This window comes from Manis pentadactyla, chromosome 11, assembly GCF_030020395.1.
Source record: "Manis pentadactyla isolate mManPen7 chromosome 11, mManPen7.hap1, whole genome shotgun sequence".
NCBI lineage: Eukaryota > Metazoa > Chordata > Mammalia > Pholidota > Manidae > Manis > Manis pentadactyla.
Genome location: NC_080029.1, coordinates 100,740,058 through 100,867,621, shown reverse-complemented (window position 1 = coordinate 100,867,621; position 127,564 = coordinate 100,740,058). Strand labels below are relative to the sequence as shown.

The 127,564-nt window shown below is 40.3% G+C and overlaps 3 protein-coding genes and 2 non-coding genes across 9 annotated transcripts; 3 read left to right on the top strand and 2 right to left on the bottom strand.

Moving 5' to 3' along the window:
* Positions 1–32,122: 32,122 nt before the first annotated feature.
* On the top strand, positions 32,123–68,994 carry LEO1 (LEO1 homolog, Paf1/RNA polymerase II complex component). 5 transcript variants are annotated; one of them, XM_036917765.2, is made up of 13 exons: positions 32,705–32,741; positions 38,624–38,686; positions 38,929–39,693; positions 41,653–41,757; positions 45,729–45,823; positions 50,747–50,892; positions 51,648–51,732; positions 54,998–55,092; positions 55,616–55,750; positions 56,837–56,972; positions 58,757–58,943; positions 61,401–61,498; positions 68,751–68,994. In XM_036917765.2, exons 1-13 carry the CDS (start codon positions 32,720–32,722, stop codon positions 68,853–68,855), a joined length of 2,037 nt encoding a protein of 678 aa, XP_036773660.2. In that variant the 5' UTR covers positions 32,705–32,719; the 3' UTR covers positions 68,856–68,994. The 5 variants fall into 5 exon arrangements, with proteins under 5 accessions (XP_036773662.2, XP_057344790.1, XP_036773661.2 ...); XM_036917767.2 differs by lacking the exons at positions 32,705–32,741; positions 38,624–38,686 and adding an exon at positions 32,123–32,261 and having other exon boundaries at positions 38,932–39,693; XM_057488807.1 differs by lacking the exons at positions 32,705–32,741; positions 38,624–38,686 and adding an exon at positions 32,123–32,261 and having other exon boundaries at positions 38,932–39,693; positions 68,737–68,994.
* A 3,899-nt stretch (positions 68,995–72,893) lies between these two features.
* LOC130679587 (RNA polymerase-associated protein LEO1-like) lies at positions 72,894–96,890 on the top strand. Its single transcript, XM_057488805.1, has 9 exons — positions 72,894–72,977; positions 73,615–73,760; positions 74,500–74,581; positions 82,570–82,664; positions 83,138–83,272; positions 84,533–84,668; positions 85,307–85,493; positions 87,972–88,069; positions 96,647–96,890. The coding sequence occupies exons 1-9, from the start codon at positions 72,897–72,899 to the stop codon at positions 96,749–96,751; spliced, it is 1,065 nt and encodes a 354-aa protein (XP_057344788.1). The 5' UTR covers positions 72,894–72,896; the 3' UTR covers positions 96,752–96,890.
* On the bottom strand, positions 82,027–82,132 carry LOC118928497 (U6 spliceosomal RNA). Its single transcript, XR_005031258.2, has one exon. It is a non-coding gene; the product is annotated as a U6 spliceosomal RNA (small nuclear RNA).
* Positions 96,891–100,563: 3,673 nt separating the features above from the next.
* LOC130679671 (RNA polymerase-associated protein LEO1-like) lies at positions 100,564–125,434 on the top strand. The gene is made up of 9 exons (XM_057489052.1): positions 100,564–100,665; positions 101,304–101,449; positions 102,193–102,274; positions 104,618–104,712; positions 105,199–105,333; positions 106,575–106,710; positions 107,342–107,528; positions 110,003–110,100; positions 125,205–125,434. The coding sequence occupies exons 1-9, from the start codon at positions 100,564–100,566 to the stop codon at positions 125,307–125,309; spliced, it is 1,086 nt and encodes a 361-aa protein (XP_057345035.1). The 3' UTR covers positions 125,310–125,434.
* On the bottom strand, positions 104,075–104,180 carry LOC130679702 (U6 spliceosomal RNA). Its single transcript, XR_008992709.1, has one exon. It is a non-coding gene; the product is annotated as a U6 spliceosomal RNA (small nuclear RNA).
* Positions 125,435–127,564: the final 2,130 nt, after the last annotated feature.

The following is a 127,564-nucleotide window of genomic DNA, read 5'->3' as shown; positions in this document are numbered from 1 at the left end:
AAACGTATTAGCTTGGGCAGTATTTGGGGGAAATAGTAACTATAAGGATAATGGGGCTGGATGGTTATTGCTTAGCTCTATTGAAGCTGTAAGAAAAGAAAACAAAGCTGAAAGACTGACTAGCAGGCAACTGAAAGGCCTTCGGGCCTCTTTGGTAGCAGGTAAAGAGCCTTTCATAACCTGTGGTGGGAGGGCAAAGAAAGCTGAGGATCAGACTGATTTAAATCATCAGTGTAGCCAAGATCCAAAGAAGGTTAAACCGCTAACTAAACTAGATCTGTTACGCCAAGGACAGGACTATGGTTGGGAAAGAATGAGACCTGACACATGAGATGGAGATATCTGAGTTGATACCTCCCAAAATCTTAAATTCCCAGATTTCTCTTGACCCTGTTGGCCTGCAAAAGTGGGCCACCCTTTCCTACAAGAGTTACATATTCCCCTCACTTGAGACAATGTTAAGGCCTCTCCCTGCAAGATAACATGTAACCCTCTGAATCTACCCCCCACTACCCTCTTGTCCACTAACTCTGTAACTATGGTTAAGTGATAGCATAATTCAGCTGGGGACAAGCTAGGCCTGGTAAGGAAACCATAATCCTAAAGGAGCAAAAAGATCTAACTAGCATGGACTATAGGAAGTGGAGGAATACACATGGGACTAGATTCTGAGGGTACTTGATCAAGGGGTATAGAACATAACACTTGATGACAATTTGTGTGTACTATCCCAAAATGCAAGCTTTACCCTCTGACAAAGACCCCAGGAATTGGTGTGAAGTTGCTAGTAAGGTGGCTCCCTTGAAGCATGGAAATGTGATGGCCCATGCTAAGTGAGGTCAAAATACCATAAATATCTTAGCAGATGGTGAAGGATTAAAACACTAAGGGAAATAAAAAAGAATAAAATACCTAAGAGTGAATTTAACATGACACATCCACTGAAGTTAAAAAAAAAAGTAAACTTAACAAAACATGTACAATGAAGACTATAAAATATTGTTGAAAAAAATAAAAGAAAGCCTAAATAAATGGAAAGATACTCTGTGTTCATTTATTAGAAGACTTAATGTGAAAATGGCAATAATCTCCACATAGCTCTATAGATTCAATGCAATCCCCATCAAAATCCACCATGGCTTTTTTGCAGAAATTAACAAACTTATCCTAAAATTAATATGGAAATGCAAGGGACCCCAAATAGCTAAAACAATATTGAAAAAGAACAAAGATGGAGAGCTCAATTGCCAATTTTGAAACTTGGTACAAAGCTTCAGTAACCAAAACAATGTAGTCCTGCCATAACGATAGACATATAAATCAAGAGACTGGAACTGAGAGTCCAGAAATGAACCCACACATTTCTGTGTGATAGATTGTCAACAAGAGTGCCGAACCAATTCTGTGAGGAAAAGAAGTTTTTTTCAACAAATGACGCTATGGCAACTAGATGTTCACATGCAAAAGAATGAAATTGGACCCTTATCTCACGCAATACACAAAAATTAACTCAAAATGGATCATAGACTTAAGTATAAGAGCTAATATTAAATAACTCTCAGGAGTTAAGTTAGACAGTAAGACAATAAAGAAGCTAACCCTAAGCCTTTGGTAACCACAAACTTAAAGCCTGCAATGGCAATAAATTCATACCTTTCAATAATCACCCTAAATGTAAATGGACTGAATGCACCAATCAAAAGACACAGAGTAATAGAATGGATAAAAAAGCAAGATCCATCCATATGCTGCTTACAAGAGACTCACCTCAAACCCAAAGACGCGCACAGACTTAAAGTCAAGGGATGGAAAAAGATATTTCAAGCAAACAACAGAGAGAAGAAAGCAGGTGTTGCAATTCTGGTATCAGACAAAACAGACTTCAAAATAAAGAAAGTAACAAAAGACAAAGAAGGACATTACATAATGATAAAGGGCTCAGTCCATCAAGAGGATATAACCATTATAAATATATATGCACCCAATACAGGAGCACCAACATACCTGAAACAAATACTAATAGAACTAAAGGAGGAAATAGAATGCAATGCATTCATTCTAGGAGACTTCAACACACCACTCACCCCAAAGGACAGATCCACCAGACAGAAAATAAGTAAGGACACAGAGGCACTAAACAACACAGTAGAACAGATGGACCTAATAGACATCTACAGAACTCTACATCCAAAAGCAACAGGATACACGTTCTTCTCAAGTGCACATGGAACATTCTCCAGAATAGACCACATACTAGGACACAAAAAGAGCCTCAGTAAATTCCAAAAGATTGAAATCCTACCAACCAACTTTTCAGACCACAAAGGCATTAAACTAGAAATAAACTGTTCAAAGAAAGCAAAAAGGCTCACAAACACATGGAGGCTAAACAACACGCTCCTAAATAATCAATGGATCAATGACCAAATCAAAATGGAGATCCAGCAATATATGGAAACAAATGACAACAACAACACTAAGCCCCAACTTTTGTGGGACACAGCAAAAGCAGTCTTAAGAGGAAAGTATATAGCAATCCAAGCATATTTAAAAAAGGAAGAGCAATCCCAAATGAACGGTCTAATGTCACAACTATCGAAATTGGAAAAAGAAGAACAAATGAGGCCTAAGGTCAGCAGAAGGAGGGACATAATAAAGATCAGAGAAGAAATAAATAAAATTGAGAAGAATAAAACAATAGCAAAAATCAATGAAACCAAGAGCTGGTTCTTTGAGAAAATAAACAAAATAGATAAGCCTCTAGCCAGACTTATTAAGAAGAAAAGAGAGTCAACACAAATCAACAGTATCAGAAATGAGAAAGGAAAAATCACGACGGATCCCGCAGAAATACAAAGAATTATTAGAGACTACTATGAAAACCTATATGGTAACAAGCTGGGAAACCTAGGAGAAATGGACAACTTCCTAGAAAAATACAACCTTCCAAGACTGACCCAAAAAGAAACAGAAAATCTAAACAGACCAATTACCAGCAACGAAATTGAAGCGGTAATCAAAAAACTACCAAAGAACAAAACCCCCGGGCCAGATGGATTTACCTCGGAATTTTATCAGACATACAGAGAAGACATAATACCCATTCTCCTTAAAGTTTTCCAAGAAATAGAAGAGGAGGGGATACTCCCAAACTCATTCTATGAAGCTAACATCACCCTAATACCAAAACCAGGCAAAGACACCACCAAAAAAGAAAACTACAGACCAATATCCCTGATGAACGTAGACGCAAAAATACTCAACAAAATTTTAGCAAACCGAATTCAAAAACACATCAAAACCATCGTACACCATGACAAAGTGGGATTCATCCCAGGGATGCAAGGATGGCACAACATTCGAAAGTCCGTCAATATCATCCACCACATCAACAAAAAGAAAGACAAAAACCACATGATCATCTCCATAGATGCTGAAAAAGCATTTGACAAAGTTCAACATCCATTCATGATAAAAACTCTCAGCAAAATGGGAATAGAGGGCAAGTACCTGAACATAATAAAGGCCATCTATGAAAAACCCACAGCCAACATTATACTGAATAGCGAGAAGCTGAAAGCATTTCCGCTGAGATCGGGAACTAGACAGGTATGCCCACTCTCCCCACTGTTATTTAACATTGTACTGGAGGTCCTAGCCACGGCAATCAGACAAAACAAAAAAATACAAGGAATCCAGATTGGCAAAGAAGAAGTCAAACTGTCACTATTTGCAGATGACATGATACTGTACATAAAAAACCCTAAAGACTCCACCCCAGAACTACTAGAACTGATATCGGAATACAGCAAAGTTGCAGGATACAAAATCAACACACAGAAATCTGTGGCTTTCCTATATACCAACAATGAACCAACAGAAAGAGAAATCAGGAAAACAACTCCATTCACAATTGCATCAAAAAAAATAAAATACCTAGGAATAAACCTAACCAAAGTGAAAGACTTATACTCTGAAAACTACAAGTCACTCTTAAGAGAAATTAAAGGGGACACTAACAGATGGAAACTCATCCCATGCTCGTGGCTAGGAAGAATTAATATCGTTAAAATGGCCATCCTGCCCAAAGCAATATACAGATTTGATGCAATCCCTATGAAACTACCAGCAACGTTCTTCAATGAACTGGAACAAATAATTCAAAAATTCATATGGAACCACCAAAGACCCCGAATAGCCAAAGCAATCCTGAGAAAGAAGAATAAAGTAGGGGGGATCTCACTCCCCAACTTCAAGCTCTATTATAAAGCCATAGTAATCAAGACAATTTGGTACTGGCACAAGAACAGAGCCACAGACCAATGGAACAGACTAGACAATCCAGACATTAACTCAGACATATATGGTCAATTAATATTTGATAAAGGAGCCATGGACATACAATGGCGAAATGACAGTCTCTTCAACAGATGGTGCTGGCAAAACTGGACAGCTACATGTAGGAGAATGAAACTGGACCATTGTCTAACCCCATATACAAAAGTAAACTCAAAATGGATCAAAGACCTGAATGTAAGTCATGAAACCATTAAACTCTTGGAAGAAAACATAGGCACAAACCTCTTAGACATAAACATGAGTGACCTCTTCTTGAACATATCTCCCCGGGCAAGGAAAACAACAGCAAAAATGAACAAGTGGGACTATATTAAGCTGAAAAGCTTCTGTACAGCAAAAGACACCATCAATAGAACAAAAAGGAACCCTACAGTATGGGAGAATATCTTTGAAAATGACACATCCGATAAAGGCTTGACGTCCAGAATATATAAAGAGCTCACACGCCTCAACAAACAAAAAACAAATAACCCAATTAAAAAATGGGCAAAGGAACTGAACAGACGGTTCTCCAAAAAAGAAATACAGATGGCCAACAGACACATGAAAAGATGCTCCACATCGCTAATTATCAGAGAAATGCAAATTAAAACTACAATGAGGTATCACCTCACACCAGTAAGGATGGCTGCCATCCAAAAGACAAACAACAACAAATGTTGGCGAGGCTGTGGAGAAAGGGGAACCCTCCTACACTGCTGGTGGGAATGTAAACTTGTTCAACCATTGTGGAAAGCAGTATGGAGGTACATCAAAATGCTCAAAACAGACATACCATTTGACCCAGGAATTGCACTCCTAGGAATTTACCCTAAGAATGCAGCAATCAAGTATGAGAAAGACCAATGTACCCCTATGTTTATCGCAGCACTATTTACAATAGCCAAGAATTGGAAGCAACCTAAATGTCCATTGATAGATGAATGGATAAAGAAGATGTGGTATATATACACAATGGAATACTACTCAGCCATAAGAAAAGGGCAAATCCAACCATTTGCAGCAACATGGATGGAGCTGGAGGGTATTTTGCTCAGTAAAACAAGCCAAGCGGAGAAAGAGAAATACCAAATGATTTCACTCATCTGTGGAATATAAGAACAAAGGAAAAACTGAAGGAACAAAACAGCAGCAGAATCACAGAACTCAAGAATGGACTAACAGGTACCAAAGGGAAAGGGACTGGGGAGGATGGGTGGGTAGGGAGGGATAAGGGGGGGCAGTAACAGAGGGGTATTAAGATTAGCATGCATGGGGGGGTAGGAGAAAGGGGAGGGCTGTACAACACAGAGAAGACAAGTAGTGATTCTACAACAGGTTGCTACGCTGATGGACAGTGACTGTAAAGGAGTAGATAGGGGGGACCTGGTATAGGGGAGAGCCTAGTAAACAAAGTATTCGTCATGTAAGTGTAGATTAATGATTAAAAAAAAAAAATGTAGTTCCTATGTGGTGACCTCTAATGAGTTCTACACAATGATATAAAGGACATATAAAAGTGTAGGCAAAGGGTCTGTTTGTGTTTATACAGAGGATCAAAGCCTAATATGGCTACCCCGAAAATGAACTAAGATACGATATGAAAAAGAACTTCCAACATCAGCACTCTCGGGAAGACTCTTGACAGAAGATGATCAGAAAAAAAAAAAAAAAAAAAAAAACTTCAACAAAGATCCACGCACTGTCACAGGTGTAGATGCACTCATCCCACCAGTTCCTGGGCTTGCCATGGGAAAGATGAAGGAGATATCTAAGCTGGCCTGTGCATACAGTGAAACAAAAATTTGACTGGATCTATACTGTTGGAACTCAACCAAGAATTAGGAGAAGTGCAAATTGTAGCACTCCAAAATCTTACAACCACAGACTATTTATCGTTAAAAGAACATATGGGATATGAACAGTCCCCAGGAATGGGGTGTTCTAGTTTATCTGAATTCTCTCAGACTGTTTAAGTTTAGTTGGACAATATCCACCATATCATAGATAAGTTTTCACAAATGCCTAAGGTGCCTAACTGGTTTTCTTGGTTTCACTGGAGATGGCTGGTAATTACAGGTATGCTTTGATTAGGTAACTATATTCTTATTATGTTAATGTGTGTGCACAATTTAATTAGTAGTTTAAAACCTATCCATGCTGAAGTTACTCTACAAGAAGATATGTCAAAGAAATAATCAATCTTCCCAGGTTTTCTTCCGCCTGCTACTTCTATAGCTTTTCTTCTTCCTACCTAATCACAACCTTTAAATAGAACTCGTGCCACATGTCGAATTTACCGAGTATCATAATTCTTCCAAGTGGTAAAGACACCTCAAGACAAATGCTGGGCATAGAAGCCACAGGGCATAAATATGCAAAGAAGTAAAAAGCTAACCTTTTCAAACAATAAGGCTTCTCTCTCACTTACCAACTTAACATTTCCCTGTATGGCCCCGGAAGATGACTGGTTAGCCAGAGACGGGTAAGATTCCTCAAGGGAGGAACAACCTAAGACAGGCACAGTCGCAGGGGGCCATCTGGTGAGAAAATGGGGAGCAGCAGAGGTGAGGCTTAGAACCTCCCCCCTCATGTTCTGAGAGAAATCTTTGGCATACATGGATGTTTATTGCCCTCATCTAGCTCGGATTAACACATAGTCTACAGGCACACACCTGATCATCTACATTTGCTCTCTTACAACACTAAACTCTGTTTTCTATCTTTATCTTGTATCTACCTACCACTTCAGCATTTTATTAAAAATAATAATAATAGAGAAATGTGGTATCCACATATAAATCAAGTTTAAAAATAAAATGAATATTCATATTTGAACTGACTGTGTACAGTTCATAATACATGAACAAAACCGAAAGCTTCTGTTATGACTGCCCTTGCACTGTTCACCATGTAACTTATTCACTATGTAAGAATTTGTACTCCATGTAAGAATTTGTTCGTTATGCATCAGAAGATTGGAGACTGACGAAAATTAGGCTTGGGGTGGATTAATGATTGTGCATTGAGTATTGACCCCCCTATACAGAAATTTATTGTGGTTAACAACTATTTGATCAATAAATATGAGAGATGCCCTCACACACACACAAAAAAATATATATATATATAAACACACTTCCAATGGTAAAATAAATAAGTAACCGGGATGTAATGTATAGCATAAGGAATATAGTCAAAATATTGTAACAACTTGGTATGGTGATACCTGGTACCTAGAATTATCATGTATATAAATGTTGAATCACTGTGTTGTACACCTGAAACTAATGTAAATCAATGCTGTTGTCAACTACCCTTCAATAAAAAACAAAATAATAAATAAATAAATAAATAAATAAATAAATAACTCTCAGGAAAAACTATAAGTTAAATTTTTGTGACTGTGGATTAGGAAACAATTTCTTAGACATGACACCAAAAACATAATTGACCAAAGAAAAGTAGGCTAACATGGACTTTGTCAAAAGCAACAGTCTTCGTGCTTCAAAGAATACTATCAAAAAAGGGAAAAGACAACCCACAGAATAACAGAAAACACTTGCAAATCATATCAGACAAGGGTCTAGTACCCAAAATATGTAAAAGAGAAAAAAACCCGCTTTACTCAATAATAATTGGACAAGTAACCCAATTTAAAATAGGCAAAGATCAGGATACAGAATTAATACACAGAAATCCGTTGCATTCCTATATACTAACGATGAACTAACAGAAAGAGAAATCAAGAAAACAATTCCATTCACAATTGCATCAAAAAGAATAAAATACCTAGGAATAAACCTAATAAAGGAAGTGAAAGACCTATACTCTGAAAACTACAAAACACTCATGAGAGAAATCAAAGAAGATACCAATAAATGGAAACACATCCTGTGCTCATAGATAGGAAGAATTAATATTGTCAAAATGGTCATCCTGCCTAAAGCAATCTACAGATTCAGTGCAATCCCTATCAAAATACCAACATCATTCTTCAATGAACTAGAGCAAATAGTTCTAAAATTCATATGGAACCACAAAAGACCCCAAATAGCCAAAGCAATCCTGAGAAGGAAGAATAAAGCCAGGGGGATTATGCTCCCCAACTTCAAGCTCTACAATAAAGCCACAGTAATCAAGACAATTTGTTACTGGCACAAGAACAGAACTATAGACCAAAGGAACAGACTAGAGAGCCCTGATAGAAACCCAACTATATATGGTCAATTAATATATAATAAAGGAGCCATGGACATACAATGGGGAAATGACAGCCTCTTCAACAGCTGGTGTTGGCAAAACTGGACAGCTACATGCAAGAGAATGAAACTGGATTATTGTTTAACCCCATACACAAAAGTAAACTCTAAATGGATCAAAGACCTGAATGTAAGTCATGAAACCATAAAACTCTTAGAAGGTAACATAGGCAAAAATCTCCTGAATACAAGCATGAACAACTTTTTCCTGAACACATCTCCTCAAACAAGGGAAACAAAAGCAAAAATGAACACATGGGACTACATCAAACTAAAAAGCTTCTGTACAGCAAACAACACCATCAACAGTACAAAAGGGCATCCTACAGTATAGGAGAATATATTTGTAAGCAACATATCCAACAAGGGGTTAACATCCAAAATATATAAAGAACTCACATGCCTCAACACCCAAAAAGCAAATAACAGGATTAAAAAATGGGCAGAGGATATGAAGAGACAATTCTCCAAAGAAGAAATTCAGATGGCAACAGGTACATGAAAAGATGCTCGACATTGCTAATTAGCAGGGAAATTCAAATTAAAACCACAATGAGATATCACCTCACACCAGTTAGGATGGCCAACATCGAAAAGACTAGGAACAACAAATGCTGGTGAAGATGCAGAGAAAGGGGAACCCTCCTACACTGCTGGTGGGAATGTAAGCTAGTTCAACCATTGTGGAAAGCAATATGGAGGTTCCTCAAAAAACTAAAAATAGAAATACCATTTGACCCAAAGAATACAAGTTATCAGATTCCAAAAGGTACATGCATCCCTATGTTTATTGCAGCACTATTTACAATAACCAAGATATGGAAGCAACCTTAGTGTCCATCAGTAGATGAATGGATAAAGAAGAGGTGGTACATATACACAATGGAATACTATTCAGCCATAAGAAAGAAACAAATCCTACCATTTGCAACAACATGTATGGAGCTGGAGGATATTGCGCTCAGTGAAATAAGCCAAGCAGAGAAAGACAAGTACCAAATGATTTCCCTCATTTGTGGAGTATAACAACAAAGCAAAAACTGAAGGAACAAAACAGCAGCAGACTCACAGACTCCAAGAAGTGACTAACAGTTACCAAAGGGGAGACGTGGGGGAGGGCAGGTGGGGAGGGACGTAGAAGGGGAATGAGGGGTATTATAATTGACACACATTGTGTGGGGGATCAAGGGGAAGACAGTGTTGCACAGAGAATGCAAATAGTGACTCTGTGGCATCTTACTACACTGATGGACAGTGACTACAACGGGGTATGGGAGTGACTTGATAATATGGGTGAATGTAGTAACCACATTGTTTTTCATGTGAAACCTTCTTAAGAGTGTATATCAATAATACCTTAATATAAATACATGCATAAATAAATAAATAAATAATTAATTAAATAAAATAGGCAAAGTCTTTGGATAGATATTTCTCCAAAGACAACATACCAATGAACAGCAAGCATGTAAAAATGTGTCTAACACCAATGCTCATTTAGGAAATGCAAACCAAAACCACAATGAGATACCACTTCACAGCAATATAATGGCTATAATAAAAAAATACGGATGTTAACAAGTGTTGGTGAGGATGTGGTGAAACTGGAACCCTCAGCCATTGCTGGTGGAATGTAAAATGGTACAGCCCGTTTGAAAAACAGTGTGATAATTGCTTAAAACGTGAAATATAAAGTTACTACTTGACCCAGCAAGTCTACTCTTAGGTATACACCCAAGAGAAATGAAAACGTGTCCACAAGAAAATGTGTATGCAAGCATGTGTAGCAGCATTATTCCTAAGGGACAAAAAGTAGAAACAACCCACATATTCATCAACTGACAAATGGATACATTAAATATCCATACAATAGAATGCTACTTATTTATAAAAAGGATTTCCACTCTGACACATGCTACAACATGAATGAACCTTAAAAACATGCTGAATGAAGAAAAACAGACATAAAAGTCACACACTGTATGATTCCATTTATATGGCATGTCCAGAATAGGCAAATCCATGGAGACATAAAGTAAATTAGTGATTCAGAGAAGACAAGTAGTGATTCTACAACATTTTGCTACGCTGATGGACAGTGACTGTAAAGGAGTATATACGGGGGACCTGGTATAGGGGAGAGCCTAGTAAACAAAGTATTCGTCATGTAAGTGTAGATTAATGGTAAAAAAAAAAAAAAAGCAGTTCCTGTGTGGTGACCTCCAATGAGTTCTACACAAGGGTATAAAGGGCATATAAAAGTGTAGGCAAAGGGTCTGTTTGTGTTTATACAGAGGATCAAAGCCTAATTTGGCTACCCCGAAAATGAACTAAGATACGATATGAAAAAGAACTTCCAACATCAGCACTCTCGGGAAGACTCATGACAGAAGATGATCAGCAAAAAAAAAAACCCCAACAAAGATCCACGCACTGCCACAGGTGTAGATGCACTCATCCCACCAGTTCCTGGACTTGCCATGGGAAGGATGAAGGAGATATCTAAGCTGGCCTGTGCATACAGTAAAACAACAAATTTGACTGGATCTATACTGTTGGAACTCAACCAAGAATTAGGAGAAGTGCAAATTGTAGCGCTCCAAAATCTTACAACCACAGACTATTTACTGTTAAAAGAACATATGGGATGTGAACAGTCCCCAGGAATGGGTTGTTTTAATTTGTCTGATTTCTCTCAGACTGTTCAAGTTCAGTTGGACAATATCCACCATATCATAGATAAGTTTTCACAAATGCCTAAGGTGCCTAACTGGTTTTCTTGGTTTCACTGGAGATGGCTGGTAATTACAGGTATGCTTTGGTTACATAATTGTACCTCTATTATGTTAATGTGTGCGCACAATTTAATTAGTAGTTTAAAACCTATCCATGCTGAAGTTACTCTACAAGAAGATATGTCAAAGAAATAATCAATCTTCCCATGTTTTCTTCCGCCTGCTACTTCTATAGCTTTTCTTCTTCCTACCTAATTACAACCCTTAAATAGAATTCGTGCCACATGTCGAATTTACCGAGTATCATAATTCTTCCAAGTGGTAAAGACACCTCAAGACAAATGCTGGGCATAGAAGCTACAGGGCATAAATATGCAAAGAAGTAAAAAGCTAACCTTTTCAAACAATAAGGCTTCTCTCTCACTTACCAACTTAACATTTCCCTGTATGGCCCCGGAAGATGACTGGTTAGCCAGAGACGGGTAAGATTCCTCAAGGGAGGAACAACCTAAGACAGGCACAGTCGCAGGGGGGCCATCAGGTGAGAAATTGGGGATCAACAGAGGTGAGGCTTAGAACCCCACCCCCCCTGTTCTGAGAGAAATCTTCTGCATACGTGGATGTTTTATTGCCCTTGTCTAGCTCGGATTAACACATAGTCTACAGGCACACACCTGATCATCTACATTTGCTCTCTTACAACACTAAACTCTGTTTTCTACCTTTATCTCGTATCTACCTACCACTTCAGCATTTTATTAAAAATAATAGTAATAGAGAAATGTGGTATCCACATATAAATCAAGTATAAAAACCAAATGAGTATCCATATTTGAACTGACTGTTTAGAGTTCATAATGCATGAGCAAAACCGAAAGTTTCTGTGATGACTGCCCTTGTACTGTTCACTATGTAACTTATTCATTATGTAAGAATTTGTTCTCCATGTAAGAACTTGTTCGTTATGCATCAGAAGATTAGAGACTGACAAAAATTAGGCTTGGGGTGGATTAATGATTGTGCATTGAGTATTGACCCCCCTATACAGAATTTTATTGTTGTTAACAACCATTTGATCAATAAATATGAGAGATGCCCTCACACACACACACAAAAAGAAAAGTAAATTAGTGATTGCCGGGGACCATTGGTAGAGAATGAGGAGTGACTGTTAATTGGCACGGGGTTACATTTTGGGGTTCTAAAAGTATTCTAAATTGATTGTGGTGATGGTTACATACCATGGAACACACACTTTGAGTTGTGCACTTCAAAACGGTGATTTTTATGTATGTGAATGCTATCTTAATTTTTGAAAAAAGGGCTCAGTAAAGTGGGTATGCTGGTATGGATAGATTAAGTGAGGCCAGGAAACCTACCAGATGATTGTTCCATGGGAGGATCTGGAATTACTCTACCAAAGCGATAAAGAATGTGTAGGTGAAAGGGCACCAGACTCAGTATGAAATTCATAGCAGTGGCTCTGTTTTGCTGGTTGGACTGACGGTAGGAGACGCTCTTATAAAACTGAGCTCTGTATTATCAAGGGAGATAATACAACCCAGAAATAATTAAGACAGATGGCATCATGTACCTGTCAGAAGCCATGTGGATGCAATTATGATAATGAGTAGCAAGATCAAAGTGTCAACCGGGAGCCCCTGACCTGCAGAGTGTTATGGAGATAGTTAATAACACATGGTGTCACTTGCTGAAAAATAAAAGAGCAGCCGGTAAGGGTACTACTCAGTCTGTACAAGCAAAAGAAAACAAAGGGTGAAGGGATTGGGACTATTGGGGAACACAGTTTTTGTACACTGTTGAAATGAAGTTGATAAGAATCTGAGTTAGATTGTTACAAGATGTTAATTGTAATCTCCAGGGCAACCACTAAGAAACAACTAGATGTATATGTTTATTGTAAACAAAACAACATAATTCAAATGGTACATTGGAAAATGTCTTTTTAACACAAAAGAAGGCAACACTATAGGAATAGAGGAACAAAAAAAACATGGCATATAGAAAACAAACTGGCAGATGAAAACCCCTCGTATATAAAATGACTCCGGCAGTTGAGTCCTCTGTCACTGACCACATCAGTGCTAGTACAGTGGATTTGTAAATGAAGTGGCCGCAATGGCAGAGACTGAGGCTGTTCTGGGCCCAGCGGCATGGGTTCCCACCTATCAGGGCGGCTCTAGTTACTGCCACTGCCAGATGGGCAAATAGTCAGCAGAAGAGACTGATGCTGAGCTCCTGAGCTCCTCAAGGAGACCAACCTACCAGCTGGCGGCAAGCTGACTACTTAGGGACCCTCCTACCCTGAAAGGGCCAGTGATTCATTCTGAGATAGGAATGGACACCCATTCTGGGTAAGGGCTTAAATGTCTTACCTTTAAGAATCCCCTGGGTTTCTATAATGTTTGATTCACCAGCAGGATACCTCACATAGCATTCCATCAGACCAAGGACCCAATTTATAGCAAAAAAGGTGTGAGAGTGGTCCTATGATAATGGTATCACTTCCGCAGCACCCAATGCTCCTGCCTGAGAGGGCCCTGCCTTGCTGAAGGTACAGCAGAAGCGTCAGCCCAGATGCAGTGCTTGGTGAGCGCTGTCCTTCAGGATACATTAAACACATTGAATCAGAGATCTTCATGGGGTGCTTTGTCCCCAACAGGAAGAATACATGGGTCTGAGAAGCAAAATATGGGCATAGGAGAGGTATTGTTTATCATCACTCCCAGTGACCCTTAGGGGAATTTATGCTCTCTGTTCCTGCTATTCTGGACTCTACAGGGTTAGAGGACCTGGTTCCTGAAAGGGTACTATTTCCACCATAGGATACAGCAAAAGTCCCCTGGAGTTACTAGCTGAAACTGATGCCTGGGCACTTTGGGCTGCTAGTATCCAGGCAAAAGTGGGATGGCAGCTGAGCAACCATCCTGGCAGGGGTATTACCTCTGACATCAGAAGGAGGAAGGTCTGCTGTTACACAAAAAAAGCAGGGAAGAATGGTTTAGCATCCAGATGATCTGCTTGGATGCTATTATTCCTGTGCCCAGCTGCAATGGCAAACAGATAATGTGACAAGGACACGGCTTCCAGGAACTCAGACCTCTCTGGAATGAGAATCTAGATCATGCTGCCAAGCCACCGAGGCCAAGACAAGTGGAAGCTGAGAATGACAGAAATTTAGAAAGGATGGTCAAGGGAGGAGGCTGTAAATTTCAATCGCAACCCCTAGACCAGCTGTGGCAAAGAGGGCTGTAGTTTGTCCTATAAACCTTCCCCTTCAAAGTTTCCCCCAGTAGAAGAGGCTCATTAGAAACCTAGAGAAACTACTCCTCAACATAGATGAAGAAGTGAATCTGAGAGCAGCAGGGAAAGAACATGCAGATGAGCAACTGAGACTGCTGTTGGCAGGACTTCTTGTCCCAGCTACCTGAAGTGCTGTCAGCAAACAGCCTTCAGTTATCAGATCCTACAGCTGCAGAGAGCTGCCTCATTAAAGCTCACGTCCTTTTGGGGACATCCCACACCCAGTGACTGATCAAGACATGGTTTAAAGCCCAGCCATTTCAGCTCCAGAGCTCACCGGGGGGTCAATTAAGGTTGGTGGGCCTTCCTCTCACGCAGCTTGCTTTTCCTTTCGTCTAAGCTTGCTTCCTTCTCTTCCCTGCCACAGGTGTCAGTCCTCGAGGCACTCCCTAGTAAACATCCTGGACACTAAGCTGTGACTCAGGGTCTTCTTCCTGCAAAGCCTACACTGAAAATGCCCCGTCATCCCAACTCAATCATCCTTGTTTTTTCACTTACATGTAACTACCATCTCTGCCAGTGAGAAACCTGACTCTCATTATCTTTAATATGATCACTTACTTGATCAGTCCTTCTACATCTTGCGTGGGCTCCCATGCCCTGAGCTGGCCCACCCCTGCCCAGTCACCCACCTCACCCTGGTCTCACTCTGACACCCTGTGCTGGATGGAACTTCCTTCATGGATGTCCCCCTCACCCAGCTTGATCTCTGCACCCACGCTAGGCCCCCTCTTTTCTGCTCCCCTTCCCCTGCTCCATGTGAGTAGCTAGCTATCTTACCCTGTTGGGCTCCAACACCCAGCATCAGGTTGCCCCTCTGCAGGGACTCCATTCTCATGCTGCTCAGGAGGCCACACTGGTATCCCTTCCTTGTGGGGACACCCTCCACATCCCAGTCAGGCCACCCTCCACACAGAGGCCCTTCTCTTCACTCTTAGGCTCTGACACCCACACAGCCTGACTTCTTAGCCAGATGCCCTCCTCACGCCTCTCAACCACTATGGTTCCACAGCCCTACTACAGACACCAAACTTGCTGGGCCCCATGTAATGGCTTTTGGACTGATTTGTGTCGGAAGGGGAGGGAAAAGAATGGGAAAGTAGAGGAAGAAGTGGCAGACCATTAATTCTTTTTTTTTTCTTTAGTTCATTTTTAATAGAATTACTTTTCTGAGATTCATTTCCCTTTCGGTTTTTGGCTAGATCTATTTCTATCATCAAGCCTGTTAAATTCATATGTGCTGGGAGAGCCAAAGCCGCCCGCTCAGCCCAGTCCTTATCTATGATGACCACCGTCTCCTCTACCAGAACCGCTATGGCTCACACGGGCCAGTACATAACAGGTCGTTGAAGCGAAAATTCCCCTCTCTTACCATTCTTTTCAGTGGGGGTTTCAGGATAATATTTAGATATGGGCATGCATATTTCAATACTTCCAACTTCTTTTCCCTGTTTCCTTTTTTTTGCTCTTCTTTTCAGAACTCTGTTAATCTTGTTAGGTTACTTTAAATGGAATCTCAGTTGCCTCTAACTGCTAGACTTTTTCTCATAGGAAGATACTTCAAATGTCTTGAGTTATATAGACCCCAGGTGCCAGTAAGAATGGATTATTCACTTTTCTTCAAATGTGCCCCAAGCTGTTCTACCAGGGTGCCTTTATTCATCGGTCTAGTCACCCTCTCTTTGCTTCTCCAAAGGTCAAAGCCCTACATCCTCCAAGGCACATTTCACATGCTACCTCCCACCAAAGCCTTTGCCGACATCCCCAGTTCTGGACCCCCACTGAATTTTGGATGCACCTCTGACATATATTATTTTCTGACATATTCTAATTGCCATTCTTAGGAGACCAGAACCTAATCTCCTAGGTACAGATACCATTTCTTTTTCATCTCTTTACTCCCTGAAGACTTTGCACATAGTAAAAGTTCCATACATGTTTGTTGAATTGAAACATAACAAAGGTTTATATAATTTATATTAAATCTCTACATAGTACACTATTCAAAACAATTAAACTTCCCAGTAGTCCTATCTGGCATGAGACCTAAGTTTCTACCTCACAGAAGAAGATGTTTACTTTTATCATCTAAAGGACAAGAAAGTGAAGATACTTATCTTTTCCAACATGATGCAATAGTGGTATTATTATACCAAAAGATAAAATCTATTCTCCAAGCAAAGTCATATTTGCTTAAGGAAGCCTATATTTTTATACTGACCAAATGGTACACCATTCTAACTTTGAAGTTATTAAATATTGACATTGTCTCTAGCATATGTGCATGACCTTGCATAGTGAATGAAAGCATATTTTCCCCTGCTGAGAGATGGCCCCAATTCCCCACTCCCCATTGGGATTATGTAACTACAGTAGGAGACCGACCTGCTTTTATACTGGTCTTAGCTGGATTCTCATAATCTGCTCTAATGTAGGACATTACCAAAATCTAGCCTGCTTTGTCATATTTTTTCTCCATTTAACTGAAAATATTGCAAGGGCTATCTTTAGATTGTAAACTCTTTGACTCAGAGGTGTCTTCTAAGTCTTTTGTATCCTTCTTTTGTGTGTGATAATAGCACACTATGGATGTACAGTGAATGGTCACACTGAATTCGTCTTAGAGTGCTTGCCTTCCCTAGACTGTCACTACTAATCTTGCTGTGTTCAGGAGGCCAACACATGGACTTTTAGGGTTTTTCTCCTCTTCTTTGATGCTACTTCTTTAAGCTCTCTGTTTGTCCCTAGTGGCCTGACGGATGTGGCACCATGTTTTTAGAGTTGGTAGTTTAAAGAATTCATGGTTCTCTTTATGTATCATGCCATGGAATTGGAAGGATTGGGTGGAGAAGGAAGGCTTGGGGACCATGAGAACATTTCCTGTATATGAATAGAACTCTTTCTGACAGATATCTGTAGTAGGCCGACTCATATTCCCTCAGGAGATGTCCAGGTCCCAATCCCCAGACTCTGTGGATATTACCCTTTATGACATGGCAAAAAAGAACTTTGTAAGTGTGACTGATGATTTTGAGATGGGGAGATTATTCTGGATTATCTGGGCAAGTCCTAAATGTATGTACGTGAATCCTTAGAATAAGAAGAGAGGGAGATTCGTCACACACAGAAGAGAAGGGGCAATATGACCATGGAGGCAGAGATTGGAGTGATGTGGCCCAGGCCACGGAGTGCCTGCCAGCAGCCACTAGAAGCTGAAAGAGGCAATAAACAGATAGTCCCTACTGTCTCAGCTCAGCTGACACTGAGTGCTTCCTTTTAAGCAACCCAGTGAAACTGATGGACTTTTGGCTTCCAGAAGTGTGAAAGAGTCCATTTTTGTTGTTTTAAGCCACCAAGATGGTAGAAATTTGTTACAGCAGTCACAGGAAACCAATACAGTAGCTTATAACTCAAATGATTCTATACTTTTTTTTCTGCTCCCCTTCTCTAGCCTCCATCTATAAACTTAATTCCCATTTTATTCTTTCTTTGCTTCCTAATAGATTTTCCCTGTGGGTGTTTCTAAGAAAACAATCTTTCATATCCTTTTAAATTTCCTTAGATGTTATGTTTCAACACAATTTAATAAACATTTAATGACCATTTGCTATGTGTTCAGCATTGTTTAGAGACTTTGGAGGATCATAAAGAATAAACATAAATACCATCCTTAAGTAGCTATAAATTAATTGGGAAAGTTTACATCCTGTTATGAACCAGTGTGTGATAAAATGCAAAGATTAGGGCTCAAAGCAGGAAGTGCTGTAGAAATTCAGGAAAGGGAGTGAGTAATCTGTGAGGGGGCTGAGGTAGATTGGATGGTTTTATTGAATAGGCAGATTTTGAAGGTGGGTATTTGGACAAAAGGAGAAAGGAGTTTAGATTTCTTCTCTGCAGGTATGGAAGTGACCTAGGCTTTTCTTAAAATGCTTCAGAGGCATAAAACTTAAAATGTAAAATTCCCCTGTAATCCCACTACTCTCAGAAAAGAGCCTTCCTAGCAATTATATATTCTTCCAGGTTATTTTTCTGTATATACAGTAATATGTTTATGTAATTATTACAGACATGGGATCGTGCTGTAAATTTTCTTCTGCAACCTGCCATTAAAGACTTTTGAGCAAAATGAGAAGGAAAACCATATTTAAAGGTGATTAATCTTTTGGCAACATGCACATAGATCTCCCTAATGCATTTTGATTATAGTATGGACTGTACAGAGGAGAGAAATGCAAACAGAGAGAGGGGGCTGGGGGAGATGGAGAGGGAGAGGGAGAGACAGAGAGAGTAGCTAAGGATGTTACAATAATCTGGGCAAACATTAGGGTAGGATCTACGACAATAACTGATAAAGTTAGGGATTGGGGAATTTTTTTATTAAGGGTCAGGAAATATGAATATATATTTCAAGATCTTGGACCACATAAATAAAAACTAACTCCTCCTTTTCTATTTGAGAGAAGGAAAAAGATAAAAGATTCCACTTATTCACATTTTAAGATGGTCATTTAATCTGATTGTAGTAATAGCAATCTACAAGGGAAGGCCTTTCTTTCTAAGCAGTAACAGCAGGGCTAAGTATTTTATATATAATGATGCATTTTCTGATTATGAAAGCATTTCATAATATAAGAGCATTTGTAGACAACATGGAAAATATTGAAAAGTAAAACACAAAATAAAATCACCCAGAATTCTTTCACTCAGCGATAATCACATGTACATTTTGGCTTATTTCCTTTCAGACATTTTCCTGCAAAGGAATGTGCATATGTATTTTTAAAATGAAACTGAGATAATACAAGATACTGCTTTGTGACATGATTTTTGCTTGCCCATGTGTCATAAATATCTACCCATGTCTTTAAATATTCTTTTAAAAATCTTTGTTTTCCAAAACTGGCATTTTATTCTTCTTGTTTATTACAACAGTGATATAATTTCATTGTAAAAGATGCAAACAAACACAGAAGTGCTTAAAGTAGAACATGAAAGTCTCCTCATAATGTCACCCCCCAGAAATACAGAGAATTGCTGGGGCTTGCTCATACCAGCTCACTGAGCTGATTGTAGGCATCACTTCCCAAATCCATGTTCAGTAACTAGACACAGATACTTGAGATCAGCCACTACAGGAGTATTTAGACCATGGAAACTGGCAACACCACCTGTCGAGTTTTTTTTCCTGGAGAGCGGATTGTTAGTTAAACTTCTACCCATATATCACTAGGTGTATCCTCCTATACATTTTCTGCAAATTTAAATATTTGTTTACATAAATATAGAAAACATCCAATTTTTCTCCCTCCCCCAGATTCATTGAGATATAACTGACACACAGCATTGTGTAAGTTTAAGGTATACAGTGTAAAGATTTAATATATGTATATACCAAAAAATTATTACAATAATGTTAGTTAACACATCTATGACCTGAAATAGCTACAGTTTTTTATGCCTGTGGTGAGAACTCCTAAGATTAGCAACTTTCAAGTATACAATACAGTATTGTTAATTATATTCCCCAGACAGTACATTACATTCCCAGGACTTCTAACAGGAAGTTTGTACCTTTTCACCACTTTTACTTATTCTGTTCCCCACCTCCCATTCCTCAATCCCCTGGAAACCATCAATCTGCTTTCTGTTTCTGTGAGTTTGATTTTTTAAGATCCCACATAAAGGTCAGATCATACAATATAATGCCCTCGAGGTCCACCCATGCTGTCCATGGCAGGACTTCCCTTTTTTATGGCTGAATAATATTCCACACTTTCTTTATCCATTCATCCATTAATGGAATTTTAGGTTATTTGCATGTTTTGGCTATTGTAAATACTGCTGCAATGAATATTGGGGTGTATGTAGAGATCTCTTTGAGATAGTTATTTCATTTTCTTTGGATATGAATTCCAGAAGTGGAGTTGCTGGATCATATATATAATAGTTCTATATTCCAATTTTTGAGGAACCTCCATACTGTAGAAGGCATCTAATTTTCTAACTGGCCTTGGCAATCCAACAATATATAATGCTCCTCGTTTCAGTACACATTCATCTACCTAATCCTTGCTACTTAGTATCTGCATAATTTATTTGAACAATTCTCCATTGAAGGGAATTTTGGTGGTTCCAGTTTCTGGTTATTATAAACAAAGTTTCAGTGAACATTTTGTCCATATGTATTTATATATCTGTCAAATTGTTTCTGCCAGATAAATTTCTAGACATAAAAATGAATCAAAAAGTATAAACATTTCATGGTTAGATAAATGTTTTGCCCCTCCAGAAGGGTGTCTTATTTATATGACAATGCCCTGGAAAACATAATTTAAGTGATTGCATAGCATTTTAGTTCATGGATGTCTGATAACTTACTTGATCAATTCCCTACTATGGTGTTTCTGTTATTTCTCCTTTCTATAAATAATGCTACTATAGCATTATTTGCTGTAGTAAATAATGCTACTATAGCATTATTTATAATTATTTATAATGAACACCCCTGTACATCTTCATATGAGTCTCTTATTTTCCTAAGATAAATTCTTTGACATGGAAATATAAGTCAAAAGTAAGAATATTTTTACAACATTTAGATACATATTATCAGCTTCAGGTCAATATTGAAAAATAAGGTTGTTTTTACATATGTGCAGTCAATTAATAAATAATAAAGGAACCATGAATATACAATGGGGAAAAGCCAGCCTCTTCAATAACTGGTGTTAGGAAAACTAGACAGATACATGCAAGAGAATGAAACTGGATTACTAACTCCATACACAAAAGTAAACTCAAAATGGATCAAACCTAAATGTAAGATGTGAGACCATAAAACTTTTAGAAGAAAACATAGGCAAAAATCTCTTGAACATAAGCAAGGGCAGTTTTTTCCTGGACACATCTCCTCAGGCAAGGGAAACAAAATAAAAAATGAACAAGCGGGACTACACCAAACAAACAAGTTTTTGTATAGCAAAGGATACCATCAGCAGAACAAAAGGACAACCTGCAGTATGGGAAAATATATTCAAAATAATTTGTCTGATAAGGAGTTAATACCTAAAATATATAGAGAATTCATATGCCTCAACACCAAAAAACAAATAGCCTGATTTTAAAATGGGCAGAAGACTTGAACAGACATTTCTCCAAAGAAGAAATAGAGATGGCCAACCGGCGCATGAAAAGATGCCGCTAGACATCAGGGGAATGCAAATCAAAACCACAATGAGATACAACCTCAAACCAGTTAGAATGGCCACTATCAAAAAGAAATAAGAAGTGTTGGCAAGGATGTGGAGAAAAGGGAACCCTCTTACCCTGCTGGTGGGAAGATAAATTGGTGCAGCCACTACGGAAAGCAATATGGAGTTTCCTCAAAACACTAAAAATAGAAATGCCATATGACTCAGTAATTCTACTTCTAGAAATTTACCCAAAGAAAACAAAATCCCTTATTCAAAAAAATATATGCACCCCTATGTTTATTGCCACATTATTTACAATAGCCAAGATATGGAAGCAACCTAAGTGTCTATCAATAGATGATTGGATAAAGAAGATGTGATACAATACAGAATGGAATATTATTCAGGCATTAAAGGGAAAGACATATTGCCATTTGCAACAACTTGGATGGAATTAGAAGGTATTATGCTAAGTGAAATAAGCCAGGAGGATAAAAATTAATACTATATAATTTCACTTATTTGTGTACTATAAAAACAAAGCAAAACAGAATGAACAAAACAGCAGTAGACTCATAGACACTGAGAAGTGACTGGTAGTTACCACAGGGGAGGGGTTGGGGTGGGTGAGTGGGGAGAGTGAGGGGGATAAATGGACACAAAAATTCTCAGTCATAATGTAAGTTGGTCCCAGGGATGGTAGTAAGGAATGGAAAATACAGTCAATGATTCTGTAACATCTCCCTATGTTGACAGATAGTAAATTCACTGGTGGGGGTGAGGATTTAGTAATACGGATAACTGTTGAACCACTGTGTTGTATACTTGACAATAATATAAGATTGTATGTTATTTTAAAGAATTTACTTGATGCTAAATAGAATAGTTCGGATGACTAGTGCTTTCAGAATTAAGTCTGATGGCTGTCGAATAATCTTCAGGCTGGTTTCCCTTGAGTTACTTCTTTGTCATTTTAGACCTAGGATTCAACCTTATTCCCCCATTCAAATTTTGTTTTTGTGTTAAGTAGCAAGTTTAAAGTATGTACGTGTGTGTTTGTATGTTGTAAAGTTAAATGCATCCACACATGAGTATGCATTTTGTTAACCTAAAATGTTACACTCATTTAAGGTAAGGGTTAACCTTGCCTGTCATTTCCTCAGAGTCAGGAAATAAATTGCAGTCAAGGAAATAAAATCTTCACTGGACTCTTTAGGACAATTTCATCTTTTGGACTCCCTACCCCAAATTAAAGATTTCCCCAAAAAAGTAATAGTTATTTTATTTAAATGTATCACTTTATCAGTAGATACATAGAAATCAGAGTGCCTGTAACAGGTGAAAAATAGTTTCTTAGTGTTTGCCAGTCTTAAAATTCCCACCTTTTGTTATAATTGGGGAAAAAACGAAACCAAATGAATAAATTCTTTTAAGTTTTGTTATAAGGAATGTTTTGATCTCTATTCAAAATTAGTGTTTTTCAAATCTCTTCTCTTTCACACTGGCCCTACCCCACCAAGCCAATTTTTTGCTAAGGAAAAATGGGTAAGGGAATGTCTGTGTATCACGTTTTGCAGATGAATGAGGTCTCTTCGGGCATACCATCACCATCTTGTGGCCTTTAGCCATATTGCCGTTAAGGGTTTTAATACTGTAACGCTTTTCTGCAATTGCAAGCATGAAATACTGTGTATCTCCTTTTGGTAATTCCTCTGCAGATTAGATGAAATACACTGAGAGCCAGATACAGCCAGCATGCCAGGGGTTCCCACCCTACTCTGAGATGCTATCTCTGCTTATGCTGTGTTCTCACAGGATTCTAAAACAATCAGTTGAATAAGGAAATCTAGTGACAAGATTTAATCAGAGTAGTGTTACTGTAAAGTGAAAGTGTTTTGTGTTTGAGCCAAATCTGTTTTAGTGGTTCCTTTGGATTTGTAAAAATATTGTTGGCAGTGGAGTCTGTCAATCTCCTCAATTTTCCTATCTTTGGTTATACTGTTGGAGTGATTTGCCTTTTTTGTTTCAGTATGCTCCACCTGAGGATAAATTGTACTGTGTTCTCTTTCAAAAATGTTTTTTCCATTCTCTTCTCTTGTGGACGGTCCCTCCCTTTCTTCTGTCTTTTTAATCTATTTTTTCCTTCTTTTTACTCCTTCCTCATACTTCTTTTCAGTTTCTTTGGCATCCTTGCAGCATGTCACTTTACCCATTCAGCTTCCTACTGACACCCACACCCACAGCACCCCTCCCCATGTGGTGTGACCTCTTTTTTTTCCCCCCCATTCCCTGTAATTCCTTCCCTCAGTCGGTGACATTCAGGCTCTGCCAGTGCTGAGGGCCCCAACCTCATCTGGTCTGATGCATAGGTCTTTTAAGGACGTAGCTCCCTGGTAACCCTTAAACTTCAGGGAGGGAGCTCATCCTTTGTATTCAAAGAATCCAGTCCCTAAACCTAACCTAATTCAAGAGGAAAGGTTTGAAAAGGACAACCTGTGCTTCAATAGTAAGAGATAGTTTCTGACTTAGTTTCTTTTCTCTTTCTTCTTTTCAACACAAGTGCAAATTTTCATAGGAAACGTACTGGGATAATTTTCAAGCTCACATTTTGGGTAGGAACAATTATTTACTTGTGCTTTGAGATTGATAAAAAAGTGAGGTAGATTAATGAGAGTGAGAGGAAAGAGACTTGGGAAAAGGGCTTGCTATCATTCTGGAAAACAGCTTAAATTTTATTATGAGATGTATTTTTGTTTTTTTTTCTTGATAGCCTGAAAACTCTTACTTGAAGTAATTGGCTTTACATTCAAATAGTTTTGTAACTCCAACTGAGTAAACAGAACTCTATTAAAAGTATTTGAGGCCCACCATGGACTATAATGGTAACAACAGAATTTCATTTATTGGCCTAAGAACCCCAGATTTACTTACTCTTCAGAATCTTAAGACTTCTATAATCATAGACTCCTAGATACCAAATTAGTAGGAAAATAGTTGAATAAAGGATATATCCCTAAAGATAGTTTCCCCCCGTTTATTCTAAAACTAATAATGCTCACTGTAGAAAATTTATAAAACATAGAAAAGAAAAGATCAAAATATCCTAGTTCCTTCCTTACCCATAGGATACATTCCAAGACCCCCAGTAGATGCCTGAAGCCACAGACGGTACCAAACCCTATGTATATTATGTTTTTCCTATATATACATACCTATGATAAAGTTTCATTTATAAACTAGGCACAGTAAGAGTTTAACAACAATAGTTAATAATAAAATAGAATCATTGTAGTAATATGCTATGATAAAAGTTATGTGAATGTTCTCTCTTTCTTTCAAGATTGTTTTATTGTACTGTACCCACCCTTCTTGTGATGATGTGAGATGATAAAATGCCTCTGTGATGAGATGAATGATGTGGGCATCGTGACTTAGTGTTAGCCTACTACTGACCTTCTGACTATCCATCAGGAGATCTGCTTCCAGCCCTCAGTTGACCAAGGGTACCTGAAACCCTGGAAAGTGAAACCTCAAATAAGGGGGAACTACTGTAAAAGAAAATCTCAGCATGCAGAGCAAACTGCGCAATACTAACATTTTGGTGTCCATCTATTTACGTTTTACTTCACTTCCATTTCAATGCAGTCACTTGGTAGAAAATCTGAATGATACAAAAAGGTACACATTGAAAAGTGCCTCTCCTCCAGTCCCCTAGGTCCTCTCCTCTGAGCAAACACCCTTTCCAGCTTCTGCTGCAGCCCTCCACAGACAGTCTATCCGTTTTTGTGTGAGAAACACACATGTACATTTTAGTGGTAGCTTTATGTACACACTGTTCAGTATATATATTCTTCCATATCAAACTTTAAAAACACTCCTCACTAAAACTGAGTGTGTGAGATATTATAAAAGTCAAATAGTACTAAACTTAAAATATTCAGGGTTTGCATTATCATGACTAAACGAGGATTGAATATGTTAGTACTGATCCACGAGCCTTATCCACAATTCTGAGATTCAAAAAACTCAGACATGGAAAGTTCTTTCATAACTCATTTGGTGGCAAATGCTGCCTCAAAATGACCTAAAGCTATTTAAAGTCTGGTTTATCCCTCTTAGTTTGAATTTTTGTATATTTAACCACAGAAATTTAATTTTGGTTATGGGGTGCTGCTCAGACCCAAGTGGATGTACTAAATAATAAAGACTACATGCACTGTATTACCTTTCTAAAATTTGGGAAAATATCTGAAGTTTGAAACATATAATGGTTCCAAGGGTTTTGGATAAAGGACTGTGGATCTGTATATAAAAAGCACTTAAGACTGTAATGGGGTTTGTGGGGGGGACTTGGTGTAGGGGAGAGCCTAGTAAACATAATGTTCTTCATGTAATTGTAGATTAATGATAACAAAATTTTTTAAAAAGCACTTAAAAACAGGCCTCTGGCATAAGGTATTATGTATTATCTGTTATTGTTACATCAGCTGAACCATAGAGTATATATTTTATTTTTCTTGGGGTTAATAATTACCTTGTTTTTTTCTTCTTTCTTAATTTTAACATGTCAATTAAAAACTTTTATATACTAATTCAGAAAAATATACATTTGAAATATTCACACACATCAGATATAAATATACAAACCCCAAAGTGTACATATTTATAAATGTACTAATATATTCCTTTATTGCGTCTCACCGTCCACCAAAATGCACGTTTCTGAGCATAGATACTTGATCTATTCTCTGTTCTATCTCCAGTACCTAGAATAGTTTCTGGCAAAGAGAAGGCACTTAAATCCATGTTGGGTGAATAAACATAGCAGGCTTTCCGTTCGCTGGGTTTCTTCTCAGTTTGCTCTCTCTTGGAGCCTCTGTTCTCTTGCTCTGATCTGAATTAGCAGTGCTTTAGGCTTGCAGGCCCAGTCAGCACCTTGGGAATTCCCTCTGCCTCTTCTCAATCTTGGGTTTCCTGCCTCTAAAGCTTTTCTCTTTCTTGGTTTAGTCCCTATTTTGGTGGACCACAATTCATAGATAATAACATTTTTGAGTGACTCTTCCAATTGTTGCTGTTGTTTAGCAAACTACCTGGAAACGTGGCTGCATTATGCATGCCACGACAGCCACTTATTGTCTCCTGGTGTCTGTGAGACAGGAATTTAGGAAAGGCTCAGCTAGGTGCCTAGGGCCTGGGGTCTCTCACTGAGGTTGCATTCAGACCAGAGCTGGAACCCTAGGAGGTCTACAGTGGCTGAGGGCTGGTCAGGCATCTCTGTGTATCTTCAGGGCTTCTCCATTTGGTTTCTCTTCGTGATCTAGTCTGAGCTTCTTCGCAGCATGGCAGCCTCAGTTAGACTGCTTACACAGAGCCTGGCTTCCACCGAATGTCATTATTCTTCCTTAGTACTTAATGACAGTTTGGTGGGTGTAGAATTCTAAAATGGATCATTTTCCTTCAGGATTTTGTTTTCTAACAATTCTCCATTGCTTTCTAACTTTCAGAATTATCGTTGAGAAGTCTAGTGCCATTTTAATTCCAGATCCTTTATATGTCAGCTGATTTTTCTTTCTAGCTTTTAAAATGTTCTCTACACCCAGTGTTCTGAAACTTTATGTGAATTTAGGTAATAGATTTGATAAACTAAATGAGGTCTTACTTGGTTAAACTTTAGATTCTGCTCAATGTTATGTCCTGGAAACTGGGTTCCCTCTCATTACTTCATTAATCTAGCTTGAATCATCCTGTCTTAGTCCATTCAGACTGCTTAAAAAAATACCGCAGACTGAACAGTTTACAAATAACAGACATTTATTTCTCACAGTTCTGGAGCCTGGGAGATAGTTGGTTCACAAGCTTCTCAGGAGCTTCCCAGGTATAATCTGAAACCTGCCTCCATATGCAGAGGGCAAAGATAGACTGGAGAAAGAGGCAGGTCACTCCAGATTGGTATGTGCCAGTTTTAATAACCAGGGGAATTTATATATGAGCCTTGCCTTGAGTGGCCGCAAAATTAATAGATCACCACACTGACCCAGCAAATCTTAAAAGTTTATATAATCTTAACTGGATTCAGTCAAGTACATCATTTAGATGGGCTCAACACTACATCTGTATCTCAAGGTTGTATCCTTGAGGCAGCCTCTGGGAACAGGAAAGGCAAGGGGAACCCTCATTCCAATGATAGGGGAGAGGTGAGAACCTCTAACTGCTGGGGTCCAGCTCACATGTCAACTGGTGGTGGTGTCTTCTTGATGACCTCCCTCAACAGAAGTTCAAGGTCAAGATGCCAGCATGGTTACATTCTGGTGAGAGCCCTCTTCCTGGTCACAGCCAGTGCCTTCTTGCTGTAGCTCATGTGGTACAAGGCCCTAGGGGGGTCTTTTTATAAGAGTCCTAATCCTATTCATGAGGGCTCCACTGTCAAGGCCTAATCACTACCCAAGGCCCTACCTACAATACTACCACTATAGCAGTAGGATTTCAACAGGAATTCTGAGGAGACACAAACTTTCAGATCATAGCACTGTCCAGGAAACCTTTCCTGACTAACCCTCATTCATACAGATCATTTTCTGGCTCTTCATTCTTCGGCAACTGAACATAGTTTAGAATTTACTTCTAAAACTTAAATATTTTAGAATGTTTTATTTTCCCCCAAACTCTTTTATACATACATGCTCACATACATACAAAGAAACCAAACCATATTTGCTGTTATTTTTATATCCCTATAGCATCCATGGCAGGGACCAATTCAGTAAAGAATTTAGTAAGACAAAATGTGAGTGAATGTTGCATGTCTTTCAAGAAATTAGCTGCCCCATTGTTTACTTACTGCTATTGAGAGAAATGGCAGGACTTCCTTTTTCTAATTCAGATCAACCTGTCCCTTCTAAAGGCTGGCTGCTTCTACAGTACTCAGAAATAAGCCACATGATCCTCACGTGGAGCAGTTAACCTAAGTAGAGTGATTTTCAGTTAATGTATTGTTTAATCAAGCTGCTGTTTTTCCTCCAAGTCTTAAAGACATTATGCAAATTTAAAGACACATATTCCTGTTTTGTGACCTGATATGAGGATATTTTATAAACTTTAAAGGTATTTTTGTTGCCTTGTAAAAATATTTGTAATGATATACTTAATTGTGTTGTGTTTTGTAAACAACTTTGTCGAATTTGTTCTTTGGGGAATTGTAGTGTCACTATTCTGAGGATCTGTCTTTGCCTTATGAACACAGAACAGAGAGATGACCTCTCAAAAACTGGGAAAAAAGGTATAGATACTTCAGGGTTTTTTATTCACTCACATACCTAACAGATTAAGTTCTCAATCTCTGGGAGAAAATCAAGAGATTATCTTAAAGTTAAATTAGTCAAACACAAACTCAGTAGGATGTACTTCTCTGTGTGTGGTAGTAAATGAAAAGCTCATTTTAATACTCTAAAACATCTATGAAGGAGATCTGGGTGTAACCTCAGTACTGCGAAATTATTGTGATTGGTTTAGCTGAAATGTAATTCAGTGCATTGTATCTTGTATGAAGAAATACGATGAATCAAAGAGCAATGATCAGCATTAAATGTAGTGGGAACAAAGCAAAAAATAAAGAATTGGAAGTTATTTTTTACTATTCATATGGGATACACACATTAATTCTGTTAGTCATGAATAGGGGTATAGATGATTCAGCAGACCTCACTGTAACTCAATTTGTTAAGATTTAATCAGTGCACTTGTCAAGGATAGTACTCTAAGTGAAAATGAAACTGAACCACCATCAAATAGAATACTTGTTTTTCCAGTACTCCATAAAGTTTTAAAGTGATCCTATCTATCTACTCTTAAATCATTCACATTACATACAACTTTAGGGTTGATAACATACCCTGTTCCACCTCCTGCCCCTTTGAACCTTGTCAGGCACTCCTAATTGCAACTAAAATATGTTTCACAATCTCCAAACTAAAAATCCACTGTTGCTTGTTCAAGATCAAGACCCTTATATTGGCCTAATCAGTTAATAATTTACACAAGATGTACATTAAAAAAACCTAAAATATAAGCTTTCTAAAAAAGACCTAGTCTTTAAGGTGGGCAAATAAGTTCATTTCTTTGAGCTTCTGTAAAGCAAGAGGGCTTATTTAGCATGGATTTATGAAAATTCTATTATTGTCTGATTTTATAATACACATTTGTAGCCACATTTCATAGCAAAATTAGACTTTCCCCATCAAAAGAAACAAGCCAAGGGAATCCTCTCTATATGTGTTTTTCTAGCTGAAGGTTGCAATCCATTAGTAAATCAAGAAATCAGTTTAGGGGTTGCAATGCCCACCAGCATTAAAAACAAAACAAAAAGCTTAAATAGAATAAAATATAAGAGAATAGGAAATCTTAAACTGCATTTTAGTAGTAAGGGAAAGATTGTTTTGTGACATACTTATTTTGGTTTTTTATATAAAGTGTTTCCTTGGTTAGTATGGAAAACTGACGATCTTTCAGATATGCTGCTCTAAAGCTGCGATTGTCAAAGAGGGGTCCAAGCAGGCAGGGACTGTGGGTGTAGTCAGAGTAGGGTGAGGGCCTCCGGAAAAAGACCCCTACCAGAACTCCATATTAAACAATTAAGCAAAGACAAGTCATATTAATTCTCTAAAATAAAATATCAAACTAAGAATATAGTTAGTTTCTTCAATAAAGATTAGTTAAAATTAAAAAGCCAGGAGTAACTTAGCCTAGAATGTTTGAACATCTCCCAGATAAGAAAATACCTCAACATAGCCCATGTATTGTTTGTGTCAATTAAATGAGGCTATTGTAAAATTTACTTTAACCTGCTAAAAAGCCCTGTTTATCTTTAACTTTACCCAGATGCTGCTTTTCCTCCTCCAGCCCTTATCAAGTCAATAACTCAGCTCACCTAGAAAGCAAAACAAGCAGCCTTGACTGATATACTTCCAAATCAAGAAATTGCTACTCTGAGAAAGGATCAAAGCAGTAAATTTCTTATGTTACTTCCTCTGCAAAATAGTATGGAAAACTGGTAAGAAACAGTGTCTCTTTAAAAATAAACATTTAGAGACCATCTGATGGATCAACATCCCTAGCTCTTTGTCTCTCAACTGCCTATAAATTCCCTAGACAACCCACCGCTAGGGGCTCTCTTGTCCTCTCCTGACTCACGCCAGGAGGTCTGTCTGTCCTCTCACTGTATCTCGTAGTAAGTCTCTCTGGCTCTCCTACCTTGACAGTTTGCTAAGTTCATTCTTCGACTCCGCAAACAAGAACCCCGGCATCACAAGGAAGACCTTTTCAGGGGATCTGAGAGGTCCTCTTATTCCTGATTTCATACATAGGTATGAAGACAGATTTTTTTCACATGCTTCAACCAGAACATCTCAGGAAACTGAATGTAGAAGTAGGTATGAGAATTCAGCTGTCTTCTTTTAAGCCAGACATTGAAGATACTTCCAAAACTGTAAACAATTCCATTCCTCTAATTTTTTAAAGAAAAAAATTTAGCTGTTTAAAACTTAAAATGCTACTTATGTTAACGTGTTATTTTAAAATGAATTTAAAAATTTTGTTTCAACTAGTAATATATATAATCCACTGTGGGTAAAACTGCAAGATTTCCAGAATTTCTCGCCTGGCCTTAGTACATCTCCATATCAATAGGTGTTTCCAAGGGGTGGTGAGAAGTAGTTCTTGTCCATATCAATAGATGGTTAAAAGGTGGGTTGGAAGCAAGCTCAGCACTGAGACTGGAGAGGTGTGGTGGGGCCCTTCCAGCTGGGTGGCGGAGACAGGCGAGCAGAACTAGACAGACTGCTTGTAAGCAATAAACGGGTTTCTCCATTTTATCTCCCCCTTTGACTGATTTCTGCTTTAAAGGTAATTTGCCCCTGGGTGGGAACATATTTCCCCCCAGGAGTTACACCCACATAAACAAAGGCGCTTTGAGGTCTCAACAATTTGAGAAACATTGGTCACTAAGAAACAAAGGACTTGAGGCCCAACTCACGACAGGTTCAACGTGGTCAGGGGCCCTTCTAGGGAGCGCCCCAGGCACCACCCACTGCAAGACACCAGATGGGGCACGTCCCCGCCCCCGGTGAGAACCCTCACGAATAAGAAGAGATACTGATGAAAGGGCGGGGCTTGCCCGTCTCGTGGACAAATAAGATTCGAAAAGCGTTAGGATCAGGGTGCACGCGAAAACTAGGTTACAAAAGGAAAGTAATCATTTCGGGAAATCTTTGCGACACTGTCGTGCCTCGTTGGTTCCGTTTCGTAAAGGCAGACGCGAGGCCTCCCCCAGCCGACACAGCGGCGGATGTGTGCCGCAATGGCGGATATGGAGGATCTCTTCGGGAGCGACGCTGACAGCGACGCCGAACGTAAAGGTGGTATCCGCTGGGCTTCGGAGGAGGGCTGCCTGGAGGGGCTTCTGCGGCGGAAGCCCAAAAGCAGAGCGGTTCCGGGTGTTCAAACGCGCCGGCACTGCGAGCGGGCGGGGGCGCCTCCTCCACTCCTGCCCCAGCGCCCCCTACGCCCGGGCGGTGCCAGCCTCCCCGGTGGAGGAACACGGACGCAGAGTGTGCGCCTGGACGTTCTTGGTGTCCATGGAGCACGCAGTTCCTGGGAGCGTGTGGAGCAAAGCGGGCGGTGGGCAGGAATGGAGGCGCAGGCGAGCGTGCGCAGCCCCGGGAGGAACGCTGGGGTCCTGCCCTGTTGTCTTGCGCAGACCAACACACATTAAGAAGTGTCTGTCAATGAATGGAGATGAGATGTTCAGAAATACGCGGACGGGACGGCAGAGGGGCTTGGAATGACGTCTTGAATGAGATCAGAGCATGGCGTGATGGGGAGTTTGAGACGTCTGGGTGAGGAGACTGAGAAGGTTCCCGGCATAGGGCTAGGCGTTACCACCGGAGACTGTGCCTCGGAGAGCCAGTGCAGAAACTACATCTAAAATCTTGAGTCTGCGATACTCGATTGGGCAACAAATGGGGTTTGTGTTTGGAGACGAGAGAGAGAAAGGGTTTGTTGATGAAATGAATGATGTTTATGGTGCATGGAGTATTTCTGGCAGAAGTGTGGATATTTCCATTTGAAGTATGAATAGGAGTTATTTGAAGTGAGAAAAAGCCCAATACCAAGTTCAGAATTCTTCGAATCCTCCAGGCTCAAAGTAACGTATCTTTTTTCCTTAGCGAAGTGCGTTATCGTGGTGGTTCTTTTTTGCTTCCACTCCCATATATTGCTATTTTTAAGAGTGTAGTGAAGGGAGCATCATGTGGAAATCCAGTGTGTGGTGCTCTGTCCAGATGAGTATCCAGGTGATCCTAGTGAGGATGAGTCTGGAAGTATAGAGTCCTGTATACTAACTCTTGTTCCCTACTTTTGCTGATGTTCTCATTTCCCTTTATTTTTACGTATCCATATCCCATTTACCCTTCAAGGCACAGTTCATGTGAACCCTCTCATGACTCACTTCCCTGAAGTTGTTCACTCAATATGTTTATTAATTCCCTGTAATGTTCTAGCTACTTTGCTAGGTATTGGGGATATAATGATAAAGAGATGGTCTCTGCAAATTGTCCTCCTTTCCCCCACTCCCCGCACCCCATTACATTAATGTCTAATGCATATTTGAGGAATAATTAGATGGGTAGAAGTGACAGTTCATTAAGATGTTCCCTGCAATGCTTTTTCCCATTGCAAACCTAGTGTATGGGGAACTGACGTATGGAGATGGTTTCTTTTCTGGGCTTCTTGTTTTACCTACTTGTAAGTCTGTTGCTTTCTTCCATCTTACCATAATCGGTAAGAAGATAGTGAAGATAGTGTGGTTGTGACAGGGTAATTCCTGTTAGGCCTAGCACATTCATTATCTCCCTGAGCTAAGAGAGTTGTGGAAAGTAACTACACCTGACAAATTTCTTGGCATAACAATGGCTAGAATCCTTACTTAGGCCCAGTATGTTTCTTTCATGTATAAATGCGCCAGGTCATCTTTAATTTCTTTCAACAGTATTTTGTAGTTTTTAAGGTATACCCACATTTGATAGATTAAATTTATTCCTAAGTATTTTATTCTTTTGGATACTATGGCAAGGGGAATTATTCATATCATTTTTGGATTGTTCATTGCTAGTATAAAGAAATATAATTGATTTTGTTTGGTAATCTTGGATCTTGCAGCCTTGGTGAATGCATTAGCTCTGTTTTTGTCTGTGGATATGTGGATTTTTTAGGATCTTCAACATGTAAGATCATGTCGTGTAAACAGAGATAGTTTTACCTCTTCCTTTCCAATTTGGATGCCTTTTACTTCTTTTTCTTGCCTAGTTGCTCTGACTAGAAAGCCCTGTACAATGTTGAATAGAAAAGAGGAGAGTGGATGTCTTTGTCTTGTTCCTGATCTTAGGGGGAAAGTATCTATACCTTCACTATTACATATTAGCTGTGGGGTTTTCACAGTTGCCCTTTATCAGGTTGAGGAAATTCACTTCTGTTCCTAATTTGTTGAGTGGTTTTATCATGAAAGGGTGTCAAATTTTGTCATATGCCTTTTCTGTATCAATTAAGATGATCACTTTTCTTTCTTTGTTAATATGGTGTTTCACTTTGAGTTTTGAATGTTGAACCACTGTTGTATATCTAAGGTAACTCCCACTTGGTCATGGTGTATATTTTTTTAACATGCTGCTGGATTTACTAGTATTTTTGTATTCTATATTTGCTTTTGTATTTTCATATAGAGATACTAGTCTGCAGTTTTTTTTTTTTGTGACATCTTTGTCTGGCTTTGGTACCAGGGTATTACTGGCCTCATAGAATGAGTTAGGAGGTGTTCCCTATGTTTCAAGTTTTTGGAAGAGTTTGAGAAGGATAGGCATTAATTCTTTAAACATTTGATAAGATTTATCAGTGAAGCTATCTGGTCCTGAACTTTTCTTAGTTGGAAATTTATTGATTGCTGTTTGAAATTCTACTTGTTATAGGTCTATTCAGATTTTCTGTTTTGTCTTGAGTCATTTGTAGTTTGTGTGTTTCTGGGAATTGATCCATTTCCTCTAAATGATCTACTTTGTTGGCATGCAATTGTTTATAGTATTCTCTCTTAATCATTATTTCTGTAAGGTCAATAGTACGTCCCCACTTTCATTTTTGATTTCAGTAATTTAAATGTTCTCTTTTTTTCTTGGTCAGTCTAGCTAAAGGTTTGTCAAATTTGTTCATGTTTTCAAAGAATGAACTTTTCTTTCATTGATTCTGTTTTTCTATTCTGTTTCAATGATGTCTACTTTAATCTTTTTTGAAATTGAAGTATAGTTGATAGTATTATATTGGTTTCAGGTGCGCAACATAGTGATTCAACACTTACATACATTACAAAATGCTCAATATGATAAGTAGTTACCATCTGTCACCGTACAAAGTTACTACAGTATTACTGACTATATTCCCGATGCTGTGCTTTTAATCCTGGTGACTTACTTATTTTATAATTGGAAATTTGTACCTCGTTTTCCCTTTCACCTGTTTGACCCGTCCTCCCAACCACCAGTTTGTCCTCTGTATTTGAGTCTATTTCTAGTTCCTTAAAGTGGAAGGTTAGGTTATCAGTTTTAGATTTTTTAATGTAGGTGTTTACAGCTACAAATTTTCCTTTGAACACTACTTTCTCTGCATCCCTTAAGAATTCGTATGTTGTATTTTCATTTAAAAGTATTTTCTAATTTTCCTCATAATCTCTTCTTTGAGCCTTTGATTGTTTAAAAGTGCATTGTTTAATTTCCATGTATTTGGATTTTCCAGGTTTCCTTCTATTATTGAATTCAATTTTATTGCATTGTAGGCAGAAAAGATACTTGGTATGTTTTCAATCTTAAATTTATTGAAATCTTAAATTTAATGAATCTTTAAATTCATTTCTTTGCATTCTTGCCAACACTTATTTTATGTTTTTCCTTTTTTTTTTAACATAACCATCCCTGTTGGTGTCATAACATATGGTCTATCCTGGAGAATGTTCCAGGTGCACTTAGAAAGAATATATATTCTGTTGTTGGCTGGAGTGCTCTATTCATGTTTATTATGACTGCTTGGTTTATAAGTGTTGTTCAAGTCTGGTGTTACCTTGTTGATCTTCTGTCTAGCTCTAGCCACTATTGAAAGTGAGGTATTTAAGTTTCCATTTACTATTGTTGAGCTATTTCTCCTGTCAGTTCTATCAGTTTTTGTTTTTAGGTGCACATACATTTATAATTGTGAATCTTTAATGTGGATTGATCCTTTTTTATCTCATAACAGTTTCATCTTAATATGTATTTTGTCTATTTGTATAACTGCTGTAACTCTCATTTGGTTATTATTTATATTGAATTATTTTCCCATCTTTGCACTTTCAGCCTATTTGTGTATTCGGTTCTAAAGTGAATCTCTTGTAGACAGATTATAGATGGGTCATTTTTTAAACCCTCTGTCAATGTCTTTTCACCAGAGAAGTTAATCCCTTTGACTTAATTACTGATAAGGAAGGACTTCTGCCATTTTGCTATTTGTTTTCTATATTTTCTATCTTTTTGTACCTCAGTTTCTCTATTACTGCCTTTTATGACTGATTTTCTTCTGGTGTACTGTTTTGATTCCCTTGTAATTAACATCTTAATTTATAACAATCTAACTTGGACTAATACCAATTTAATTTCAGTAGTATACAAAAACTTTTTTTCTATATAGTTCCATCCCCTCTTGCATTTACATTGTTATGTCACAAATTATGTCTTTATACATTGCCCAGTGATGTGGATTTATAATCGTTTTATGTAATTGCCTTGAAACCTAATAAAAGAAGAGGAGTTACTAACCAGAAATACATTAATACCAACTTCTCTACTTACTTATTTAGTTACTACCAGTAATGTTTAAGGGTTTCATTTCTTTGCATCCTTGCTAACACTTATTTTATTATTTTATGTTTTTCCTTTTTTTTTTTAACATAGCCATCCCTGTTGGTGTCAAGTAGTATCTCATTGTGGCTTCAATGTGCATTTCTTTATGGTTAATAATGTTGATCATCTTTTCATGTGCTTGTTGGTCATTTGTATAACTTTACAGAAATGTCTATTCAAATCTTTTGTCAATTTTTTATTTGGGTTCTCTTTTTGTTGAGTTGTAAACATTCTTTATATATTTTGGCTATTAGACACTTGTTAGATACATGGTTTGCAAATTTTTCTCCCATTCTGTAGGTTGTATTGTATTCTCACTTTCTTGATAATGTCCTTTGTTGCAAGAAAGTTTTTCATTTTAGGTCCAATTTATCTATTTTTTTCTTTTGTTGAGCCTATCTCCTTCATATTTGAAGCATAGGTTTGCTGGGTATGGAATTCTTGGTTGATAGTCTTTTTCTTTCAGCACTTTGAATATGTCATCCCACTGCCTCCTGGTTTCCATGGTTTCTGATGAGAAAGTTGTTACCCTTATTGAGGTTCCCTTGTGTGGGACAAATTGCTTCTCTTTTGCTGCTTTCAGGATTCTTTTTGTCCTTTTCTTCAGTAGTTTGATAATGGTATGTCTAGGAGTGGATCTCTTTATCCTATTTGGTGTTCTTTAAGCTTAAATGTGTAGGTTGATGTCTTTCATCACATTTGGGAAGTTTTGGGCCATTATTTCTTCAAATGTTATTTCTGCCCTTTTCTGTTCTTCTGGGACTCTTATTTGTCTATATCTTGGTACACTTGATGGTATTACACTGGATATTCTCAATTGACCTAACTTAAATTTTGCTGATTCTTTCTTCTTCCTGCTCACACCTGCTGTTTAGCTGCTTCAGTGAATTTTTCATTTCAGTTACACTTTTCAATTCCAGAATTTCTGTTTTTCTTTTTTAAAGTATCTGTCTTTTTATTGGTATTCTCTATTTGGTAAGACACCATTTTCATTGTCTGGGCTTTTTCAGGGACACTTTATAGCTTTTTTTCAAATGTATGGTCCATACTTCCTTATTTCTTTGCATGCCTTTTTTAAGTAATAACTGGGCATTTTGAATTTTATGATGTGGCAACTTAGGAAATCACATTCTGCTAGGGTTTGTTGCTGCTGTTTATTGTCGTACTTATTAGTTAGTGAGTCTTTTGAAGTAATTTTGTAATGTCTCTAATCTTTGTTATGTGTGATCATTGAGTGTCTGTTCTTTAATTAGTGGTCAGTTGGTAGTTGGAGAGAAATATCCTTAAATGCCTAGAATTTAAAAATACTCAGTGTATGTAGATTGGCTGTCTGTAACAAGTTGGGGCATGCTTTCAACAATCAAGCGGGCAATTCACAACCTGTCTTTGCCTTCATTTCTTGCTTTCACAGAGCCTGAAGGTCAACCAGAAATGAGGGCTTGGGACCTTTTCTTCCCCGAGTGTGTGCCCAGCACTGGGAAAGTGCATGGCCTTCCAGATCTCTAGGAGAATGTGGGAGCTTTTAAAAGCTATTACTCCCTGTATTATGCCCCTCCCTTTCCTCCCAAGCTTTTTTGTTAGTCTGTTGTTTGCCCCAACTGCTATCCATTGTCCCAAGCAGAGGCAACTAATACATTTGCCTGTAAACGTTTTTAACAAACACTCCCAGGTAATTGCCTCCGCACTGAGAGTGTTCCAAGTTAATAAAGTCAAACCCTTTGAACCAGTTCTTCAGTGATCCATCAGACAGATCAAAACTAACAACCGTGATGCTTTGTAAATGAGGTCGTTTCTGCTTCCTCCAGTAGTGGTACGTATACCAGAAATGCAAGCTGTTACCTTCAAGACACCATTGGACTGGGGAGCAGGTGAGGAGAGGATAAAAAAGCTAAGTTAAACACAACAAAGTTCTGTTTTCTTACAGAAATTCAGCTGTTTTTTCTTGTAAATATTCCCCTGGTTGTTGCAACTCTTGGTTAGTTTCCATAATGCAGAGAAAGTAGATTCTGACAGGTTTTTTTTAAACAAGGTTTTCATGCTTTATGTCTGATGGACTTTCAGTGTTCCTTATTCTTTTTTGCTGACATCACCCTGTGTTTATATGTTCCAGTAGATTCTGATTCTGGATCAGACTCTGAGTCTGACCAAGAGAATGTTGCTTCTGGCAGTAATGCCTCTGGAAGTGAAAGTGATCAAGATGAAAGAGGTGATTCAGGAAAACCGAGTAATCAGGAACTGTTTGGAGAGGACAGTGAGGATGAGGGAGCTTCTCATCATAGTGGGACTGACAATCACTCTGAAAGATCAGACAATAGATCAGAAGCTTCTGAGCGTTCTGACCGTGAAGACAATGACCCCTCAGATGTCGATCAGCACAGTGGATCAGAAGTCCATAATGATGATGAAGATGAAGGTCATAGATCAGATGGAGGGAGTCACCACTCAGATGCAGAGGGCTCTGAAAAAGCACAGTCAGATGATGAAAAATGGGGCAGAGAAGATAAAAGTGACCAGTCAGATGATGACAAAATACAAAATTCTGATGATGAGGAGAGGGAGCAAGGATCTGATGAAGATAAGCTGCAGAATTCTGATGATGATGATGAGAAAATGCAGAACACAGATGATGAGGAGAGGCCTCAGCTTTCAGATGATGAGAGACAACCACTGTCTGAGGAGGAGAAGGCCAATTCTGATGATGAACAGCCAGCAGCTTCTGATAATGAGGATGAGAAACAGAATTCTGATGATGAGGAACAGCCACAGATGTCTGATGAGGAGAAAATGCAAAATTCTGATGATGAAAGGGCACAGGCCTCGGATGAAGAACACAGGCAGCATTCAGATGATGAAGAGGAACAGGACCATAAATCAGGTAATACATTTTTGGAAACCAAAATGGTTTGGCAGAAGCATCTAGATACAGCAGTGGGTCTTTATTCTTTTTGTATTCCCGTCTTTGGTACCCTGTTTTTTCTCTTTTGTCCCGCCATTTCAGTCTTTTTTAAATCCATACATTTTGTTGTGTGTGTTTTTTTTTAATTTTCTAATCCATTTATTATTTCTATCTACTCCATTTTCATTTCTTAATTGATGATAGGAAGAAAAATACTTAAAGAGGACAGTTTCAGAGGAAGATGTAGGGTGCTAGGGTAACTAGATAATGAATAGAGTCGGTTCCATTTCTGTGGGCAGCCGAAGAGCATGCCTTAGGTAAGAATAGGTTTGCCTGGTGGAAAAAAAACACAGTACTGTTGAAACATCCCCATAGGGGAGCTGTACTGCAGTGTGAACACCATGTTCCAGCTCAGTTTTTTGTGGTCCAAAATTTGATCATCTAGTGGTAATAAGGCTCCAGGGAGTTTACTCAAACTAATCAAATTAACCAGAAACAAGTTTATAAACTCTGATATGAAAAATCATTTGTCTCAAAAGGATCAGTTATTTCTCTCTAATTGTATCCTTTCCCTTGGGAAAAAATCTACCTTGGATGCTGTATTCTAATAATCAGGAGGCTGCCTGGGGAGATTAACATCCAGGATACGAAAGCCCCTGGGTGGTCTCAGTGAGTTCTGACAGCTTGACACCTGCATCCTCTCCCTAGGAGATGTGCTGGGGTCACAATACTCGTTCCCTAAAGGCTACAGGAAACACACAGCCGAAGTTTGACTTCTGGACCCTCTCTTATCATAGCCGTTTATGTGCTATTCTGCTCAAGTTAACACATTCTTCATATAGAATATTAAAAACTCAGAGACCTTGTTTCTTTGTATTACACTGATTAGGTTGGAAGTCTTCCTGAAGTAATATCTGGATTGCTTCATTTCTGTAGGTAATTGCTTATAATTATATATTGATCTGATCTTCTTAGAGAACTTAAAATGTGAAGGGAGGGATTTCTTCCCATGTAGTACATGCCTCACAAGATAGCATTCAGAACCATATTTTAGAATTATTTAAGAGAAGTGGTCAAAATATTTCCAGGTCTATATAGACTATAAGACTGCAGTAAGTATCAGTAATCAGTTCTGGGTAGAGTTATTTGTACTGTTACCAGAATCATTAAGGCTCAGGTATTATTTCCCAAATACTAGCAGCCTAACATAAGACTAGGCTTGTAGTAGGAAATCTTGTATCTGGCCTTCCTAACTAGCTCTACAGATGTTCAGTTGATCTTCTGAACTTTACAATTAGGATAAACATTTTACTGTTCAGAAATAATGTTACATTTGTCTCTTTCATTGCAATATTTTTACCTCTTTTTTCCCTCTGTAATGAGTTGTGTATAAATTTAATCAGGAGTTTCAGTACTGCTTTGCTCATTCTACCAAGTTTTTCTGCTTACAGAAACCAGTGTTCCTTTGATTAATTTTATTTTTAAATTCACCAAGTAAGTAGATTTTTATACATGTACGTATAATTCTATTAATGTTGATGCGCGTATAGATCATGTAACTACCACCACAGTCTGGATACAAAACAGTTCTGTCACCCTAAAAAATTCCCTCCTGTCCCTTGTAGTCACATCCTTCCCCCACCCTGACAGCTACTGATCTGTTCTGTTACTAAAGTTTGTCTTTTTGAGAATGTCATCAGATAAGTGGAATAATATGGTATGTACCCTTTTTATTTCACTTAGGCTTCTTGCATTTAGCATACTGCATTTGAGGTTCATCCAAATTGTTACATGTATAATAGTTGATTCTTACTTACTACTGAGTAGTTTTCCATTGTATGGGTGTATCAGTTTATCTCTGATGTTGCTTTTAAAACACAAAATTCAAAGGTATGGTAAGACTGTGATTATGCAGAACCTCTCATTCTACTCTTACAGAATCTGCGAGAGGCAGTGATAGCGAAGATGAAGTTTTACGAATGAAGCGCAAGAACACAATCGCATCTGATTCAGAAATGGATAGTGACACTGAGGTACCAAAAGGTATTCCATGTATGTTCTTTTACATATAGATACACATACACATATACATACATACATACAGATAGGCATCCCTCTTTCTACATTTAACGGTAGTGTACTCCCAATACTGGGCATTCATCCCAGGCTGCAAGGCCCACAGAAAAAGAGTGTGGATACACTTAGTGTATGCAGGAAGTTGTACAGGTGTGAGAAACTGTTTCTGCTTAATTAGTTGAAGAAGAACCTACTTCTTCATCTGTAATTAGAGGGAATCTGTTGTTAGGGGGTTGGGGTTCTGGTTGAGGTAGAGGTGACAATGTCCATTCTGCAGTTTGAATCATGACAGTTCCAGGGCAACTTGTTCTTAAGTTCTTAACAGGTTAATATCAGATAAAGACCCTGATTCTTCAAGCTATGGGTTAGATCTTAGGTTCCCAACCTTTTTTGGCTTAGTGCCCACTTTTTCAAAGAGTGATTTGATAACGCCCCCCCTTAGGTGAATTGTACTATCCTATACATAAAACAAGGGCAGATTTTTTTTCAAATTATTTTATTAGAAGAAATTAACAATATTAATGTATTGCTCAAAGTACAATAAAAATTTTAAAAATTTAAAAAGTATATATTATTTTTAAAAATGAATAAAATCTTTATTAGTGAGAGGGTTGAGCTTGGTGAGATGACACTAATTTTTCAATGTTTGGTGTCATTTTTGTCATCAGCAATCTTAAATCTCCATGTTCCACTATTGATAGTTTGTTTCTTTTCTTTGTTAATAGATTGCTGATTATGCTAAGTCTTCTTTCAGCTAAATATGATGATGGAAATTCAATGAAAAACTTATTTGCTTCAGCTCATAAGGCTGAATATAATATCGGAATGTGCCTTTGAAGCCAAAATTCTTGATATCCATTTTTAAATTTCAAATTTTAATTTCAGGTCTTCGTTTATTGACAATTCTATCAACCCCTCCTGCAGGGATGCTTCTGCTACTTGTAGGTTCCAGGAAGGGTTTAGGGCCCCTTCTGGAATAATCATGCTGAGTAAATCCTGAATTGATTTTTAAAATCTTCTTTAAGTGCTTCCAAATGCTGGCTGTAAACTGAATGTCATCATCAGTTTCCACTGAAGAAGGATTTGGGAACTGATAAAATTGTCTTCGACTCAAATTTCTTTTGTGCAAGTCAAGTTTTGACATGAATGCAGAAATAGTAGCCTTCGCTTTGATCAAATTCACTGTGGAGTATTAATCAAACCTTTCATTGCGTTCATGCAAGTATTACCCAAGGGGGCAGTGGCTGGTCCCCAATGCCCCCTTAATATGTCTTGGATTAAGAATGCCCCCTCAGATTTCTTCAGCACCCACTGGTGGGCAGTGCCGCACCCACTGGGAACCAGGGGGTTAGATGAAGAGTTTGTAAAAACCCAGTGATCCAGGTAAGGTAGGTTTGTTGCAAGGATAAAAGATCTACTTGTTCATCTCTATGTATGACTATTTTTCAAATGGCTAATAACTATACAGTAAAGATGTTAGTATCAAAGTTAGAGAAAACATAATTTTGGTAGTTTGATTATGCACAACCATTATTATCATTATTTTTATTGAGGTATCATTCATATACAATTTTATGAAGGTTTCACATGAGCAACGTTGTGGTCACTACAGTCACCCGTATTATTGAGTACCCCTCCCACCCCACCACAGTCACTGTCCATCAGCATAGCAAGATTCCAGAGTCACTGCTTGTCTTCTATGTGCTTCACTGTCTTCCCCTTGACACCCCCACACCATGTGTACCAGTCATAATGCCCCTTAATCCCTTTCTTCCTCACAACTGTTATTATGCTGCATGGTAATTTGGAATTTATTCTAGTAGCTTATATAAATTATCATGAGTAACATAACTAAAGCAATCATTTGGAGGGGCAACCAGAGAGAGAAAAGGAGAGAGCTGGACAGAATAGCAAGTTCTAGGGTTTACTTTAAGATCTTTAAATCTATAACTAGTAGTTATGTACCTAGACTTTGGAATATGACCTAAGTTATTTAGAGTCTTTCTGACTCCACTTTTCAACTATATGATTTTGGTCAAATTAATTATTTACTACACTTCCATTTTCTGATCTTTAAAGAAGAAGTGATACTAACCATCTTATGGGGTTGCCGTGAGAATTAGATATTAGATAATTAAATATCTCCTTTCATTTTGTTCACATTTATGGAGGATCTGTTTTATACTAGTACCCTTCTGGGCACTGGGAATGTAGCAATAATCAAAACAGAGAAAGACCTCTCCCTTGTAGAATTTACAAAGCAGGGTACCGAGACTGACAGTAAAACAGTAAGTAAGTTAAATATATAGTGTGGTGATAAGAACTAAGAAGGAAATCAGGAAGGGACAGGAAAACTGGTGAGTGAATTTGTAGTTTTGGTGATTTTATCATATAGATAAACTTTTCAATGCTCTGACTTCCCTTGCCTCCTTTTCCTCTCTCTCTCTCTCTTTTTTTTTAATTTCACATTTTTAAAAATTAAGTCTTAATTGTTTTTAGAGCCGTTCAAGTTTCACAGCAAAGTTGAGGGGAAGGTACACAGAGTTCCTATATACCCTGATGTGTGCATAGCCTCCTCCATTGTCAGCACCCCCTTCCAGACTGGGTCTTTTGTAAAACTGATGAACCTATAATGACGCATCATTATCACTCAAAGTTCATGGTTTGCATTACAGGTCATTCTTGGTTATGTGCATCCCATGGGTTTGGACAAATGTATAATGCATCATTATGGTATCATGTAGAGTAATTCAGTGTCCTAAAAATTCTCTGTGCTCTGCCTATTCATCGAAAGATTCTCCTTAATCTCTGGCAACCACTTATCTTTTACCCTCTCCATAGTTTCTCCTTTTCCAGAAAGTCATATAGTTGGAATCATACAGAATGTAGCCTTTTCAGATTATCATCTTTCACTTAGTAATAGGCACTTAAATTTCCTCCATGTCTTTTCTTGGCTTGACAGCTCACTTCTTTTTTTGCACTGAATAATATTCCATTGTTTGGATGTACCACAGTTTATCCATTCACCTACTGAAGCACATCTTGGTTGCTTCTAGGTTTTGGCAATTATGAATAAAGCTGCTATAAACATTTGTGTACAGATTTTTGTGTGGTTATGAATTTTTTCAATTCCTTTGGTAAATACTAAAGAGCACAATTGCTTGAGTATATGTTAAGAGTTTGTGATCAGTTTTGTAAGAAACTTGTCTTGCAAAGTGGCTGTTCCATTTGTGTTCCTACAAGCAATGAATGGGAGTTCCTGTTGCTTTATATTTTTGTCAGCATTTGATGTTAACAGTTTTCTGGATTTTGGCCATTCTGATAGGCTGTCTTTTCTTTTTCAGTGATCAGTCCTCCACCTTTTGTCAGTAACTCACTCTCATCATTTTATCACAGACCATGCCATTACCAAAAATTGCAGCCATTCTATAATCTCAGTTTTAAGCAGGCTTCTTTATGACCACTCTCCTATCTTTCTGTTCACCTACTTTTCTCCCCAACCTTGGTTAATTGGTTTAATACAGATTATTGTTGTTGTTTTGCTTAGGTGAAGTTCTGCCTGAGAGGAGGGAAGCCTGGATAAACACAGACCTATAATTTAAAACTTGAGGGGCAGTGTAAAGAGCAGGCCTGCATGGAGTGCTTAAGGCACAAATTTGAGTATCTAGATAGATGTAGGAGGACATCTGGCTCCTGGGGAGTAAGGCAAAGTGGAAGAACAAGGATGTAGTAAATGAAGGGAGGAAGAAGTGCCTTTCACTGGATTTGCCCCCTTCCCTCTCCACAGGCCTCTAATCAGATCTTTTGAGAGCCAGGCTCAGAGTTGTGTTTGGGTGGTTCCCTGGTGTGTGCTCCAGAAACCTTGTGATATGTTAATATGATAGCTTTGGTGAATGCTACAGATATTAATTCTATGCATTTTTCCATCTATATTGAAGATAACAGTGGAACCATGGATCTGTTTGGAGGTGCAGATGATATATCTTCAGGGAGTGATGGAGAAGATAAACCACCTACTCCAGGACAGCCTGTTGTAAGTAAATCACCAGTGTGAACCAGCCTTTATTCAAGCCTAAATGAAAGTTCCAGAGACTAACGGTCTCTGTTATGCCAAAAAGAGGAAGTTGATAATTAAATTGCACTATGAAAATCAATGGACAGATGACTGTCTTAGGTATGTAGTGAACTCTTGGTTATAAGGGGAAGTAGAAATAACTGCCCTGGTATAGCCATACCATGGAATGTGACTCAGCTTTAAAAAGATTGGACTATTAATACACATAACTTGAGTGAAGTTCCAGGGTATGCTGAGAAAAAGCCAATCCCAAAAGGTCACTTAACTGTATGAGTCCACTTACATAACACACTTGAAATGACAAAGTTATACAGGTGGAGAAGAGATCAGTGGGTGCCTAAGATTAAGGAGGGGTGAGGGCAAGAACAAAGTGGGTGTGGCTGTGAAAGGGCAGCATGAATCCTTATGATGATGGATATGTTCTGTTTCTGACGGTATAGGGTCAATTTCCTGGTTGTGATACTGTACTATAATTATTTCCCTTTTTTGTGATTATTTTAAGTTGAGTATAGTTGATAAACAATATTTTATTGGTTTCAATTATATAACATAGTTACTCAACAATTATATACATTATTAACTGCTCACCCCATCTAATGCAGTTACTGTCAACATAAAATGATGTTACAGAACTATTGACTGTATTCTCTATGCTGTACTTTCATCCCTGTGACTAATTTGTATTATGACTGAGATTTGTGCCTCTTTATCCCCTTCACCTATTTCACCCACCCACCCCTACCCCATTTGTAAGATGTTATCACTGGGGGAAAGTGGGGTTAAAAAAAAAAAAGAAGATGTACTGCCGAGCATGGGATTGGTGCCAATGCCTTAAGAGACTAGACTACGAGAACCATTGATTAAAATGTTTTTCTCGTTCAGACCAAGAAGGGTGTGCTCTGTTGATAATCTACTCTGATTTTAATTGATAGAGTGACTTCACATTGAAATGCTCACTAATATCACAGTTTTGTTGGTGAATATGTGGCAGATACATTTACCACAAAAAAGATATTTTCTTTTTTTTGCATCTCTCATATTTATTGATCAAATGGTTGTTAACAACAATAAAATTCTGTATAGGGGACTCAATGCTCAATGCACAATCATTAATCCACCCCAAGCCTAATTCTCGTCAGTCTCCAATCTTCTGAAGCATAACGAACAAGTTCTTACATGGTGAACAAGTTCTTACACGGTGAACAGTACAAGGGCAGTCATCACAGAAACTTTTGGTTTTGATCACACATTATGAATTATAAACAATCAGGTCAAATATGAATATTTGTTTAATTTTTATACTTGATTTATATGTGGATCCCACATTTCTCCCTTTATTATTATTATTATTATTATTATTTTTAATAAAATGCTGAAGTGGTAGGTAGATGCAAGATAAAGGTAGAAAACATAGTTTAGTGTTGTAAGAGAGCAAATGTAGATGATCAAGTGTGTGCCTGTAGACTATGTGTTAATCCAAGCTAGACAAGGGTAATAAAACATCCACGGATGCAGGTTTCTCTCAAAACAGGGGGGGTGAGGTTCTAAGCCTCACCTCTGTTGATCCCCAATTTCTCACCTGATGACCCCCCTGCGACTGTGCCTGTCTTAGGTTGTTCCTCCCTTGAGGAATCTTACCCGTCTGTGGCTAACCAGTCATCTTCCGGGGCCATACAGGAAAATGTAAAGTTGGTAAGTGAGAGATAAGCCATATTGTTCAAAAAGGTTAGCTTTTGACTTCTTTGCAGATTTATGCCCTGTGGCTTCTATGCCCAGCATTTGTCTTGAGGTATCTTTACCACTTGGAGGAATTATGATACTCGGTAAATTCGATATGAGGCACGAATTCTATTTAAGGGTTGTAATTAAGAAGGAAGAAGAAACGCTATAGAAGTAGCAGGCGGAAGAAAACATGGGAAGATTGATTATTTCTTTGACATATCTTCTTGTAGAGTAACTTCAGCATATATAGGTTTTAAGCTACTACTTAAATTGCGCACACACATTAACATAATAGGAGTATAGTTACATAACCAAAGCATATCTGTAATTACCAGCCATCTCCAGTGAAACCAAGAAAACCATTAAGGCACCTTAGGCATTTGTGAAAACTTATCTATGATATGGTGGATATTGTCCAACTGTACTTGAACAGTCTGAGAGAAATCAGACAAATTAAAACAACCCATTCCTGGGAACTGTTCACATCCCGTATGTTCTTTTTTTTTTTTTTTTTAATCATTCAGCAATTTTATTTTATTTATTTATTAATTTATTTTTTTGTAGATAATTATTTTTTATTGAAGGGTAGTTGAAACACAGTATTACATTACATTAGTTTCAGGTGTACAACATAGTGATTCAACATTTATATACATGATAATTCAGGTGCCAGCTATCACCATACCAAGTTGTTACAATACTTTGACTATATTCCTTATGCTATACATTACATGCCGGTTACTTATTTATTTAACAATTGGAAGTGTGTACTTTTTTTTTTTTTTTTTTTTTTTGTCATATTTGAATGATAGTTGTGCTGGATACAGTATCCTTGGTTCAAGGCCCTTCTGTTTCATTGTATTAAATATATCATGCCATTCTCTTCTGGCTTGTAGGGTTTCTGTCGAGAAGTCTGATGTTAGCCTGATGGGTTTTCCTTTATAGGTGACCTTTTTCTCTCTAGCTGCCTTTAAAAATCTTTCCTTGTCCTTGATCTTTGCCATTTTAATTATTATGTGTCTTGGTGTTGTCCTTCTTGGATCCTTTCTGTTGGGGGTTCTGTGTATTTCCGTGGTCTGTTCGATTATTTCCTCCCCCAGTTTGGGGAAGTTTTCAGCAATTATTTCTTCCAAGATACTTTCTATCCTTTTTCCTCTCTCTTCTTCTTCTGGAACCCCTATAATACGGACATTGTTCCTTTTGGATTGGTCACACAGTTCTCTTAATATTGTTTCATTCCTGGAGATCCTTTTATCTCTCTCTCTCTGTCAGCTTCTATGTGTTCCTGTTCTCTGATTTCAATTCCATCAATGACCTCTTGCATTCTATCCATTCTGCTTATAAACCCTTCCAGAGTTTGTTTCATTTCTGTAATCTCCTTTCTGGCATCTGTGATCTCCTTCCGGACTTCATCCCATTTCTCTTGCGTATTTCTCTGCATCTCTGTCAGCATGTTTATGATTCTTATTTTGAATTCTTTTTCAGGAAGACTGGTTAGGTCTGTCTCCTTCTCTGGTGTTGTCTCTGTGATCTTTGTCTGCCTGTAGCTTTGCCTTTTCATGGTGATAGGAATAGTTTGCAGAGCTGGGACGAGTGACGGCTGGAAGGACTTCCTTTCTTGTTGGTTTGTGGCCCTCCTCTCCTGGGAGAACAGCGACCTCTAGACGCTTGTGCTGGGCAGCTGCGTGCAGACAGGGTTTCTGTTTCCTGCCCGGCTGCTATGGAGTTTATCTCCGCTGTTGCTGTGGGCGTGGCCTGGTTTGGGCCTCTGCTCCAAAGTGGTGGAGTCGCGTTGCAGGGGGAGCAGCTGGGAGGCTATTTATCTCCGTAAGGGGCCTCCCTGCTCCCTGCAGCCCAGGGGTTAGGGTGCCCAGTGATCCCCGGATTCCCTACCTCTGGATTAAGTGTACCGCCCTGTCCCTTTAAGACTTCCAAAAAGCACCCACCAAAACATAACAACAAGCACAAAAAAAAAAAAAAAAAATTTTAAATTAAAAAAAAAAAAAAAAAAGGTGGCCCCTCGTTTTTCTTTATTCTCCGGCGCCTGCCTCAGGCATCTGCTCACCAGTCTTGCTGCCCTGTTTCCATAGTATTGGGGTCCCTATCCCTTTAAGTCTTCCAAAAAGCGCTCGCCAAAACAAAACAGCAAAATAAAAAAAAAAAATGATCACTCACTTTTCTGGTGTCCTTCGGCGCCAGCCCTCCGATGCCCGCTCACTGTTCTTGCTGCCCTGTTTCCCTAATATTGGGATCACTATCCCTTTAAGACTTCCAAAAAGTGCTCGCCAAAACGAAACAGCAAAAAAAAAAGTTGGTCGCTCGCTTTTCTTATGTCCTCCGGCGTCCGGCCTCTGGTGCCCGCTCACTGTTCTTGCTGCCCTGATTCCGTAGTATCCAGGGCCCCCTGCGCATGCACTGTGTGTGCACTCTGGCCCGGATGGCTGGGGCTGGGTGTTCGGCAGTCCTGGGCTCTGTCTCCCTCCCGCTCTGCCTGTTCTTCTCCCACCGGGAGTTGGGGGAATGGGCGCTCGGCTCCTGCTGGGCCGGGGCTTGTATCTTACCCCCTTCATGAGGCGCTGGGTTCTCTCAGGTGCGGATGTGGTCTGGATATTGTCCTGTGTCCTCTGGTCTTTATTCTAGGAAGGGTTGTCTTTGTTATATTTTCATAGATATATGTGGTTTTGGGAGTAGATTTCCGCTGCTCTACTCACGCCGCCATCTTCCGATCCCTCCATATGTTCTTTTAACAGTAGAAAGTCTGTAGTTGTAAGATTTTGGAGCACTACAACTTGGACTTCTCCTAATTCTTGGTTGAGTTCCAACAGTATAGATCCAGTCAAATTTGTTGTTTTACTGTATGCACAGGCCAGCTTAGATATTTCCCCCTTCATTCCCATGGCAAGTCCAGGAACTGGTGGGATGAGTGCAGCTACAGCTGTAGGGGATATTTTCTTAATATTGATGCTTCAAACTGATCCCATATCCCAGATGTTTTTGGGGGGGGGCTGGGTGGATAGGGATGGGGATTGAGGGCTGCTTTAGCCCTAAAATGATGTCTCAATAAGCTTCTTGCCTACCTAAGTAATTAAAGTGTAGAAGTTGAGGTAGACCATTTTTAAGGTCCAGTCAAGCTCTAAAATTCTATGATTTTCTAACTAGGATGAAAATGGATTGCCTCCGGATCAGCAGGAGGAGGAGCCAATTCCCGAGACCAGAATCGAAGTAGAAATACCCAAAGTAAACACTGATTTAGGAAATGATTTGTATTTTGTTAAATTGCCCAACTTTCTCAGTGTAGAGCCCAGGTAAGAGGATTAGTTAAAAGTATTCCCAGATTTTGAGTAGAAATAAGTGGAATGTTGTTATTTTTCTTATTTTCATGAGCTGCCTAATCACAAATGGAAAAAACTGATCATGATTCTCTGAAAAAATTAGGCCTGACCTGTGATAGAAAAATTATGGCCTATTGGTAAAGGAGACTTTCAGTGCTTATAGTTGTTTTTAGCTGTTTGGTACTTCCTGACGAATTAACAGCTATCACTGGTCTTGGGTATTTTTGCCCAGTTCAGCACTGAAAAGGCTGAAACCTAGAGTGGCGACGTTTGCTGGAGAAGCAGCGGCGTCCATTGTAGCAGCCATTGTGCATCTAGGAAAGTTCATAGTTTGGGACAACTAAACAGTGTTGTTGGGTATCATTCACTCAATAACATGAAAGTTCTTGGGTGACTGAAATTTTTTTTTCCCAAACAAAGCGATGTGAAAAGCTAGAGGATATGTGGCCCATTCTTTGGAAGACGTTCATAGGAATAAAGAATACTTTGAATATTTAGCCTTGCTTTTACTTTATTTCAAGCAATATGTATTAATACCACATTTCAAGAAGCTACAGTAATCGGAATACTTCTTGAAGTTGAACATGAAGATATTTGACCAATATGATTTTTAATTACATTATGATTTTTTAGTATATGATGTGTGTTCATGGAGATGTTAATTGTATGGCAGTGATAATATTCCTTACAAAATATGATTAATACTTTATTTTAAAAACAATTTGTAGACCCTTTGATCCTCAGTATTACGAAGATGAATTTGAAGATGAGGAAATGCTGGATGAAGAAGGTCGAACCAGGTTAAAATTAAAGGTACCATTCCTTGCTTTACTCCTTTCTTTTTTCTTTTATAAAATAAAACCTAGGCATACTCATTTGAGAGTTGAGCTTTTAAAAATGATTTTTTATGCTTACTGTTTTATCAATAAATGAATTTATCTGCCTTTCCAGAATATTTTTAGGAAGAAAATATATAGCTTTTTCTCTGTAAAGATGTCATTTTTCTGTGACTTTTCTCACTGTTACACTTTTTTGCTGCTTTTTAAAAGTTAATTAACTACTTCCATATGTACTGTGGGTTGAGTTCTAGCAACTTCCTGCAAGAGGAAATTCCTTACGGTCTTTGATCTACGGATAAACAAATCCACAAAAGGAGAATTTATTACTAGTATCCAGTACTTCACATTTGGCTCTTTTTGTATTCTTCTGATTGCCGTAGTTGACTATTAGGAGAGATGTTTATTGTACTAAATTCCTGTTAATGCTTTTTGATACCTTGTGCTGTCCAGTTATCTCTGTCTACGGAGGGCCTCTAATCTTTCTTTAATCAAGGAGGGTGTAGCTTAAGTAGATGCTTTAGAGCTGAGTTGTACCGAAGAACAGGAAGGAGTTGAACTCAGGACACTAAAACTAGAGCTTTAAAATGTAAAAGCATTTTAAAGTCTTCAGTTTGAAAGATTTCCTGTAAATACTTAATTTTTTGGTGGATTTGTACATGGTGCTAGGATGTTAAGAAGTGGCAGTCTAGCATTCTTAGAAGTTGGGGGCTGAATTTTTAGAATAATTCCACCCCTTAAAGTGTGATAGGACTATGGTACCTAAGAACCTTAATATAAGATGGTTTCTATCCAAACTACATGGGCTTCCAAAGCTTTTCAGTGAAATTTCACTACTACTACTCACTCTTAATGAAAATGCAGATCAAATGAGAAAATGGAGATAAACAGGCACCAATAACTTGCTCAAGGTCATACAATTAGTAGACGGGTTTTTGTTTTTTTGCTGTTCTTTTCCTTGCCTCCCTCTTGCCCCCACTAACCTGATATTTTTCCTTGGAACATGGAACATATCTATTGATTTAGGTTTGGCACTATGAATTTCTCATGCCTGTTTTAGTGCCTCTGGAATTATTCTGCTTTTCATTGTTTCCCATCAGTAAATAAATTAATGTGGTAGTTCCTTTTTTATTTATTGTTTTTGCATTTTTCTCTTTTATCATGATACATCAGCAAGTATTGACATATCTATTATATTTTCAGACCATGTGATACCAGACTGTAGTATAGGAATCAAAACTTAGAAATAAATATTTTACTCTGAAATCTTGGTGCTTAGAGTATGAAATATTGGTGTATAACAGGCTGCTGTCTTTTAAAACTGGGGTGTGATGGAAGGTAGCCCTGGACCCTTTGTTTCTTGAGCAATGTTCTTGAGACTAGCTGATCTTTCTTGAAGAGTCAGTTGATGGTGTCATTAATTCTCTAATGAACAAGGAATCAGGTACAGTTTATGTGCCTCTATGAGGTCCTCTGTCTTTAGAACTACTTTTAATGAGTCTTTCATTCCCAAGAGGAAAAGACCTAGCAGTACATCCTATCATAGCATTTTTATCATTTGAATCACCTTATATAATAGAAAGTATTTTTCAAAATGGCTTCTCTGTTAATAATTGCCCATATATATTTGCATATTTATATGTGGCTAACTTATTCTATATGAGAGGGAAGGCAGGAATAGTGATGTTGTTTTGTTTCCTTGATTAATGCAAAGTTTAAACATACACGAATACAGTAAGAACAGTGTAATAAACTGATGCGCCCATCACTCACTTCAGTGGTTGTCACGTTGGGCAATCTTGCTTCATCTATTTGTTTCCCATTTCCACTTTACCCACTGTTTTGAAACAAATCTCAGGTATGAACGTCATATTTAATTCATGAATTTTATTGAGTTCTTCCATCAGCCAGCTTCATGGTTGGTTGTTTACTTAGTGAGGAATCAAGAAAGAAAGGGAACAGGTGGGAGGGAACCATTAGGACCCAGTAGCAAAGACATCTCAGCTAATAGAGTGGAGAGCCAGAAAATCTAAGTGATAATGGGAGCAGGTGCTTTTAGGGTTGTTGGTGGGAGAACAGGCATAGGGAAGCATGGGCTTAGATCTGTCAGTTTTCAAAATGTTGGCTTCTCTCTGTTGCCATCTTAATTCACATTCTATTTAGACATGTGAGTGTATCCTTTTAAAATTTTTGACCCTCATTTCGGTGGGTTTCCAGGATGCAGCAGTGATAAGCTACGTGCATGTAGTGTGCTATATTTTCCCAGAAGTTCTACTTGGCTTTTAATATCGATAACAGGTTTTCATCTTGAATGTTTTCTGGATTTGCTTGGTGTTTCCCCACATGCAGTTTAAATGAAAATAGACTCTAAACCTGCTCAAACCCGGGGTTTTAGTTTTCATAGGGTGCTTTTTCCTTAACATATGTGGAAGCTTCCCTATCTCCCTGGGCAAGTAAGCAGTTTTTTTTTTTGATCCCACACTTATATGGTTCTTAGCTCTGTCAGAGAACCTGCTTCACATAAGGAATCTCAGTTCTAAATTGCTACCTCATAAAGCTTCAAGCCTTATCTCCTGTCCTTGTAATTCTTACTGTGTCTTGAAACATCCCAAAGCTACTACAGATGTAGCATCTGCTCAAATGCTCTGGCACTCAGGTCCCTCTGTGATCCTAACACTAGATGCTCAGAAATTCACTTAAGCCTATTTTTTTTCCTGTTGGAATTTTTTTTTTTGAGGCATATATTTTTATTAAGGTATTATTGATATACACTCTTATGAAGGTTTTACATGAAAAAACAATGTGGTTACTACACTTACCCATATTATGAAGTCCCTACCCATACCCCATTGCAGTCACTGTCCATCAGTGTAGTAAGATGCTGCAGAGTCATTACTTATCTTCTCCATGCTGTGCTACCATCCCAGTGACCTACCTATGTTGTGATTGTGAATTACAGTGCCCGTTAATCCCCTTCTCCCTCCCTCCCCAGCCCCTCCCCTTTGGTAACCACTAGTCCCTTCTCAGTGTTTATGAGTCTACTGCTTTTTCTGTTCCTTCTGTTTCGCTTTGTGTTTATACTCCACAAATGAGTGAAACCATTTGGTATTTATCTTTGTGCACCTGATTTATTTCACTGAGCACAGTACCCTCTAGATCCATCCATGTTGCAAATGGCAGGATTTCTTCTCTTTTTATGGCTGAATAATATTCCAGTGTAAGGCACTTGTGTTTTAAAACAGGTAGAAAATACTATACGATGGAGGATACGCCGGGATGAAGAAGGAAATGAAATTAAAGAAAGCAATGCTCGGATAGTGAAGTGGTCGGATGGCAGGTGAGCACAAAATACCTGAAGAGTATCGAAATACCCAGAATGTGGCTAGGAGGGATCAAGTTTTGGAATAAGACCTTATTTGGGGACTGTCTGTTATTAAAGAATTTCCATTGTTGAATGGTCTGGCATTGCATAGAAAACCTGAGAGGAATAAATAGGTAGCTGAGGGTCATACAGCCTTGTGGAAGACATTAAAAGTGGGCTGAAAATGCGATCTTCCTCTTTGGCTACAGCATAGTAGGTTGGAAAACTTAGACGGGCTCCCCTCCCCATTGCGTGCTGCCTACTCTAAATGGCATGTTAGAAAAACTCCCTTTCGTGGGGAGGTAGTAGAGCCTGAATTAATATCACAGCATGTTTTACCTCTGTATACGTTGTTTTTCACATCATGCCTTCGTTATTTTCTTTCCTTCTGAATTCTGTGCTAGGAGAGAAAGCAGCAGTTGAATCACATTTTAAGTGAAGTAAAATGGTAGAATGAAAGTTTTGTGACTTTAACACATGAAGTGCCCCTTTTTTTCAGCATGTCTCTGCATTTAGGCAATGAAGTGTTTGATGTTTACAAAGCTCCACTGCAGGGTGATCACAACCACCTCTTCATAAGACAAGGTACTGGTCTACAGGGACAAGCCGTCTTTAAAACCAAACTCACATTCAGGTAACTATTCTAGCAACATACTATTTGTTAGAGTAAAGAGGTGAAATAGGATGTTGTCCAGAATGCCTGCCTCCTGATTGGTGTAACTTCACAGTGTGGGTCACCAAGGCCCAAGGTCTGGTTCTCAGCACTGAAGGTTCTGAGGTTGTTTTGTCAAGCACATTAAAAGTTCCTGTTTCACAGGAACAGGTCATGCTAACCAAACTTAGAAGAGACTCGTATAGAGGCCAGAAAGTCAGTTTATTACAGTGTTTACTGTAACTGCCATGAGGCTTAGAATGCTTGCTGGGCCTTGTGTCTTTTCCTGCTGAGACTAACTGGTAACTGGGGCTGTTAGAATGCATACAGTCAGAGGAGGGGCAGTGAGTTGGGTGTGAAGGCTGGGGTCAGCCTGTTTCATAGGCTGCTGCGTCCAGTACCACTCCAGGGATGTACCCCCCAGACAGCCCCAAACACTCGGGTCAGCTGGTAAGAGCATCCAGTCTAGACTGTGTAGGCACTACACTGAAATGTTTGTATTTTTCTTTTTTTGATACTAAACAGGCCAGCCTCCTGGGCTAGTGCTTAACTTGAGACTTAGCTTTTCTGAGAATTTTAATAGTATAGGCTTTGGAATCACAATGACCTGTATTTGAGTCTCATTTCCACTTAAGGAGACCTCGTGCAGCTTTCCCAATCTTTCTTTGCCTCAGATTCTTAATATGTAAAATGTAGTAGTTTTCTCATAGAATAGCCATGACAGTGAAGTCACATGACATGTAAAATACAAAGTTCCTTGCTTGGCACTTAGTATTCAGTAAATGCTGTTTGAGCCTATTCATTTAGCGTTACTACAGGGTGGTTGTGCTCTGCAAGACCTTCTTTACTGCAGCTTTCCATCTCCCAATTTACTTGAGAGGTAAGGATGCTTCAGTGTGCCTTGATGAAAAAAGTTCAGAATCTGCCACCTAGTGTATTCAGTTCAGTGCCCTTGTCTGTATTTTCTAGATAATAGCAAATGGTCATGGCCTCTTGTTGGGATATTGATCTGACTGGCTCACAAATGTATTTGGTAAACACTGAGACTTTTTTGGTCACTTCCTGCAGACCTCACTCTACAGACAGTGCCACGCACAGGAAGATGACCCTATCACTTGCAGATAGATGTTCAAAAACACAGAAGATAAGAATCTTACCAATGGCTGGTCGTGATCCTGAATGTCAACGCACAGAAATGATTAAGGTATGTTTGCTAAGCTTTATCCTGGGACTTCTGGTATATTAAGAATAGCATTTCCCAAACCATTCATTACCTCTTATTGACCCACCTTTTTTTCTTCCAGCTGGCATGAACAGGGATTAATCTCCTGAGCATTTAGTGAACAATAGGTGATATGGTAATGGTTATAAAGTAGGTACAAGGGCTTGGGCTCTCTCTCCCCCCTGGGCCTGTATGTTCAACAAACTGGCTGGTTTCAATGATGATTAAATCATATGTCTTGGTTTAGACACAGATTATTCTAAACCATCTGAACCATCTGTGGTTTAGAGTTTGTGTCAAAAATCAGTGGACATGCTAGAGATTTAGTCTAAAATAGAATAAAAATAGACCACAAGTTTGAATGGGAGCATGCCTGAAACAGAATCGGGCAGAGAGTAGTTTGTGGTGTTTAAGGGCAGTTCATAATGTTCTACCTGGTAGAGTTTCAGATCTGAAACACCTGCCAACAAGACACACACTCGGTTTTGGGCTCATCCCTAAATGATGGAGTGTGTGCTTGTATTGACACCGTTGGCCCTTCATGCAGCATGTCGCTGGAGATGCCGAGTGCAGTGGGACAGGCTCAGGCATCTCCTCCGAGCCTGGCTGGGTCCAGCCACTGCCCTGCCTGCATCATGCGATTTCATCCCTTTGTGCAACAGGGCACGGTGAGGCCGACACACTTGGGTTGCCTCGGGGCCTTGATTTCTAATCTCATGGTCAGGCCATGCTGAACGTTTTGGCCCTGGGCCCCTGCTTTTTCATCCTTGTGTTTCATTCGTGGAGGTCAACCAAACCACATTCAGTAGCACTGCCAAACCCAGTGTTTAGGGGCATTGGCTTTGAAGACTGACTTCTCACTCCATTTCTCGCCCTTTCTCCTCCAGCCGGGGATGTTGGGGGAACTTGCAGACTCCAGTCTCAGCATTATTGGGGGAGGCCCCTGGACCACCTACTCCCCAAGTCTGCATCTACTTCCCCAGCTTTTGTGGAAATGCACAACAAATCAGCTAGGTTGTTTTTAATCTCTGTCCTACTGACTGTGATTTTTCCTCTGCATTCAGTACAACCACATACTCCTTATAGAAATGATTTGCTGCATAGAATGTCTAGCAACAGAATTAAGAGTCATATGCAGTAATACAGAACAATTAAATGAGGAATTCAAAGAAGTGCTAGAATATCCCTGACCTCTCATACCTTTTCTCTGCCCTGTGAACCCCAATGCGTGGAATGCCGGACAGACGGAAGGAAACACGTGGAGCCTCCTCGGGGGCTCAGACACGCCCCTACCTGCACGTCCCTGTGCTGTGGTCAGGGACCATGGGGGGGTTCCCTGGGTGCAGGGGCCCCCACAGGGAGAGCGGAGCCCCACGGTGGTTTGGTGGAGCCTGAGCACGTCGGGCGCAGTGAACAGGAACAGCCTCCGCCAGACGTGCGCCGGGCGGGGAGGAGGCGCCTCGGGCCGGCCGCGCAGGGGACGCTCGGCCGCCATGGCCAGGCCTGCGCCCGCTCTGGTCGGGGGGCGGTGGGAGGGCGCCCCCGGCCTCGGCCCTGGCGCGGTGCCCTCACGCCTCGGGGCCGAAACAGCTGATCCCTGCGGATGCCGACGGCGCGTGAAATGGGGAGAACTGGGCTCTGAGGACCCAGGAAATACATGTTACTCTGGGCTGGGCATTTACAGGTTCTTATAATAAAGGTGGTTTCAAGTGGGCACTAAGATACTTCCTTTCTTTAAGCTGAGTTGTTTATTTGCTTCTTTTCAGAAAGAAGAAGAACGTTTAAGGGCTTCTATTCGCAGGGAATCTCAGCAGCGCCGAATGAGAGAGAAACAGCACCAGCGGGGGCTGAGTGCCAGTTACCTGGAACCTGATCGGTACGACGAGGAGGAGGAGGGCGAGGAGTCCATCAGCTTGGCGGCCATTAAAAACCGATACAAAGGGGGCATTCGGGGTAAGCTTGTGCGGAAAGTAAATGTCATTTCAAGGCTCACTTTTTTATAACTGCTTTTTCTTTGTAACTGGTATACTCTGAATGCTTCACTGGACATTTTATTTTTAAGGAGCCTATGTTAATGAGGATATATTTAAAGGTCTAATGAATTTAGTCGTTGCAGAATTCCTCCAGGTGAGCCTGAACGGGTAGGAACTGCTGTTGCTCCTACTTACAGACGAGTCCCTAGAGCTTCTGCTTTCTGGTTTGAAGGTTTGCCACTTGTATTTGGAACTTTTCTCAATTTCTTTATTACTAACTGGGAATCAATGAGTTAAAGTTTCCAGAAAATACTTGTTGTTTCCTTTCAAAGTTCTCCTTTGCATATTCCCTTCCTTCACAACTAGCAAAATGGTTGACATTGATTTAACACATACCGAATCCCAGGCAACACTCAGACTCTTCATATGCATCCTGTTGATCTTTGTAACAGTGTTATGACCCAGCTACTATCACTGTCCTGTTCTTTTCTTTTTAATTGAGGTGTGGTTAACATACAACACTATTAATTTTGGGTGTGCACCACAATAATTCAATATTTGTATATATTGCAAAATGGTGAGCACAATAAATCTAACTTGTCACCATATATAGTTATGAAATTTTTTTCTTGTGATAGAAACTTTTAAGATCTGCTCTTTAGCAGAAACGCAATGCAGTACAATTACCTATAGCCACCATGCTGTACGTTACATCCCTAGAACTTATTTTGTAATTGGAAGATTGTAACTTTTGACCCCCTTCACCCATTTTTCCCACCCCTTATCTGGCAGCCATCAATCTATTCTCCTTATCTATGAGCTGAGTGTTTTGTTTTTGTTTTTAGATTGACGTGTAAGTGAGGTCATGCAGTATTTGTTTTTTCCTGCTTAGCTCATTTCACTTGGCATAATGCCCTCACGGTCCATTTTTGTCTTGTTATTACTGAAGAAACAGAGACTTTGAGAGGTTGAGTAACTTGCCCAAACACACACAGTAAGTGGGCAGTTCTTGAATCAGGGTCGTCTGCCCTCTGAGGCATGTGTCTCAGCCACAATCCTTGCCCCGACGTCTCCCCACAGTCAGCAGCAAGACGACTTGCTGAAAAACAAGCTGAACATAACGATGGAAGTCTTGGGCTGGACTCCTGATTCTTTCTGTTTGAATCTCACTCAGTTCTGCCACTTTTTAGATGGGTGACTTGTGGGAAGTTATAATACCTCACTTCTGTTACCTCATCAGGGGAGAAATAACCTATTAACAGTAGAATTTATAGCATGAGGTTTTGAGAATTAAATGATAAAATACGTATAAAGTACTTTACCCACCTCCTGACCCATAACAAGTACTAAATAAATGTTACCTAAGACTATTGTTACTGTTCTTACTCGTCAGCTTCAGGCAGGTGACATCATATCTCTGAACAATGTGTTCCCCATCTATAAAAGGGGCTCTAATCCTCCCCAGATTAGTTCCCCAGATAGAGTTTTGGTAATCACTGTGCAATGTACAATATACCATGGGTTACTGTGCATCCTAGTTTTTTTCCTATTGGGTGATACAGTTTAAGAACACTCAGATATCCCCTTCCCTGACCATCCTATAAATCTCCTCTCTCCTTTTCTTGCAGTGACTGTATCTTTTATGGTGAGCTCTTACACCCTTCCTTACCTACCTAGTAATTATTCGCACATTACACAGAGTACAGAGACCTTTCCTTTTTTGTGCTGATTTCTCACTGAAAAGATTAATTGTGTAAGTAAACCACATAAGAACTAAATAAAAACAAAAAATGAAGGTTGTGTTAGGGAGAGAATTATATCATATTCAGCTCACCAGAGATTAAAAACTTAATAGACAGCTTCATTAGCATCCCGTTCTGTCCAGTGCTCAGATAGGCAGAGAATGGGGAGAAGGGGCAGGCTTTGTGTTCTGAGGTGAGGGGGTTTGTCCTGGGCTAAAGTCAGCGGCTGCTCTTCTGTCCCGCGGTTCCCCTGGGCTGGGGTGTCAGCACTGTTGATTGCTTGCATCTCCCTTTCAAATGTCCTCTTGGCAACAGAAAGGTTGCCAGGTCCTTTACAGGACTAGGAAACCACCTCTTGGTTTTATCTTCAAAAGCTGTTTCAGAATTAAGTATTAGTCCCATGAAAGAATGACTCAGGCTTTAGTAGCTTATTTTGGAAGAATCGTGGTGTGTGTGTGTCTTTTGTCACCTTGCACACAAGCCTTTTGAATATTTAAAAGTGGTCAGATGGGCGATTCTTGTCTTTGAGAGGGTAAGTGCTTTGTTTCAACATACCTAAAAATCAAAAAGGTTTTATTTGTTTTCTCTGGGAAAAATGTACAGAAGGAAGTAAAGACACTCATCAAGAAAAACCTTGGAATGAATTGATCCCTGTCTTTGAAAGTCAGTCACAGATCTTATTCCTTTGCTTTCAGAGGAACGTGCCAGAATCTATTCTTCAGACAGTGATGAGGGATCCGAAGAAGATAAGGCTCAAAGATTACTGAAAGCAAAGAAACTCACCAGTGATGAGGTAAAAACCAAATGTACTTAATTATAGGGGTTTACCCTGTATGCCTGAGTCAACCCCGGGAATGAAGAGGAGCCCCCAGCCCAGAAGCACAGACAGCTGTCTATAGACTGTACTGAAACTCAGTGGGATAAATGCAGGTGTGCGAGTGGCCCAGAGGAGACTCTGACGCCTCTGACCTCTCACTGGGTGTTGAAAGTGTCATCTTGCAGGGCATGGCAGCCAGGGTGGGCATGCTGGGTGGGTGGAAAGGCCTGGGAGAAGAGGCTCGGGGCTCTGAGACCAAGGCCCAGTTGGACAGCTAGGAACTGTTCAGTGTGTGTAGATGAGAGGGTGTATCTCCTCCTTTTTGTCTTTTCCTTTTGAATATATTTTTTAAATTACAGAGATAATCCTTATGGTAGAAAAACCTGTGCTAAGAAAATTTTTTTCTGATTGGTCTAGTTGACATACAGTATTATACTGGCTTCAGATACACAACATAGTGATTCAAGAATTATATACATTGCAGAAGCTCCTCAGGAAGAGTATAGTTGCCATCTGTCATCCTACCGAGTCATCACAGCGTTATTGACTGTATTCCGTATGCTAAGCTTTTCATCCCCGTGACTTATTTATAATTGGAAATTGTACGTTTTTATCTTCTTGTCCAATTTCACCAATCTTGTTTTCTTTTTATTTAGATGAAATAGTATTTGAAATAGTGTCAAGTAATTGAATAACTTAATCTTCCATCTATTATTGAAATAATAAAACTTATTCCAAAGTAATTTTAAAATATTTGAACTTATATTTTTAACAGTATCCTTTTCAAATTATAAGAGGACTGAGATATTTTACGTCCTTTCTTTGACATATAGTTGACATCTTATACTTTCACGTGTACAGCATTGAAATTGGTATATGTACATATTGTAAAATGATCAGCACAGTAAGTGTAGATAACTTCTATCACTACACATGATTACAAATTTTGCTTTCTTGTGATGAGAACTTTTAAGATTGGTGCTCTTAACAATTTTTGTTATCTATAATACAATATTAACTATAGTAACCATGCTGTACAATACATTACAAGGTCTTATTTATTTTTATCATTTTAGATTTTTTTTTTAATCTTTGGTGTTCTTCAATTTTACTGTGGTGTCTTCTCTGCATTTATTTTTATTTTTCTGATTGGAATTTGTTAGGCTTCCTCAATATGTAGTTTGGTATCTTTTATCAGTTCTGAAAATTTCTCAGCCATCAGTTCTTCTGTACTGTTAGTGGTTCTGTACCATTCACTCTCCTTTCCCTTTATGAAACTGTGATTAAATGCATGTTACCCTATCCTCTGTCCTCCATGACTCTCAAACTATTTTCGTATTTTCCATGTCTTCGTGTCTGCATTCTGGGATGATTCTCCAGATCCTTTGTCCATTTTACTGCTGTCTTTAGCTGTGCCTAATTTCTGTTCATTTCTTTCCTTGGGTTCTTACTTTGTTTTAGTTTCCATCTCTAGAGGTTTAGTTGTTTTTTTTTTCCAAACTTGCCATGTAAAAATGTATCGTTTTTACTTTCTTTTTTAAATAAGTTATTTTTTAAACTCCTGCTCCTAATTCACATATTCAGTTTCTCCTTTTAATGTCTTTAAAAATTTTTTAGTCTACACATAAGATCTTTTATGTTTGATAATTCCAGTGTCTGAAATCTTTACACAAGTGCTTTTACTACCTATTACCTCTGGTGGCTATGTTTCATGACTACTGACTTCTTCTCTGTTCTGTGATTAAATGATTGCTCAGATCAATGGGAATTTTTGAGGGACTGATGAGTTCTTCCAAAGGTGATTTATATTTTCCTCTGCCAGGTGCCTTGGGCATCAGCCACCTGGGATCACTTTAAATTATATTCTTGGAATAAGATCTTTTTAGATACCTGGAAGTATGAGTTCTGACTTGTGGTTATGAATTTTCCTAGAAATATATTTATTTTTGTTTTTAGTCCCCTGTCAATTAGTTCTAATGTTTGAGATTAGAAATTATGATCCTTGCAGTTATTTCAGAATGGGGGTTGGCTGATTACCTCCCTCTGACCTAATCTGGCCTGCCACCTGTATTTCACATAAAGTGTTTTCAGAACCCACCCATTCTTCATTTATGTGTCATCTGTGGATATTGTCCTGATATAGTGGCAGAGTTGAGTAGTTGCAGCAGAAACTGTATGTCTTGCAAAGCATAAGACATTTATTATCTGGCCTTTTACCAAAACTGTTGCTGACGAGAAATGGGCCTGGGCTTACTTCTGTTTCACCTGTAGCTGAAGATGTCGTCCTTTGAGATCTGCCCTTAGTATGTTCCACTCGGCCTTTTGTCTCCTGTCCTCAGCACTCTGCACGGTGTAAAAACAAAAGCTCATGTTCACACAGTTGGTAAATGTCTTCAAGGGGAAAGCCTGCTTTCGTGTTACAGTTATATCTCTGTGGCTTCTGTTTTCTTTTAATTTTTTGGCTTCCGATTATCCTATATTCCTGGAATCACACTGACTTGTTTATGTTTTCCCATAATTAGTTATTTTCAGTGGGAGGACTTTTCAAAGGATTGTTTTGCTGTATTGCAGGAAGTACATGTTGTGTTCTTGTTATCCATGGTTTTAATGACTCTTGATGATTTTTGGCCATCTGTGAACTGTAACCTTCTCTGAGCTCTTTTCTCGTGTGAAAAAGAATTTCATTCTTATATTACTGTCTGCTAATCACAGCATTTAATATTTCCAAATCCTTCCTGGAAGTGGCATATTATAGAAGGTAACTAGATAGAAATAGTTAAATTACTCTGCATTGTTTTTGTTTTAAACGTCTTAACAATGCATTTGTACTATACTGAATTATTGATAAGTGAGAATTCTGATCTAAGCAGATACCATTTTATTTCTTGGCAAGCAGAAACTGTGAATGAAAATTGAGAAGTGCCATGGGACTTCTATTTATTCCTGGTGTTCTCAGAAATGAGATTTTTAAGTGTGTTTCATGAAATAGCCTTCTTCCAGGCTGGGCAGTTACAAACCTGAAAGTGTCTGACTTTACGATTCCTGGTGAGTGCCTCCTGGCCGGCTGTTACAGGAGCTACCCGCTGCCTTCCTCACCTAAATACTCTGTTAGGTTTTCCTGTACCCTTCCCTTCCCCTTTCCTGACAACAGAGATTGTAACTCTGCCTGGACTTCCCCTGCCGCTGCCTCCCAATATTACCCCGGTCAAGCTGTGGCCATGGGTTACAATGGGAAAGAAGAGAAAATGGGTCCTACCTGCTCTAGATCCTTCTCCTTATTTGTACATCAGATCCCATCCACATGCCTTGAGCCTGGGTATGCCTGAGATACAGGGGAGTTTTCAGATTTTAAGTTCCCACACCAGAGAGCCAGTGTTACCATCAGAGCATTCCTAGGTAAGGGAGAAAGGGCAGGGGCCTGGATTAGAGGGGACCAGACTGTTGAATCCTGGGGCTACCCTGTACCCCTAGTATGTCCTTGAGCAGGCTGTCTCACATTTCTGAGTGTTTCCTCATGTGTTCAGTGGGCTTTTTGCTTGCTGCCTTGTGAAGTTGTATTATAGTAAATAACAGATATGAAAGTGGCTAACTCGGTGACATGTAGTAGCTGAACAGTAAATGCTAGTTGCCCGTTCCCAATGGGGCCTAAGTTGCAGAAAAGGAGCATAATGGAGCTTTTTATTCTCCCTTATTTTTGTAAGCAGTAGAAACTTTAGAAAACCTAAATTACTTCAAAGGCAGAATAGTGGGTCAGACGAGAAACAGTAGAAGAGGGAAAGACCCAAGTGGAAAGAAACGTGAGGACAGTGGGGAGGAGAGGTTTACAGCCGGTCCTCAGCTTTCCTAAGGAGAGGGCTGCGGGCTGGGAGGCAGTCCTGCTGGCAGTGACTGGGTGCCCAGGGGGCTGCTTGCTCTCCCGTCTCTTTCCTCTCCCAGCTCTCCCTCATGGGGCTCCCACGCCCCTCCTGGCAACCCTGCCTTACCTGTTAGAGGCTCTTCCCCCCTGTGTACGGGGCCATTGGCGACTTGGAACTGGGAGAGTCCCATCTTCCCCTCAGCATGGATGTTTCCCGTGATTGGGATTCTGAACATACGTTTATCCTTAAACAGCACAGCTTTCAGCTGCGTGGGTCCACTTATACGCATATTTTTTTCAATAAATAATATTGGAAATATTTTGAAGATTTGTAACAATTTGAAAAAACATGTTCTCTAGCTAACTTTATTATAAGAATACAGTATATAATGCATGTTACCTACAAAATATGTGTTAATCAACTGTTGTGTCTTTGGTAAGGCCTGTAACCAACAATAGGCTATTAGTAGTTACGATTTTGGGAAGTCAAAAGTTTTACGTGGATTTTCAAGTGTGTGGGCGTTGGCACCCCTAATTCCTGCGTTATTCAGGGGTCAACTGTGTTTCCCTCGAAGCCTTGATATTCTTAGCATTGGTCTCATACTTTAAGACACCTTGATTTATGTGTATTCTTAGTTATTTTGGGGAGTTAAGTAAACTTTGGTAGCTGATTTATTAGCATGGATCAAAATGTCTGAATTTTGTAATTAGTCTTAAAAATAATTTGTTGGAAGACAGTGGCAACTCATTGATAACTGTGGACTGCCTGACCCTATATCTATATGGGTCTGCATTTATAGCTATATGCAAGTTTTATTTTAGTCTAATATGAATATTTTTGCCATTTGTTGCATTTATACAATGGCACAGGGATTTATTCCAGCTAAGTTCAGTAGGGCAGGATCTCACATTCTGAAAAATTCCTTCACAAAAAGTGAGGTCTCCTGAAGAGTACCACTGAAGAATAAAATAAAACTATTGTTTTATTCGTCTGTTGAATGTTCTTATGAAAGCAGTTATTTTATTTTGGGTTTTCAGTGGGTTATTAAGTTCAGAGCTAATTTTGATTAAGTTTCCTAAGAAATACTCTGTTGGCTTTTATTTATTTATTTATTTGTTTGTTTTTATTATGGTATCATTAATGTACAGTCACATGAGCAACATTGTGGTTACAAGATATTCCCCATTATCAAGTCCCCACCACACTTCCCATTACAGTCACTATCTATTACTATAGTAAGATGCTATAGAGTCACTACTTGTCTTCTCTGTGCTATACTGCCTTCTCCATGCCCCTCCCCACACATTATGTGTGCTAATCATAATGACCCTTAGTCCCCTTCTCTCTCCCTTCCCACCCATCCCCCGCCATCCCTTTCCATTTGGTAACTGTTAGTCCTTTCTTAGCTTCTGTGAGTCTGCTGCTGTTTTGTTACTTCAGTTTGTGCTTTGATATTATACTCCACAGATGAGTGAAATCATTTGGTACTTGTCTTTCTCTCCCTGGCTTATTTCAGTGACCATAATACTCTCTAGCTCCATCCATGTTGTTGCAAATGGTAAGATTTGTTATCTTTTTATGGCTGAATAATATTCTGTTGTGTATAGGTACTACATCTTCTTTATCCATTCATCTACTGATGGACACTTAGGTTGCTTCCATTTGTTGGCTGTTGTAAATAGTGCTGCGATAAACATAGGGGCGCGTATGTCTTTGTGAATCTGGAATCCTGTATTCTTAGGGTAAATTCCTAGAAGTAGAATTCATCGTCAAATGGCATTTCTAATTTGAGCTATTCGAGGAACCTCCATACTGCTTTTCACAATGGTTGAACTAATTTACATTCCCAGCAGCAGCATAGGAGGGTTCCCTTTTCTCCACATCCTCGCCAGCATTTGTTGTGTTTTGGATGTTGGACATTCTAACTGGTGCTAGGTAATGTGGTTTTAATTTGCATTTCTCTGATGATTAGTGATGCGGAGCATCTTTTCATGTGTCTGGTGGCCATCTGGATTTCTTCTTTGGAGAAGTATCTCTTCAGATCCTCTGCCCATTTTTTAATTGGATTATTTGATTTTTGTTTGTTGAGGTGCGTGAGCTCTTTATATATTTTGGATGACAACCCCTTATCGGATATGTCATTTATAACTATATTCTCCCATACTAAGGATGCCTTTTTGTTCTATTGATGGTGTCCTTTGCTGTACAGCAGCTTCTTACTTTGATATAGTCCCACTTGTTCATTTTTGCCTTTGTTTCCCTTGCCTGGGGAGATATGCTTATGAAAAAGTTCTTATTTATATTAAACAGAGTTTTGCCTATGTTTTCTTCTAAGAGTTTTATGGTTTTATGACTTACATTCAGGTTTTTGATCCATTTCTTGTTTACTTTTATGTATGGGGATAGACAATAATCCAGTTTCATTTGGTTACATGGAGCTGTCCAGTTTTGCCAGTACCAGCTGTTGAAGACCCTGTCATTTCTCCATTGTATATCTACTGCTACTTTATCATATATTGATTGACCATATATGCTTGAGTTAATATCTGGACCCTCTGTTCTGTTCCACTGGTTTATGGGTCTGTTCTTCTGCCAGTACCAAATTGCCTTGGTTACTGTGGCTTTGTAGTAAAGCTTGAAGTTTGGAACTATAATCCTCCCTGCTTCATTCTTACTTCTCAGGATTGCTTTGACCAGTCATTATCTTTGTGGTTCCATATGAATTTTAGAAGTATTTTTTGCCAGTTTGTTGAAAAAAGGTGTTGGTATTTTGATAGGGATTGCATTGAATGTATAGATTGCCTTAGGAGGAATGGCATTTTCACAATATTAATTCTTCCTACCCAGGAACATGGGATGAATCTCCATTTATTAGTGTCCTCTTTAATTTCTCTTAAGAGTGTCTTCTAGCTTTCAGGGTATAGGTCTTTTACTTCCTTGGTTGGTTTATTCCTAGGTATTTTATTCTTTCTGATGCAATTGTTAATGGAGATGATGTTTTACTGATTTCTGTTTCTGCTAGTTCATTGTTAGTGTGTAGGAGTGTAACAGATTTCTGTGTATTAGTTTTGGATCCTGCAACTTTGCTGAATTCAGATATGTATGATTTTTTATGTACCATATGGCTAGGACCTCCAGTCCTATGTTGAATAAAAGCACGGAGCGTGGGAATCTTTGTCTTGTTCCCGATCTTAGAGGAAAAGCTTTCAGCTTCTCGCTGTTAAGTATGATGTTGGCTGTGGGTTTGTCATATATGGCCTTTATTATGTTGAGGTACTTGCCCTCTATACTCATTTTGTTGAGAGCTTTTTTCATGAATTGGCGTTGAATTCTCTGTTGGCTTTATGATTTAAAAAGTTTTATATTTCTAGGAGGGTGAACCTTCTGGAAAGAGAAAAGCAGAAGATGATGATAAACCAAATAAAAAGCATAAGAAGTACGTGATCAGTGATGAAGAGGAAGATGATGATGATTGAAGGAAAAATGTAAAAACTTTTTATATATTTTATTGTACAGTTTGTTTTATAAATATGATGTAAACATGAGTTATTTTGATTGTAATGAATTGATTTGCTTTTCTGTAATTTTAATTGTAATAAAAGTTTTTAAAATCAAGTCTGTGTTTGAGAAATTGACTTCGCAAAGTAAGTTGATATGTTAACACTTTATGTTGAGTCTTAGGTTCTCGGCAATTCCTGCTGCTGTGCCCCGGTCCCTTCCTTATATCCTCTACAAAGCAACCTCCTGGTCAGGGTCAGATGGGGTGAGTGAGGCATCTCCTTCCGGGGTGCTGAGTTTAAAGGGGCCTAAAGAGACCTTTGGAACTGCCTTTGTTTGCTAGAGCTGCTGTGGCAAACTAATACAGAGCACGTGACTTGGACCCACAGAAATGTGTTTTCTTAGAGCTCCTGATCCTGAATCCAGGTGTCAGCAGGACCATGAATGCCTGACACGTCTAGGGAAGAATCCTCCTTTGCCTTGTCCTAGCTGCGGGGGTTCCCAGCAAACCCTTGGCTCGTGGCAGCCTAACTTCAATCCCTGCCTGTGTCGTCACATGCCTCATTTCTCTGCGGTGTCTGCTCTGTATCTCTGTGTGTCTCCAGGTCTCTCTTTGCTTATAAGGACACCAGTATGAATTTAGGCCCAACCCTAATGCAGTGGGATCTCATCTTAACAAATTACATCTGCGAGAACCGAATTGCCAAATAAAGTCCCATTCTGAGGTTCTGGATGGATGGAATTTCAGTGGGGCAGGGGCTCCCTATTCATCCAACTACAGTAATCCAGATGAGTAATTTTGTAAAGAACGTTAAAAAACGTAATGCAAAAAATCTGATATAGAAAATTTCACAATTTTACATTACAAACAGGATCTGACGGGCCTGGGATTAGTGTAAGGCAAGCGAGAAGAACTGCGCAAGTGCAGCTGGCCCCATGGCTCCCCTTCTTAAAATGTTATTTTGTTCATGGGTTTTTTACTTGGAGTTTAAAAAACATTGTATTACAGAATCACTTATCTTGATCCCTGGGATTCTGACACCCTCATATTTTACGCCCAAGGTGAGTACCTCACCTGTCACAGCCTAGGCCAGGCCCTGTTCCTCACAGCGTGGTGGCTGGGTCCGCAGGTGGGCGCCCAAGGCAGACCCATGGGAGAGACGCCTTACCATTTTGGGTATTACCTTTTATGAGCAGCATTGAAAGTCACATCCAAGTCCCCCATGTTCTGTTCATTAGAAGCGAGTCACTAATGTGAGCCCATATTCAGAGGGAAATTTGACTCTTGATAGTTGGGATGGCAAAGAATTTGTGGATACGATTGAAATCCACCACACGCTTACTTGGCCCTTGCGGTGGTGCTCTTCTGCGCACACTGACTGCTCTTCCCCTATCCGTGGACTCCACCCCACTTCCTCCCCAGAGCTGTCGGGGCACTCTGGGAGTGCTGGCTCTGGGGGGCTCACCCTGAAGCCTGATGGAGGGAAAGTGGGATCGAGAGAGAGGGAGGTCCTAACTCACCCCTGTGCCACTTGCCTGACTGAAAAACTGTCTGTCCCTTGCTATTTCTTAGCTTACTGAGTTGGAGCTCTTATGCCTGGCTTTTAAGAGCTTTCATTCTGTCTTCCAAGCTAAGAACTTCTGGGTTTTCTTTGCTTCCTTGGTTTTACTTGTAGACATTGTTGTGCAGCTCTTGTTTCTCATCTCCAAACCCTCTTCGTCTACCCTAACCTCAGCTATGCTGGGGCCAAGCCCTGCCATCACATGTCCGGTTTGCCAGCTCCCCCTATTAGGGGGCGCTCGGGGAAGGCTGGGAGCTTGCTCCTTCCTGTTTACTGGTGGAACTTTCTGGGGCTTCCTGCTGCCTTGCAGTTTGTCTAGGGGGCGCACCAGTGCTCGCTCACCTCAGGAGAGGCTGTTGCTCCCCCAGCAGCTCCATCTAATTTGCCTTCTCAGCAGCACTTGGAGAGTCCGCTTCATTTTCCTCCCAAGAGCCGTCAGTACCAGCTGGGCACTTTCCCTCAGGTATGGGTGAGAGGCAGCCGCTTCTCTAAGTTTTTAAGTTTAATCACTCTACCTCTCCCCTTTGTTCCCTCACCTCTAGGAGTGGGAGTTACTGTCTGAATTTGCCATTTCTGGGGTCCCTTAGAGTTTTCGTTTTATACTTCTGTTAGCTAATCAACAACTTCAAACCTTATTTCAATTTAAAACAAATTAAATTCTATCTGTATAGACAATCGGTTTGTTTCTGTTGCCCAACTGGGTCCTGAGTGGGTTCTCCAAGAGGTAAATTCTCAGAGATGGAATCTGTAGATTGGTCTGGGCTGGGACACAGGTCTGAGCTCCTCGCCAGTGGAAAACAGGACGGCGGCGCCGTGATGGCTCAGGGGCCCCTTCGGTTGAGGGCTCATGCGGCTGCTGCTCTTGTCAGGCAGGGCTGAGGACTCTCAGGACTGCGTTGTGGGGTGGATCCTCTGAGAGCCCTGAGCACTAACAGAGAGACAATCACAAGCTAAGGTTTTTAAACATTCAGCTCAAGTCAGGGTCAGAACCAGTGCGCTTTCCTAGCAGTCCCAGAAGAATCTCTCATACCTCGTAGTCAAAAGGACTGAGGTAGCTGTAAATCAAACACATTTAATTGTGTGCTTGCTGAATCACAGCGTCACGTGAATTCACAGCCCCTTCAGGTCTTTCATGTGAAAGGGCATTGACTGAGAAAGACGCTAAGGATGGGGGTGTCTGCTTGGAGTGCAATGAAGCTGAAGAACTCAAATTTTCTTGTCCCTCTGAGGCTCCCTGGCCTGTAAGCAGCAGCTTGCTTCCCTGTGTGTGTGAGGAAACGAACTTCATGTGGGGACGGTCCCCATCGTCCTCAGGGCTCACGCCACCGAGTGCTGTTCAACCCACTTTCTGCCAGGAGACCCATCACTAGGGGCTCCTCATTCTCTGGCCAAGAAGGTGCAAACTGACTGGAGGAGAAACAGCTTATACACCAAAAGAATTACAAGATTTTGCTAATGAATAGAGGCAGAAGCTTGGAGAACAGGTGTGGAAGTGGATTCTATATGAATGTGAAATGAAGGCCAGGCTCTTTGGTGCCAAATGTATGGATGTGGGTACACTTTTCATATACTGTGATTTGGTGTATTCCATATTCTGGTACCTGGTTAGTGAATAAAACAAACTCAGTGGTGGCCTACATTTTATGAATCTGGGATGCCAAAGCTTCCCTGGCATTATGTGGATGAAATCCCAAACCTTAAGAAGAAGGGAGTGATGAAACAGATAGATCTTGTGTGACCAGCATGCTACCCCACAGCTTTTCCGAGTCCATCCCCTGCAAGGGCCCGCTTGAAGCAACAAACATTTACTGTGTCTCAAGGGTCGGGAATGGCTGAGCAGAGTGGTTCTGACTCGGTCTCCCACGAGGCTGCAGTCAAGTGGGCAGCTGAGCCCCTGAGCTGAAGGCTTGCCTGGGGCTGAGGGAAGTGTTTCCAAGGTGGCTCACTCACTCGGCTCTTGGCAGGAGGCCTCAGTTTGTCACCACAGGGGCTGCTCCAAGCAGTTCTGTTTCTTCACTTCATGGCCACTGGCTTCCTCCAGAGGAAGTGACCCAGGAGAGTAGGTGGAAGGCAGAAGAGCCCCCGTGTGCTGGCCGACCCTTGGAAGTGAGGTTCTTATCTGCTGGTCACATAGAACAGCCATGACACAATGTTGGAGGGGACTGTGCGAGGGCGAGGGCGTCAGAAGCAGGAATCAGTGGAAGCTGTTTGAAAGCTGGCTATTACGGCATCGCTGCCTCCCACCCACCAAGGCTGCCACTTTTCTCCTCCGTCCACATTATGTCAGGCTCTGGAGGGCTGGGCTCAAGGGGTCAGTTTGAGGTTGGTTAAGTGGAGATGCGCTTTATGAATCTTGGCATTATGTTGAAGTGATGGGCTAAGGATTGTATGAAGAACTTTGGTCAGGGAAATTAATACTGTGCATTTTCTCTCAACATGGAAGATTTTAGTGGGGCCATGGATCTGTTTGGAGACATAGACGACATTTCCTCAGAGAGTGACGGGGACGATCAACCACCTATTCCAGGGCAGCCTGTTGTAAGTATGATCACTAATCTTAACTGATCCCAATGTTCAAAGCTGAGCAAGAAGTCCCAATGGCTGACGGATCTGAGTCTTATGTGGAGAAAGGACATGGATAACTAAGTAAGGCGTCTTAAACGTGATATGTGGGTGACTGTCTTAGCTATGTTGGGAATTTTTGGTTACTAGAGGACATAGAAGGAACTGCTCAGGCTGACGCTGAAGCCCAATTTTGGAGGCTGGACTGTGAGGCTCATCATTTGAAAACTTTTGATTTAAAAGTTTTTCTCATTCACACCTCTGCCGGGATGTGTGTGCTGTTTGCCGTTCTTCTCTGATTGTGATAGGCAGTGCTGAAGGACTGCGAGCTTTCACTCTTGTGCTGCTGAGTGTCTTGTGCAAAGGAGGTATGCCAGCAACAAATAGATATTTGTTCTGGTAATGCAGGCTAACGGATCTTGTTTCCCATGATGCCTTTTAATGGGAGAAACGGTTAAATTTGAGGGAAGGGCCTGGAGTGGTTGCTGAATGTCTTATCCTTATCATGGTGTTTAAATTTACTTCCTGTCAAACCTGATCTGCCTGGTACGGGAGAAGAGCTAGAGCATTTTTAATGTCACTTCAAGGTCTCACATTCTGATTCCTCTTTTAGGCTGAAAGTGGATTACCTCAGGACCAGCGTGGGGAAGAGCTGATTTCTGAAAGTAGAATAGAAATAGAAATTCCCAGTGTCAACTCTGATTTAGGAAGTGAAATGTACTTGGTTAAACTGCCCAGATTTCTCAGCGTAGAACCCAAGTAAGAGGACTGGTTAAAGACTTTTTTCTTTCATGATGTTGAATAAAAATATGTGGAATGTAAGTGTTCTTCTTATCATGAGTTGGTTGATCACAAAGATAGGAGATATTTCATGTAACTAAAAAAAAGATTTAGAATATGCTGTGGTAGGAAAATGATGAATTACTTCCTAGTGCAAGAGAGTTTTAAAGCTAATAATTGTAGCATATTGGCACTTTCTTATAAACAAATACATCACAGTGGTGAAGGAATTGTTCACAAGTATTAAGCTGAAAAACCATAAAAAGAACAAGAAAGTTTGGTAGAGAAATGACAAATGTTCAATGGAAATGCCATTGTGAATGTAGAAAAGATAATTATTTCAGACAATAGAATATTGTGATGGCTGTTATTCACATAAGGTGCAGGAGTGCAAGCTCTTGTGTGATTTAATGTGACACTTTTCTTAAAACGTTTGGAAATTTAGATGTGTCACCTGTGTGTCAGAAGGGAAATTTCATCAAATGCAGAAGACAGAATTATTAGTCCCATTTCAATTTTATTTCCGGTAATAGGTTTTCAAATCAAGTTTCCAAAAAGTGTATTAGTTTGCATACTTCCTTGAGATTGTATTTGAAGTTATTTGTCTACTGTGATTTTTTTTAACATATTGGTTGTAAAGATGATTATTTTATGTAGTATTAATCATTTTTATTACTTATTTAAATATGGCTAATATGACATTAAAAACAATTTGTAGGCCCTTTGAGCCTCAGTATTATGAAGATGAATTTGAAGATAAAGTGCTTGATGAGGAAGATAAAATCAGGTTAAAATTAAAGGTACTGTTTCATACTTCATTCTTTTTTTTAAAGTTGTTTTAGAAAGTAAAACACTGGGATAACATCTTGAGACTTGAGCTTATGAAATAATCTTCTGTGTTTACTGTTAACAAATAACTGTTTAGAACAGGGAATTCAAAGTCTTTTCAGAAGTTTTTTCCTTCTTTTTTAATTTTGAAATCATTAATATACAATCACATGAGCAACATTGTGGTTACTAGGTTCCCTGCATTATCAAGTCCCCACCACCATACCCCATTACAGTCACTGTAAATCAGCTCTGTGATATACTATAGTCACTACTTGTCTTCTCTGTGCTGTAATGCCTTCCCCGTGCCAACCCCCTAAGTTATGTGTGCTAATTGTAATGCCCTTATTCCCCTTATTCCTCCCTTGCCACCCATCTTCCCCAGTTCCTTTCCCTTTGGTAAGTGTCAGTCCATTCTTGGGTTCTGTGAGTCTGCTGCTATATTGTTCCTTCAGTTTTTGCTTTGTTGTAATACTCCACAGATGAGTGAATTCATTTGGTACTTGTCTTTGTCTGCCTGCCTTATTTCACTGAGTATAATTCCCTCTAGCTCCATTTTTTTCAGAATATTTTTAGAGGAGATGATACATACCTTCTTTTTATTATTTTTTAAATATTATAATAGTATTTTTCTAGGTATCATTAATCTACAATTACATGAGCAACATTACTGTTACTAGACTTCCCCCATCCCCACGTCACCCCCACATACCCCATTATAGTCACTGTCCATCAGTGTAGTAAGATGCTATAGAATCACTTGTCTTCTCTGTGTTATGCAGCCCTTCCCATGCCCACCCCCCTATATTATGTCTGCTAATCATAATGCCCCTTTTTCCCCCTTGTACCTCCCTTCCTACCCAACCTCCACAGTCCCTTTCCCTTTGGTAACTGTTAGTCCATTGTTGTGTTCTGTGAGTCTGCCGGTGCTTTGTTCCGTCAGTTTTTTTCTTTGTTCTTATACTGGACAGATGAGTGAAATCATTTGATAACGTCTCTTTTTCTGCCTGGCTTATTTCACAGAGCATAACATCCTCTAGCTTCATCCATGTTGTTGCAAATGGTAGGTTTCGTTTTCTTTTTATGGCTGAACAATATTCCATTCTGTATACGTACCACATCTTCTTTATCCATTCATCTATTGATGGACACTTAGGTTGCTTCCATATCTTGGCTATTATAAATAGTGCTCCAATAAACATAGGGGTGCATATATCTTTTTTCAAACTGGGCTGCTGTATTCTTAGGCTAAATACCTAGGAGTGGAACTCCTGGGTCAAATGGTATTTCTGTTTTTAGTTTTCTGAGGAATCTCTATACTGCTTTCCACAATGGTTGAACTAATTTACATTCCCACCAGCAGTGTAGGAGGGTTCCCCTTTCTCCACAACCTCACCAACATTTGTTGTTGTTTGTTGTTTGGATGGTGGCCATCCTTACTGGTGTGAGGTGATATCTCATTGTGGTTTTAATTTGCATTTCTCTGATGATGAGCGATGTGGAGCATCTTTTCATGTGTCTGTTGGCCATCTGAATTTCTTCTTTGGAGAAGTGTCTGTTCAGATCCTCTGCCCATTTTATAATCAGATTATTTGCTTTTTGTGTGTTGAGGTGCGTGAGCTCTTTATATATTTTGGATGTCAACCCTTTATTGGATACGTCATTTATGAATATATTCTCCCATACTGTAGGATGCCTTTTTGTTCTATTGACGGTGTCCTTTGCTGTACAGAAGCTTTTCAGCTTGATATATTCCCATTTGTTCATTTTTGCTTTTGTTTCCCTTGCCTGGTGAGATATCTTCATGAAGAAGTTGCTCATGTTTATGTCTAAGAGATTTTTGCCTATGTTTTTATCTAAGAGTTTTATGGTTTCATGACTTACATTCAGGTCTTTGATTCATTTAGAATTTACTTTTGTGTACGGGGTTAGACAATGGTCCAGTTTCATTCTCTTACATGTAGCTGTCCAGTTTTACCAACACTACCTGTTGAAGAGACTGTCTTTTCCCCATTGTATGTCTATGCCTCCTTTATCATATATTAATTGACCATATATGTTTGGGTTATTATCTGGACTCTATATTCTGTTCCACTGGTCTGTGGGTCTGCTCTTGTGCCAGTACCAAATTGTCTTGATTACTGTGGCTTTGTAGAGGAGCTTGAAGTTTGGAAGCGTGATCCCCCTGCTTTATTCTTCTTTCTCAGGATTGCTTTGGCTATTCGGGGTCTTTTGCGGTTTCCTATGAATTTTAAAACTATTTGTTCCAGTTCATTGAAGAATGCTGTTGGTATTTTGATAGGGATTGCATAGAATCTGTAGATTGCTTTAGGCAGCATGGCCATTTTGATGATATTAATTCTTCCTAGCCAAGAGCATGGGATGAATTTCCATTTGTTAGTGTCCTCTTTAATTTCTCTTAACAGTGCCTTATAGTTTTCAGGGTATAGGTCTTTCACTTCTTTGGTTAGGTTTATTCCTAGGTATTTTATTCTTTTTGATGCAATTGTGAATGGAATTAATTTCCTGCATTCTCTGTCTGCTAGTTCATCATCAGTGTATAGGAAAGCAACCAATTTCTGTGTATTAATTTTGCATCCTGCCACTTTGATGAATTCAGATACTGGCTCTAGTAGTTTTGGTGTGGAGTATTTAGGGGTTTTTATGTACAATATCATGTCATCTGCAAATAGTGACAGTTTGACTTCTTTACTAATCTGGATGCCTTGTATTTCTTTGTTTTGTCTGATTGCCGTGGCTAGGACCTCCAGTACTATGTTGAGTAGCTGTGGGGAGAGTGGGCACCCCTGTCTTGTTCCCAATCTGAGGTGAAAAGCTTTCAGCTCCTCACTGTTAAATATAATGTTGGCTGATTGTTTGTCATATATGGCCTTTATTATGTTTAGGTACTTGCCCTCTATACCCATTTTGTTGAGAGTTTTTATCAGAGTATATGTTGGATTTTGTTGAATGCTTTTTCAGCATCTATGGAGATGATCATGTGGTTTTTGTCCTTCTTTTTGTTGATGTTGTAGATGATGTTGATGGATCTTCGAATGTTGTACCATCCTTGCATCCCTGAGATCAATCCCACTTGATCATGGTGTATGATTCTCTTGATGTATTTTTTAATTCGTTTTGCTAATATTTTGTGGAATATTTTTGCATCTATGTTCATCAGGGATATTGGTCTCTAATTTTCTTTTTTTTGTGGGGTCTTTGCCTGGTTTTGGTATTAGAGTGATGCTGGCTTCTTAGAATAAGTTAGGAAGTATTCCTTTCCCCTTCTATTTTTTGGAAAACTTTCAGGAGAATGGTTATTATGTCTTCTCTATATATCTGGTAAAATTCAGCGTTGAATCCGTCTGGCCCAGGGGTTTTGTTTTGGGGTAGTTTTTTTATTACGGATTCAATTTCATTGCTGGTAATTGGTCTGTTTAGATTTTCTGTTTCTTTCTTGGTCAGTCTTGGAAGGCTGTATTTCTCTAGGGAGCTGTCCATTTCTTCTAGGTTTTTGAGCTTGTTGGCATATAGGTTTTCATAGTATTGTCTAAGAATTCTTTGTATTTCTGCGGGTTCCATCATGATTTTTCCTTTCTCATTTCTGATTCTGTTGATGCGTGTAGATTCTCTTTTTCTGTTAGTAAGTCTGGCTCAGGGTTTATCTATTTTGTTTATTTTCTCACGGTTTTGTTGATTTTTTCCATTGTTTTAATCTTTTCAATTTTATTTATTTCTTCTGTGATCTTTATTATGTTCCTCCTTCTGCTGACTTTGGGCCTCATTTGTCCTTCTTTTTCCAGTTTCAATAATTGTGACTTTGCACTATTCATTTGGGACTGTTCTTCCTTCTTTAAATGGGCCTGGAATGCTATATACTTTCCTCCCTAGAACTCCCTTTGCTGCATCCCACAGAAGTTGTGGCTTTGTGCTGTTGTTGTCGTCTGTCTCCATATATTGCCTGATCTCTATTTTAATTTGGTCATTGTCTGTTAGGTCCGTGCATTCTAGTGTGTTGTCCAGTGCCTGTGTGTCCTTATTTATTTTGTCTGGTTGACCTGTCCTTTGAATTGAGTGGTTTGTTGAAGTCTCCTAAAATGAATGCATTGAATTCTATTTCCTCCTTTAATTCTGTTAGTATGTCTTTCATATATGTCTGTGCTCCTGTGTTGGGTGCATAGATATTTATAATGGTTACATCCTCTTGTTGAACTGCCTCCTTCATTATTATATAATGTCCTTCTTTATCTCTCGTTGCTTTCTTTGTTTTCAATTCTATTTTGTCTGATACGAGTACTGTTAACACCTGCTTTTTTCTCCCTATTGTTTGCATGAAATATCTTTCTCCATCCCATCACTTTTAGGGTGTGTATGTTTAGGTTTGTGGTGAGTCTCTTGTAAGTAGCATATAGATGGGTCTTGCTTTTCTATCCATTCTATTACTCTGTGTCTTTTGATTGGTGCATTCAGTCCATTTACATTTAAGGTGATTATCGATAGATATGTACTTATTGCCATTGCAGGCTTTGTATTCGTTGGTTACCAAAGGTTCAAAGGTAGCTTCTTTACTATGTAACTAACTTAACTCTCTTAGTAAGCTATTACAAACATAGTCTGATGATTCTTTATTTCTCTCCCTTCTTATTCTTTCTCCTTCATTCTTTATATGTTAGGTGTTTTATTCTGTACTCTTTTGTGTTTCCTTTAACTGGTTTTGTGGATAGTTGATTTCATTTTTTGCCTTTACTTAGTTTTTGGTTCATCTGTTTTCTTTGCTGTGGTTTCATTTTCTCTGGTGACATCTATTTAGCCTTAGGCGTGCGTCCATCTAGAGCAGTCCCTTTAAAATATCCTGTAGAGTTTGTTTGTGGGAGGCAAACTCCCTCACCTTTTGCTTGTCTGCTAATTGTTTAATCCCTCCTTCAAATCTAAATGATAATCATGCTGGATACAGTATTCATTGTTCAGGGCCCTTCTGTTTCATTGCATTAAATATATCATGCCATTCTCCTCTGGCCTGTAGGGGTTCTGTTGAGAAGTCTGATGATAGCCTGATGGGTTTTCCTTTGTAGGTGACCTTTTTTCTCTGTCTGGTTGCCTTTAATACTCTGTCCTTGTCTTTGATCTTTGCCATTTTAATTATTATGTGTCTTGGTGTTTTCGTCCTTGAGTCTCTTGTGTTGGGAGATGTGTGGGCTTCCATGGTCTGAGAGACTGTTTCCTTCCCCAACTTCGGGAAGTTTTCAGCAATTATTTCTTCAAAGACACTTTGTATCCCTTTTTCTCTGTCTTCTTCTTCTGGTACCCCTATAATGCAAATATTGTTTCATTTGGATTGGTCACACAGTTCTCTTATTCTTTCATTCCTAGAGATCCTTTTATCTCTCTCTGCCTCAGCCTCTCTGTATTCCTGTTCTCTGATTTCTATTCCATTAACAGTCTCTTGCATCTTGTCCAGTCTCCTCTTAAGACCTTCTATTGATTGTTTCATTTCTGTAATCTCCCTCCTGACTTCATCCCTTACTTCTTGCATATTTCTCTGCACTTCTATCAGCATGGTTATGACTTTTATTTTGAATTCTTTTCAGGAAGATTGGTTATATCTATCTCACCAGGCCCTCTCTCTGGGGCTGTCCGAGTGACTTTTGACGGGTCCAGATTCTTCTGCCCTTTCTTGGCAATAGAAGTGGTTGTAGGCAGGTTGCGCATGTGTCAGCGGGGAAAACAAAGTCCTTCCATGCTTGCTGGTCACATTGCCATTCTCCGCTGCCTGTGTCTATTACCTGCACACAGGGAGCAGTCTCTGGGATAATCTCCTGAGCTGCCATGGATGGGGTGGCCCTTGGGATAGCCTAGGGCAGTGCAGGTGATTGTACACAAGCCGGGTGTGTTCTCCTGCCAGAATGGCACCCCTTCATGCCTTCTGGACCTTGCTCCAGCTTCCGCTGCCTCTGCCATTTTCCCAAACACCGGGAGCAATGTCTGGGATAATCTCCTGAGGTGTCGTGGGCGTGGCGGCCCTCGGAATAGCTGAGGGCCTTGCAGGAGGTTGCAGACATGCTGGATGTGTTCTTCTGTGAGAATGGTGCTCCTCCATGCCTTCTGGACCTTGCTCTGGCTTCCTCTGTATGTACTGGGTAGTTCTGCCTTGGCGGCAGCATCTGATTCTGTTCTGGTTCTCTGCGTGCTGGGAGGAGACTCTGTTTTTGCTGTGGCTGGGGCTGTTCTATGGCTGCTCCACAGCTGTGGTGGGTCAGCCGGTTTGTTTGCAGCGACAACCATGGGGAATGAATGGCAGGCTGGTTATCACCATGAGGGGCTTTGGGGATGTGTTATCCCCCAGGGTGTTAAGGCGCCTGAAGTTCCTTAAGTTTCCCAGCCTGCTGTGCTGAGTGTGCCAGAATGATTTTTCCACCTGTTAAGCCCTTGTGTCTTTAAGACTTAAAAAGTGCCCGCTTTTCTTTTGTCCCAGGGGAGGTGGCCATGGGGACCTGCTCACGGTCTCTGTCTCGGAGTTTATTTTTCCATTTCTCTAATATCCAGTACATCATGCAATGCGTGTCTGTCCTCCTGGTGTAGATTACTAGATTATTCCAGTGCAGAGTTAGTAGTCCTGTGCTTCCACTCCCTCCCCTGTCTGATTCTTTTCTTCCCGCCGGTGAGCTGGGATGTGGGGGGTGTGCTTGGGTCCCGCTGGGCTTTGTATCTTACCCTTTTCCTTGAGATGCTGAGTTCTCGCAGATGTAGATGTAGCCCGGCTGCTGTACTGTATCTTCTGGAATCTCTTTTAGGAATAGTTGTGTTTGTAGCATTTTCAAAAATATATATGGTTCTCGGAGAAGTTTCTGCCACTCTACTCACGCCGCCATCTTGAGCCCCTTCCCGGTACATATCTTCTTTTAAACCACCGAAGAATTGTTCCTTACTTTTTTTTTGGCATTTCTAATTTTTCAACAGAATTAAAGATAAAAATTCTTGAAAATTGTTAGCTATTTCTTTCAGGACAAATAATAATGGAGCTAGGTATTTGGAATTGCCTCCACATTTTATAGTGAATGGATCCTAGCAATTTTCCACAACAGAAATCTCTCAGGCTCCATGTGGAAATTCAGAATATGCACAAAGAGGAATCTTGCCATTAGGCTGTGCCTCTGAAGAAGGCCTGGGATGGCAAAACGCTACCACGGCTTCCACAGGGTTGTCTTCTTCTTCAGTGGGATTTTGCGTGAGCTTCTGCCATGGATCCCGATGGTGGCAGTGGGCAGGGTCATTTTTGTGCTACTTGTGTGGTTTGGAGTTCTCTGCCATATGGGGAGGTGCAGTGAATCTGAACAAAAAACAGAGCAAAGCACAAGTCTCAGGTTTTAGTTTGTTGTTAATTAATAGTATATTCTTTTTTCTTTATTACAATGCTTTTAAAAATATGGAATGCTTCACGAATTTGCGTGTCATCCTTGCGCAGGGGCATGCTAATCTTCTCTGTATCGTTCCAATTTTAGTACATGTGCTGCCAAAGTGAGCGCTCAATAGTATATCCTTAAAGAAAATTTTTTTAAAACAAATTACCGGAGTTTCCCTGTAGACTAATGGCCACTTCCTTCATTGGGCTCATAGCCCTTCCAGTGGCCCTGCAATAGGCAGATGGCTCAATTTTAACTACCTACCTCACATGGGCCCAAAGTCCCTCCCCTCCCCTCTTTAGCTCTTAAGGTGTCTGATACAACCCCCACCCTGCACTGTATTTAGCTTCTTGCACTGCTATGACTTGGAGCTCAGAAAGATTTAAACAAAGGGTCTGGTTAGTTTAACCAGTATCTCTAGGATGGCTCAGTGTTGCCTAGTCAGCTGTTATTCTGTCACTACCTATGAATCCTTGGCACGTGACTAAGTCACTTGAGCACACAAAAAACCCATGCCCCAAGTCGCGCTGGTTCTCTAAAGCCTTTGTGTTTTGAGCCAGGTAGAAAATACTATACGGTGGAGGATACGTCGGGATGAGGAAGGAAATAAAATTAAAGAAAGCAACGCTCGGATTGTGAAGTGGTCAGATGACAGGTGAGCACATAATATCTTAAGAATATGGAAATATCCAGAGTGAGCGGCCTTGCTTGGGAAACCTGAGAGAAATAAAGAGGGTTGAAATCATACTGCTGTGCTGGTGAGAGGCTTTAGAAGGGACCCAGTTTGTGACCTCATTCATATCTGCCTTACTGAGGTGAAAGCCCAACGTTAGCTCCCAGATCATTATAAATTTATATTCTTGAAAAATAGTTTGTGTTTCACCAATGAAGTGGTAGAGATTGGGAAAATGACGATTATATTTCAAGTTGAAAGGAGGATGGATTTCACTACCTATTACTTTAAAAGGAGATAGGTTAGTTATTCAGTGTATCTTCTCTTCATTTTTCTTACGAATGCAGTATGAGGACAGGGTCCTGCAGTTCCCAGCATTTTAAGTAAAGCTGACAAGGCAGAATGGAAGCCATAGGATTCATGAAATACCCACCTTAACTATTTCTCATTTCCAGCCTGTCCTTGCATTTAGGCAATGAAGTGTTTGATGTCTACAAAACCCCGCTGCAGGGCAATCTCAACCACCTGTTTGTTAGGGAAGCCACTGGTCTCCAAGGACAAGCCATCTTTAAATCCAAGCTCACCTTTCGGTAACTACTACTCATATTGCTGTATTGTTACTCGCAGTTAAAGAGCAGCAAGGCGGAGAGGTTGTGTGGAAAGCCCAGCTCAGCCCTGACTGACATGCTTTTGAAATGCAGTTCCCCAAGGACCACAGGCTGCTTCTGTTTCAGCTGTTACTGTCCCCCTGGGCTATCTTGACGGCCCTCCTATTGTGATTTGCCTCCTTGCTTTGACCTTCCTTCCAATTTTATTCAAGCAGAAGGTCTCATCTTTAGTTATAAATTTGTGCCTCCTGGCCTCTGCCACCCTCATGGAACCTGGACTTTATATCCTTTCTCCTCTGACTGTAGTTGGGGGTTTTCTCTGTAAAAGCCCTGGACCCAAGATGGCTCGTTAACCAGAGTCAGGTAAGATTCCTCAAGGGAGGAACAACCTAAGACAGGCACAGTCGCAGGGGGGCCATCAGGTGAGAAATTGGGGATCAACGGAGGTGAGTCTTAGAACCTCACCCCCGTTTTGAGAGAAATCTTCCGCATCCGTGGATGTTTTGTTGCCCTTGTCTAGCTTGGATTAATACTTAGTCTATAGGCACAGACCTGATCATCTACACTTGCCCTCTTAAAGCACTCAATTATGCTTTCTATCTTTATCTTGCATCTACCTACCACCTCAGCATTTTATTAAAAAAAATAAATAAGGGAGAAATGTGGGATTCACATATAAATCAACTATAAAAATCAAATGAATAATCATATCTGACTTGATTGTTTATAGTTCATGATGCATGATCAAAACCGAAAGTTTCTGTGATATGACTGCCCTTGCACTGCTCACCATGTAAGAACTTTTCCCTATGTAAGAATTTGTTCACCATGTAAGAACTTGTTCGTTATGCTTCAGAAGATTGGTGACTGTTGAGAGTTAGGCTTGGTGTTGATTAATGATTGTGCATTGAGTCCCCTATAAAGAATTTTATTGTTCTTAACAACCTTTTGATCAATAAATATGAGAGATGCCCTCTCAAAAAAAAAAAAAAAGCCCTGGACCCTACCTCCTGGTCCCCTGTTCCCCATCCTCTTCACCCCATCAGCTCTCCCGGCAGGTGGGGCAGAGGAGGGATCTTCTCCGAGAGTCAGAGAACGAGGAAGGTCCCGAGCGCCAGGACCTGTGGCCCTGCCTCCCTGCTCTGCTGAGGGCAGTGGTCATTTCCCACAGCTGCTTTTGCTTGTTGGTAGGATGGCCTCCAAATGTTCTTAGCAAACCCATTTCTGTCCATGTCCTCGCAGACCTCATTCTGAGGACAGTGCCACCCACAGGAAGGTGACGCTGCCGCGTGCTGACAGGTGCTCAAGGACACACAAGATGAGGATCTTACCAATGCTCTGCCGTGATCCTGAACGTGAACGCACAGGAATGATCAAGGTATGTCAGCTGAGCTTTATCCTGGGATTTTTGGGGCATTAAGAACTGTGCTTTCCACAGAGAGGACAAGCAGTGACTCTCCACACTATGAATTCTCGATTTCTTATTGCCACGGCCATTTTACCTGTTAAAGCTGTCAGGGAGCCAGCTGCCCTGTGAGTGTCATTAACCAAGGAATGTCAGTGAGGCATCCAGGTGGTGAGGCGCTCAGGTGCTCTCTCTTCAATCTGTGAGATTTCAGAGGGAAACTCGTAATTTAAAAAACGAAACCCTTGGCAGCTATCATCGGAAGTGATATAGGAAGGTCAGAAGGACGTTCCTGAGTCTTGCGACGCTGGTCTTGCCCTGTGAACCCCCATGTGCGGAATGCCGGACAGACGCCCGTTCTGGTCGGGGGGCGGTGGGAGGGCGCCCATGGCCTTGACCCTGGCGCGGTGCCCTCATGCCTCGGGGCCGAACAAGCTGATCCCTGCGGATGCCGACGGCGCGTGAAATGGGGAGAACTGGGCTCTGAGGACCCAGGAAATACATGTTACTCTGGGCTGGGCATTTACAGGTTCTTATAATAAAGGTGGTTTCAAGTGGGCACTAAGATACTTCCTTTCTTTAAGCTGAGTTGTTTATTTGCTTCTTTTCAGAAAGAACAAGAACGTTTAAGGGCTTCTATTCGCAGGGAATCTCAGCAGCGCCGAATGAGAGAGAAACAGCCCCAGCGGGGGCCGAGTGCCAGTTACCTGGAACCTGATCGGTACGACGAGGAGGAGGAGGGCGAGGAGTCCATCAGCTTGGCGGCCATTAAAAACCGATACAAAGGGGGCATTCGGGGTAAGCTTGTGCGGAAAGTAAATGTCCTTTCAGGGTTCACTTTTTTATAACTGCTTTTTCTTTGTAACTGGTATACTCTGAATGCTCCACTGGACATTTTATTTTTAAGGAGCCTATGTTAATGAGGATATATTTAAAGGTCTAATGAATTTAGTCGTTGCAGAATTCCTCCAGGTGAGCCTGAACGGGTAGGAACTGTGTAGCTCCTACTTACAGACGAGTCCCTAGAGCTTCTGCTTTCTGGTTTGAAGGTTTGCCACTTATATTTGGAACATTTCTCAAATTTTTTTATCACTAATTGGGAATCAAAAAGTTTCAGTTTTCAGAAAATACTTGTTGTTTCCTTTCAAAGTTCTCCTTTGCATATTCCCTTCCTTCACAACTAGCATAATGGTTAACATTTATTTAACACATACCGAATCCCAGGCAACACTCAGACCCTTCATATGCATCCTGCTTGATCCTTCTAATGGTGTTATGACCCAGCTACTATCACTGTCCTGTTCTTTTCTTTTTTAATTGAGGTGTGATTAACATACAACACTATATTAATTTTGAGTGTGCAACATAACAATTCAATATTTGTATATATTGCAAAATGGTGAGCGCAATAAATCTAGTTAACTTGTCACCATGCACAGTTAAGAAATTTTTTTCTTGTGATAGAAACTTTTAAGATCTGCTCTCTAGCAGATCCACAATGCAGGACGATTACCTATAGCCACCATGCTGTTCGGTACATCCCTAGAACTTACTTTGTAACTGGAAGATTGTAACTTTTGACCCCCTTCATCCATTTTGCCCACGCCTTAGCCCCTACCCCTGGCAGCCGTCAATTTGTTCTCTCTTATCTATGAGCTGAGTGTTTTGTTTTTGTTTTTAGATTGACGTGTAAGTGAGGTCATACAGTATTTGTTTTTTTCTGTTTGGCTTATTTCACTTGGCATAATGCCCTCACGGTCCGCTTTTGTCTTGTTATTACTGAAGAAAAAGAGACTTTGAGAGGTTGAGTAACTTGCCCAAACACACACAGTAAGTGGGCAGTTCTTGAACCAGGGTCGTCTGCCCTCTGAGGCATGTGTCTCAGCCACAATCCTTGCCCCGACGTCTCCCCACAGTCAGCAGCAAGACGACTTGCTGAAAAGCAAGCTGAACGTAACGATGGAAGACTTGGGCTGGACTCCTGATTCTTTCCGTTTGAATCTCACTCAGTTCTGCCACTTTTTAGATGGGTGACTTGTGGAAAGTTATAATACCTCACTTCTGTTACCTCATCAGGGGAGAAATAACATATGAACAGTAGATTTATAGCATGAGGTTTTGAGAATTGAATGATAAAATATGTATAAAGTACTTCACCCACCTCCTGACCCATAACAAGTACTAAATAAATGTCACCTAAAACTATTTTTACTGTTCTTATTCTTCAGCTTCAGGCAGGTGACATCATATCTCTGAACAATGTGTTCCCCATCTATAAAAGGGGCTCTAATCCTCCCCAGATTAGTTCCCCAGATAGAGTTTTGGTAATCACTGTGCAATGTACAATATACCATGGGTGACTGTGCATCCTAGTTTTTTCCCTATTGGGTGATACAGTTTAAGAACACACTCAGATATCCCCTTCCCTGACCATCCTATAAATCTCCTCTCTCCTTTTCTTACAGTAACTGTATTTTTTATTGTGAGCTCTTACACCCTTCCTTACCTACCTAGTAATTATTTGCACACTACATAGAGTACAGAGACCTTTCCTTTTTCTTTTCGTGCTGATTTCTCACTGAAAAGATTAATTGTGTAAGTAAACCACATAAGAACTAAATAAAAACAAAAAATGAAGGTTGTGTTAGGGAGAGAATTATATCATATTCAGCTCACCAGAGATTAAAAACTTAATAGACAGCTTCATTAGCGTTCCGTTCTGTCCAGTGCTCAGATAGGCAGAGAATGGGGAGAAGGGGCAGGCTTTGTGTTCTGAGGTGAGGGGGTTAGTCCTGGGCTAAAGTCAGCGGCTGCTCTTCTGCCCCGCGGTTCCCCTGGGCTGGGGTGTCAGCACTGTTGATTGCTTGCATCTCCCTTTGAAATGTCCTCTTGGCAACAGAAAGGTTGCCAGGTCCTTTACAGGACCTGGAAACCACCTCTTGGTTTTATCTTCAAAGCCTGTTTCAGAATTAAATATTAGTCCCATGGAAGAATGACTCAGGCTTTAGTAGCTTATTTTGGAAGAATTGTGGTGTGTGTATCTTTTGTCACCTTGCACACAAGCCTTTTGAATATTTAAAAGTGGTCAGATGGGCGATTCTTGTCTTTGAGAGGGTAAGTGCTTTGTTTCAACATATCTAAAAATCAAAAAGGTTTTATTTGTTTTCTCTGGGAAAAATGTACAGAAGGAAGTAAAGCACTCATAAAGAAAAACCTAGGCATGAATTGATCCCTGTCTTTGAAAGTCAGTCACAGATCTTATTCCTTTGCTTTCAGAGGAACAGGGCAGAATCTCTTCTTCAGACAGTGATGAGGGATCCGAAGAAGATAAGGCTCAAAGATTACTGAAAGCAAAGAAACTCACCAGTGATGAGGTAAAAACCAAATGTACTTACTTAATTATAGGGGTTTACCCTGTATGCCTGAGTCAACCCCGGGAATGAAGAGGAGCCCCCAGCCCAGAAGCACAGACAGCTGTCTATAGACTGTACTGAAACTCAGTGGGATAAATGCAGGTGTGCGAGTGGCCCAGAGGAGACTCTGACGCCTCTGACCTCTCACTGGGTGTTGAAAGTGTCATCTTGCAGGGCATGGCAGCCAGGGTGGGCATGCTGGGTGGGTGGAAGGGCCTGGGAGAAGAGGCCCGGGGCGCTGAGACCAAGGCCCAGCTGGACAGCTAGGAACTGTTCAGTGTGTGTAGATGAGAGGGTATATCTCCTCCTTTTTGTCTTTTCCTTTTGAATATATTTTTTAAATTACAGAGATAATCCTTATGGTAGAAAAACCTGTGCTAAGAAAATTTTTTTTCTGATTGGTCTAGTTGACATACAGTATTATACTGGCTTCAGATACACAACATAGTGATTCAAGAATTATATACATTGCAGAAGCTCCTCAGGAAGAGTATAGTTGCCATCTGTCATCCTACCGAGTCATCACAGCGTTATTGACTGTATTCCGTATGCTAAGCTTTTCATCCCCGTGACTTATTTATAATTGGAAATTGTACATTTTTATCCTCTTGTCCAATTTCACCAATCTTGTTTTCTTTTTATTTAGATGAAATAGTATTTGAAATAGTGTCAAGTAATTGAATAACTTAAACTTCTATTAATGAAATAATAAAACTTATTCCCAAGTATTTTTAAAATACTTGAACTTATATTTTTAACAGTATCCTTTTCAAATTATAAGAGGACTGAGATATTTTACCTCCTTTCATTGAGATATATTTGACATCTTATACTTTCACGTGTACAACATTGAAATTGGTATATGTACATATTGTAAAATGATCAGCACCGTAAGTGTAGATAACATCTGTCACCAAACATAATTACAAATTTTGTTTTCTTGTGATGAGAACTTTTAAGATTGGTGCTCTTAACAATTTTCGTATATGCAATACCGTATTAACTATAGTCTTCATGCTGCACAATACATCCCGAGGACTTATTTATTTTTATCTTTTTAGATTTTTGAAATCTTTGGTGTTCTTGTATTTTACTGTGCTGCCCATTTTGCGTATCTTTTTATTTTTCTGATTGGGATTTGTTAGGCTCCCTCAATATGTGGTTTGGTATCTTTCATCAGTTTTGAAAATTTATCAGCCATCACTTCTTCTCTACTGTTAGTGGTTCTGTACCATTCACTCTCCTTTCTCTTTATGAAACTGTGATTAAATTCATGTTACCCTATCTTCTGTCTTCCATGACTCTCAAACTAGTTTCTTATTTTCCATGTCTTCGTCTCTGCATTCTGGGGTGATTCTCCAGATCCTTTGTCCATTTCACTGCTGTCTTTAGCTGTGCCTAATTTCTGTTCCCTTGCTTTCCTTGGGTTTTCACTTTGTTTTAGTTTCCATCTCTAGAGGTTTAGTTGTTGTTTTTTTTCAAATTCGCCATGTAAAAATGTATAGATTTTAGGTTCTTTTTTAAATTGGTCATTTTTTAAAGTCTTGCTCCTAATTCATATTTTCAATTTCTCCTTTTTATGTCCTTAAAATTTTTTAGTCTGCACATGAGGGCTTTTATGTTTGATAATTCCAGTGTCTGAAATGTTTACACATGTGACTTTATTGCGTGTTACCTCTGCTGGCTCTGTTTCATGACGACTCACTTCTCTGTGTGTTCTGTGATTAAATGAGTGCTCAGATCAAGGGACGTTTTGAGGTCTAGATTGATGAGTTCTTCCAAAAATGATATATATTTGCCAGGTGCCTTGGGCACCAGCCTCCTGGGATCACATTAAATTATATTCTTGGAATAAGGTCTTTTTAGATACCTGGAAATATGAGTTCTGAATTGTGGTTATGAATTTTCCTAGAAATATTTTTATTTTTGTTTTTAGTTCCCTGTCAATTAGTTCTAGCATTTGAGATTAGAAATTATGATCCTTGCAGTTATTTTAAATTGGCTGTTGGCTGATTACTTCCCTCTGACCTAATCTTGCCTGCTACCTGTTCTTCATTCTTCTTCATTTATATATTGTCTATGGATGTTGTCCTGATACAGTGGCAGAGTTGAATAGTCGCAACAGAACTGTATGTCTTGCAAAGTCTAAGACAATTATTATCTGGCCCTCTCCCAAAACTGTTCCAGACTCCTGCTTCAGAGAAGTGGTCCTGGGCTTACTTCTGCTTCACCTGTAGCTGAAGTTATTGTCCTTTTGAGCTCTGCCCTTAGTCTGTTCCACTTGGCCTTTGTCTCCTGTCCTCAGCACTCTGCAAGGTGTAAAATCAAAAGCTCACGTTCACACAGTTGGTAAATGTCTTCAAGGGGAAAGCCTGCTTTAGTGCTACACTTATATCTCTGTGGGTTCTGTTTTCTTTTTAATTTTTTGGCTTCCGATTATCTGATGTTCTTGGAATCGCACTGACTTGTTTATGTTTACCCATAATTAGTTGTTTTCAGTGGGAGGGCTTTTCAAAGGATTGTTTTGCTGTATTGCAGGAAATAGATGTTGTGTTCTTGTTATCTGTGGTTTTAATGAGTCTTGATGATTTTTGGCCATCTGTGAACTGTAAGCTTCTGTGAGCTCTTTTCTCGTGTGAAAGAGAATTTCATTCTTATATTACTGTTTGCTAATCACAACATCTAATATTTCCCAATCCTTCCTGGACGTGGCATATTATAGAAGGTAACTAGATAGACATTTTTAAATTAGTCTACATTGTCTTTTTTTAAACATCTTAACAGTGCATTTGTAGTATATTGAATTATTGGCAAATGAGAATTCTCATCTAAGCAGATATCATTTTTTCGGCAAGCAGAAACTGTGAATGAAAATTGAGAAGTGCCATGGGACTTCTGTTTATTCCTGGTGTTCTCAGAAATGAGATTTTTAAATGTGATTCATGAAATAGCCTTCTTCCAGGCTGGGCAGTTGCAAACCTGAAAGTGTCTGACTTTACGATTCCTGGTGAGTGCCTCCTGGCCGGCTGTTACAGGAGCTACCCGCTGCCTTCCTCACCTAAATACTCTGTTAGGTTTTCCTGTACCCTTCCCTTCCCCTTTCCTGACAACAGAGATTGTAACTCTGCCTGGACTTCCCCTGCCACTGCCTCCCAATATTACCCCGGTCAAGCTGTGGCCATGGGTTACAATGGGAAAGAAGAGAAAATGGGTCCTACCTGCTCTAGATCCTTCTCCTTATTTGTACATCAGATCCCATCCACATGCCTTGAGCCTGGGTATGCCTGAGATACAGGGGAGTTTTCAGATTTTAAGTTCCCACACCAGAGAGCCAGTGTTACCATCAGAGCATTCCTAGGTAAGGGAGAAAGGGCGGGGGCCTGGATTAGACGGGGCCAGACTGTTGAATCCTGGGGCTACCCTGTACCCCTAGTATGTCCTTGAGCAGGCTGTCTCACATTTCTGAGTGTGTTTCCTCATGTGTTCAGTGGGCTTTTTGCTTGCTGCCTTGTGAAGTTGTATTATAGTAAATAACAGATATGAAAGTGGCTAACTCGGTGACATGTAGTAGCTGAACAGTAAATGCTAGTTGCCCGTTCCCAATGGGGCCTAAGTTGCAGAAAAGGAGCATAATAGAGCTTCTTATTCTCCCTTATTTTTGTAAGCAGTAGAAACTTTAGAAAACCAAAATTACTTCAAAGGCAGAAAAGTGGGTCAGACGAGAAACAGTAGAAGAGGGAAAGACCCGAGTGGAAAGAAACGTGAGGACAGTGGGGAGGAGAGGTTTACAGCCGGTCCTCAGCTTTCCTAAGGAGAGGGCTGCGGGCTGGGAGGCAGTCCTGCTGGCAGTGACTGGGTGCCCAGGGGGCTGCTTGCTCTCCCGTCTCTTTCCTCTCCCAGCTCTCCCTCATGGGGCTCCCACGCCCCTCCTGGCAACCCTGCCTTACCTGTTAGAGGCTCTTCCCCCCTGTGTACGGGGCCATTGGCGACTTGGAACTGGGAGAGTCCCAGCTTCCCCTCAGCATGGATGTTTCCCGTGATTGGGATTCTGAACATACGTTTATCCTTAAACAGCACAGCTTTCAGCTGCGTGGGTCCACTTATACGCATATTTTTTTCAATAAATAATATTGGAAATATTTTGAAGATTTGTAACAATTTGAAAAAAATGTTCTCCAGCTACCTTTATTATAAGAATACAGTATATAATGCATGTTAACTACAAAATATGTGTTAATGGACTGTTGTGTCTTTGGTAAGGCCTGTAACCAACAGTAGGCTATTAGTAGTTAGGATTTTGGGAAGTCAAAAGTTATACATGGATTTTCAAGTGTGTGGGGTTGGCGCCCTAATTCCTGCTTTATTCAGGGGTCAACTGTGTTTCCCTCGAAGCCTTGCTATTCTTACCGTTGATCTCTTATACTTTAAGACACCTTGAATTATGTGTATTCTTAGTTATTTTGGGGAGTTAAGTAAACTTTGGTAGCTGGTTTATTAGCATGGAACAAAATGTCTGACTTTTGTAATTAGTCTTAAAAATAATTTGTTGGAAGACAGTGGCAACTCATTGATAACTGTGGGCTGCCTGACCCTACATCTATATGGATCTGCATTTATAGCTATATGCAAGCTTTATTTTAATCTAATATGAATATTTTTGCCATTTGTTGCATTTCTACAATGGTACATTATTTATTCAACCTAAGTTCAGTAGGGCAAAATCTCACATTCTGAAAAATTCCTTCACAAAAAGTGAGGTGTCCGGAAGAGTACCACTGAAAAAATAAAATAAAACTATTGTTTTATTCATCTGTTGAATGTTCTTATGAAAGCAGTTATTTTATTTTGGTTTTTCAGTGGGTTATTAAGTTCAGAGCTAATTTTGATTAAGCTTCCTGAGAAATACTCTGTTGGCTTTTATTTATTTATTTGTTTGTTTGTTTTTATTATGGTATCATTAATATGCATTTACATGAGCAACATTGTGGTTACAAGATATTCCCCATTATCAAGTCCCCACTACACACCCCGTTACAGTCACTGTCCATTACCATAGTAAGATGCTATAGAGTCACTATTTGTCTTCTCTGTGCTATACTGCCTTCTCCATGCCCCTCCCTACACATTATGTGTGCTAATCATAATGACCCTTAGTCCCCTTCTCTCTCCCTTCCCACCCATCCTCCCCAGTTCCTTTCCGTTTGGTAACTGTTAGTCCTTTCTTGGCTTCTGTGAGTCTGCCGCTGTTTTGTTCCTTCAGTTTGTGCTTTGATATTATACTCCACAGATGAATGAAATCATTTGGTACTTGTGTTTCTCTGCCTGGCTTATTTCAGTGAGCATAATACTCTCTAGCTCCATCCATGTTGTTGCAAATGGTAAGATTTGTTATCTTTTTATGGCTGAATAATATTCTGTTGTGTATAGGTACTACATCTTCTTTATCCATTCATCTACTGATGGACACTTAGGTTGCTTCCATTTGTTGGCTGTTGTAAATAGTGCTGTGATAAACATAGGGGCGTGTATGTCTTTGTGAATCTGGAATCCTGTATTCTTAGGGTAAATTCCTAGAAGTAGAATTCATTGTCAAATGGCATTTCTAATTTGAGCTATTCGAGGAACCTCCATACTGCTTTTCACAATGGTTGAACTAATTTACATTCCCAGCAGCAGCATAGGAGGGTTCCCTTTTCTCCACATCCTTGCCAGCATTTGTTGTTTGTGTTTTGGATGTTGGACATTCTAACTGGTGCTAGGTAATGTGGTTTTAATTTGCATTTCTCTGATGATTAGTGATGCGGAGCATCTTTTCATGTGTCTGGTGGCCATCTGGATTTCTTCTTTGGAGAAGTATCTCTTCAGATCCTCTGCCCATTTTTTAATTGGATTATTTGATTTTTGTTTGTTGAGGTTCGTGAGCTCTTTATATATTTTGGATGACAACCCCTTATCGGATATGTCATTTATAACTATATTCTCCCATACTAAGGATGCCTTTTTGTTCTATTGATGGTGTCCTTTGCTGTACAGCAGCTTCTTAGTTTGATATAGTCCCACTTGTTCATTTTTGCTTTTGTTTCCCTTGCCTGGGGAGATATGCTTATGAAAAAGTTGTTCTTATTTATATTCAACAGTTTTGCCTATGTTTTCTTCTAAGAGTTTTATGGTTTTATGACTTACATTCAGGTTTTTGATCCATTTCTTGTTTACTTTTATGTATGGGGATAGACAATAATCCAGTTTCATTTGGTTACATGGAGCTGTCCAGTTTTGCCAGTACCAGCTGTTGAAGACCCTGTCATTTCTCCATTGTATATCTACTGCTACTTTATCATATATTGATTGACCATATATGCTTGAGTTAATATCTGGACCCTCTGTTCTGTTCCACTGGTTTATGGGTCTGTTCTTCTGCCAGTACCAAATTGCCTTGGTTACTGTGGCTTTGTAGTAAAGCTTGAAGTTTGGAACTATAATCCTCCCTGCTTCATTCTTACTTCTCAGGATTGCTTTGACCAGTCATTATCTTTGTGGTTCCATATGAATTTTAGAAGTATTTTTTGCCAGTTTGTTGAAAAAAGGTGTTGGTATTTTGATAGGGATTGCATTGAATGTATAGATTGCCTTAGGAGGAATGGCATTTTCACAATATTAATTCTTCCTACCCAGGAACATGGGATGAATCTCCATTTATTAGTGTCCTCTTTAATTTCTCTTAAGAGTGTCTTCTATAAGGTGCCTTAATGGTTTTCTTGGTTTCACTGGAGATGGCTGGTAATTACAGATATGCTTTGGTTATGTAACTATACTCCTATTATGTTAATGTATGTGCGCAATTTAAGTAGTAGCTTAAAACCTATATATGCTGAAGTTACTCTACAAGAAGATTTGTCAAAGAAATAATCAATCTTCCCATGTTTTCTTCCACCTGCTACTTCTATAGCTTTTCTTCTTCCTTCCTAATTACAACGAATTCTTAAATAGAATTCGTGCCTCATATCAAATTTACCGAGTATCATAACTCCTCCAAGTGGTAAAGATACCTCAAGACAAATGCTGGGCATAGAAGCCACAGGGCATAAATATGCAAAGAAGTAAAAAGCTAACCATTTCAAACAATAAGGCTTCTCTCTCACTTACCAACCTTACATTTCCCTGTATGGCCCCAGAAGATGACTGGTTAGCCAGAGACGGGTAAGATTCCTCAAGGGAAGAACAACCTAAGACAGGCACAGTCACAGGGGGGCCATCAGGTGAGAAATTGGGGATCAACAGAGGTGAGGCTTAGAACCTCACCCCCTGCTGTTCTGAGAGAAATCTTCTGCATACGTGGATGTTTTATTGCCCTGGTCTAGCTTGGATTAACACATAGTCTACAGGCACACACCTGATCATCTACATTTGCTCTCTTACAACACTAAACTATGTTTTCTACCTTTATCTTGCATCTACCTACCACTTCAGCATTTTATTAAAAATAATAATAATAAAGAGAGAAATGTGGTATCCACATATAAATCAAGGATAAAAATCAAATGAGTATTCATATTTGAACTGACTGTTTAGAGTTCATAATGCATGAGCAAAACCGAAAGTTTCTGTGATGACTGCCCTTGTACTGTTCACTATGTAACTTATTCATTATGTAAGAATTTGTTCTACATGTAAGAACTTGTTTGTTATGCCTCAGAAGATTGGAGACTGACGAAAATTAGGCTTGGGGTGGATTAATGATTGTGCATTGAGCACTGACTCCCCTATACAGAATTTTATTGTCGTTAACAACCATTTGATCAATAAATATGAGAGATGCCCTCACAAAAAAAAAAAAAGACAGACTTCCAATGGTAAAATAAATAAGTAACCGGGATGTAATGTATAGCATAAGGAATATAGTCAAGATATTGTAACAGCTTGGTAGGGTGATAGCTGGAACCTAGAATTATGTATATAAATGTTCTACCACTGTGTTGTACACTTGAAACTAATGTAATGTAATACTGTGCGTCAACTACCCTTCAATAAAAAATAATTATTTAAAAAAAAAAAAAAAAGAATAAATCAGCAGTAAAAAAAAAGAGTGTGTTCTAGCTTTCAGGGTATAGGTCTTTTACTTCCTTGGTTAGGTTTATTCTTTTTGATGCAATTGTTAATGGAGTTGTTTTACTGATTTCTGTTTTTGCTAGTTCATTTTTAGTGTGTAGGAGTGCAACTAATTTCTGTGTATTAATTTTGTATCCTGCAACTTTGCTGAATTTAGATATGTATGATTTTTTATGTACAATATGGCTAGGATCTCCAGTCCTATGTTAAATAAAAGCACGGAGCATGGGAATCTTTGTCTTGTTCCCAATCTTAGAGGAAAAGCTTTCAGCTTCTCGCTGTTAAGTATGATGTTGGCTGTGGGTTTGTCATATATGGCCTTTATTATGTTGAGGTACTTGCCCTCTATACTCATTTTGTTGAGAGCTTTTTTCATGAATTGGCGTTGAATTCTCTGTTGGCTTTATGATTTAAAAAGTTTTATATTTCTAGGAGGGTGAACCTTCTGGAAAGAGAAAAGCAGAAGATGATGATAAACCAAATAAAAAGCATAAGAAGTACGTGATCAGTGATGAAGAGGAAGATGATGATGATTGAAGGAAAAATGTAAAAACTTTTTATATATTTTATTGTACAGTTTGTTTTATAAACATGATGTAAACATGAGTTATTTTGATTGCAATGAATTGATTTGCTTTTCTGTAATTTTAATTGTAATAAAAGGTTTTAAAATCAAGTCTGTGCTGGAGAAATTAACTTCGCAAAGTAAGTTGATATGTTAACACTTTATGTTGAGTCTTAGGTTTTTGTCAATTCCTGCTGCTGTGTCCCAGCCCCTTCCTTCCATCCTCCACAAAACAACCTCCTGGTCAGGGTCAGATGGGGTGAGTGAGGCATCTCCTTCCGGGGTGCTGAGTTTATAGGGGCCTAAAAAGACCTTTGGAACTGCCTTTGTTTGCTCGAGCTGCTGTGACAAACTAATACACAGCAGGTGACTTGGAGCCACAGAAATGTGTTTTTTTACAGCTCCTGAACCTGAATCCAGGTGTCAGCAGGACCACAAGCCACCTGACACGTCTAGGGAAGAATCCTCCTTTGCCTTGTCCTAGCTGCGGGGGTTCACAGCAAACCCTTGGCTCGTGGCAGCCTAACTTCAATCCCTGCCTGTGTCGTCACATGCCTCATTTCTCTGCGGTGTCTGCTCTGTATCTCTGTGTGTCTCCAGGTCTCTCTTTGCTTATAAGGACACCAGTATGGATTTAGGCCCAACCCTAATGCAGTGGGATCTCATCTTAACAAATTACATCTGCGAGAACCGAATTGCCAAATAAAGTCCCATTCTGAGGTTCCGGATGGATGGAATTTCAGTGGGGCAGGGGCTCCCTATTCATCCAACTACAGTAATCCAGATGAGTAATTTTGTAAAGAACGTTAAAAAACGTAATGCAAAAAATCTGATATAGAAAATTTCACAATTTTACATTACAAACAGGATCTGACGGGCCTGGGATTAGTGTAAGGCAAGCGAGAAGAACTGCGCAAGTGCAGCTGGCCCCATGGCTCCCCTTCTTAAAATGTTATTTTGTTCATGGGTTTTTTACTTGGAGTTTAAAAAACATTGTATTACAGAATCACTTATCTTGATCCCTGGGATTCTGACACCCTCATATTTTACGCCCAAGGTGAGTACCTCACCTGTCACAGCCTAGGCCAGGCCCTGTTCCTCACAGCGTGGTGGCTGGGTCCGCAGGTGGGCGCCCAAGGCAGACCCATGGGAGAGACGCCTTACCTTTTTGGGTATTACCTTTTATGAGCAGCATTGAAAGTCACATCCAAGTCCCCCATGTTCTGTTCATTAGAAGCGAGTCACTAATGTGAGCCCATATTCAGAGGGAAATTTGACTCTTGATAGTTGGGATGGCAAAGAATTTGTGGATACGATTGAAATCCACCACACGCATACTTGGCCCTTGCGGTGGTGCTCTTCTGCGCACACCGACTGCTCTTTCCCTATCCGTGGACTCCACCCCACTTCCTCCCCAGAGCTGTCGGGGCACTCTGGGAGTGCTGGCTCTGGGGGGCTCACCGTGTTGTGCAGCTCTTGTTTCTCATCTCCAAACCCTCTTCGTCTACCCTAACCTCAGCTATGCTGGGGCCAAGCCCTGCCATCACATGTCCGGTTTGCCAGCTCCCCCTATTAGGGGGCGCTCGGGGAAGGCTGGGAGCTTGCTCCTTCCTGTTTACTGGTGGAACTTTCTGGGGCTTCCTGCTGCCTTGCAGTTTGTCTAGGGGGCGCACCAGTGCTCGCTCACCTCAGGAGAGGCTGTTGCTCCCCCAGCAGCTCCATCTAATTTGCCTTCTCAGCAGCACTTGGAGAGTCCGCTTCATTTTCCTCCCAAGAGCCGTCAGTACCAGCTGGGCACTTTCCCTCAGGTATGGGTGAGAGGCAGCCGCTTCTCTAAGTTTTTAAGTTTAATCACTCTACCTCTCCCCTTTGTTCCCTCACCTCTAGGAGTGGGAGTTACTGTCTGAATTTGCCATTTCTGGGGTCCCTTAGAGTTTTCGTTTTATACTTCTGTTAGCTAATCAACAACTTCAAACCTTATTTCAATTTAAAACAAATTAAATTCTATCTGTATAGACAATCGGTTTGTTTCTGTTGCCCAACTGGGTCCTGAGTGGGTTCTCCAAGAGGTAAATTCTCAGAGATGGAATCTGTAGATTGGTCTGGGCTGGGACACAGGTCTGAGCTCCTCGCCAGTGGAAAACAGGACGGCGGCGCCGTGATGGCTCAGGGGCCCCTTCGGTTGAGGGCTCATGCGGCTGCTGCTCTTGTCAGGCAGGGCTGAGGACTCTCAGGACTGCGTTGTGGGGTGGATCCTCTGAGAGCCCTGAGCACTAACAGAGAGACAATCACAAGCTAAGGTTTTTAAACATTCAGCTCAAGTCAGGGTCAGAACCAGTGCGCTTTCCTAGCAATCCCAGAAGAATCTCTCATACCTCGTAGTCAAAAGGACTGAGGTAGCTGTAAATCAAACAGAGCAATTAATTGTGTGCTTGCTGAATCACAGCGTCACGTGAATTCACAGCCCCTTCAGGTCTTTCATGTGAAAGGGCATTGACTGAGAAAGATGCTAAGGATGGTGGTGTCTGCTTGGAGTGCAATGAAGCTGAAGAACTCAAATTTTCTTGTCCCTCTGAGGCTCCCTGGCCTGTAAGCAGCAGCTTGCTTCCCTGTGTGTGTGAGGAAACGAACTTCATGTGGGGACGGTCCCCATCGTCCTCAGGGCTCATGCCACCAAGTGCTGTTCAACCCACTTTCTGCCAGGAGACCCATCACTAGGGGCTCCTCATTCTCTGGCCAAGAAGGTGCAAACTGACTGGAGGAGAAACAGCTTATACACCAAAAGAATTACAAGATTTTGCTAATGAATAGAGGCAGAAGCTTGGAGAGCAGGTGTGGAAGTGCATTCTATATGAATGTGAAATGAAGGCCAGGCTCTTTGGGGCCAAATGTATGGATGTGGGTACACTTTTCATATACTGTGATTTGGTGTATTCCATATTCTGGTACCTGGTTAGTGAATAAAACAAACTCAGTGGTGGCCTACATTTTATGAATCTGGGATGCCAAAGCTTCCCTGGCATTATGTGGATGAAATCCCAAACCTTAAGGAGAAGGGAGTGTTGGAACAGATACATCATGTGTGACCAGCATGCTACCCCACAGCTTTTCCGAGTCCATCCCCTGCAAGGGCCCGCTTGAAGCAACAAACATTTACTGTGTCTCAAGGGTCGGGAATGGCTGAGCAGAGTGGTTCTGACTCGGTCTCCCACGAGGCTGCAGTCAAGTGCGCAGCTGAGCCCCTGAGCTGAAGGCTTGCCTGGGGCTGAGGGAAGTGTTCCCAAGGTGGCTCACTCACTCGGCTCTTGGCAGGAGGCCTCAGTTTGTCACCACAGGGGCTGCTCCAAGCAGTTCTGTTTCTTCACATCATGGCCACTGGCTTCCTCCAGAGGAAGTGACCCAGGAGAGAAGGTGGAAGGCAGAAGAGCCCCCGTGTGCTGGCCGACCCTTGGAAGTGAGGTTCTTATCTGCTGGTCACATAGAACAGCCATGACACAATGTTGGAGGGGACTGTGCGAGGGCGAGGGCGTCAGAAGCAGGAATCAGTGGAAGCTGTTTGAAAGCTGGCTATTACGGCATCGCTGCCTCCCACCCACCAAGTCTGCCACTTTTCTCCTCCGTCCACATTATGTCAGGCTCTGGAGGGCTGGGCTCAAGGGGTCAGTTTGAGGTTGGTTAAGTGGAGATGCGCTTTATGAATCTTGGCATTATGTTGAAGTGATGGGCTAAGGATTGTGTGAAGAACTTTGGTCACGGAAATTAATACTGTGCATTTTCTCTCAACATGGAAGATTTTAGTGGGGCCATGGATCTGTTTGGAGACATAGACGACATTTCCTCAGAGAGTGACGGGGACGATCAACCACCTATTCCAGGGCAGCCTGTTGTAAGTATAATCACTAATCTCAACTGGTCCCAATGTTCAAAGCTGAGCAAGAAGTCCCAATGGCTGACGGATCTGAGTCTTATGTGGAGAAAGGACATGGATAACTAAGTAAGGCGTCTGAAACGTGATACATGGGTGACTGTCTTAGCTATGTTGGGAATTTCTGGTTACTAGAGGACATAGAAGGAACTGCTCAAGATGACACTGAGGCCAAATTTTGGAGGCTGGTCTTTGAGGACTCATCATTTGAAAACCATTGATTTAAAAGTTTTTCTCATTAACACCTCTGCCGGGGTGTGTGTGCTGTTTGCCGTTCTTCTCTGATTGTGATAGGCAGTGCTGAAGGACTGCGAGCTTTCACTCTTGTGCTGATGAGTGTCTTATGCAAAGGAGGTGTGTCAGCAACAAATAGATATTTGTTCTGGTAATGCAGGCTAACGGATCTTGTTTCCCATGATGCCTTTTAATGGGAGAAACGGTTAAATTTGAGGGAAGGGCCTGGAGTGGTTGCTGAATGTCTTATCCTTATCATGGTGTTTAAATTTACTTCCTGTCAAACCTGATCTGCCTGGTACGGGAGAAGAGCTAGAGCATTTTTAATGTCACTTCAAGGTCTCACATTCTGATTCCTCTTTTAGGCTGAAAGTGGATTACCTCAGGGCCAGCGTGGGGAAGAGCTGATTTCTGAAAGTAGAATAGAAATAGAAATTCCCAGTGTCAACTCTGATTTAGGAAGTGAAATGTACTTGGTTAAACTGCCCAGATTTCTCAGCGTAGAAGCCAAGTAAGAGGACTGGTTAAAGACTTTTTTCTTTCATGATGTTGAATAAAAATATGTGGAATGTAAGTGTTCTTCTTATCATGAGTTGGTTAATCACAAAGATAGAAGATATTTCATGTAACTAAAAAAAAAAAGATTTAGAATATGGTGTGGTTGGAAAATGATGAATTACTTCCTAGTGCAAGAGAGTTTTAAAGCTAATAATTGTAGTGTTTTGGCACTTTCTTATAAACAAATACATCACAGTGGTGAAGGTATTGTTCACAAGTATTAAACTGAAAAACCATAAAAAGATCAAGAAAGTTTCGTAGAGAAATGACAAATGTTCAATGGACATGCCATTGTGAATGTAGAAAAGATAATTATTTCAGACAATAGAATATTGTGATGGCTGTTATTCACATAAGGTGCAGGAGTGCAAGCTCTTGTGTGATTTAATGTGACACTTTTCTTAAAACGTATGGAAATTTAGATGTGTCACCTGTGTGTCAGAAGGGAAATTTCATTAAATGAAGAAGACGGAATTATTAGTCCCACTTGGATTTTATTTCCGGTAATAGGTTTTCAAATCAAGTTTCCAAAAAGTGTATTAGTTTGCATACTTCCTTGAGGTTGTATTTGAAGTTATTTGTCTACTGCGAATTTTTTTAACATATTGGTTGTAAAGATGATTATTTTATGTAATATTAATCATTTTCATTACTTATTTAAATATGGCTAATATGACATTAAAAAACAATTTGTAGGCCTTTTGAGCCTCAGTATTATGAAGATGAATTTGAAGATAAAGTGCTTGATGAGGAAGATAAAACCAGGTTAAAATTAAAGGTACTGTTTCATACTTCATTGTTTTTTTTACAGTTGTTTTATAAAGTAAAACACTGGGATAACAACTTCAGACTCGAGCTTATGAAATGATTTTCTGTGTTCACTGTTAAGAAATAACTGTTTAGAACAAGGAATTCAAAGTCTTTTCAAACTTTTTTCCTTCTTTTTTAATTTTGAAATCATTAATATACAATCACATGAGCAACATTGTGGTTACTAGATTCCCCGCATTTTCAAGTCCCCACCACCATACCCCGTTACAGTCACTGTAAGTCAGCGCTGTGATATACTATAGTCACTACTTGTCTTCTCTGTGCTGAAATGCCTTCCCCGTGCCAACCCCCTAAGTTATGTGTGCTAATTGTAATGCCCTTATTCCCCTTATCCCTCCCTACCCACCCATCCTCCCCAGTCCCTTTCCCTTTGGCAACCGTTAGTCTCTTCTTGGGTTCTGTGATTCTGCTGCTGTTTTGTTCCTTCAGTTTTTCTTTGTTCTTATACTCCACAGCTGAGTGAAATCATTTGGCATTTCTCTTTCTCCGCTTGGCTTGTTTCACTGAGCATAATACCCTGGGAGGAGACTGTTTTTGCTGTGGTTGGGACTGTTGTCTGGCTACTCCACAGCTGTGGCGGGTCAGCCGGTTTGCTTGCAGCGCCGGCCATGGGGAATGAATGGCAAGCTGCTTATCGCCATGAGGGGCTTTGGGGATGTGTTATCCCCCAGGGCGTTAAGGCGCCTGAAGTTCCTTAAGATTCCCAGCCTGCTGTGCTGAGTGTGCCAGGATGATTTTTCCACCTGTTAAGCCCTTGTGTCTTTAAGACTTTTAAAAAGTGCCCGCTTTTCTTTTGTCCCAGGGGAGGTGGTCGTGGGGTCCTGCTCGTGGTCTCCGTCTCGGAGTTTACTTTTCAGTTTCTCTGATATCCAGTATACCGTGCAATGCGTGTCTGTCCTCATGGTGTAGATTACTAGATTATCCCGGTGCAGAGTTAGTAGTCCTGTGCTTCCACTCCCTCCCCTGTCTGATTCTTTTCTTCCCGCCGGTGAGCTGGGATGTGGGGGGTGTGCTTGGGTCCCGCTGGGCTTTGTATCTTACCCTTTTCCTTGAGATGCTGAGTTCTCGCAGATGTAGATGTAGCCCGGCTGTTGTACTGTATCTTCTGGAATCTCTTTTAGGAATAGTTGTGTTTGTAGCATTTTCAAAAATATATATGGTTCTCGGAGAAGTTTCTGCCACTCTACTCACGCCGCCATCTTGAGCCCCTTCCCGGTACATATCTTCTTTTAAACCACTGAAGAATTGTTCCTTACTTTTTTTTTGGCATTTCTAATTTTTCAACAGAATTAAAGATAAAAATTCTTGAAAATTGTTACCTATTTCTTTCAGGACAAATAATAATAGAGCTAGGTATTTGGGATTGCCTCCACATTTTATAGTGAATGGATCCTAGCAATTTTCCACAACAGAAATCTCTCAGGCTCCATGTGGAAATTCAGAATATGCACAAAGAGGAATCTTGCCATTAGGCTGTGCCTCTGAAGAAGGCCTGGGATGGCAAAACGCTACCACGGCTTCCACAGGGTTGTCTTCTTCTTCAGTGGGATTTTGCGTGAGCTTCTGCCATGGATCCCGATGGTGGCAGTGGGCAGGGTCAGTTTTTGCGCTACTTGTGTGGTTTGGAGTTCTCTGCCATATGGGGAGGTGCAGTGAATCTGAACAAAAAACAGAGCAAAGCACAAGTCTCAGGTTTTAGTTTGTTGTTAATTAATAGTATATTCTTTTTTTTTATTATAATGCTTTTAAATATATGGAATGCTTCACGAATTTGCGTGTCATCCTTGCGCAGGGGCATGCTAATCTTCTCTGTATCATTCCAATTTTAGTACATGTGCTGCCAAAGTGAGCGCTCAATAGTATATCCTTAAAAAAAATTTTTTTTAAACAAATTACCGGAGTTTCCCTGTAGACTAATGGCCACTTCCTTCACTGGGCTCATAGCCCTTCCAGTGGCCCTGCAATAGGCAGATGGCTCAATTTTAACTGCCTACCTCACATGGGCCCAAAGTCCCTCCCCTCCCCTCTTTAGCTCTTAAGGTGTCTGATACAACCCCCACCCTGCATTGTATTTAGCTTCTTGCACTGTTATGACTTGGAGCTCAGAAAGATTTAAACAAAGGGTCTGGTTAGTTTAACCAGTATCTCTAGGATGGCTCAGTGTGGCCTAGTCAGCTGTTCTTCTGTCACTACCTATGAATCCTTGGCACGTGACTAAGTCACTTGAGCACACAAAAAACCCATGCCCCAAGTCGCGCTGGTTCTCTAAAGCCTTTGTGTTTTGAGCCAGGTAGAAAATACTATACGGTGGAGGATACGTCGGGATGAGGAAGGAAATAAAATTAAAGAAAGCAACGCTCGGATTGTGAAGTGGTCAGATGACAGGTGAGCACATATCTTAAGAATATGGAAATATCCAGAGGGATGCCTGGAATGAGTGAGCGGCCTTGCTTGGGAAACCTGAGAGAAATAAAGAGGGTTGAAATCATACTGCTGCGCTGGTGAGAGGCTTTAGAAGGGACCCAGTTTGTGACCTCATTCATATCTCCCTTACTGAGATGAAAGCCCAACGTTAGCTGCCAGTTCATAATAAATTTATATTCTTGAAAAATAGTTTGTGTTTCACCAATGAAGTTTTAGAGATTGGGAAAATGACGATTTTATTTCAAGTTGAAAGGAGGATGGATTTCACTACCTATTACTTTAAAAGGAGATAGATTAGTTATTCAGTGTATCTTTTCTTCATTTTTCTTACGAATGCAGTATGAGGACAGGGTCCTGCAGTTCCCAGCATTTTAAGTAAAGCTGACAAGGCAGAATGGAAGCCATAGGATTCATGAAATATCCACCCTAACTATTTCTCATTTCCAGCCTGTCCTTGCATTTAGGCAATGAAGTGTTTGATGTCTACAAAACCCCGCTGCAGGGCAATCTCAACCACCTGTTTGTTAGGGAAGCCACTGGTCTCCAAGGACAAGCCATCTTTAAATCCAAGCTCACCTTTCGGTAACTACTACTCATATTGCTGTATTGTTACTCGCAGTTAAAGAGCAGCAAGGCGGAGAGGTTGTGTGGAAAGCCCAGCTCAGCCCTGACTGACATGCTTTTGAAATGGAGCTCCCCAGGGACCACAGGCTGCTTCTGTTTCAGTTACTGTCCCCCTGGGCTATCTTGAGGGTCCTGCTATTGTGACTTGCCTCCTTGCTTTGACCTTCCTTCTAGTTCTCTTCAAGCAGAGGGTCTCATCTTTAGTTATGAATTTGTGCCTCCTGGCCTCTGCCACCCTCATGGAACCTGGACTTTATATCCTTTCTCCTCTGACTGTAGTTGGGGGTTTTCTCTGTAAAAGCCCTGGACCCAAGACGGCTGGTGAGACAGAGACGGGTAAGATTCCTCAAGGGAGGAACAACCTAGGACGGGCACAGTCGCAGGGGGGCCATCAGGTGAGAAATTGGGGATCAACAGAGGTGAGGCTTAGAACCTCACCCCCCTGTTTTGAGAGAAATCTTCCACATCCGTGGATGTTTTGTTGCCCTTGTCTAGCTTGGATTAATACTTAGTCTATAGGCACACACCTGATCATCTACACTTGCCCTCTTACAGCACGAAATTATGCTTTTTATCTTTATCTTGCATCTACCTACCACTTCAGCATTTTATTAAAAAAAATAAATAAGGGAGAAATGTGGGATTCACATATAAATCAACTATAAAAATCAAATGAATAATCATATCTGACTTGATTGTTTATAGTTCATGATGTGTGATCAAAACTGAAAGTTTCTGTGATATGACTGCCCTTGCACTGCTCACCATGTAAGAACTTGTTCACCATGTAAGAACTTGTTTGTTATGCTTCAGAAGATTGGTGACTGTTGAGAGTTAGGCTTGGTGTTGATTAATGATTGTGCATTGAGTCCCCTATACAGAATTTTATTGTTCTTAACAACCTTTTGATCAATAAATATGAGAGATGCCCTCTCAAAAAAAAAAAAAAAGCCCTGGACCCTACCTCCTGGTCCCCTGTTCCCCATCCTCTTCACCCCATCAGCTCTCCCGGCAGGTGGGGCAGAGGAGGGATCTTCTCCGAGAGTCAGAGAACGAGGAAGGTCCCGAGCGCCAGGACCTGTGGCCCTGCCTCCCTGCTCTGCTGAGGGCAGTGGTCATTTCCCACAGCTGCTTTTGCTTGTTGGTAGGATGGCCTCCAAATGTTCTTAGCAAACCCATTTCTGTCCATGTCCTCGCAGACCTCATTCTGAGGACAGTGCCACCCACAGGAAGGTGACGCTGCCGCGTGCTGACAGGTGCTCAAGGACACACAAGATGAGGATCTTACCAATGCTCTGCCGTGATCCTGAACGTGAACGCACAGGAATGATCAAGGTATGTCAGCTGAGCTTTATCCTGGGATTTTTGGGGCATTAAGAACTGTGCTTTCCACAGAGAGGACAAGCAGTGACTCTCCACACTATGAATTCTCGATTTCTTATTGCCACGGCCATTTTACCTGTTAAAGCTGTCAGGGAGCCAGCTGCCCTGTGAGTGTCATTAACCAAGGAATGTCAGTGAGGCATCCAGGTGGTGAGGCGCTCAGGTGCTCTCTCTTCAATCTGTGAGATTTCAGAGGGAAATTTAAAAAACGAAACCCTTGGCAGCTATCATCGGAAGTGATATAGGAAGGTCAGAAGGACGTTCCTGAGTCTTGCGACGCTGGTCTTGCCCTGTGAACCCCCATGTGCGGAATGCCGGACAGACGCCCGCTCTGGTCGGGGGGCGGTGGGAGGGCGCCCCCGGCCTCGGCCCTGGCGCGGTGCCCTCAGTCCTTACGGACGAACAAGCTGATCCCTGCGGACGGCGACGGCGCGTGAAATGGGGAGAACTGGGCTCTGAGGACCCAGGAAATACATGTTACTCTGGGCTGGGCATTTACAGGTTCTTATAATAAAGGTGGTTTCAAGTGGGCACTAAGATACTTCCTTTCTTTAAGCTGAGTTGTTTATTTGCTTCTTTTCAGAAAGAACAAGAACGTTTAAGGGCTTCTATTCGCAGGGAATCTCAGCAGCGCCGAATGAGAGAGAAACAGCCCCAGCGGGGGCCGAGTGCCAGTTACCTGGAACCTGATCGGTACGACGAGGAGGAGGAGGGCGAGGAGTCCATCAGCTTGGCGGCCATTAAAAACCGATACAAAGGGGGCATTCGGGGTAAGCTTGTGCGGAAAGTAAATGTCCTTTCAGGGTTCACTTTTTTATAACTGCTTTTTCTTTGTAACTGGTATACTCTGAATGCTCCACTGGACATTTTATTTTTAAGGAGCCTATGTTAATGAGGATATATTTAAAGGTCTAATGAATTTAGTCGTTGCAGAATTCCTCCAGGTGAGCCTGAACGGGTAGGAACTGTGTAGCTCCTACTTACAGACGAGTCCCTTGAGCTTCTGCTTTCTGGTTTGAAGGTTTGCCACTTATATTTGGAACTTTTCTCAATTTTTTATCACTAATTGTGAATCCAAAAGTTAAAGTTTTCAGAAAATACTTGTTGTTTCCTTTCAAAGTTCTCCTTTGCATATTCCCTTCCTTCACAACTAGCATAATGGTTAACATTTATTTAACACATACCGAATCCCAGGCAACACTCAGACCCTTCATATGCATCCTGCTTGGTCCTTGTAATGGTGTTATGACCCAGCTACTATCACTGTCCTGTTCTTTTCTTTTTTAATTGAGGTGTGATTAACATACAACTCTATATTAATTTTGAGTGTGCAACATAACAATTCAATATTTGTATATATTGCAAAATGGTGAGCGCAATAAATCTAGTTAACTTGTCACCATGCACAGTTAAGAAATTTTTTTCTTGTGATAGAAACTTTTAAGATCTGCTCTCTAGCAGATCCACAATGCAGGACGATTACCTATAGCCACCATGCTGTTCGGTACATCCCTAGAACTTACTTTGTAACTGGAAGATTGTAACTTTTGACCCCCTTCATCCATTTTGCCCACGCCTTAGCCCCTACCCCTGGCAGCCATCAATTTGTTCTCTCTTATCTATGAGCTGAGTGTTTTATTTTTGTTTTTAGATTGACGTGTAAGTGAGGTCAAACAGTATTTGTTTTTTTCTGCTTAGCTCATTTCACTTGGCATAATGCCCTCACAGTCCGTTTTTGTCTTGTTATTACTGAAGAAACGGAGACTTTGAGAGGTTGAGTAACTTGCCCAAACACACACAGTAAGTGGGCAGTTCTTGAACCAGGGTTGTCTGCCCTCTGAGGCATGTGTCTCAGCCACAATTCTCGCCCCGATGTCTCCCCACAGTCAGCAGCAAGACGACTTGCTGAAAAGCAAGCTGAAAGTAACGATGGAAGTCTTGGGCTGGACTCCTGATTCTTTCTGTTTGAATCTCACTCAGTTCTGCCACTTTTTAGATGGGTGACTTGTGGAAAGTTATAATACCTCACTTCTGTTACCTCATCAGGGGAGAAATAACATATGAACAGTAGATTTATAGCATGAGGTTTTGAGAATTGAATGATAAAATATGTATAAAGTACTTTACCCACCTCCTGACCCATATCAAGTACTAAATAAGTGTTACCTAAAACTATTGTTACTGTTCTTATTTGTCAGCTTCAGGCAGGTGACATCATATCTCTGAACAATGTGTTCCCCATCTATAAAAGGGGCTCTAATCCTCCCCAGATTAGTTCCCCAGATAGAGTTTTGGTAATCACTGTGCAATGTACAATATACCATGGGTGACTGTGCATCCTAATTTTTTCCCTATTGGGTGATACAATTTAAGAACACTCAGATATCCCCTTCCCTGACCATCCTATAAATCTCCTCTCTCCTTTTCTTGCAGTGACTGTATCTTTTATGGTGAGCTCTTACACCCTTCCTTACCTACCTAGTAATTATTCGCACACTGCATAGAGTACAGAGACTTTTCCTTTTTCTTTTCGTGCTGATTTCTCACTGAAAAGATTAATTGTGTAAGTAAACCACATAAGAACTAAATAAAATCAAAAAATGAAGGTTGTGTTAGGGAGAGAATTATATCATATTCAGCTCACCAGAGATTGAAAACTTAATAGACAGCTTCATTAGCGTTCCGTTCTGTCCAGTGCTCAGAAAGGCAGAGAATGGGGAGAAGGGGCAGGCTTTGTGTTCTGAGGTGAGGGGGTTAGTCCTGGGCTAAAGTCAGCGGCTGCTCTTCTGTCCCGCGGTTCCCCTGGGCTGGGGTGTCAGCACTGTTGATTGCTTGCATCTCCCTTTCAAATGTCCTCTTGGCAACAGAAAGGTTGCCAGATCCTTTACAGGACCAGGAAACCACCTCTTGGTTTTATCTTCAAAGCCTGTTTCAGAATTAAATATTAGTCCCATGGAAGAATGACTCAGGCTTTAGTAGCTTATTTTGGAAGATTTGTGGTGTGTGTATCTTTTGTCACCTTGCACACAAGCCTTTTGAATATTTAAAAGTGGTCAGATGGGCGATTCTTGTCTTTGAGAGGGTAAGTGCTTTGTTTCAACATATCTAAAAATCAAAAAGGTTTTATTTGTTTTCTCTGGGAAAAATGTACAGAAGGAAGTAAAGCACTCATAAAGAAAAACCTATGCATGAATTGATCCCTGTCTTTGAAAGTCAGTCACAGATCTTATTCCTTTGCTTTCAGAGGAACAGGGCAGAATCTCTTCTTCAGACAGTGATGAGGGATCCGAAGAAGATAAGGCTCAAAGATTACTGAAAGCAAAGAAACTCACCAGTGATGAGGTAAAAACCAAATGTACTTACTTAATTATAGGGGTTTACGCTGTATGCCTGAGTCAACCCCGGGAATGAAGAGGAGCCCCCAGCCCAGAAGCACACACAGCTGTCTATAGACTGTACTGGAACTCAGTGGGATAAATGCAGGTGTGCGAGTGGCCCAGAGGAGACTCTGACGCCTCTGACCTCTCACTGGGTGTTGAAAGTGTCATCTTGCAGGGCATGGCAGCCAGGGTGGGCATGCTGGGTGGGTGGAAAGGCCTGGGAGAAGAGGCCCGGGGCGCTGAGACCAAGGCCCAGCTGGACAGCTAGGAACTGTTCAGTGTGTGTAGATGAGAGGGTGTATCTCCTCCTTTTTGTCTTTTCCTTTTGAATATATTTTTTAAATTACAGAGATAATCCTTATGGTAGAAAAACCTGTGCTAAGAAAATTTTTTTTCTGATTGGTCTAGTTGACATACAGTATTATACTGGCTTCAGATACACAACATAGTGATTCAAGAATTATATACATTGCAGAAGCTCCTCAGGAAGAGTATAGTTGCCATCTGTCATCCTACCGAGTCATCACAGCGTTATTGACTGTATTCCGTATGCTAAGCTTTTCATCCCCGTGACTTATATATAATTGGAAATTGTACGTTTTTATCTTCTTGTCCAATTTCACCAATCTTGTTTTCTTTTTATTTATAAAATAGTATTTGAAATAGTGTCAAGTAATTGAATAACTTAATCTTCCATCTATTATTGAAATAATAAAACTTATTCCAAAGTAATTTTAAAATACTTGAACTTATATTTTTAACAGTATCCTTTTCAAATTATAAGAGGACTGAGATATTTTACCTCCTTTCATTGAGATATATTTGACATCTTATACTTTCACGTGTACAACATTGAAATTGGTATATGTACATATTGTAAAATGACCAGCACTGTAAGTGTAGATAACATCAGTCACCAAACGTAATTACAAATTTTGTTTTCTTGTGATGAGAACTTTTAAGATTGGTACTCCTAACAATTTTCGTATATGCAATACCGTATTAACTATAGTCATCATGCTGCACAATACGTCCTGAGGACTTATTTATTTTTATCTTTTTAGATTTTTGAAATCTTTGGTGTTCTTGTATTTTACTGTGCTGCCCATTTTGCGTATCTTTTTATTTTTCTGATTGGGATTTGTTAGGCTCCCTCAATATGTGGTTTGGTATCTTTCATCGGTTTTGAAAATTTATCAGCCATCACTTCTTCTCTACTGTTAGTGGTTCTGTACCATTCACTCTCCTTTCTCTTTATGAAACTGTGATTAAATCCATGTTACCCTATCCTCTGTCCTCCATGACTCTCAAACTAGTTTCTTATTTTCCATGTCTTCGTCTCTGCATTCTGGGGTGATTCTCCAGATCCTTTGTCCATTTCACTGCTGTCTTTAGCTGTGCCTAATTTCTGTTCCTTGCTTTCCTTGGGTTTTCACTTTGTTTTAGTTTCCATCTCTAGAGGTTTAGTTGTTGTTTTTTTTCAAATTCGCCATGTAAAAATGTATAGATTTTAGGTTCTTTTTTTTCTTTTAGGTTCTTTTTTAAATTGGTCATTTTTTAAAGTCTTGCTCCTAATTCATATTTTCAGTTTCTCCTTTTTATGTCCTTAAAATTTTTTAGTCTGCACATGAGGGCTTTTATGTTTGATAATTCCAGTGTCTGAAATGTTTACACATGTGACTTTATTGCGTGTTACCTCTGCTGGCTCTGTTTCATGACGACTCACTTCTCTGTGTGTTCTGGGATTAAATGAGTGCTCAGATCAAGGGACGTTTTGAGGTCTAGATTGATGAGTTCTTCCAAAAATGATATATATTTGCCAGGTGCCTTGGGCACCAGCCTCCTGGGATCACATTAAATTATATTCTTGGAATAAGGTCTTTTTAGATACCTGGAAATATGAGTTCTGAATTGTGGTTATGAATTTTCCTAGAAATATTTTTATTTTTGTTTTTAGTTCCCTGTCAATTAGTTCTAGCATTTGAGATTAGAAATTATGATCCTTGCAGTCATTTTAAATTGGCTCTTGGGGAGATGGGCGGAAGATGGCGGCGTGAGTAGAGCAGCGGAAATCTCCTCCCAAAACCACATATATCTATGAAAATATAACAAAGACAACCCTTCCTAGAATAAAGACCAGAGGACACAGGACAATAACCAGACCACATCCGCACCTGAGAGAACCCAGCGCCTCGCCAAGGGGGTAAGATACAAGCCCCGGCCCCGCGGGAGCCGAGCGCCCCTCCCCCCAGCTCCCGGTGGGAGAAGAGCAGGCAGAGCGGGAGGGAGACGGAGCCCAGGGCTGCCGAACACCCAGCCCCCGCCATCCGGGCCAGAGTGCAGGGCGCTCGATACTAGGAAAACAGGGCAGCAAGAACAGTGAGCGGGCATCGGAGGCCGGGTGCCGGAGGACATAAGAAAAGCAAGTGACCAATATATATATATATATATTTTTTTGCTGTTTCATTTTGGAGAGCACTTTTTGGAAGTCTTAAAGGGATAGGGCCCCAATACTAGGGAAACAGGGCAGCAAGACAAGTGAGCAGATGCCTGAGGCTGGCGCCGGAGAATAAAGAAAAATGAGCGGCCACCTTTTTTTTTTTTTTTTTTTTTTTTTTTGTGGTCGTTGTTTTGTTTTGGCGGGTGCTTTTTGGAAGTCTTAAAGGGGCAGGGCAGGACACTTAATCCAGAGGTAGGAAATCCGGGGATCTCTGGGCACCCTAACCCCTGGGCTGCAGGGAGCAGGGAGGCCCCTTACGGAGATAAATAGCCTCCCAGCCGCTCCCCCTCCAACGGCGACTCCACCACTTTGGAGCAGCTGCCTGAGCCAGGCCACGCCCACAGCAACAGCGGAGATTAACTCCATAGCAGCCGGGCAGGAAGCAGAAGCCCTGTCTGCGCGCAGCTGCCCAGCACAAGCCACTAGAGGTCGCTGTTCTCCCAGGAGAGGAGGGCCACAAACCAACAAGAAGGGAAGTTCTCCAGCCATCACTCGTCCCAGCTCTGCAAACTATTCCTATCACCATGAAAAGGCAAAACTGCAGGCAGACAAAGATCACAGAGACAACACCAGAGAAGGAGACAGACCTAACCAGTCTTCCTGACAAAGAATTCAAAATAAGAATCACAAACATGCTGACAGAGATGCAGAGAAATATGCAAGAGAAATGGGATGAAGTCCAGAGGGAGGTCACAGATGCCAGAAAGGAGATCGCAGAAATGAAACAAACTCCGGAAGGGTTTATAAGCAGAATGGATAGGATGCAATTGATGGAATTGAAACCAGAGAACAGGAACGCATACAAGCTGACATAGAGAGAGATAAAAGGATCTCCAGGAATGAAACAATGTTAAGAGAACTGTGTGACCAATCCAAAAGGAACAATATCCGTATTATAGGGGTTCCAGAAGAAGAAGAGAGAGGAAAAGAGATGGAAAGTACCTTAGAAGAAATAATTGCTAAAAACTTCCCCAAAATGGGGGAGGAGATAATCGAACAGACCACATAAATACACAGAACCCCCAACAGAAAGGATCCAAGGAGGACAACACCAAGACACATAATAATTAAAATGGCAAAGATCAAGGACAAGGAAAGAGTTTTAAAGGCAGCTAGAGAGAAAAAGGTCATCTATAAAGGAAAACCCATCAGGCTAACATCAGACTTCTCGTCAGAAACCCTACAGGCCAGAAGAGAATGGCATGATATATTTAATACAATGAAACAGAAGGGCCTTGAACCAAGGATACTGTATCCAGCACGACTATCATTCAAATATGACGGTGGGATTAAACAATTCCCAGACAAACAAAAGCTGAGGGAATTTGCTTCCAACAAACCACTTCTACAGAACATCTTACAGGGACTGCTCTAGATGGGAACACTCCTAGAAAGAGCACAGCACAAAACACCTAACATATGAAGAATTGAGGAGGAGGAATAAGAAGGGAGAGAAGAAAAGAATCTCCAGACAGTGTATATAAGAGCTCAATAAGCGAGGTAAGTTAGGCAGTAAGATACTAAAGAGGCTAACCTTGAACCTTTGGTAACCACGAATTTAAAGCCTGCAATGGCAATAAGTACATATCTTTCAATAGTCACGCTAAATGTTAATCGGCTGAATGCACTAATCAAAAGACACAGAGTAATAGAATGGATAAAAAAACAAGACCCATCTATATGCTGCTTACAAGAAACTCACCTCAAACCCAAAGACATGTACAGACTAAAAGTCAAGGGATGGAAAAACATATTTCAAGCAAACAACAGTGAGAAGAAAGCAGGGGTTGCAGTACTAATATCAGACAAAATAGACTTCAAAACAAAGAAAGTAACGAGATAAAGAAGGACACTACATAATGATAAAGGGCTCAGTCCAACAAGAGGATATAACCATTCTAAATATATATGCACCCAACACAGGAGCAGCAGCATATGTGAAACAAATACTAACAGAACTAAAGGGGGAAATAGACTGCAATGCATACATTCTAGGAGATTTCAACACACCACTCACCCCAAAGGAGATCCACAGGCTGAAAATAAGTAAGGACACGGAAGCACTGAACAACACAGTAGAGCAGATGGACCTAACAGACATCTATAGAACTCTACATCCAAAAGCAACAGGATATACATTCTTCTCAAGTGCACATGGAACATTCTCCAGAATAGACCACATACTAGGCCACAAAAAGAACCTCAGAAAATTCCAAAAGATTGAAATCCTACCAACCAACTTTTCAGACTACAAAGGCATAAAACTAGAAATAAAGTGTACAAAGAAAGCAAAGAGTCTCACAAACACATGGAGGCTTAACAACACGCTCCTAAACAATCAATTGATCAATGACCAAATCAAAATGGAGACCCAGCAATGTATGGAAACAAATGACAACAACAACACTAAGCCCCATCTTCTGTGGGATGCAGCAAAAGCAGTGTTAAGAGGAAAGTATATAGCAATCCAAGCATATTTAAAAAAGGAAGAACAATCCCAAATGAATGGTCTAATGTCACAATTATCGAAATTGGAAAAAGAAGAACAAATGAGGCCTAAGGTCAGCAGAAGGAGGGACATAATAAAGATCAGAGAAGAAATAAATAAAATTGAGAAGAATAAAACAATAGAAAAAATCAATGAAACCAAGAGCTGGTTCTTTGAGAAAATAAACAAAATAGATAAGCCTCTAGCCAGACTTATTAAGAAGAAAAGAGAGTCAACACAAATCAACAGTATCATAAACGAGAAAGGAAAAATCACGACGGACCCCACGGAAATGCAAAGAATTATTGGAGACTACTATGAAAACCTATATGCTAACAAGCTGGGAAACCTAGGAGAAATGGACAACTTCCTAGAAAAATACAACCTTCCAAGATTGACCCAGAAAGAAACAGAAAAATCTAAACAGACCAATTACCAGCAATGGAATTGAAGAGGTAATCAAAAAACTACCAAAGAACCAAAACCCCCGGGCCAGATGGATATACCTCGGAATTTTATCAGACATACAGGGAAGACATAATACCCATTCTCCTTAAAGTATTCCAAAAAATAGAGGAGGAGGGGATACTCCCAAACTCATTCTATGAAACTAACATTACCCTAATACCAAAACCAGGCAAAGACCCCACAAAAAAAGAAAACTACAGACCAATATCCCTGATGAACGTAGATGCAAAAATACTCAACAAAATATTAGCAAACCGAATTCAAAAATACATCAAAAGGATCATACACCATGACCAAGTGGGATTCATCCCAGGGATGCAAGGATGGTACAACATTCGAAACTCCATCAACATCATCCACCACATCAACAAAAAGAAAGACAAAAACCACATGATCATCTCCATAGATGCTGAAAAAGCATTTGACAAAGTTCAACATCCATTCATGATAAAAACTCTCAGCAAAATGGGAATAGAGGGCAAGTACCTCAACATAATAAAGGCCATCTATGATAAACCCACAGCCAACATTATATTGAACAGCGAGAAGCTGAAAGCATTTCCTCTGAGTTCGGGAACTAGACAGGGATGCCCACTCTCTCCACTGTTATTTAACATAGTACTGGAGGTCCTAGCCACGGCAATCAGACAAAATAAAGAAATACAAGGAATCCAGATTGGTAAAGAAGAAGTTAAACTGTCACTATTTGCAGATGACATGATACTGTACATAAAAAACCCTAAAGACTCCACCCCAAAACTACTAGAACTGATATCAGAATACAGCAAAGTTGCAGGATACAAAATTAACACACAGAAATCTGTGGCTTTCCTATACACTAACAATGAACCAACAGAAAGAGAAATCAGGAAAACAATTCCATTCACAATTGCATCAAAAAAAATAAAATACCTAGGACCAAACTAACCAAAGAAGTGAAAGACTTATACTCTGAAAACTACAAGTCACTCTTAAGAGAAATTAAAGGGGACACTAACAGATGGAAACTCATCCCATGCTCGTGGGTAGGAAGAATTAATATCGTCAAAATGGCCATCCTGCCCAAAGCAATATACAGATTTGATGCAATCCCTTTGAAACTACCAGCAACATTCTTCAATGAACTGGAACAAATAATTCAAAAATTCATATGGAAACACCAAAGACCCTGAATAGCCAAAGCATTCCTGAGAAAGAAGAATAAAGTAGGGGGCATCTCACTCCCCAACTTCAAGCTCTACTATAAAGCCATAGTAATCAAGACAATTTGGTACTGGCACAAGAGCAGAGCCACAGACCAATGGAACAGACTAGAGAATCCAGACAATAACACAGACATATATGGTCAATTAATATTTGATAAAGGAGCCATGGACATACAATGGCGAAATGACAGTCTCTTCAACAGGTGGTGCTGGCAAAACTGGACAGCTACATGTAGGAGAATGAAACTGGACCATTGTCTAACCCCATATACAAAAGAAATTCAAAATGGATCAAAGACCTGAATGTAAGTCACGAAACCATTAAACTCTTGGAAGAAAACATAGGCAAAAACCTCTTAGACATAAACATGAGTGACCTCTTCTTGAATATATCTCCCCGGGCAAGGAAAACAACAGCAAAAATGAATAAGTGGGACTATATTAAGCTGAAAAGCTTCTGTACAGCAAAAGACACCATCAATAGAACAAGAAGGATCCCTACAGTATGGGAGAATATATTTGAAAATGACACATCCCATAAAGGCTTGACGTCCAGAATATATAAAGAGCTCACACGCCTCAACAAACAAAAAACAAATAACCCAATTAAAAAATGTGCAGAGGAACTGAACAGACAGTTCTCCAAAAAAGAAATACAGATGGCCAACAGACACATGAAAAGATGCTCCACATCGCTAATTATCAGAGAAATGCTAATTAAAACTACAATGAGGTATCACCTCACGCCAGTAAGGATGGCTGCCATCCAAAAGACAAACAACAACAAATGTTGGCGAGGCTGTGGAGAAAGGGGAACCCTCCTACACTGCTGGTGGGAATGTAAGTTAGTTCAACCATTGTGGAAAGCAGTATGGAGGTACATCAAAATGCTCAAAACAGACATACCATTTGACCCAGGAATTTCACTCCTAGGAATTTACCCTAAGAATGCAGCAATCAAGTGTGAGAAAGATCAGTGCACCCCTATGTTTATCGCAGCACTATTTACAATAGCCAAGAATTGGAAGCAACCTAAATGTCCATCGATGGATGAATGGATAAAGAAGATGTGGTACATATACACAATGGAATACTACTCAGCCATAAGAAAAGGGCAAATCCAACCATTTGCAGCAACATGGATGGAGCTGGAGGGTATTATGCTCAGTGAAATAAGCCAAGTGGAGAAAGAGAAATACCAAATGATTTCACTTATCTGTGGAATATAAGAACAAAGGAAAAACTGAAGGAACAAAACAGCAGCAGAATCACAGAACTCAAGAATGGACTAACAGGTACCAAAGGGAAAGGGACAGGGGAGGATGGGTGGGTAGGGAGGGATAAGTGGGGGGAGAAGTAGGGGGGTATTAAGATTAGCATGCATGGGGGGGTGGGAGAAAAGGGAGGGCTGTACAACACAGAGAAGGCAAGTAGTGATTCTACAACATTTTGCTATGCTGTTGGACAGTGACTGTAAAGGGGTTTATAGGGGAGAGCCTAGTAAACATAATATTCGTCATGTAAGTGTAGATTAGTGATACCAAAAAAAAAAAAAAAGGCAGTTCCTGTGTGGTAACCTCCAATGAGTTCTACACAAGAGTATAAAGGTCATATAAAAGTGTAGGCAAAGGGTCTGTTTGTGTTTATACAGAGGATCAAAGCCTAATTGGGCTACCCCGAAAATGAACTAAGATACGATATGAAAAAGAACTTCCAACATCTGCACTCTCTGGAAGACTCATGCCAGAAGATGATCATCAAAAAACCCCAACAAAGATCCACGCACTGCTACAGCTGTAGATGCACTCATCCCACCAGTTCCTGGACTTGCCATGGGAAGGAGGAAGGAGATATCTAAGCTGGCCTGTGCATACAGTAAAACAACAAATTTGACTGGATCTATACTGTTGGAACTCAATCAAGAATTAGGAGAAGTGCAAATTGTTGCGCTCCAAAATCTTACAACTACAGACTATTTACTGTTAAAAGAACATAAGGGATGTGAACATTCCCCAGGAATGGGTTGTTTTAATTTGTCTGATTTCTCTCAGACTGTTCAAGTTCAGTTGGACAATATCCACCATATCATAGATAAGTTTTCACAAATGCCTAAGGTGCCTAACTGGTTTTCTTGGTTTCACTGGAGATGGCTGGTAATTACAGGTATGCTTTGGTTATGTAACTATACTCCTATTATGTTAATGTGTGTGCGCAATTTAAGTAGTAGCTTAAAACCTATCCATGCTGAAGTTACTCTACAAGAAGATATGTCAAAGAAATAATCAATCTTCCCATGTTTTCTTCCACCTGCTACTTCTATAGCTTTTCTTCTTCCTTCCTAATTACAACCCTTAAATAGAATTCGTACCTCATATCAAATTTACCGAGTATCATAATTCTTCCAAGTGGTAAAGATACCTCAAGACAAATGCTGGGCATAGAAGCTACAGCGCATAAATATGCAAAGAAATAAAAAGCTAACCATTTCAAACAATAAGGCTTCTCTCTCACTCACCAACTTTACATTTCCCTGTATGGCCCTGGAAGATGACTGGTTAGCCAGAGACAGGTAAGATTCCTCAAGGGAGGAACAACCTAAGACAGGCACAGTCACAGGGGGGCCATCAGGTGAGAAATTGGGGATCAACAGAGGTGAGGCTTAGAACCTCACCCCCCCTGTTCTGAGAGAAATCTTCTGCATACGTGGATGTTTTATTGCCCTGATCTAGCTTGGATTAACACATAGTCTACAGGCACACACCTGATCATCTACATTTGCTCTCTTACAACACTAAACTTTGTTTTCTACCTTTATCTTGTATCTACCTACCACTTCAGCATTTTATTAAAAATAATAATAATAAAGAGAGAAATGTGGTATCCACATATAAATCAAGGATAAAAATCAAATGAGTATTCATATTTGAACTGACTGTTTATAGTTCATAATGCATGAGCAAAACCGAAGGTTTCTGTGATGGCTGCCCTTGTACTGTTCACCATGTAAGAACTTATTCACTAGGTAAGAATTTGTTCCCCATGTAAGAACTTGTTTGTTATGCCTCAGAAGATTGGAGACTGACGAAAATTAGGCTTGGGGTGGATTAATAGTTGTTCATTGAGCATTGACTCCCCTATACAGAATTTTTATTGTTATTAACAACCATTTGATCAATAAATATGAGAGATGCCCTCACAAAATAAAATAAAATAAAATAAAAAATTGGCTGTTGGCTGATTACTTCCCTCTGACCTAATCTTGCCTGCTACCTGTACTTCATTCTTCTTCATTTATATATTGTCTATGGATGTTGTCCTGATACAGTGGCAGAGTTGAATAGTCGCAACAGAACTGTATGTCTTGCAAAGTCTAAGACAATTATTATCTTTCCCTCTCCCAAAACTGTTCCTGACTCCTGCTTCAGAGAAGTGGTCCTGGGCTTACTTCTGCTTCACCTGTAGCTGAAGATGTCGTCCTTTGAGCTCTGCCCTTAGTCTGTTCCACTTGGCCTTTGTCTCCTGTCCTCAGCACTCTGCAAGGTGTAAAAACAAAAGCTCATGTTCACACAGTTGGTAAATGTCTTCAAGGGGAAAGCCTGCTTTAGTGCTACACTTATATCTCTGTGGCTTCTGTTTTCTTTTTAATTTTTTGGCTTCCGATTATCTGATGTTCTTGGAATCGCACTGACTTGTTTATGTTTTCCCATCATTAGTTGTTTTCAGTGGGAGGGCTTTTCAAAGGATTGTTTTGCTGTATTGCAGGAAATAGATGCTGTGTTCTTGTTATCTGTGGTTTTAATGAGTCTTGATGATTTTTGGCCATCTGTGAACTGTAAGCTTCTGTGAGCTCTTTTCTCGTGTGAAAGAGAATTTCATTCTTATATTACTGTTTGCTAATCACAACATTTAATATTTCCCAATCCTTCCTGGACGTGGCATATTATAGAAGGTAACTAGATAGACATTTTAAAATTAGTCTACATTGTCTTTTTTTAAACATCTTAACAATACATTTGTAGTATATTGAATTATTGGCAAGTGAGAATTCTCATGTAAGCAGATACCATTTTTTTCTCGGCAAGCAGAAACTGTGAATGAAAATTGAGAAGTGCCATGGGACTTCTGTTTATTTCTGGTGTTCTCAGAAATGAGATTTTTAAATGTGATTCATGAAATAGCCTTCTTCCAGGCTGGGCAGTTGCAAACCTGAAAGTGTCTGACTTTAAGATTCCTGGTGAGTGCCTCCTGGCCGGCTGTTACAGGAGCTACCCGCTGCCTTCCTCACCTAAATACTCTGTTAGGTTTTCCTGTACCCTTCCCTTCCCCTTTCCTGACAACAGAGATTGTAACTCTGCCTGGACTTCCCCTGCCGCTGCCTCCCAATATTACCCCGGTCAAGCTGTGGCCATGGGTTACAATGGGAAAGAAGAGAAAATGGGTCCTACCTGCTCTAGATCCTTCTCCTTATTTGTACATCAGATCCCATCCACATGCCTTGAGCCTGGGTATGCCTGAGATACAGGGGAGTTTTCAGATTTTAAGTTCCCAGTCCAGAGAGCCAGTGTTACCATCAGAGCATTCCTAGGTAAGGGAGAAAGGGCGGGGGCCTGGATTAGACGGGGCCAGACTGTTGAATCCTGGGGCTACCCTATACCCCTAGTATGTCCTTGAGCAGGCTGTCTCACATTTCTGAGTGTGTTTCCTCATGTGTTCAGTGGGCTTTTTGCTTGCTGCCTTGTGAAGTTGTATTATAGTAAATAACAGATATGAAAGTGGCTAACTCAGTGACATGTAGTAGCTGAACAGTAAATGCTAGTTGCCCGTTCCCAATGGGGCCTAAGTTGCAGAAAAGGAGCATAATGGAGCTTTTTATTCTCCCTTATTTTTGTAAGCAGTAGAAACTTTAGAAAACCAAAATTACTTCAAAGGCAGAAAAGTGGGTCAGACGAGAAACAGTAGAAGAGGGAAAGACCCAAGTGGAAAGAAACGTGAGGACAGTGGGGAGGAGAGGTTTACAGCCGGTCCTCAGCTTTCCTAAGGAGAGGGCTGCGGGCTGGGAGGCAGTCCTGCTGGCAGTGACTGGGTGCCCAGGGGGCTGCTTGCTCTCCCGTCTCTTTCCTCTCCCAGCTCTCCCTCATGGGGCTCCCACGCCCCTCCTGGCAACCCTGCCTTACCTGTTAGAGGCTCTTCCCCCCTGTGTACGGGGCCATTGGCGACTTGGAACTGGGAGAGTCCCAGCTTCCCCTCAGCATGGATGTTTCCCGTGATTGGGATTCTGAACATACGTTTATCCTTAAACAGCACAGCTTTCAGCTGCACGGGTCCACTTATACGCATATTTTTTTCAATAAATAATATTGGAAATATTTTGAAGATTTGTAACAATTTGAAAAAACATGTTCTCCAGCTACCTTTATTATAAGAATACAATATATAATGCATGTTAACTACAAAATATGTGTTAATGGACTGTTGTGTCTTTGGTAAGGCCTGTAACCAACAGTAGGCTATTAGTAGTTAGGATTTTGGGAAGTCAAAAGTTATACATGGATTTTCAAGTGTGTGGGGTTGGCGCCCTAATTCCTGCTTTATTCAGGGGTCAACTGTGTTTCCCTCGAAGCCTTGCTATTCTTACCGTTGATCTCTTATACTTTAAGACACCTTGAATTATGTGTATTCTTAGTTATTTTGGGGAGTTAAGTAAACTTTGGTAGCTGGTTTATTAGCATGGAACAAAATGTCTGACTTTTGTAATTAGTCTTAAAAATAATTTGTTGGAAGACAGTGGCAACTCATTGATAACTGTGGGCTGCCTGACCCTACATCTATATGGATCTGCATTTATAGCTATATGCAAGCTTTATTTTAATCTAATATGAATATTTTTGCCATTTGTTGCATTTATACAATGGCACAGGGATTTATTCCAGCTAAGTTCAGTAGGGCAGAATCTCACATTCTGAAAAATTCCTTCACAAAATGTGAGGTCTCTTGAAGGGTGCCACTGGAGAATAAAATAAAACTATGGCTTTATTCATCTGTTGAATGTGCTTATTAAAGCAGTTATTTTATTTTGGCTTTTCAGTGGGTTATTAAGATCAGAGCTTTTTTTTGATAAAGCTTCCTAAGAAATACTCTGTTGGCTTTTATTTATTTATTTATTTTTATTATGATATCTTCAATATACAGTTACATGAGCAACATTGTGGTTACCAGATATTCCCCATTATCAAGTCTCCATGACATATCCTATTACAGTCACTGTCCATTACCATAGTAAGATGCTAGAGTCACTACTTGTCTTCTCTGAGCTATACTGCCTTCCCCATGCCCCCCTCCCCACATTATGTGTGCTAATCATACTGACCCTTAATCCCCTTATCTCTCCCTTCCCACCCATCCTCCCCAATCCCTTTCCGTTTGGTAACTGTTAGTCCATTCTTGGCTTCTGTGAGTCTGCCGCTGTTTTGTTCCTTCAGTTTGTGCTTTGATATTATACTCCACAGATGAATGAAATCATTTGGTACTTGTCTTTCTCTGCCTACCTTATTTCAGTGAGCATAATATTCTGTAGCTCCATCCATGTTGTTTCAAATGGTAGAATTTGTTTTCTTTTTATGGCTGAATAATATTCTGTTGTGTATAGGTACTACATCTTCTTTATCCGTTCATCTACTGATGGACACTTAGGTTGCTTCCATTTCCTGGCTATTGTAAATAGTGCTGTGATAAACATAGGGGCACATATGTCTTTTTGAATCTGGAATCCTGCATTCTTAGAGTAAAATCCCAGAAGTGGAATTCGTGAGTCAAATGGTATTTCTATTTTGAGCTTTTCAAGGAACACAGTGGTTGAACTAATTTACATTCCCAGCAGCAGTGTAGGAGGGTTCCCCTTTCTCCACATCCTGGCCAGCATTTGTTGTTGTTTGTCTTTTGGATGTTGGCCATTCTAACCGGTGTGAGGTGGTATCTAATTGCAGTTCTAATTTGCATTTCTCTGATGATTAGTGATGTGGAACATCTTTCATGTGCCTGTTGGCCATCTAGATTTCTTCTTTGGAGAAGTATCTGTTCAGATCCGCTGCCTGTTTTTTAATCCGGTTATTTGTTTTTTGTTTGTTGAGGTGCGTGAGCTCTTTATATATTTTGGTTGTCAACCCCTTGGATATGTCATTTATAAATATATTCTCCCATACTAAGGATGCCTTTTTGTTCTGTTGATGGTGTCCTTTGCTGTACAGAAGCTTCTCAGCTTGATATAGTCCCACTTTTTCATTTTTGCTTTTGTTTCCCTTGCCTGGCGATATATGCTCATGAAAAAGTTGTTCATATTTGTATTCAACAGAGTTTTGCCTATGTTTTCTTCTAAGACTTTTATGGTTTCTGGGCTTACATTCAGGTTTTTTATCCATTTCAAGTTTACTTTTATGTGTGGGGATATACAATAATCCAGTTTCATTTGGTTACATGTGGCTGTCCAGTTTTGCCAGTACCAGCTGTTGAAGAGACTGTCATTGCTCCATTATATATCTACAGCTCCTTTATCATATATTAATTGATCATATATGCTTGGGTTAATATCTGGAGCCTCTGTTCTTTTCCCCTGTTTTATGGGTCTGTTCTTGTGCCAGGACCAAATTGCCTTGGTTACTGTGGCTTTGTAGTAGAGCTTGAAGTTTGGAACCATATTCCCCCCTGCTTTATAGTTCCTTCTCAGGATTGCTATGGCTGGTCATTATCTTTGTGGTTCCATATGAATTTTAGAACTATTTTTGCCAGTTTGTTGAAAAAAGGTGTTGGTATTTTGATAGGGATTTCATTGAATGTATAGATTGCCTTAGGAGGGATGGCTATTTTGACAATATTAATTCTTCCTACCCAGGAACATGGGATGAATTTCCATTTATTAGTGTCCTCTTTAATTTCTCTTAAGAGTATCTTCTAGCTTTCAGGGTATAGGCCTTTCACTTCCTTGGTTAGGTTTATTCCTAGGTATTTTATTCTTTTTGATGCAATTGTTAGTGGAGTTGTTTTACTGATTTCTGTTTCTGCTAGTTCATTGTTAGTGTGTAGGAGTGCAACCAATGTCTGTGTATTAATTTTGCATCCTGCAACTTTGCTGAATTCAGGTATGTACAACTTTTTATGTACAATATGGCTAGGACCTTCAGTCCTATGTTGATTAAAAGCAGGGAGTGTGAATCCTTGTCTTGTTCCCGATCTTAGAGGAAAGGCTTTCAGCTTCTCGCTGTTAAGTATGATGTTGGCTGTGGGTTTGTCATATACGGCCTTTATTATGTTGAGGTACTTGCCCTCTATACTTATTTCATTGAGAGTTTTTTTCATGAATGGGTGTTGAATTCTCTGTTGGCTTTAAAATTTTAAAAATTTTATCTTTTTAGGAGGATGAACCTTCTGGAAAGAGAAAAGCAGAAGATGATGATAAACCAAATAAAAAGCATAACAAGTACATGATCAGCGATGAAGAGGGAGAAGATGATGATTGAAGTACAAATGTAAAAACATTTTATATACTTTATTGTACAGTTTGTTTTATAAATATTTAAACATGAGTTATTTTGATTGCAATGAATAGATTTGCTTTTCTGTAACTTTAATTGTAATAAAAGATTTTAAAACCAAGTCTGTGTTTGAGAAATTGACTTCACAAATTGATATGTTAACACTTTATGTTGAGTCTTAGGTTTTAGTGAATTCCTGCTGCTGTGCCCCCACCCCTTCCTTCCATCTTCCACAAAACAAACTCCTGGTTGGGGTCAGATGGGGTGAGCGAGGCATCCCCTTCCAGGGTGCAGAGTTTAAAGGGGCTTGAAAAGACCTTTGGAACTGTCTTTGTTTGCTAAGGCTACTGTGACAAAGTACCACAGACCAGGTGGCTTAATGCCACAGAAATGTGTTTTCTTAGAGCTCCTGAGCCTGAATCCTGGTGTCAGCAGGACCACGAACGCCTGACACGTCTAGGGAAGAATCCTCCTTTGCCTTGTCCTAGCTGCGGGGGTTCCCAGCAAACCCTTGGCTCGTGGCAGCCTAACTTCAATCCCTGCCTGTGTCGTCACATGCCTCATTTCTCTGCGGTGTCTGCTCTGTATCTCTGTGTGTCTCCAGGTCTCTCTTTGCTTATAAGGACACCAATATGGATTTAGGCCCAACCCTAATGCAATGGGATCTCATCTTAACAAATTGCATCTGCGAAAACCCTATTGCCAAATAAAGTCACATTCTGAGGTTCTGGATGAATGGAATTTCAGTGGGGCAGGGGCTCCCGATTCATTCCACTACAGTAACCCAGACGAGTAATTTTGTAAAGAGCATAAAAAACTTAATGCAAAAAATCTGTGATATACAAAATTTCACAATTTTACATTAAAGACAGGATCTGACAGGCCTGGGATTAGGGTAAGGCAAGCGAGAAGAATTGCGCAAGTGCAGCTGGCCCCATGGCTCCCCTTCTTAAAATGTTATTTTGTTCATGGGTTTTTTACTTGGAGTTTAAAATACATTGTATTACAGAATCACTTATCTTGATCCCTGGGATTCTGACACCCTCATATTTTACGCCCAAGGTGAGTACCTCACCTGTCACAGCCTAGGCCAGGCCCTGTTCCTCACAGCGTGGTGGCTGGGTCCGCAGGTGGGCGCCCAAGGCAGACCCATGGGAGAGACGCCTTACCTTTTTGGGTGTTACCTTTTATGAGCAGCATTGAAAGTCACATCCAAGTCCCCCATGTTCTGTTCATTAGAAGCGAGTCACTAATGTGAGCCCATATTCAGAGGGAAATTTGACTCTTGATGGGATGGCAAAGAATTTGTGGATACGATTGAAATCCACCACACGCTTACTTGGCCCTTGCGGTGGTGCTCTTCTGCGCACACTGACTGCTCTTTCCCTATGCGTGGACTCCACCCCACTTCCTCCCCAGAGCTGTCGGGGCACTCTGGGAGTGCTGGCTCTGGGGGGCTCACCCTGAAGCCTGATGGAGGGAAAGTGGGATCGAGAGAGAGGGAGGTCCTAACTCACCCCTGTGCCACTTGCCTGACTGAAAAACTGTCTGTCCCTTGCTATTTCTTAGCTTACTGAGTTGGAGCTCTTATGCCTGGCTTTTAAGAGCTTTCATTCTGTCTTCCAAGCTAAGAACTTCTGGGTTTTCTTTGCTTCCTTGGTTTTACTTGTAGACATTGTTGTGCAGCTCTTGTTTCTCATCTCCAAACCCTCTTCGTCTACCCTAACCTCAGCTATGCTGGGGCCAAGCCCTGCCATCACATGTCCGGTTTGCCAGCTCCCCCTATTAGGGGGCGCTCGGGGAAGGCTGGGAGCTTGCTCCTTCCTGTTTACTGGTGGAACTTTCTGGGGCTTCCTGCTGCCTTGCAGTTTGTCTAGGGGGCGCACCAGTGCTCGCTCACCTCAGGAGAGGCTGTTGCTCCCCCAGCAGCTCCATCTAATTTGCCTTCTCAGCAGCACTTGGAGAGTCCGCTTCATTTTCCTCCCAAGAGCCGTCAGTACCAGCTGGGCACTTTCCCTCAGGTATGGGTGAGAGGCAGCCGCTTCTCTAAGTTTTTAAGTTTAATCACTCTACCTCTCCCCTTTGTTCCCTCACCTCTAGGAGTGGGAGTTACTGTCTGAATTTGCCATTTCTGGGGTCCCTTAGAGTTTTCATTTTATACTTCTGTTAGCTAGTCAACAACTTCAAACCTTATTTCAATTTAAAACAATTAAATTCTATCTGTATAGACAACTGGTTTG

Coding starts and splice junctions, on each gene's coding strand:
- LEO1 (XM_036917765.2), top strand. CDS start 32,720: ATGGGGAGTTTGAGACGTCTGG. Junction 55,751..56,836: donor AAAACCAAACTCACATTCAG/GTAACTATTCTA, acceptor CACTTCCTGCAG/ACCTCACTCTACAGACAGTG. Junction 56,973..58,756: donor AACGCACAGAAATGATTAAG/GTATGTTTGCTA, acceptor GCTTCTTTTCAG/AAAGAAGAAGAACGTTTAAG.
- LOC130679587 (XM_057488805.1), top strand. CDS start 72,897: ATGGATCTGTTTGGAGACATAGACGACATTTCCTCAGAGAGTGACGGG. Junction 74,582..82,569: donor AAATCAGGTTAAAATTAAAG/GTACTGTTTCAT, acceptor GTTTTGAGCCAG/GTAGAAAATACTATACGGTG. Junction 85,494..87,971: donor ATACAAAGGGGGCATTCGGG/GTAAGCTTGTGC, acceptor CTTTGCTTTCAG/AGGAACAGGGCAGAATCTCT.
- LOC130679671 (XM_057489052.1), top strand. CDS start 100,564: ATGGAAGATTTTAGTGGGGCCATGGATCTGTTTGGAGACATAGACGAC. Junction 102,275..104,617: donor AAACCAGGTTAAAATTAAAG/GTACTGTTTCAT, acceptor GTTTTGAGCCAG/GTAGAAAATACTATACGGTG. Junction 107,529..110,002: donor ATACAAAGGGGGCATTCGGG/GTAAGCTTGTGC, acceptor CTTTGCTTTCAG/AGGAACAGGGCAGAATCTCT.